At 41.7% G+C, this 144,179-nt stretch overlaps 6 protein-coding genes across 9 annotated transcripts in view; 2 read left to right on the top strand and 4 right to left on the bottom strand.

The window, feature by feature from the left end:
- clk4a (CDC-like kinase 4a) overlaps positions 1–1,243 on the bottom strand; it is a 6,382-nt gene extending 5,139 nt beyond the window's left edge. The window contains exons 1-2 of the mRNA XM_061686101.1: positions 1,103–1,243; positions 309–469 (exon numbers count right to left, since the gene is read on the bottom strand). Of these exons, the coding sequence (XP_061542085.1) occupies positions 309–469 (161 nt within the window). The 5' untranslated portion in view covers positions 1,103–1,243. The remainder of the gene's footprint in view (positions 1–308; positions 470–1,102) is intronic.
- Positions 1,244–1,279: 36 nt separating this feature from the next.
- Positions 1,280–2,921, top strand: tmem126a (transmembrane protein 126A). Its single transcript, XM_061686103.1, has one exon. It carries the CDS (start codon positions 1,633–1,635, stop codon positions 2,248–2,250), a length of 618 nt encoding a protein of 205 aa, XP_061542087.1. The 5' UTR covers positions 1,280–1,632; the 3' UTR covers positions 2,251–2,921.
- Positions 2,922–2,924: 3 nt separating this feature from the next.
- LOC133407829 (ras-GEF domain-containing family member 1C-like) lies at positions 2,925–46,932 on the bottom strand. Of its 4 annotated transcripts, none has more exons than XM_061686097.1 (17): positions 45,745–46,932; positions 44,261–44,396; positions 33,414–33,580; positions 33,207–33,280; positions 18,202–18,417; positions 13,863–13,985; positions 13,615–13,752; positions 11,386–11,607; positions 9,445–9,519; positions 8,827–8,928; positions 7,938–8,040; positions 7,779–7,858; positions 6,697–6,792; positions 6,527–6,622; positions 6,317–6,440; positions 4,748–4,820; positions 2,925–4,621 (listed from the first exon to the last, which is right to left on the bottom strand). In XM_061686097.1, the coding sequence occupies exons 3-17, from the start codon at positions 33,574–33,576 to the stop codon at positions 4,597–4,599; spliced, it is 1,710 nt and encodes a 569-aa protein (XP_061542081.1). In that variant the 5' UTR covers positions 33,577–33,580; positions 44,261–44,396; positions 45,745–46,932; the 3' UTR covers positions 2,925–4,596. The 4 variants fall into 4 exon arrangements, with proteins under 4 accessions (XP_061542081.1, XP_061542080.1, XP_061542082.1 ...); XM_061686096.1 differs by having other exon boundaries at positions 45,750–46,932; XM_061686098.1 differs by lacking the exon at positions 45,745–46,932 and having other exon boundaries at positions 44,261–44,616.
- Positions 46,933–74,222: 27,290 nt separating this feature from the next.
- On the top strand, positions 74,223–81,065 carry LOC133408080 (uncharacterized). Its single transcript, XM_061686572.1, has 3 exons — positions 74,223–74,229; positions 74,337–75,183; positions 79,608–81,065. Exons 1-3 carry the CDS (start codon positions 74,223–74,225, stop codon positions 79,843–79,845), a joined length of 1,092 nt encoding a protein of 363 aa, XP_061542556.1. The 3' UTR covers positions 79,846–81,065.
- On the bottom strand, positions 78,405–101,785 carry mapk9 (mitogen-activated protein kinase 9). The gene is made up of 12 exons (XM_061685195.1): positions 101,642–101,785; positions 93,650–93,796; positions 88,883–89,012; positions 88,504–88,562; positions 87,797–87,935; positions 87,314–87,479; positions 85,835–85,906; positions 84,221–84,403; positions 83,802–83,926; positions 83,639–83,702; positions 81,954–82,025; positions 78,405–81,885 (listed from the first exon to the last, which is right to left on the bottom strand). Exons 2-12 carry the CDS (start codon positions 93,763–93,765, stop codon positions 81,749–81,751), a joined length of 1,263 nt encoding a protein of 420 aa, XP_061541179.1. The 5' UTR covers positions 93,766–93,796; positions 101,642–101,785; the 3' UTR covers positions 78,405–81,748.
- A 311-nt stretch (positions 101,786–102,096) lies between these two features.
- Positions 102,097–130,270, bottom strand: gfpt2 (glutamine-fructose-6-phosphate transaminase 2). The gene is made up of 19 exons (XM_061685848.1): positions 130,028–130,270; positions 127,335–127,442; positions 123,255–123,362; positions 122,977–123,102; positions 122,396–122,454; positions 121,794–121,928; positions 119,734–119,795; positions 116,803–116,882; positions 114,321–114,432; positions 114,000–114,163; positions 111,734–111,829; positions 111,541–111,638; positions 111,323–111,443; positions 111,086–111,243; positions 110,873–110,987; positions 109,443–109,570; positions 108,230–108,397; positions 104,039–104,200; positions 102,097–103,812 (listed from the first exon to the last, which is right to left on the bottom strand). The coding sequence occupies exons 1-19, from the start codon at positions 130,032–130,034 to the stop codon at positions 103,768–103,770; spliced, it is 2,052 nt and encodes a 683-aa protein (XP_061541832.1). The 5' UTR covers positions 130,035–130,270; the 3' UTR covers positions 102,097–103,767.
- Between the last annotated feature and the right edge of the window lie 13,909 nt (positions 130,271–144,179).

Raw genomic sequence — 144,179 nt, 5'->3', positions numbered from 1 at the left:
GCGTGAGCACATTTGCAGCCCACTGCACATTTTTTATTGCCCACTCTTAAGTTCTAATACAACGTTTCCTAAGCAGGGTGCCATGGCACGAGTGTGCAGTGAGAGATCATCAGGGGTGGCGCAAGAAAGTTTCACTTAATTTTCAATTTGTTCATCCATCTATGCCAATGAAACAAGATCACCACCATTTCAGTATTTATACTTTTTGGTTTGCTGTGATAATTTATTATTTTCTTTTTTTTAAAAATGTAAAATGGGTGCGTTGGCTCAATAACCAAAAAGTGAGCATTAGTGACATTTCGATTTACCCGTCATTAGTCTTGTGATGTCGGTGAGTTCTTCTGTATTTGTTTTCTCGTTCGCTGCTATGCGAATCCCTGGCCTTCCGTTTGCGATACTCCATTCTTTCTTCCCAGCTGTTCTCGTCAAGCCAGACACTCAGGGAGTACACTCGCGTGCAATGGCGCATCTAAATATCAGAAGAAATGAAACCACAATACTCACTTTTAACTTGGTCGAGGAAATAATAACTGCACATAGTTACAAACTACATGTACCAATAGTACACATTAAAACAGCGGCCCTTATATGCACTTAGTCACGCTCAACGCGGTCTTAAAATACCAAACAGCAGTTCGCAGATGCAGCATACAATGAGGCCTGCATCTTTTTTATTTATTTATTTATGTTTAAATAAGGAAACTCGTATTAACAAACGTAATGAGGAATGCAACCAAAATTGACTACTTTTGTACATACTGGCATCTGGACCTAATCCAAATGGAGGTCGTCGAACGTTGTTTTACCGTTGTTGTTTTTTCACATTTACCGATTTGGAATTAAAATTGGAATTATAATAAAAAATTGCATGTAATCCGCAATGCAAAAATGTCCACGCAGATGTCGATCACATAAAGCAGTCAAGTAATTAGCTACGTTAGCCTTAGCTTAGCTTAGTTTAAGCAAACAGCAGCCATGTTGGCCGTGCTGCCGAAGCGTCGACGTTTGGAGAAGCTAACTGGCTAAATTTAGCCTTCACGAACGGAATATGTCCTAGCCCTACAAAACAGGCACTTTATCACCATTTAATGATTAGGCTTACCTCAGTCGAAATGCTCGTATGTCACAATGGTTTACTTGAACGATGCTACGGAGTAATATTACTAAAAGCTGGAATGTATATTCGACGAATGTCTCTCAAAGATGGCGAATGCTGAGTATCATCGCCGAGTTGACCAAAGAAACTCCGTGACCGTCACGTGACACACAACTACGCCTATCAAAACACGTAACAATGTCGCACCCTGATTTACAACTTCAGCCACTTAAAATTCCAGTGTATCAACATAAATAGAAGGGGAGCATTTTGTGAATATAAAGATAATATTTTAGGTTTGTTGTTTTCACTGCATTATATTATACATTATATCTTGTGACGGATCAAACAAAATCTTGGTCCTGGAAGACACAATTCAGGGCTACATGGTCAAGTATTTGAATGGCGCATTGCCTTGTGGGTAAGCAATGTCTGCGCCCTGTTTGACAGCAAGGAAAGACACTTCACGTTGACATGCCCATATCGTACTTTTTAACGTGTCGATCATCGTCGGATGTTTTCACATAACCCGGACCATGTCGGAAATCGCCGAAAAGGACAGCGTCGCCGGCAAGACGCTTTCACGAGGAGTGATCGCCGAATTACTGGCAAAGAACTTCGACAAACTGCCGGACATTGACCGCAAGCTCTTCCTGTACGGGCCCATGTATCTGGGGGGCAACGGGGGACTTGCGGGGTTGATCGCAAACAGCTTGTACCGCCGAGCCCTGAACGTCACACAGGCGCCCATCACCTCCAGCCTGCCGATGGCCGTGCTGCCCTTTATGACGACTTACGTTCTCTACAACGCCACGGTGTCAAGCCCTCTGCTGTCCGGGGACCTCAATTGCCCCACCTGCGCCCTCGTGCGAGGCGCACTGGTGGGTGTGTTCGGCGGCGCGGTGTATCCCGTTATCCTGGCCTTACCCGTCAACATCGGCCTTGCGTCCAGATACAACACGGCACCGATGCCGGAGAAGGGAAACGTCCTCCGGTACTGGATGGACCTCTCCAGGCCCATCCTGACGAAGATGAGGGCAGTTATTGTCCTCCAGGCCTTTTTCGGTACCTTCCTGAGCTCCAGGCACTTTGAAAGCTACAGCACACTGGCCAAGCTCACTTTTGGCCAGCACGCAGAGGCACTAAAAGACTGAAATGTGCAAAATTAAATAAACCGCTGTTTTCCCTTCAATTCTCTTGTGTTCACGAGTATGTCATTTACGTAAGCTCAATGATGTGCTTTTTTTCGTAATCACAAATGGGGTGTGGCTGCTTACTGAAGGGATGTTAGTGGGGTAAAATAAACATGCTTAGTCAATATGCCAATGAAATATGGATAGTGAAATAGGATTTTTAAAAAAGTGAAAGATAATGCTAGGAAGATGTTTTTAAAGACCCTGCAAAATCATTAAAAAAAAAATCTTAATACATTAAATATGTTGGAAGATAGAAGAAGTGTTGAAAATGTGGAAAGACTTGAGACTTTGTCTTGTCAGAGTTTTGTTGAAGCATACATTTTAGTTTTACTTATTTACGTTAAGATGTAACTGTACTTTTACCTCATTACAATAATCTATATGCCGTTCGCTACTTTCATTTATCAATAATTGCATGCGCTATCTATTTTTTGACTTTGGTTTTCAATTTCCGCATTGGGCGCTGTTGCTCCAATAACCACCGACGTGACAGGCAGACAGTAGTCAAGACTTTTTTTTTGTAGATACAAGCAAGCGATCACCGAGTTGTCAATAAAAATCCACAAAGCAGTTGTGTGTCACAGTATGTTATACAGTTCAAAAGTGGTGGTGGAAATAAAAAGCAGATGAACAACTGAGCATGGCTTACTTTATTAAAGGTTTTAAAGAACACACATTTTGCAGTGATGCTGCAATCAAAGGTTTCAGTTTGACCTAAATAAAGGAAAGCACTGGTGAAACCCATCTTTTAAACACACATCTGCTGTAAAATTGAATGCAATGGATGTTGTGTAGTCGATTGTCATCGAAATCACAGGATAAATGTAATCAGAACCGGTCATCTTAGGTTGCACGCCACATCTGTGGCATGATCTAGCAAGGTTACAGGGAAGGTTTATGAATAAGGAGCAGAATTATTAGTCTTTCAAAGAGGAAATACAGACATCAAGCAATCATAAAGAAGAGGGTGGTTTTGAAATGCTTCTAATTACACTGGTTCTGCTCCCTATGAAGCCATCCTTATAAAGAGCTCCAAAAGCATGAGGAAAAAGGCCAAATACAAACGCACAAACAATCACACCTCACGTAAGATGGACCTGAATTTTCAGAACTAGTAAATTCGTATGGCACAATTTCCCTTCGTTACGTAACACTGTCCTTCGTTCACATGTACTGTAAGAATGCATAATCATTATAGCTTGCAGTAATAGTCAATACAAGGTGAAATCGCTTCAATTCCCCTTTAAGAAATAACCCACTGTAACATGCCATATCACTTCATATTAAACAAAGGAAAAGTACAATATAAACAATACATCTGTCAGCACAGAAATCTCCATAAATATAACAAGACAACTGAACATCAGTCAAGTGAAAAGACTTCCTGAGGAACAGAAAGATGAGGGCTGAATGTACACATGTGGCTAAGCTAACTGTAGTTTTCCCGCATTCATGCCACAATACATCTGAGAGGAGTAAACACTTTTCCAACAGAACATATTCCCCCACCCTACAAAATATAATACAATAAATAATAAAAACAAATCTAATGAAAGTTAAATAAAGATTTCCAGTCATTCTCATAAAAGACAATCTCAGTAGACATGGATGCTTCATGAGAAGAGAATGCATGCACACAGGCACAAACACACACATGCGCCCACACACACACACACACACACACACACACACACACACACACACACACACACACACACACACACACACACACACACACACACACACATTTTAAAATACTTCCCAATCTTCCCAGGCACACGCAGTAATTCCTTCACTACAGTAGACTGACAGTATAAAACTCAACATCTGAAATGGGCAATCCAGCACCCGTCACATCATGGAAAGTTTCATTACAGTACATTACAATGTAAGAAAAACGTCAAATAAAATAGCTATCGAGGCTTTTGACCTAAGAGGGAGAGAAAAAGAGAGTGAAGCAAATACCAAAACAACAACAGCATCAGTAGGAATTTGATGTGATAAAGTGTTTTTCCCTGTAACTGTACTCTCCGTGGTAGTAACCATGTCTTCACAGAGTAAAATGAACATCTTCATCATGGTACTATGTCATCATTTGTTCAGTAGCTTAATTATTTTCACATCTTTTTTTTCTTCTTCACACCATATTCTTGATGAATCCTGTTCATCATCGTTTGTTTTTTTAAATTCATCTTTTCTTTATAGAAAACACCTAAGTACCAGCTTGGTTCCTTCACAGTTCTTTATAGTGCAATGAGAACATGCGGTCCCTCGCTGGCGAGAGGGTAAGCTGCCGTCAGTGCCTCATGTCTTTCCTAGAACGTTTGACCTTCATGCGAGAACAAAGATGTTGAATGAGAGAAGCTCACAAAACTTGCATACTCTTCAAATTTGACCTGAACACTGTGTAAGGCTTACATAGAGTTCTACAATATTTTGTTTAACTGACACCTACCTGAGAGCTTTCCACCTGTCCTTTTCAACCTGGTTCTCTGGACTCTCACTCTCATAGGATGCGAGGTAAAGTCCTGGGGAGAAACATTTTATTCGACATTTGAGTGTTTAAATGGCAATACCTTCATAAGGCACACCTGAAGAATTCACTGTTGTAACACGTGCAGAATGTGGCTTGGCATTGTCTAGCTGAAATAAGCAGGGACATCCCTAAAAAAATACATTGCTTGGATGGCAGCATAAGTTGCTCTAAAACATGTATGTACCTTTCAGAGGTAATGGTACCGTCACCGATGTGCAAATAACCCATGCCATAGGCACTAACACATACCATATCATCACAGATGCTGGCTTTTTGAACTTTGCGCTGATAACAATCTGGATGATCCCTTTCCTCTTTGGTTCGGAGGACACAACCTTCATGGTTTGCAAAAACAATTTAAAGCGTGGACTCGTCAGACCACAGCACAACTTTTCCAGTTTGTGTCAGTCCATCTCAGACAAGCTTGGGCCCAGAGAAGCCGGTGGCGTTTCTGGATGTCGTTGATATATGGCCTTCGCTTTGAAGTAGGGTTTTAACTTGCATACGTAGACGTAGCGACGAACTGTGTAAATTGACAATGGTTTTCTGACGTTTTCCTGAGCCCACGTGGCAATATCCTTGACACAATGATGCCGGTTTTTAATGCAGTGGCGCCTGAGGGATCGAAGGTCACAGGCATTCAATGTTGGTTCTAGGTCTTGCCGCTTATGTGCAGAGATTTCTCCAGATTCTCTGAATCTTTTGATGACATTATGGACCGTAGATGAGGAAATCCCTAAATTTCATGCAATTTTATGTTGCGAAACATTCTTAACCTGTTGGACTATTTGCTCACACAGTTTTTCACAGAGAGGTGAAGTTCACCCTCTCCTTGCTTGTGAACAACTGAGCCTTTCGGTAAAGCTCCTTTTATCCCCATTCATCACTCACTCATCTGTTTCCAATTAACCTGTTCACCTGCGGAATGTTCTAAACAGGTGTTTTTTGAGCATTTCTCAAATTTGCCTGCCCCCGTCCCACCTTTTATGGAATGTGTTGCAGGCATCAAAACACTACCCCCATAAAGATCTTGTTTCACCACCAAGACTGAACTCTCGCATGATCAAACGTAATCTAACAAAACTGAAAAAGAAACATAGCAATGCAACAACGAAGAGGACCCTTACTGGTTCCTCAGTCAGGTCGCTTCCTGATTGGCTACATTCTGTTTTAAGTCACAATTCACAGACTCATAACACGGGAAGCGGCAACTTTCATCACGCACACACGAAGATTTTTTGGTCGTAAATACTGAATTTAATATTGAAGATTGTCGAACGTGACCCATTTCAGACCCTATAATCGTTACAAGTTCACTCGTAATACACCTCAGATTGAAAGATAATATTACAAAACATAATATAGTCTGGCATTTCTTGTCCTTGGTCGGGAAGGGGCAAAATCGGGACAAAAACAGCCTGATTATCTTTCTGCATGTCCTGGGCCTGAGTGAGCAGAATGTGCACAAGACATGACACATGCACTAACCGTCCTCACTGAAGATGGGGGAAGTGTGGAGGTAATGAAGGATGGCCTGGTCTTCCTCAAATGGACACTCCACCTGCTTCCAGATCATGAATTCCCCAACTTGCCTGCCTAGCTCCACAAATTTCTAAAACAAGTTCAACTTATTTTCAGAAACACATAGAAAGAGAATGTTTTTGGGGGGGATGGTCACAATAAATAAGAGTATCTCACCTCAAAGTTTACGTGGCCATTGGGAAGTCGATTGGCGCATCCTTCATTCAGGAAGTAAATATCTTTAATGAGCAGGCTGAAAAAGGGGATCACAATCTGGGGTGGGAAAAGAAAGTGGTATTGAAGCAAGAGGTAGAGTGAGAGAAGCAGTGAGGCAACGTGGGGCCAACCTTTTCTCTGTTGCTGTTGGCCGTCCGAGAGCGATGAGCGGCTCCCCTCAAGGCGGTCCTGTAGTTGTAAAAATTTCCCGTAGGATCCATCTGATGCTGTCAAGGGAAGGCGCAACACTGTCAACTTCATATTAGGACCTGGAGGGCATTCCAGCAAGCAGCTTATGTGAAAACCCGGAGTAAGTTGACCCCGACATGGGGGAAAGCCTGATCAATCTGTTTCAAAGAGCTGGGGATGAAGAATTCTAACTCAGTCACTGTGGTAACGGACTCGGTGAAACTAACCTGTTAGGTATGCTCAATCCTGACTTTTTATGTGTTTCCTCCCACCTGAAGCAAACAAGGCTTGTCTGTTTCTCTGTGATCCCATCGACATTTAGGCACAACTCAGTCTGACATGATATGCTGGTACTGTATTCCCAGACTAATTTCTGATCGAAAACTATTGCTTTTCATACACAGTCAACACGGCGGATTTGCGATGAAACGATGTGTCCGCCGATGAGAAAAGTCACCATTGGAGCTAAACGGCAGTTAACTGTAATGTTGTAAGAAAAATAGTAACACATGAGTGTAAGTGATTCTTGTACAAATCATTTACCTAAACATATTTTATATTTTATTAAATTATGATAGACATGCTGTGGCTCAGACTGGGACCAGTCTAGTTCAGGGGTGACCAAAGGCCCCCTCCATCGTTTAATCTGACCCGACGAGAATTTATCAAGAGTCACAAATATTTTTTTTGCATTAAGCCGATTTTACTAAAAGTGAGATTAGATATATTGTTTTCATTTGATCTATTTTGTAATACTTTGTCTAATTGTTGTTTGATTGATTGAATAGAATACAATTCAATGCATATCCATTTAACAATGTTGTTTTCATTTGTAATAAATTGGTTAAGTTAATTTCACTTAAATCTAAATGATTACATTTAAAATGAGAATACATTTTCTTTTTTTTCATCATGATTTACTTTAAATTCATTTATTTAATAAATTAATTAATTTTCATGTGTGGCTGTTACACTACTTTGCATATGTCACTTAGTGAATGGGTGTGTGCAATAATGTTATTACCTCCAAAATGAAGAATTTAGCAGTCTTGGCCTTGCCCCAGGTCTTCTTCAGTCTCGACACAGGACTCATATTCATTCCAGCTAAGGAGGGGAGACATTTGAATTATTAATGTAATGTGATGCTTTGAAATTCAATCAAGCATAAAATTAGTGGACTCACAGATGATGGCCATGAGTGAGTTGAAGTTTCCGATGTTGAAACACTCTCTAGCCACATCGATAAAAAACTCTATCACCAGGGCCCTCTGCTTCTTTTTTGCAGGCTGCAATAGACAACCATAATACATACACAGTGAAACCGATCAGTCTGTTCCTTATTTTCTTCATACTCTAACTAGGCATTTCTTTCACTAAAGGTCAAATGGCTTGGTTGTCAATGAGTGGAAGTTTCCTGCCACAGACTAATAAAGGAACCAAACAGTATTTACATTTAAAGAGCTGAAATCGAAGGAAAGTGTCTTTGGTCTAAAACAAAACAAAACAAACAAAAACACATTCAGATCTGTTAAAATTATCTAAACGTGATTGCAGAAAGCCTTGCACAGAAGGAACGTGTGTATATACATAAGTAACCACTTGAGGGGGCTCACGGTTTGTACCAATTTTACTGCTAATCATGGTGACCAACCACAGTTTAAGCTGTTGAAAGAAAAATAAAACAATTGTCATAAAAATATACAATGTACCCACACAAGGAGATTTTTTTTTTAATACAAACTGTTGGTGCCATTAAGTTGTTCTGACCCGCAAAATGAAATACATTGAACAAAAAACATGAATTAAATACTTTTATTTCTGCTCCCATTTTCATGATCCAAATTCAAAGAGCTAAGACCTTTTCTATGTACACAAAAGGCCCATTTTTCTTCAATATTGTTTGTTCACAAAACTGTGTTAGTGAGCGCATCCATCCACCTCACGTGTGGCATATCTCGCTGCTAATTATACAGCATGATTATTGCAAAGGTTTGCTTTAAGATGGCCACAATAAACATGCAAATATATTGACATTTTTGTTCAGTATAAGTGTACCCATAGCCACTACTCACCATGCAGATCTCAGTCGCTACCAGGTAACACAGCCTGTTGAACCACCTGACATATGCCTCCAGGTTGGAGGTTTTCTTTTGGTCACTGAAGCATGGTTGTTGCTGATGCACAAAAATGTAAATACACACACACACACACATGCACACACACGCACACGCACACACACACACACACGAACAAGAAAATACAAGTGAGTAACGGAAATGCTTCCGTAGGGAATTCCTCTAATGGTAATTAGCTTCCTGTCCACAGGACGACCCCCTGGGCGAGCACAAATGACAAAGACAGCAGCAGGTTGACAGCAGGAGTCACACGATCGATAGCGTGAGGAAGACCATATGCCGATTCAGAGACAGCAAGCAAATACTACAAAAAAACAGCATTCTACATTTATTTGTTCAACACCCCACCACAGATCTCACTGTTTGCTGGTTGTGACCTTGAGAGCCTTTGCGAGCAAACGCCGATTTGCCACATAGCACACCACATCCAGTTTATGAATTTACCATGTTAGATATGGATGCTTTTTTTTTTTAGCAAGCTCAACAAAACAAATAAAAAAACAATAGAATAAACATACAATCATACAATTAAAAACTTGACTAATGAAAACATACCCGGGTTCCATCTAGGGGGCCTTTTTGAACGAAAGCTTGAACAAACTCCTCCGGTCCAATATGACTCAAATGTTCCTGGAAAACACACACAAACACACACACTGACATTAATAATTCTTTCGTTTCAGTAATGGAAGTCAATCAATAGAGGAAAGTAATGACGCATTGACGTGACTCATTGGAATTAAGTTGGTCCAAAGGGGAAGAAATTTTATCATCTATGATGACAATATTGTCAGTATCGTACTGTACATGTGAAAAGTAAAATGACTCATTTGACCTATTGTCAACTCGTGCCACCATCAAAATAAAATCTATGCGACACACATCGTAAGGTTATTCGTTAGGCATTTACCGGTACTTGTTATGACTCAAGGAAATCAATGCAAATTATTGTAATGTCAAGTGAGAGTGTGTAGATCTTTGTTTGATGTGTGTGTGTGTTTGTGCATGCGTGTGTGTGTGGATGTTCGGGGTGGGGGTGGAAGATTGTGAAGCTGTCACATCTAATACACTTACTGCAGCAGTTTATCCACGTAGTTTGCTGCCTCAGGCGCATGACTGACTTGTGGGGTGACGTCAGCGCTCAGACAAGGGTATACACGCTGACACAACCACACACACACACACACACACACACACAGACCCAAGAGATTGTGCATGCAATCAGTGGTGCTCTTTTTGCCATGTAGTTTGTCTCACTGCATTCATCTGTTAAATGACTGCAAACGTGAGTGCACGACTTCGCTGCAACCAACAGAGGCGCTATTGATTCAATCTCATCCAGTTTGCGGTCTAAAGAAGAACAACATGACATCAGCTATGGGAAGTCGAGCTACACGTGCTCACTACATCACTGGCATGGAAATAGAAATTCATAACGTTATCCCGTCTATCTAGCCATCTATTTTCCACACCATTTAACCTCATTCGTAGGTGAGCTGGAGCCTATCCCAGCTGACTTCAGGCACGAGGCGGAGTAAACCCTGGACTGGTCGCCAGCCAATCTCAGAGCACATACACAAACAACCATTCATACTTACATTTCCACCTATGGACAATTTAGACTCTCAAATGAACCTAACATGCATGATTTTGGAATGTGGAAGGAGGCGAGGTGCCCAGAGAAAAAAAAATACAAAATTTGAAAACTAACAAATCTGCTGCTCTTCTTACTGACATCTCAACGTTGAATGAAAGGAGGAGACTTCAGTCTTGCTCCTCTCTCTCATCCACTAACAGCCTCACACATATGCAACAAGAGGGAATAAAAATGCACCTACATTATGCTGCATGCCAATGTAAAGGGAGCTCTTGTATATTTCAATTAGAAAACAGTATTACATTTTGTTATTTATGATTGTATTACTACTTTTGTTCTCTTTTGTATTTTATGTATAGCACTTTGTTACATCTGCGGTTATTGTTGAAATTCTATAGAATTCTATTCGGTGTTGTGCTCTAGCTAACGCCCTGCCTAATATAAAAGTAATGTTTTAGCACCAACTTGGTGCCAAGAAACTATGTTTAAGTGAGGGAAGGCGCTTCTATTAAGACAGACCAAAGTCCTGTTTAATAGAATAGTAGTGCTTTGCTGCCATTTTGTGGAATCTATTGGCAATTTGTATTTGCAGGGGAATACTGTATTTTTTCTCAAGTTGCTGTATCTCCCCTGAAGTCCTCGGACGCCCTGTGGGGGAGCTGTGAATACTAAATGATGAATCCTAAAGTTAAGTGGCAGTTTGTAACAATACAGCCTAGCTAGTTCCACTTTCTTCTTTCAGACTCACCCCCTTATACGTTCCTCTCCAATCCTGTCCAATCTCAATGCTTGACCGACATTGGTCTTCCCTCACAAATCCTCCACCAACGATTTCTCCTCATCCATCCTCATTATCATCTCATTTCCTGACCTCCCTCCACCCTCATCCCTTCCCTCACCAGTTCCACGTGGGTGAGCTGCTGTGCCAGTGTGTAAGGGTCATTGCAGATGGAGAGCATGTCCTTCTGGATGGGTGGGGGCTTGGTCTTGAAGGCCACAAGCTTGTCGGAGATGTGGGAGGCATTGAGAGAGACCTTGACGATGCTCTCCTCCTCCTGACTCATCAAGGCCAGCCTCTGGCTCAGCTTCTGTAGCACCTGGTTTAAGGTTTTCCAGTAGGCCTGCATAGAAGAAGAATGAGATGAGGCATCAGTCAGTAAGTCTTAATGAAGGACTTTGAATATTTTATCAGTAGGTTATAGATCTATACCAGGAAGTATGAGGGACGCACTGGAAGTAAAAGAAAAAACGATTACAATGAAGTCAAAGAGATCGAGGTATTAAGGCAAAGTATTATAAGAATAAAGTCACATTTTGCAAGCAAAAGTCATAATTCTACAAAAACAAAGTTGTAATATTACAAGCATAAATGTCTGCATAACAATGAGGGCTGTTGAGGGTCTTGCCATGTTGCAGTCCGTTTTTTGTCACATCAAGACCATCATCGGTATGATCTGTCTGAAGTGTTATAAACGGTTGTGTCTGTTATATACCGAAATCTCCTTTTGTTGGGTTTCTATCGTCTTCAGATATTTGTGTGGAAATTTTGATATGAAGTTGTTTATATTCTGACTTTATTCTTTCATACCGTATATATTTTGACCTTTTACCTTTTTCTTCTTTTAAATTCAGCATATTTTTCTCTTGGTATGTACAGGTTCAGTTAATTCAAGACTAAATTACCAATAGGTGTCAGTGTGAGTGTGAATGATTGTTTATATACAGCAGGGGTCACCACTCTTTCTGAAACTGAGAGCTACTTCTTGGGTACTGATTCATGCGAAGGGCTACCAAATTTACACACACTTCTAAAGTAAAATGTCCTCAAATTATTTGGGGGTAAATCATCTCATCGTCATAGCTTGTCTCCACGAATGTTATGCTTTGGTTATATGCTACTCTATTGGAGGTATTATATACCTTTGAACTACACTTCAAAAGAAAATGTAAAAATAATTAAAAACATTACACCAATGCAAGTGTGATTGAAATAAATAATTGCAACAAAACAAATACTGGTAAAGGTCACTATTCTTATTATTATTTTTAAGAATAGTAAAACTAGTAAAAAACAAAAAAAACAAACAAAAAAAATGAACAGGCCGGTGAGCTAATGTGATAGTTGGGGGCTACCTGGTGCACCATGTTGGTGAACGCGATCTACAGTGGGTGTGACCAGTGATTGACTGGCGACCAATCCACGGTGTACCCCGATTCGCACCCAAAGTCAGCTGGGACAGACTCTCACCGGTGACCCTAATGAGATGACGAATGGATGGATGAATATTGTTGTAATATTACAAATTTAAAACATGTTTTATTGCAATTTTGCAAATTAATCCTTGTAACTTCACAACCCTTTCTTTGAAATATTACTCTTTTTTTTTTTTTTTTTTCCCACCAGCTATTGTACTGCAAAATGTTTATTATATTGTAGAACAAGTCTAGGCATTTGTAAAGTGGTCTTTTGGAACTATTTCCACAAAAATATTTCAATGCTCTAGCTCACAGATGTTTCAAATATTTTGTGAAAATGTGCTTGATTTGATGTTTTTCCACACTTGCAATTGCAGTGATGCGATGAGTAAGTGTTTGACTTCGCTCCTCCCTTCAAATTCTGGTCACAAAGGCCGTGAGGTCAGTGTGTCTCACAAATGAATGAATCCCCCCCCCCCACACACGGGCCATAAATAGCAGCACATTCATCACTGTCTACTCTTTGCTTCTTTTTGCCCTCAAATCTACTTCCTGCTCTTTTGTCCTTCTTCTCTTCTACCTTTTCCCCTCTGTCATCTGAAGCCCATCCCCCAGTGTTCTGCAGCCATCCATCCATTCTCCCTTGAGGCTGGACATACAACCACTCCTCTTAACATCCTTCTTTCCACTCAGCCCTGCCGTGCAAAGATTGTGTAACACTGTGCTGTGCCTACTCAACCTCACACTGACACTCTGGTAGTGATTTAGCAGAATTTAATGCCCCATCACTGCATTCCTTATTCAAGCTATATAGCATACGTATATACTGTATGTGTTACGTAATGCTGGCCACAACTATAGCAGAGATGCTTCGAACTGTAGCTTCAAAGAATCATTCCCAAACAAAGATGAAATAAATATTATGTGATGACCTCATCGCAGGGAGCTATCCTGTGGATGATGTCTTTAAGGAGTCCAACCATCTTCTCATCCTTAAAGTCAGACGGAAATGTCTCCGTCCACTCTGTGAGCAGCTGCAAGATCTTGGGACCAAACTTGCGCACTTTTGCCTGTTGGTGGATGAAAGCAATCATAAAGATAGTCCTATAGTTACATGATGTCCTCTGAACCCTGTGGATGTAGGAGCGCGGTGTTTTTTTTTTTGTTGCGTTGTACTGACCGTATCAAGTGGGCTCTGGTCCAGCTGTTGTTGCTTGATGCACAGCTCACACACACGGGCCAGTAGCTCCGGAGGAGGGATGAACAGACGGGCGCTCAGCAGGAACGTAAACACATAGGCTTTCTGTCAGAGCACAGAAGGAAACATTATTTCCCATCGTGTCAACAAGACCTGCGCCCAGGCTTTAACATGGCTAAAACATAATTTTACATGACCCTTGGAATGGTGGACACAGTTGCAGCCTCAATTAAAATGCCAGTATATGAGATTTCGACGTTCCATCATGAAAAATGTGTCTATGGATTAATTCCATCCATTTTCGGGCCGCGGGCGTGCTGGAGCCTATCCCAGCTATCTTTGGGCAAGAGGCTGGGTACACCCTGAACCGGTCGCCAGCCAATCGCAACCATTCACACTCATTCACACCTACGGGCAATTTAGAGTCTTCAATCAACCTACAGGTTCAATCAAACCTAGTTTTTGGGATGTGGGAGGAAACCGGAGTACCCGGAGAAAACCCACACATGCACGGGGAGAACATGCAAACTCCACACAGGTGGGGCCGGGATTTGAACCCCGGTCCCCAGAACTGTGAGGCAGATGTGCTAACCAGTCGTCCACCGTGCCGGCTCTATGTATGCAGGTTACCAGTAATTAGATCTCAAACGCCAAAATTAAAACTCACCACTATTTTGCAAACAAACAAATAACATTGCTGATAGATTGAATTGGATAGTTTATGTATGGATCATAGTTGTACTTCTTGTACGTGTGACGACAACAAGAGTGGATTGTGCCGATTGTATTCTAAGGACAAAATGGGGGAAAACGTGTGTTGGTGGTCACAGGTGCTCAGGACAGGAGAGGACGTTCGTTTCAGGCTTGCTTGAGGTATGTTCACGTACTTTTAATACGATACGGCTTGTAAGCAGGCAATAAAAATGTTATGTAGCCTAGCAAGTGAGTGGTAGCAGCAATGGTTATAGGTAAACATGCCCCCGTTCTGTCGAATCATGGTCTAAAGTTTTGGTGTGGGTGAAGTCATTTACATAAAAATAATTTACTTGTAGTAAGTTAGGACCAATTATTTCTGTCATGTAATGTTGATTTGACCTGAATGATTAGAATACACGATCTGACGAGAAAAGTGATTTCCAGCCTTTATGGAGTCAAGGAACATATTTTACAATTGAAAAATCTCACAGCACACCAACAAACAAAAATGTCACAAAAAGTGGATACATTAATTACTGTATTTACTTCCTGCCATCTAATAGAAGAGCATTCATTTGTTCTGTCTGTCACTATGCCTCACTGGCATAAATAGAGAAACAAAGATACATTATTTATTGTAATTATAATTTTTTGATTAATTAAGTACACAAGTATATACAGTAAATGAACAGGTCATTTAAATAGACACGTTCCTCCATCTTGTGATCGGATCGGTGATCGTTTTTTTAAACTCGATGATCGGCCCCAAAAATCCTGATCGTGTAAAGCCTAATATATTTATATTTCCTACATACACAATTGCGTATGAAATTATGCAAATTTCTCCATTGTGGGACTAATAAAGGTTATCTTACAAATATTTATTAAGAATAATAATATACTTTTAACCTGCCCACATTCTTAAGTGACGTGAGCAGTGACGTACTAATTCATTTCTAACAATAGCTTAGAAATTAGGACGTCTTCACCCATCCTCTCCTCGTCCTCCCTTTCTAACACTTTTGTAAGAAGCATTGAAAGAAGTGTAGCTTATTCACTACCCTGGAGGCAATGATCAGTGACTTACAATGTGGTGACACTGGAGATAAAGAGAACTTTTGCGTCCGCAGATTGGCAGCCGGGCAGCGTAATAAAATAGCATGCACCAAGCAGCTGTTCAATGTGGACACGTTCCCCAATACCCGGAACAATCAGTATTACGGCTGTAAGGAGGAAACGTTCAGTGATTTCCGTAACCAAATACGGAAGTTCTGTAAACATTTGGCAGCTCTGGTTTTATGAGATATTCCAATATCCAGGTAAGTCAGAATTTAGTGTTGCACACCTTCAGTGTAGTAGCACATCATGCCAAGCAACACTGAGGTCTACTGGAAGAGATGCAGCATAATTAACAGCAAGAAGAGGAGGACACCCCTTCAGTGAAACACAGTACCACATTTTGCCCTTTTAATTAATTGTGTTGTTTCATTAGGTAGCGGACTTTCATTAAGACAAGTACATGGTTTGGTTGAACATTTTTGTGTTTCAATATACGTTTGTTTGTTTTTTGCTGTGTGTCAGTTTTATAGTAAACCTCAACTTGGAGTGAACATCAGCTTGAATCAAACACGCTTCGCCTCTTATTTGGAGAACAATACAAACTTTTCGTCAATTAAACCACAACGAAACTGAGATAATTGTTTTTGGCAATAAAGAAAAGAGGATTGCTGTTAGTAACTGTCTTTAAAAACCAAAGACCCAAGTCCGAAAACTTGGTGTACTGATAGATTCCGACCTGACTTTCAACTGTCATATCAAGTCAATTACTGAACTACTAAACAATTACTAAACCTTCTACCATCTGAAGAACATATCCAGAGTGAAGGCTTGCATGTGCCAAGGAGAGCAGGCGAAGCTCATCCATGCTTTTATCTCAAGTAGACTTGACTACTGTAATGGTCTTCTAACTGGACTCCCCCAAAAGAGCATTAAACAACTGCAGCTCATTCAGAATGCTGCAGCTCAGATTCTGACCAGAACAAAGAGGTCAGAGAATATTACTCCAATTCTAAAGTCTTTACACTGGCTTCCAGTCAGCTTTAGAATAGATTTTAAAGTTCTGCTACTGGTCTATAAATCACTAAATGTTTTAGGTCCTGAATACATGAAAGAAATGCTAATGGAATATAAATCAAGTAGGGCTCTGAAATCTATAGACTCAGGTCAGATAGTGGAGCGTAGAGTCGAAAGCAAACACGGTGAAGCCGCATTTAGTGATTATGCTGCACACAAATGGAATAAGTTGCCAACAGAAGTGAGATCAGCCCCAAGTGTGAATGTTTTTAAGTCCAGGTTAAAAACTCTTCTTTTTTCTCATGCTTCTTAGAGCATTTACACTTTTAAATGGTGTTTCTGGCACTGTACGCTGTTGTAATTGTACTTTAATTTTTCTCTTCCTTCTCTTCTTTTTTTCTCTTTTTTTCTTTGTTTTTAAATAGTTCTAATCATATAAAACACATTGAGTTACCTTTTGTATGAAATGCACTATATAAATACATTTGTTTTGCTTTGCTTTGTTTTAGTTCAATTTTTTTGCCAAATGAAATATGACAGATTTCTTTGCAGGCATGGAATATTTTGTTCAAGCTGGATACAAATTCTGAGAGAGCCGGTATGGTAGATGAGTGGTTGTCATTTCCACCTCACAGTTCTGGGGTTCACATCTCCGCTCTAGCCTTCTTGTGTGACGTTAGCATGTTGTAGATGTTTACGTGGGTTTTCTCCAGGTAATCCGGCTTCCTTCCACGTCCCAAATACATGGACTCAAAATTGTCCATAGGTGTGATTGCAATTATTACCTTCTTGTCGTATCTTTTTGTGTTTGTTTTGCAGAAAAATTTTAAATTCTTGGAAGAATCCCAATTTATCATAAAATAAATTCCACCTTTTTGCCGCACTTTCTTTCAACAGATCCACAAAGCTGATCATCACAGTGGCACTGCCAGCATCTCTATTATAAACTAAATGACAGTTACGTCACAAGGTGAAGAGACTTTTTTATTTATTTATTTATTTATTTTAAATAAGGCTCACTATCACATTTTGTTTAGGTTCTTGGCGGCACGGCGACCGACTGGTTAGCACATCCGCCTCACAGTTCTGAGGACCGGGGATGAAATCCCGGCTCCACCTGTGTGGAGTTTGCATGTTCTCCCCCTGCCTGTGTGGGTTTTCTCCGGGTACACCAGGTTTCCTCCCACGTCCCAAAAGCATACATGGTAGGTTTGATTGAAGATTCTAAATTGCCCTTAGGTGTGAATTTGCGCGTGAATGGTTGTTTGTTTATATGTGCCCTGCAATTGGCTGGCGTCCAGTTCGGGTGTACCCCGCCTCTCGCCCGAAGATTGCTGGGATAGGCTCCAGCACGCCCGCAATCCTAGTGAGGATAAGCGGAACGGAAGATGAATGAATGAATGCTTAGGTTCTTAAAAAGCATGAATCCTAATACATCATGAATTAATGCAAAAGCAGGAGGTGCACAATTTGGTGATGATCCCAGGGTAAGTTTATTCTGCTTGGTGTTAGAGCTCAGTGCTCTACAAAGTGTAATTCTAGTGCCATTTACCTCAGGATAGTAGTCAGCAGTAGGCACGAGATTCTGGATGAGCGTTTCCAGTGAGGCAGAGCTGATGGGGGGCCCATCAGCCAAGCAAGCCGCCGGGCCCTGGCCCTCCTGTGCAGCCTCCTCCTCCTCCTCAGGCTCAGTGCAGGCCAGATGGGGGCTGAAGCCACTAGGAGTGGTGAACATGGTGCCTGAGCACACAGTCTGGGGCATTCCTGGCTGCAATAGAAAGAAATGCACATGAAACTATATTGTTATTGTTATAGGTTAGGGGCGAAAAAAGGACAGAATGAGGAATGCATGTTAACTATAAAAATAAAAGAAAAAATAATACATTAGTAGACTTTACACCAATTTTATCGGGCTGATCGGTATCGGCCGATATTTAGCGTTTTATGCTGATCGGCTTTAAATAGAGGACCAAAGATACATTATTTAATGCAAATATCATTTTTTGAGCAATTAAGTACACAAGTATATACAGTGAATGAACAGGTCATTTAAATAGACACATTCCTCCATCTTGTGATTGGATCAGTGATCGTTATCGTTTTTTTTTAACTCGCTGATCGGTAATCGGACCCAAAAATCCTGATCGTGTAAAGCCGATACATTAGTTTGTCAAGAGGAGCAGTACTGTATACTGTATGATGCACTGTTTTCTGACCTCTAGTCATCCAACCAGGGCATCATTCACTATTCTTGTCATTGGGGGACATAGGAACCCCCGCCCTAACAGCTGTGCTGTCTCCCACATGACAGAAGATCCAATGAAAATATGGGTCACTCAGTCACCAAGGAAACCGGCTGTAAAATGAGTTGCGTGGCCTCCATTTCCAGTATGTCTTTCGCTGTACAAAAGCATTGGGGTTACACGCTTTAAAAATTCAACATGTTGCTTCCTTCACTGGGCTGACACTGCATCTGAGCACTTAGTGAACTTTTGTGTAAACTGAGAGCTGTGCACAGATACAGCACAAATATATAGTCTAAGGTTCCTCTTGGTAAAACTGACAGAAGAAAAAAACAAGCTGACAGAGCGATCTTGAGCAACATGTCAGACGTTATTAAGATGTTGACAATGCCTATTCTTCCTCCTGTCTGTTAGCCAGAGGGCAGGGCACTCAAACTACATTGTCTTCCAAATTATAAAGAAAATACAGTTTTTATTCATTGTTTTAATAGTCAATGTAATTTATAATGAATGACTATTTTTGCTCATTACATTACCTTTTACAATAATGGGTATTTTATTCATCATTAGGGGTCAAAGACCCCTAATGATGACGACAAACAATGGACTTCGTTTTCCCTTGCCTGGACGCGGATCACCGGAGCCCCCCACTGGAGCCAGGCCTGGTGGTGGGGCTCGAAGGCGAGCGCCTGGTGGCTGGGCCTGCACCCATGGGGCCCACCCGGGAACAGCCCGAAAGGGTAACGTGGGTCCCCCATCCCATGGGCTCACCACCTGTGGGAAGGGCCATATGGGTCGGGTGCAGTGTGAGCTGGGCGGTGGCCGAAGGCGGGGACCTTGGCGATCCGATCCCCGGCTACAGAAGCTGGCTCTAGGGACGTGGAATGTCACCTCTCTGGCAGGGAAGGAGCCCGAGCTGGTGTGTGAGGTCGAGAAGTTCTGACTAGATATAGTCGGACTCGCCTCCACACACAGCTTGGGCTCTGGTACCAGTCCTCTCGAGAGGGGTTGGATTCTCTTCCACTCTGGAGTTGCCCACGGTGAGAGGCGCCGAGCAGGTGTGGGTATACTTATTGCCCCCCGGCTCGGCGCCTGTACGTTGGGGTTCACCCCGGTGGACGAGAGGGTAGCCTCCCTCCGCCTTCGGGTGGGGGGACGGGTCCTGACTGTTGTTTGTGCCTATGCACCAAACAGCAGTTCAGAGTACCTACCCTTTTTGGAGTCCTTGGAGGGGGTGCTGGAGAGCGCTCTCGCTGGGGACTCCATTGTTCTGTTGGGGGACTTCAATGCTCACGTGGGCAATGACAGTGAGACCTGGAAGGGCGTGATTGGGAGGAACGGCCCCCCCGATCAGAACCCGAGCGGTGTTCTGTTATTGGACTTCTGTGCTCATCACGGATTGTCCATAACGAACACCATGTTCAAGCATAAGGGTGTCCGCATGTGCACTTGGCACCAGGACACCCTAGGTTGCAGTTCGATGATCGACTTTGTGGTTGTGTCATCGGACGTGCGGCCGCATGTGTTCGGGTGAAGAGAGGGGCGGAGCTGTCAACTGATCACCACCTGGTGGTGAGTTGGCTCCGATGGTGGGGGAAGATACCGGTCCGACGTGGCAGGCCCAAACGTATTGTGAGGGTCTGCTGGGAACGTCTGGCAGAATCCCCTGTCAGAAGGAGTCTGTTATTGGACTTCTGTGTTATGAACAGAATCGGCGACAAACAGAATTTCTCGGCGCAGCCAAGGTGTCGAGGGGGTCCGGTTTGGTGGCCTCAGTATTGCATCTCTGCTTTTTGCTTGGCTTCATCAAGCTGTGCGAACTGCTCCTCCTCTCACTGGAGCAGTTCGCAGCAGAGTGTGAAGCGGCTGGGATGAGAATCAGCACCTCCAAATCTGAGACCATGGTCCTCAGTCGGAAAAGGGTGGCATGCCCTCTCCAGGTCGGGGATGAGATCCTGCCCCAAGTGGAGGAGTTCAAGTATCTTGGGGTCTTGTTCACGAGTGAGGGAAGAATGGAACGGGAGATTGACAGGCGGATCGGTGCAGCGTCTGCAGTGATGCGGACTTTGTATCGGTCCGTTGTGGTAAAGAAGGAGCTAAGCCGAAAGGCGAAGCTCTCAATTGACCGGTCGATCTTCGTTCCTACCCTCACCTATGGTCATGAGCTGTGGGTCGTGACCGAAAGAACAAGATCCCGGATACAAGCGTTCATCGAAGGGATTGTTTATGTGACTTGGCAGGTGCAGCTGTTTTGGTGAGCAACTAGGTTCAGCTGACCAGTTAATAGTTTAAAGCTTGTGTGAACGGGTGTGTAAGGTGATCGTCTCGCAACCTGAGGGATGTGGGTTCGATCCTGTATTCTTGAGAACTACTCAACCCCAAAGCCCAGTATCGCTATTCATTGTGTGGCTGGGAAAATGAGGTGACAGTTTAAAAGCACTTTGAGGACCTTGAAGGGTGGAAAGCGCTATACACTTGTACACCCGTATACCATCTTGGAAATTACAGGTTGATACTGCACATGAAACACTGTTACAAACAAATAAACTCAAGCAAATGATGATACTGATCAACTAGACACACTCTTGTTCCTGGAAGAAACTTGAGAACGGCATCGTTTCATCGACAAGTGACCTTCAGGTTTGCCCCCCTGCTGTCAGTCACCGCAATAGAGCAGGGTCCCGGGTGCCTGGGGTGAAAGGCCAAGCACTCGCTGGCGTGCAGAAGTGCATGTCTCGAGTTTCCGGTGAGAATGGCTCCCATTTCTCTTTGTTCTCCCCCCGTCCTTTTCTCCGACACAGGATCACTGCTTCATGCATGTGTACACACCTCGACCCAAACACTCACAGACAGGCAAACAAAAGGCTAAGGGGGATGGGTGGTCTTACTGGCTTTCTGAAACCTGCAACTTTGTCTCTTGTATGCTGTTATTTTCAAAAAGTAACATCTTCCTGCCCATAGATTCTAGAAATCACCGCACTTTTGCATAGACAGAAGGGTTCCTTCTTTAGGTTAATAAACTTACCTGGGATCAGCATCAAATTGTGCACCTCCTGCCTTTGCATTAATTCATGATGTATTAGGATTCATGCTTATTAAGAACCTAAGCATTCATTCATTCATCTTCCGTTACGCTTATCCTCACTAGGGTTGCGGGCGTGCTGGAGCCTATCCCGCCCCCCCCAAAAAAACATTTATACACTTGATACACTGGAGTTTGCATGTTCTCCCCGTGCCTGCGTGGGTTTTCTCCAGGCACTCCGGTTTCCTCCCACATCCCAAAAACATGCATGGTAGGTTGATTGGAAACTCTGAATTGCCCTTAAGTGTGAATGTGTGCACGAATGGTTGTTTGTTTATATGTGCCCTGGGATTGGCTGGCGACCAGTTCAGGTGTACCCCGCCTCTCACCCGAAGATAGGCGGGATAGGCTCCAGCACACCCGCGACCCTTGTGAGGATAAAGCGGTACAGAAAATGGATATTTTATAACTGTCTGGAATTGGATGATGATGCATTTGTTTATTTTGTGGCGGTAGTCTTGCAGTTTAAAATAAATCAAACTAGGTCCTTATCTCATGTTTCCTTCTCAAAATGTGATGTGTCACTATCTAAATTAGTTTCAGAAGTTGGTGGTGCCCTTGCAGTAACCTCCATTGGATTGCATTACCGCAGAGACGTGGCCTGATAAATGAGAAAAAAAATGAAAACTGGAAGGAACTTGACTGTCTTATAGGTGAAGCCTAAGAGTTGAAAGTGTTTTTGTAATATCCAAAATCTATAAATCATTCCACGGACGCAAACGCTCCCTGACACAATTCATCTTGCACTTATTCTACATGCTACTGTCAAAGACTTCCTGTATCATTTGAGATAATCTTCAGTTTACTACAACCGCCCCACCTCCTCAACGGCAGCTGTCTACGTGTGATTCACCATTGGGTCACAGCCATCCTGCAGCTACTACAGTATCTCAAAGTCTCTGTCGAGGAGCCCCTCTGCACGTGAAAACCAGTCATCAATGTCTGCACGTGAATGACACATCAGGTCACTCAGTAAATTTGCATGCAAACAATAGAAATAAATCGACTGAACCCAAACATTTAAAAAAAACTGCAAGTGGCGACCACATTCAAACACTCTGCAGCGACCTCTACCATGTCGTAAATGCAGAGAGGCTGAAGTATGTCAGTAACCGCATCGATTTGTGCATGTAAACAGTCACTGACACGTGACAATGAGAGCAGCTTTTAGGGTATAGGAAATCGGACCACGACCAGAGCTAAAATCCCGAAGTCTGATCCAGGCATAAGAGCGAAACTACCCTTACACATTGAGTCAGATACTTGGGTAACAAAAGGAATCATTTGTCAGTAAAATTTAGGTTATGTTTGAAAAACACATTTACATGAACCAGTCCTTCCCCCGCTACACTGCGGTTCATCATTTACGCGCCCGCTATATCACAGATTTTAAAGCGATTGGTTTTGTTTTGCTTTTTTTACAGAATATTGGCAAATCCGAATTTAAAGTTGCCTGCCTACAGTGTAGTACCTTGTTGTGCCGCATCATGCCGGGCAGCACTGAGGTCTACTGGAAGAGACGCATCGTAATTACTGAAGAAGAAGATGCAGAGAAGGTCCCCAACTAAGCTCCAGTAAAAATCACTTTTCTGACAGAGCAGAGAGAATATATGCCCATGATTATTGTTGCATGCTCTGTTTGTATGGGTTGATGCTCTGTGTGTGTTAAAGTAGTAGTTCTTTGAAGGTTTACAATCACCCTAACATCTATGCTAATTTCCGTTCAGACGGTTCACCAGCACCATTAAGCTAGCTGACTTTTGTTAGAGGAAATTATATGATTTGGTTAAATAGTAGGGTGTTTAATTGTCTTTTGTCTTATTTGTCAGTTTTACAGTAAACTCCAAATGTTATTAACAACTTATTAGCTTGAAGTAAGCACACTTTGCATCTTATTTGGAGAAGTGTGCATGCAAGAGCGCAAGAACCAGTGCGAAAGAATACTTTTAAAAAATGTTTTGTAATACATTTAAGTGTGCTTTAATGAGATTAAATGTATTTAAAGAGTGTGGGAGGGGTAAAGCTATTAAAAATGTTTAAGAACAGGTGAGTGTGGAACGCGCCATTGGCCAACCACAGCAGCCCTGCACTGTCTAGACTGAGAGTGTCATTGTTCAAACCCCTTACGCCACGGATGTGCGCGTGCACCTGTCATCTGAGCTTCACTCGGACGGTTATCGTGATCATCACTTGCTTTGTTCGATTGCGATCAACACAATGGCACTGTCTGCAGACAGTCATTCTTTATCAGCACCCCTGACTGTCTAGTCGTGTGCATGCATGCGTGTGTGTGTGTGTGTGTGTGTGTGTGTGTGTGTGTGTGTGTAGTTGTGAGCGGGTAAAGCAGAGGTGTGTCCTCGCAGTGTTCATGAAACAATGGCCTTAAACCTGAAGCCATCAGACAGCTTGACAACATAGTTTCTCTTCTTTCGTTTCCGAGTCATCTGTGAAAACCTGTTTCACTGCATATAACTAGCATGACACACACATACCTGTGTGTGTGTGTGCATGTGTGCGTGTAAGGAGTAACTCGGTTTAAAGCAGTAGACACAAGAGGCTTAGTCAGTCCAAATCGAATCACAATCTGACCTTTGTCATTACAGCGTCAAAGGACAAAGGTGAGGCTCGAATGGTGTAGATGGAGAACAGTGGCATCTTTGTTACCATCCATCATCACTGAGGTCATCTTTTAGTGAAAATATTGAAGGCTACATATAAGCTTTATCTACAACTGGGAATTTTGGATATCTGGGAAAGAAGAATTGTAAGGTCATTACATTAATAATCACAGAGGAATCCTGTCAAAGTGTTTTGCCCACCTCAACCACAGTAGTCTCACAAAAAATAGTATCTAATTTACGAAAAACAACACATTCCATAAACATTGCAGACATTTTTACATCAGCTACTATTATACTGTCCATGCGTATTTTTATATTACAGATGCGTATAACAATGGATGAATTGATGAACTGAACGGATGGTTAAGTTTAGCCTCACTGTCCCTATTTCGACCTACAGCCTTGCACCACTTGGACGCCCCTCCATTCATTGCCCAGTCAACATTCTGCTTCCCTATTGGGATGCTTTTGTACTCCAAAGTGTGAAAACTGAATGGTGGTGTACAAGTGCAGAGCTAAACAACGTATAATGCACCCATATGTTCACCCGGCTCACCATTGTGGCCCATGGTGTGTCTGTTTGAGGAGGAGCGAAACCCACAAACAAATGTGTTCATTGTGCCTTGAAGAAAAAAATAAACTTGCACCCACACAGCAGCCCAACATAGGATTGAGTTACCGCAGAGGCATTTCAGCCCCAACCCCCACCCATTTCCCCCCCAGGCTATGGTATGGCACATGTTGGGGAATCACACTTATCAGGGACACCCTCCCCGACTCCCTTTCTTGTCACGAATGTGACTCCACACAGGTTGTCGCGCGGCACCTGTTCCGCACCCACAGACTCTATCCATCCAACTCCAAAGACCACTGACAATTCTGATCCACACCCCACAAGCCATCATCCTCATTCTTGAGCGAGTTTGGACACAGTTGTGTGCATGCATATCTGGGTGGGTCATGTGTATGGGCTTGTATAAAGGAGCTGAAAGAGTTGGGAGTACAAATTTGTCACACCTTCACTGTAAGTGCAACCATCTGCGCTACTATTCAGCAATAGAGGAGGAGGGTGATACATCTTTCAGAGGCTATGCAAAGGCAAGCTGCGAGGATTGAAGGGTACCACATGACGACCGACTAAAACTTTTTCTTCAATGTGTAAGTTTCACTCACAGAGGACAATGTTGTCAAGACGATCCCCATTCATTAAAAACGAATAAAAACACTTTAATATATACTACTGCCGTGCCAGTAGTTGGCAATGGCTCTAAAGAAACACTGAATGAAAACGCGATACAAAACATCGAGTCAAGACATGGTGGAGTCAATGTTATGGCGTAGGCATCATGTATCCAATTCAATCCAAATGTATTTCTAGAGCATATTTAAAGACAACAGGGCTGACCAAAGTGTTGTACAAATCATTTATAGCACATGGGATGCAGAGTGGATATTTGAAGTCGACACACCCCTTTTCAAATGCCAGGTTTTTGTGATATAAGAAATTTTCCACTATTAATGTCACTTACGACATTTAAAACTCAATTGAACAGAAAAAAAATATATTTTAAAGAGGGGAAGGTAAACATAAGCAACTGTGATAATGTGGTTGCACAAGTGTGCACACCCTCTTATGAGTGGGTACGTGGCAATGTTCAGAATGAATCAATCGCATTAAAACTCATGTTAATTGGGAGTCAGCACACACCTGCCACCTTTTTTAAGTGCCTCTGAATAACCTTAAATATGTTCTAGTAGGATTTTCCAGGCATTTTTTAAATCACACTTTACAGCTCAACCCATAGTCTGCAGAGAGCTTCCACGGCAATCAGAGGGATGTCATTGTTTCAAGCTTTTTGGTCATAATTCCAAAAGGTACTGTATATTTGGCACAAACGCAACGCTGCTCATCACCAAAAGACCTCCACACCTCCAGTGAAGCATGATTGTGGCAGCATCTTGCTTTGGGGCTGTTTTTCCGATTTTCAGCTCGAACTGGGGCCTTAGTTAAGGTGGAGGGGATTATGTACAGCTCCAAATAGCAGTCAGTGTGAGCAGAAAACCTTCAGGATTCTGCTAGAAAGCAAAAAATTTATGGAAAGCCTACTGGAAGAGCTGAACTTTATTTAGGGTTAATCAGAAGCATTTTAAAATGGTGGCAGCTGGGTGGTTTAACACGGGTTTGAATGTGACTGGTCAATTCTGATCACAGTCACATCTTGTAAGAGGGGGTGGACACTTGTGCAACAATATTATCTTGGTTATTAATTTTTACCCCCCAAAAAAAAATGTTTCTTCGCAATTGTGTTGTGCAGGTTGTAGGTCACAATCATGGTGGACAGATTTCAAAATGTTTGCATATTTAGGCACCATAGCGCAATTGCCATATAAACAAATGGGCAAAACAACACAGCATTCAGTTGAACTTTTTTTTTACCATAATAAAACGTCACTTATATTGGACTGAAGGCAAAAAAAAGACAAGATGATCAGAAAGCGTATCATTATCGTGAAAGATTACACTTGCATTTCTTTTCTCCTTTTTGATGGGCTGTATAATGAGACTCAATTAAATGAGGGTATCTGACCATGCATGAATCTTATTTACACATAATTGGCGCTGAGATGAGGCGGACTCTTAACGGCGATAACGCTGATCTGCGAGTGTCATGAATCTGCCATTCACAATGGGGATACACATCTTTGAAAGGGAATCACGTATACTTCCAAATATTTCAATCTACAACCATCCCTGAAATCGGCATGAGGCAATTTTCTCTCTAAATATCAATATTTATTCCCACTTAAGGGCTAGAGAACAGAAGAATCAGGGAATGAAAAGACAAGTGGCGCAGAGGCTGAAACAAACTATACTACATGTGTAATACCTCAAAGGGCTCATCTTAATGAGCCAATCCAAACACAGCAAACCTGCGCAATACGCTGCCAAAACGCTAACAGATGCAAATCTAAAAATCAGATGTCTACAAGAGTCATCACGGCTGCCTCCTCTCGTGCAGATGTGCTATCTATCTGCTCATTATGACTAGCGTGGGCAGATGCCGTGCACTGTATTACTTTTGATGTATGATGTCAATGCGCCAAAATTAGTGCTGGGGGAATACGCAATCTGGTCTGATTGTAATTCTTGATTCATATTCTCTAATCCTATTAGAGAAAGCACATTTCATTAGTTGGCTCAACTGAAGAAATTCTTTACCTTGTTTTTCCAATGTAGCGAAACCAAAATCATGTATCTATTTACACTGTATACTGATTGCATCATTGATCTTTGGTTATCATGGTATAGATAGGATTTACTACACAACAATGCCTAAAGAGAGAACACAAGATTACGAAAATAAATTACACCTCTCAAAACTCATTGATGACAGGTAACGAACGTGTAACTAGTGGTCTGAGCAGTCATAACATGAATGTGATATATGTATACAACTAAAATGATATGGAAATTGTGCTGAACCTGTGTGTGATGTGAAAAGATGCTTAGATAAGGGAGATAACAGAAGAGTCCGAGTAGGATGCAATCATATTCCGTTCCTTTTTCATCCCAGCCAATCCATGTGTGTCAATGGGCATGTGGTGGCAAGCAAGGGTCGCTCCTACTGTGAATGTGTGAAGCGTTTCCATGGAGTCAGGGCTCCTGTTGGGATGTAATTAGATGCTTGTTGAATTCCCCACTGAGGCTTCCCGATTTCGCTCCTTGTTCTCTGTCAAAATTCCTTCTTGTCCCTCCTGTAGCCATGCAAATCAGTCTTTTGACAGAGTGACTCTCCTCATCAAGTTCACCAGTAAGAGGACATCATGGAAGACTTTGTCAGGTGCACCATCAAAAAAAAATATATGTTCTCCTTCATAATCCATGAATCCATTTTCTAAGCCACTTAACCAGTTCAGGGCCACAGCATGATACATGTCAGAACCACTACACGACAAACTCCGACCCCCCCCCCCCCCCCCCCCCCCAACCCACAGCCTTATTTAATCTGACTCGTCTCCAACAACTGTCAAACTGAAGTGTTTCCCCATTGAGCAGGAACACTCGGAAGATGTTTTGACGATGAGATGAAAATGCACACTGGGCATTTTTGGTTTTACTTTGCACCATATATATATATTATTCCTTTCCGTATTATGCAATTTCCCCGCATGAGACCTCCTGAAAAGATTTCAGTTCCTGTCTGACATAAAGTATATGGACTGGAAGTATTGCAACACTTGACCATTCCATCTACAGTAAGTGAAAATGGAAGAAAAATAAGGAGTCAGTCATTCATTTGGCTTTGTCAATACATCCAAAAGAACCTTTGTGAAGTCAGAGAGAGGGCCCGGCTCAAAAGCTCCAGAATAGTTCATCTCAAGGGTATGTCATGGGGGTCTTCAACACCACCAACGCATACCCTCATGGACCTTGCCGCGGTAATATCATCCGAGAACTGTTCGCAAAAAGTATGGAAGTAGGGATGGATGCACATCCATCCCTCCATTTTCTTTTGTGCGGGCGGCTGTGGCTCAGTCAGTAGAGCAGGTCGTCCAGTGACCGAAGAGTCGCCAGTTCGAATCCTGGCTCAGACTGTCTGTATGTCGAAGCGTCCTTGGGCACGACGCTGGACCCTAATTTGGGAGCGCCTTGCACGGCAGCAGCCGCCCATTCGTGCAAGAATGTGTGTGTGAATGGATGAATGAGAGGCTTTGTAAAGCGCTTTGGACACTGTGATGGTGTAGATGAAGCACGATATAAGTGCACTCCGTTTACCATTCACCATGTTCTGCTTGACCTCATTAGGGACGCAGAGGAACCAAAACCTATCCCAGCTGACTTTGGGCGAGAGGTGGGGAACACCCTGGACGAGTCGCCAGTCAGTCACAGCATAACCGAATAATGAATTGATTAAGAGGACTACCAAGATCCTTCGGGGTTGTATCAATCCCCTGTTAGGTTGTTTCTATATTGCTGTTTTGATTGCTCTGCCTCAATACCGTGCTGGAATTATCTCATGTCTGTGGAATAGACGATTGGAATTCCTGCATTGAGCCACACTCACACAAACACGCACAAGCCTCCCCCCTCATACCTTGTGCACCACAATAAACCTTGTGGCTGCAATAAAGCTGTCAATGCAAGCGGACGACTGCGTCTCCCTGCCCCAGACAGCGAAACAGACCCTGCCCTCTTCTTACATAAACACTGAGAGACCTCCTGCTCTGCGAACCTGCCTCATACTCTAATTAACAGCAGCACACCTGGTCTTCTTTGCGAACCTAAGTCAAGTCGGAGGGAACACGTATTGCAGGTAACGCCTATGCCAGTACCTGCACACTCGTCGTGACTCATGCACACTCGAGCATCTCAGGAAACAAGACAATCAAATGAAATGCTTGAAATTGAGACTTAGGCCATCATTAGACAAGTTAAGGATAATATCAGGAATTGAAAAAAAACACATCCATATCGACAGACAATTTAGAACCGTTGTAGAAAATGGATGCATGGATTGAAAAAACACCAGAATATTTGGAGGCCCCTTCCCCTTACACAACTCTATATTTTTCTGATGCATCCGAGGGGTGTGCATTAGAGGCTGACACGGAAGTGGATGTTGACGCCCGCTCCCTCCCACTCCCACAGAGGTTGATCCCACTCCCAACCAATCCCGCATGTAAAAAAAAAAAACAAAAAAAAGAAAAATATCCCACCAAATCCCGCTCACTCCCACTCCCACGGGGATTGAGCCCAATCCCGAGTGAGCAATGTTTCGCACAATTCTAAGGTGAAATGTTCAAATATCGATTTGATTAAAGTTGAAATAAAATTGAACTGCATCATGTTTTCCGCTGCCGTTCATTCCCGGTGACTTTGTTATCACAATTCCCGCTCCCGATGACTTTTCACTTCCACTCTTGCTCAAGCACGTGATTGATAGTAAAGTTCACTCCCGCGGGACCCGGTGGAATTCCCCAAAAAGGTCAGCCTCCGAGTGTGCATTTCCATCACTGAGGTTGAAGGATGGACATTGAACTACTTTTTTCCGATCAGCTGATCGGGGTTGTCGCCAACCCTTTTTGCGCCACGGACCGGTTTCGTGTGCAGCAATGATGATGATTAATCTACAAAACGACTGCACCGACCACCGACATCAAGGGGGTGAAGTGAGATGCTCACGACTGACACATTTCTAAGTACAGGGGCTCCTCTCGTCCAGGGGTCACCAACCTTTTTGAAACAGAGCTACTTCTTGGGTCCTGATGAATGTAAAGGGCTAGCACTTTGATACATACTTCTGAAATTACGAACTGGCTCAAATTACCATTAGTTATGTTTTTAATAATTAATTATATTTATCTGTGTGAAGTCTGATCATGTTAATGATTTCTCACAATCATTATCCACAATTTAAAACGGTAGGAAAAAGATACATACCAACATGCAACACTTAACTCACATAAATATCTGCAGGTGTTTACATTTTTAAGGGATCAATTTGACAATACTGAGCAAATCACAACATCCCATCACTGGTGAGCTGTTTTTATAACAGGCCTGCGGGTTACACATGTGGTCCTTGGGGGCGACCTGGTGCCCGCGAGCACTATGTTGGTGAACCCTGCTATAGTCTATCACAAACCTACTCAAAAGCAGTAGTAAAATCATAATTACTGTAAATATTGGCTTAAAAAACACTTCTAGGACATAAATGGCAGAATCAGAATCATCTTAATTTACCAGGTATCCTAGGCTCAAACCCCTGTATCTGTTAAATAATCTGCTACAATTATTTTGAAGCCTTAATGAGTATTGCTTCTCTTTCCCATCACTAAATATTACACTTGTAGATAGCATACAATGAAATGTACCGGCCATTCCTCAAGGCCTCTTTATAATCAGCGCTCCTCCCGGTTCCACATAGCGCCTACGCCGCCGCCTTCTCGGTCGATTTTGCAGCATAATTAAACGTATCATCTGGTCATCTAGGTCCATTTGTTCTAGCAGACTCTGTTCCACGGTCGCCATTGCTGTTGTTGCTTTGTTCCCTGTTACGGAAAGGAAAGTAAAAACGGCAACCGGAAATGGCCCAAAAAATGGAGAGTAAACTCCACCCTGTGGCGCCCTAGCCAATACCAGCCGTAGCGACACCCCCGACTTGGAGCTGAACTGCAGTACATTTTAAAAACTGCGCGCGTGGGTTGCGCTCGAGTATCAAGGCGTACTGCGTGCGGGATAGCCGCAGTGACGTCAGCGCGGTCGCCGTCCGCGCGAGTATAAAGAAGCCTTAAGAGTCTGCATGACAGCTACTCTACTAGTCTCGACAAATTGCACAACAACGTCAAATTGCAGGAAGCTGCCTGTCAAGAACCTAAACTGAATGGAACTGTAATTATCATGGCATCTTTCCCGCCATTGACTGTTTCATCATGTCAGTATGACTGTTGTGAAAAGGGCCATTTTGCACAGCAGTTAATCAATGGTGGGGGAAATCAATTCAAAAGGCATGTGGCGCCTACGAGAAGAACACCCTGCCTGTGTAGCTGATCAAAAACACAATATTCAGGGTGGCATCCTAAGCTGGAGGAAGCTGTAAAGATCCCCAAATGTGATACGAAGCACAGCGAGGAGCTGAGGGAGTGGGACCGACGCACGCAAGTGGCTTGACTGGTAATAGCAGCGAACCTTACAGACTTCCTCCCCACCTAACTGGTTTGTGACAGAGCTTGCCGAGCACTTGTGCACCTTGCAGTAAGCTGCCGAAGACGGATAACAAATCCTTTATAGCTCACTTTGCCAAGCTGCTACATCCTGCCTGAAGCCAAAAAATATAAATAAATATATATATATATTAGTGCATCATTGTGATTTTTGCTTTTGGATCATCTTCTACAATATGAATCCCACCAATGCATCTGTCCAACATGACACACAACCCGCTAATTCAGTATACACCTGAACAATCAAATATACAGAATATTCAGTCCACAATACACGTGCAAAGATATCAATGCGCTTGCTAATTGATTCTTGCCTGTTACTGTAGTTGTCGTAGTGATGTAAAACTGCACTGCATAATATTTTGCCACTGCAAGTTGAACCAAAATATTAGAACTCACTCTACACACAGCAGTAGGCATGCATCAAATTGAACTGTCAATCAAAAACGGATAATATTTTGCTGTAAAATCGGTAGTATCGGATACAGCTCTCTGCATTGGATCTCATGAGACCGTACAGGTGTGCCTAAAGATGTGGCCAGGGAGAGCATGGTAGAGCAGGTATCACGCATCTACTCACCGATGATTACAACAACAAAAAGAACGTTTCAACTCCGAGTGGTGTGATAATTACATGAGCGATCAATGGCCACCAAGATCAATCTTGACAGACTCGAATACTGTGGCAGCGTCACATGGTCAATTGAGGGGTTCCCCTCATTCGAAACACACTCGCTCCAAACACACAAAGGTGCAATTAATTCAAATTGTCATCGTTTTTTTTTTTTTTTTTGCTGTTGCTGTTGTTTTTTTTTGTTTTTTTTTGCGTGAGTCTATTACAATTACAGTACGTTTATAAGGATAATGTCAGGTTGTCCTTTCTTACCACCACTACACAGCGAGCCCCATTCTTGATCCGACGTGTAGCTGTCCCGACGAGCGATGAAAACACGAGTGGACCTGCGAAAACCACCCCCGAAATGATTAACGTCCACGCAGCAGTCCGATCACACTCCAAACAGGCGCCGCAGCGTGCGTGATTGATGTGCGTGGAGAAAAAGGGAGGAATCCTGCCACGGTGGAAAGCACGGACCCGAAAGGCGAGCTGACGCCGTGTCAGAGGCTCCCCAAAGGCGTGGCGACCGGCGACCGTCCTGTTCCGCGCCGAGACGAGACACCACGGAGATAAGCAGCACCGCCACAGGACTGCTGCAGGAGGTCGGACCAGAGCGCACACAAGTACTCGCAGACGGCATCCGCCTGGAATAACACGCACAACATCCGGTCCACACTTTCAAAACAAAACGCTACCGGAAGACGGGGCTGCGAAATCAACAATAAAAGTTGTTTTATATACTCTTTAAACAACATGTTCTTCTCGAATAATAAAACACCTCATCAGCGGGTTTGACCACATTGTAAACCTCCTTGATGATGCAAATAAGAGATATCAAGCTTTTAATTGTGCAGTGGACAATACTATCATTATAGCTGAGTGCTTCCCAATCTTTCTAATGAAGGCAAGGTCATTAGGGGTGCCACGGGAAATTGTCAAATTCTGTTTCATTTGTCTGAAAAATATTTATTCAGTGCAAATCTTTGTTCATCAAGCTATGCCAGTGACATATAGTGAAAGGCAGAACAATGAATTGCTCGTTTGTTAGATGGGAGAAATCGATAGATCCATTGCCATTCGTACTGTGCGACAAAATAAGTCATGGCTTCCATCGGCTTTTTGTTCAATTAAACACACCCAGATTTCACACTGAGTAAGTACATTTATGAGCAAATTTACTTCATCAATTATTTCAGTATTCATACTTTTTGTGACATTTTTTGTTTGATAGTGTGCCGTAAAATTAAATAGGTTTTTTTCCGATAGTATTGTTTCTTCTTTTTTTCCCCCCTTAAGTAGAGTTTTGAGTTTTGTGAAGCCATTTGAGACTCTTTTGTGACAAAGGGCTATACAAATAAACTTGACTATTGATGGTTTCTATATGGGATGTGATACTGGTACAGAGAGCTGGATTATGTCTGATAATTCCCCACTGAAGGCCCAGGAACCAAATGCACAGCCCGCATTATATTAATATCATAATAATTGTATAATCATGTACAATTTGGGGCAGCATGGTGGGAATTGTGGTTAACACATCTGCACCACAGTTCTCAGGTAAGAAACAGTCTTTTTTGTTTGTAATCTCTCGGCAAAGCTTCCACGAGCACGGTTTGAGTGACGCGGTGAGGGTCATCTCTCCAATGAGACCTTGACATTTTGAGACTGAGGATATTTTCACTGAAATTACAGTTAATGAATATCATTAACCTCATTCAAACACAACAATGGGGCAAAGCGTCCTTCCAAAGAGGAGAGGAGAAGCCGGAGTAATGAGTTCAGGGAGTCGGGCGACCAACGGTTTCACACTGGCTGCTAAAGTCGCGGGGGCTCTTATGAGGACAGTAAGGGGGGTAATTCATTTGCAGGGAAGTTTTGTACAGTGATGGGCTGAGAGGGAAATTATTAAGCACATGAGATGCAGTAGGCGGCACGGTGGACGACTGGTTAGCACATCTGCCTCACAGTTCTCAGGACCCGGGTTCAAATCCGGCCTCGCCTGTGTGGAGTTTGCATGTTCTCCCCGTGCCTGTGTGGGTTTTCTCCAGGTCCTCCGGTTTCCTCCCACATCCCAAAAACATGCAACTGAAGACTCTACATTCCCTCTATGTGTCAATGTGAGTGCGAATGGTTGTTTGTTTATATGTGCCCTGCGATTGGCTGGCGACCAGTTCAGGGTGTACTCCACCTCTCGCCCGACGATATCTGGGATAGGCTCCAGCACGCCCGTGACCCTAGTGAGGAGAAGCGGTGCGGACAATGAATGAATGAATGAGATGCAGTGTGGCAAAGATCCCTTGTTAGCACACGAGCGACCATGTTTGTGAACTGTCTTGTACTTGGAGCCTGTTTCTGGGCCTGGGCAGATATTGGGCATTAGATTTTGCAAGAATAACACTCTCTCCTGCGCCACAACATATTTTAGAGATGCATGCAGGTCACCAAGGTCCAAGCTTTACTTTTACACATTGAAGCCGATCTTTTGACTGTACTGTATGTGCCTGTGAAAGGACAGACACAGACACACACAAACAGACACACACACACACACTCTCTCTCAAGTGTTTCACATCCCTTCTCTCCCCTCAGATGCTGAAATTATACAGCGAGGGTGTTGCTGCAGTATCCGTGACAGCGTGTTCACACTTACAAAGTATCAGTGCTTGTTTGCTCTTTTTTTTCCTTCCACCAAGTCGATTTACATGGGGAAAATAACACCCACATTTCACCTTTATCAGAAGCTGTGGTGCTTCTACATGGGGAAACAACCTATACAGTACATCTGACAGCAGTGAGATTGCTGCATCAATTTTACAATGCTCTTTAAATCAAAGGGCTTTAATAGGCAGAGACGACTGCAACTATTTAGGATGCGCAGAGCTGAGGATACAGTTTATGGTTGTTTAGTGCAGAATTTCATAACATTTCAATATAATTTTTTTCCTCCTCAATTAGTGAATCCATGAATGCATGAATCTTACTGACATAATGTGCGGGAGACAGTTATTTATGAAGGTGTACAATTTGGTGCTGATCTAAATTGTGATTAACAGTGTTATGTGTTATACTGTATCTATGTTGACTTACGACTAATGAACTTTCCTGTTGTTTCCTCTGCTTTTGGCCTCCCTGGCTCCATGTCACATGTAGTTTTTCTATCACTGCAAATATTTTCTATTTCTCAAACAACCTTGGCACTCCTGCAGGCCCAAGCGCACCTCATAATAATATATTCCAGTGAAAGTGAGCCCAAAATTATGTGAAATTGTAATTCCATCCGCTACATGTTTGAATCACCTGTGAAATGGGCTGTAACAAATGAGGTGTCAGTCAAACATTGTGAATTCTATTCTAAGTGACAAAATGGGTTGCCAGTAACAGTCTTTAAAAGATGTTATGTTCAGCTGGCGTGACCTGTGCCAAGCACAGCAGGACAGACAGGAGAGCAATGAAAATAGATGGCAGTAATGAAATGCTTGAAGGGCTTCAAGAGCTTCACTGCAACGAGGTCTGGATGAGAGAGGAAGGACATTTTCAGTCCACTTGTTTCGCGCACAAAACGCTAAGGAACTACATTTGCCATGCGACTCAGTCACGACTGGCACCAATGGTCATTCACTCCTCATTTTCCCCAGGCGCCCCTCTGTCGCTGAATGTCCTGGCCCGCCGTTCTCCCTTTTAAAAGATAGAGGGATAAACAGCTAATGTGACAAAAAGAGCTGTCTTTTGGGGTGGAAGAGGGGGAAAGGGAAGCTTGGTGGACTCTGCCAGCCTTGCCTGCCCCCTTAGCAAAGCACTTTGGACTTTGAGAGGAGAGAACAGAAACCACAACAAAAATAGCCAGAATGGTCTGTTCCATGCCAAGTGAAAGAGGGTTGAAAGAAAAAAAATTATGGAGTCACTGATGGGTCAATTAAAATAAAACAAAAAACACCACCACCACCAATTATAAAAGCTATCAATACAATACAAAAACGTGAAATGACAGTAGACGCGCCTGTGCAATATACTGTACATCGTCAGGAGCAGTGATTTATCTCATAACATGACAAAAGTATATACTCCAAATAAATATACATCATACTCACCTGAGATGCTGATTATTAAATGTATTAATGTGCACAGATCACAATAGACGTGTCTTCGCTAGTTGTTGCACTGGGTTTTCTCTGACCAACCAATCAGAGGACATTAAAATGCCGACATCATCGAGGGCCAGCCAGCTGACATTCGGAGCATGAATTTGAAATGTGTTGGTTAAAGAGAGCTAATCTAGTTGAAGTTACATCGGACAGCACTACTAATTCTGAAGGCCCTGGGTAGATTAGATTGCCATGGCAACACATTGAGACTGACATTTGATTGGACAAAACAAAATATAACATCCTCATCATACATGTACTGGAAGCAGTGCAGCCATGAGAAACGCTAAAAAAAGAGACTAGCCTGATGGGAATAAAGTAACACAATTTCATGGAACAAAGTCACACTTTGTAATCAGTTAGCTAACCAATCGGGAGTTACACTAGACGCCTTAAATTTCTCTGCATATTAATATAACAAGACACGTTAGACAATTCTATACTTCCGACTTTGTGGGAACAGTTTAGGGAAGGCCTTTTTCTCCAGCAGCTTAATTATTCTTCAGCACCCAAAACAACATTCATAAAGGTGTGGAAGGACTTGAATCCCCTGACCTGACCTCGAGCCCAGTTTAAACACCTTTGAGGATGAAGTCGAAAAGACGGAGTGAACCAGGCCTTTGGACACTGAATGTTGTGTCAGGCTCAGGCTGTAGGTTTTCAGATGCACAGATGTTTGAGTTGATGGAAGCGATTTACACCAGTGATAATGGATGGACTGAGATTGGGCAACAGTATGTTCTTTCATAAATCCCTGCACTCCATAAACTAAAACGGGAAGGCCCTGCTACCTCACACTCCATAAATATGATCGTCATGCTGCGTGAAAAAATGCAACATTTGTCTTCATTGATAAGGTACGGCAGGCAGGCTTAACTGTGTCATGACCCAAAAAAGAAGTTATTTCAAGTAACCGCCAAGAGTTGTGTTAAGTTGAGCTTTCTCCCCTTCACATGTTGCAGCCTGTCATGAACAACCAGAGGGGATATCTATGCAGGGACTCTCTCACAGCACTCACACTTCCTCTTCACACGTTATTGTCTCAAATATGCCTCACACACTGAATCTCCAAGCAGAGGTCCTCTTCATTCTCAGATTCCCTACGGTGAGCGGGTCTGTTAGGTGCTTCATGGGCCCAGAACAGAGCTTGTTCAATATGCTGGAGGCCTCTGCCACTTTCCCTGTGGTTCATGGACCAGCAGGATGCAGGAGCTTACACGACCACATGGAGGAAAATGTGTATAGACGCCCACCAAAATACACTACACTTACACTAGCTATGGTAAATCTGAACTTAACCTCTATAGAAATAGTTGAAAAAGAATTTATAGACTCATCAGGGCCAAGGAGGTCAGCTTCAATATTTATCAAGCCAAATGGGGGGAAATAACGTACTGTCTTGTTTGTCAAACAGCCATGTTGATGTATTTAATTTTCATACTAATAATAATAATAATACATTTCATGTGCATTTCAGTAAATTGAAAGACAATGAACAATTAAACAAGTGATTAAAATCACACAAATAAAACAATGCATACTGTAGTGTATACATGCACTATGCACATATACACACACATACACAATAAATAAATACAGGGCTGTGGAATTGCAGTTTCAGAATAGGGAGCAAGTGGTTTGAACCGATGATGAGTTTCATGAGCATGTTTGACTGGTGTTGAATGGTGTAATGGTGTCTGACACTTTCTCACGTGCGTCATGTCTGCTTGACATGGATAGAAAGGATGACTGGATCATAAAAGGGCACAGCAGAATTCTCCCCACCCCTGTCGGCGGTTGTTAATCCATCATATCTCTCCCGAGACTAAAGTGCATGTGAACATATAGGCGTCGTGTCCCAGTGGCACTTATTAAACAACACATCTTCCAATTGAACACAATATTATTCAATGATGCATGAGATTTACTCATGGGAATACAACAGAAATCCACCCTTACACGATTAAAAGAGTCATCCATTTTGAATGTGACTGAAGTTACCAAATGTGGTTTCTTGCCGAGTAAAATCGAACAGAAACAGCGCACTCAAGTTTTTGTCGGGTCCTTCAAACATATTTGGCATAAATCATGGTATGATTACTTTTAATATAACAATGTACTTCCTGCAAGTCCAAGAATGTAAATTTTCATAATAACAGTAGTGGTAATGAATAGGGAATGATTTGAATTGATGGGAATTGAAAATTGGTTATTTTTCAGAACCGGTTCCCAGCATTTGACTTGTAGGAATTGTTTGTTTGCTTGCCTGACAATTCCGCTTGTCATTCCTCTTAGGTCACAAAAGAGGGGCGACTTCACACGTGTGTATTTCGGTTGTGAACATTTCCAATATGGAATCAAGGCAGAAACACTAACGTTTGGCTATATTGCACTGGAAAACATTTGCAAAGCTTTAATTTCATCAAAGCTGGGGAATACTTCCAATATGCGGACAGTAACATTTTTGTATTATTATATTTTATAAAGTTATATATAATGATAGTGAAATCAACTATCTCATGTGTGATTTTTATTATTTCATTCCCTCACCCAATAAGAATCGATATGAGGATGGAATCGGAATCGCTCAATTCTAATCAATTCACATCACGAGCAATGAATTAGAAATCACTAAAAAAAGGCTTTTCTGGCTAGAATGCTTTTGAAATAAATAAATTCACAATTAGAACATTGGTTAATACATCAGACACTATCGTAGCAAACCCCCCTTATCCCAGCGGCTGCAACCGGTGTAGGGGGAATGACATCACAGCAATCTAATTGAATGCTAAGTAAGTGCTCTGATTGTGCAGTGATGCCATAACGTCATAACCAAAGTATTGGCTTTCTGTTAACGTGTTATCAATATTATAGACGTCTAAAGAAGTTGTTCCAGGCTCGCTATGACAATGAGACAGGCACTCGTCTCCTGATAATAAACACAGTAATACAACTTGGAATGGGGCATTTCTGAAGTGTAAATGAAAAGTGGGGTGACGGATCCTTCAATACATCTTTCTAGACATAACGTCTCTAAATAAGTCCTTCTTCCAATCAATGCTTGCCTTCTTACCAAGCTGCTTTTCATTTTCTCACTTGCCAACCATGCAGGCTGCTGCAGACAATGAGATTGACAGGCCTCTGCTGGATAATATCCCTCCCGCCGTGCCCCGTTGCCAGGGTGACAGATGGGTTTTCTTTGCCGAAACGCTCCGTTTTTGTCCATTCTTGTCACCCTTAGATCGGTGATTGAGTAAGAAGAGGGAGAGCGACAAGCGGTAAGCAAGGACCCGGCGTGATATTTCCTATGACAAACGATGTGCCCGTGAAAACAATGCATACTGAATACGTCCGTTTGCTTCTAACACAACTTACTCTCTGCCTGGAGGCTGCAGAGGACCAAAAGAGCATGCATGACTGTGATTCACTGTCATTCTCCTGCAGGACATTTTAGTGCCGACGACATTTTCATGCTCGTTTCAAAAAGTGAGATTCTATTTCATTTTTTTTTCTACATAAACCATGAGCAGGTAAGCACCATAAGGCTGCATGATAACCAAAAAACGAAATCCTTTATATGTCAATAAATAACGAGAACAGTATAAAATCCAATTTGTTGCCACTACCATAACATACTATATATAAAATATAATATATAATTCTGTGCTAGTCTTTTTAATTTTATACCTATTAGAGCCTGCCCTATTTTCTACTCATCATGTCCCATCCTCACAGGGTGTAGCACTGACTTCCCAAGATATAGATAAAATACAACTCCCATGCATTATTAATTTTGTCATAAAAAACAATATGACATGCTGTTATTGTTTACAGTTGTTTTTGTCCTGTTCTCTATTTTCTCTGTGTTTGTCCCCTTCAAACCTTTTTCTGTCAGACTGAATCTCCACTAAACATTCGTCTCAATACAAATGACAGGGAGTATATAGAACTCTCTCTGTTGTATCCAAAAACTGTTCCGGCATTCAAAAAAATAAAAAAATAAAAAGGCATACAGATGCACCATACTGCATGACCTAAAGAGCCAAACAGAAAAGGTTAAAAAAAAAAAAAAAAAAAAAACAACAACAACAGAACTAAACAATGCTATAATGACCGATGACCATTTTTTTTGTAAGGCTCTTTCCTCGAATCCATTTTCTGAGCCGCTTATCCTCACTAGGGTCGCGGGCGTGCTGGAGCCTATCCCAGCTGTCATCGGGCAGGAGGCGGGGTACACCCTGAACTGGTTGCCAACCAATCGCAGGGCACATACAAACAAACAACCATTCGCACTCACAGTCATGCCTAAGGGCAATTTAGAGTCTCCAATTAATGCACGTTTTTGGGATGTGGGAGGAAACCGGAGTGCCCGGAGAAAACCCACGCAGGCACGGGGAGAACATGCAAATTCCACACAGGCGGGGCCGGGGATTGAACCCGGGTCCTCAGAACTGTGAGGCTGACACTCTAACCAGTCGTCCAGCGTGCCGCCGTCTTTCCTAGAATTTCATCAGAAAATGAAGACGGAGGTTTGACCTCCCTTTTAAACTGCACTGTGTGTACCATAAACTTGTAGAATTTGTACATCATGGATGACGTGTATCTGAGGACCAGCCAAAAGATTCTGCATGTCAAACAAAACTAAAAACAAAAAATACATAGAACTAACAATATACTAACAACAAATATAGTGGAGGGCAGGAACCATTTTTTATTTATTTATTTTTTTAATAAATGGAATGGAACACTAATTAATGCAATTTCTCAACTGTACCTTTGTTGTACCTTTTGTACTATGTCAAAATAATTGCTGGTGGCCTAAAATTGGTGGCCTAAAACTTTGCCTTATATAAACTTTTGAGAACATGACAAAGAAAAGCCCAGTGATACACAAAGTATCTTTTCCAAGTACAGTATTTCCAATGAGTTCCCTATAGATAGAGGGTGAAGCGTTGAGCGAAAATTTGTTTGATTTGCGTCCGAATTGCATTTCACTCCGTCGTGTTCTCTCTTGTCACCAAGCATCAGCTCTCACAGTTCATTGTTGAACACTGACACTGCCCTAAGCCCAACTGGGCCAGAGGCAAGTGAGACGGATGACATCATCCATTGTGCATGCCGCCAATGCCGTCGAGCTCCCGTGCACTAATGAAGAGCCCCGGACATGATTAGCTGGAGCCCATGACATCATGGTTCAGCCAGTCTCCCTACGGAGGCACTGACATCATCCTCGCTGTGTCACTTATTAGAATCGCTAATGTCTAATAATCCATCAGCTCTTGGCTTGTAATGATTGTGCTCCCGAGAAGAGGGATCGCTTATCGCTCCAAAACAGATGTGAGGTGTGATGAGCATGACTCAAAGCCGCACTGTCAACATTCTGCTACTGTTGATCACATGTGCACAGCTGAAATTTCTCTCCAGCTTTTTCTTTAACACAGCTATTTAAGTCCAAGGATTTGCAGCCCGAGACACCATAAGACCACAGTGATGTGATGGTAGTATCAGCTCCACCAAGGCCTGTGTAAACATCTGGGACAACATGGCAGCTTGTATAAAATCCAGGTGGATGCTTTTGCGATGTGTTCATCATGACTCACTTGCAGGTAGGTCTTTTTCCATGCTACAATTTCATTGCATTTTAACCCTACATAGGAAGGATTTATTTTTTGGTCTCTAAATGAACAACTAGTCTTGATAAAATGTTCAGTATTTTTCACATAAAGTGCTCTAGTTGCGAAATTCGAATAAAAGCACCAAACTCTACAACAGGTAATATTATGAGAGCATATCAGAGCAATCCCCTGATAGCATGCATTAATTCCCCCGCAAGGTACTGTGATCACCATGATATCAGAGCAATCTGATTGGATGTACTACTGTATAAGTGTAATTTAATTTATATAGTCCAGCACAATGGTGGAGTTGCTAGCCCACCTGCCTCACAGGCAAAGAAGTCCCATCTTGCAATCTCCTGTGCGAAGTGATCGATAGATGATAGATCTTAGTCTCCTCGTGACAAAGCACTGCACCATTAAAAAAAAAAATGTGCAGGTTTTTTATAAAGGTAAAATGATTGTTTTGTCTGCTATGTTCTTGTGCTCATGCCATCTTCATTGATAGAGAATCTATTTTCTGTTCATTTTTCAATATTTCAGGACAAAAGCCAAGTACATTATTAATCGAGACGAAGATTTTCTTCTTCCTTAACTTCAAATAATTTTCTAAATGGAGCTATTCTGCACCATTAACTCATGAAGATTTTTTTGTTGCAGAATAACACTGTAGCCTTTAGTGGACCCCTTCATTTGTCATACAATTGTTCTGCTTTGTATTATACTGTACAGTGGTACCTCGACTTAGGAGTGACCCGATGGGGGCAGCCAAGTGCACAACAAGCAGCAGATAGTGAACAGTTCTTCAAAAAAAGAAGCCAAGTGCTTGCTTCGAGCTGCACGGTGGACGACTGGTTAGAGCGTCAGCCTCACACAGTTCTGAGGACCTGGGTTCAATCCCCGGCCCCGCCTGTGTGGAGTTTGCATGTTCTCCCGTGCCTGCGTGGGTTTTCTCCGGGCACTCCGGTTTCCTCCCACAAACATGCATTAATTGGAGACTCTAAATTGCCCGTAGGTGTGACTGTGAGTGCGAATGGTTGTTTGTTTGCTTGTATGTGCCCTGCGATTGGCTGGCAGCCAGTTCAGGGTGTACCCCGCCTCCTGCCCGATGACAGCTGGGATAGGCTCCAGCACGCCCGCGACCCTAGTGAGGAGAAGCGGCTCAGAAAATGGATGGATGGATGGATGGACATTTCTGTAGAGTGCTATTTGTCTTTTTAATACACTGGATTGGATTAATGGCATTTCCTTTCATTTCAAGGGGGAAAGATGATTTGAGATGCAAGTTTTAAGTTACGAGCATGGTCTTAGAACAACTTAAAGGTGTAAGTCAAGGTAACAATGTATTAACAAAGTAGATAGTTCACCTTCACACAAGCACATGAAATCATTTTGAAATAATGTGTCACTATATGGGATTTATATAAATTTTGCTTGCAGCTGAAGCAGAAAATTGCCTCTCTGTCAAACATGAGTGTGTTGTAGTAAGATGTACCTTTACAGGGTGGATAGAAAGTGGAGCCCCTCCAAAGTGACAGGTACCTTTGAGGGAAATTTGTGCTCTAACCTTTCTTCCTGCCCCCTCGCCTCCCGTCCTTTCCGTAATTTAACAAGAGGCGACACTCTGCTCCTGTGCTCCTGTTCACTAGAGCTCTCGGCTCTCCCCTCCTGACAGGCTCTCTGTGGACACACACACACACACACTAACACACGCACACAATTTCGGCATCAGGGCAATCCAAGAATAATGGAGTGTGACATCACCTCATCGGACATAAGCCACAAAGTGCACACACAAACACTCCTGTAAAGAATGCAGTCAGAGTCTGCGGAGCCTATCGACTTCCTGGGGTTACCTCACCCTGTGGATGTTCACTCAGTTTCGCTTATGCAACCTCATTAAGTGTGAAGCTGATATTTAAAGTGATTTTGGAAGTGGGTGTTTAAACCTACTGTCGCCTCCCAGTCATCTCATACAGTACCTTTTTTCCTTCCACGCTTCCGTTTTTTCCTGTGAGGAAGCAGACACAGACATGCGATACGACAAGCCAAGCCAATGGCGCTTTCAGGTCGGGTGTTGGTGATAATGAAGCACCAATTATAAGGACCAATGTGGCTGTTGTATTAGTCATGTTGGACAGAATGCACATTTGCAGAAGTACATAGCATGCAGCTGAACACACCAATTGATGGATGGATGGAATATCGATTGATTGTTATATTTATTGGATGGATACATCAATAAATTATTGATAGGGAGCTAGATTACCAATAGATAGTAGATAAAGATTTTTTATAGTCATTGTCAATGTGATGAAAGTCGAGTCAAAGTCGATTGTTTTAGTTTCATGTTGTGTTCCATAGCATGGGTAAGACAGAACATTACAAATGTAACATTTCTCAGTTTCTATTTCACTTGTGCTTTGAATTGATTCCAAGATGGACTTGCATGTTTTGCAAGTGACGATGCTACCGGTCTCATTTTTGGTCAAATACTCACAGAGCTTTGCCAACTGTGGACTTGTGAAGCCCTTTGAGACCCTTTCGTGATTAGGGGCTATACAAATAAACTTGACTTGACTTTACTAGCTAGATGGCTATATGTTAGAGGGATCGATTTGCAATGGATGGATGGATGGATGGGTGGATGATAGCTTTGATGGATGGATTTGGGTAGGCACCTAGACAGATAGACAACAAGACAGAGAGATGACTGCAGTAATGCTTTAAGTCACTGCTTTAAGTGAGGAACATCTGCAGGGGGCATTGAGTGGGTGTATAATCGCTGAAGAACCATACATTATGCAAAAGAGTTAGAGGACTTTGAGAATATTGATATGACTCACAGACAGTGCTGCCTGGGTTATTCTGTGTGTGTATGTGAGAGTGTGTGTGTGTGTGTGAGAAGCGTGCGCGCCTGCATGTATGCGTTAACCAGACCAACGCACCAAAAAAATACTGTTGCTTAGGCGAATGTTTCCTCTTTTTTTATATGCCGACAAGATAAACTTCAGCATTCATTTGAAAAGTAACTTTAGCCTTAAGACTCACCTTACCTGCAATTGGCCGACGACCAGGCCAGGGTTTACGTTGCAGATGCTGCAGCCGATCAAGCGACTTACTGATGTCCTGATGTAAATGTCATTTTCTATTTTTCTGCCTCTTTGGTCACTCTCTTCTCTGACTCTTCAGCCTCTGTCTCCCATGACTTCTCAACCAGTGACCCTCCAGGAAATCACACGTGACAGCAGAGGCAGCAGTTAGGAAAGCAAATGAGGGGAAGGTTTTTGTGTGGAGGCTGAGAAACCAACATCAACACTAATGCTATCATATGACAGCTGTTTTGTCACATCAAGAAGCTGCACCATTGCTGAATGATCCAAACTCATTGTTAGAACATTTTGACTTTATGAATAGCCATGAACGACAACGATGCCAAAACAACAGTATACAAACAGAATACAGCACATGATCCAATTTAGTTATAGTGAGTGTAATAATGCATTACTCAATTCTTTGTCAAGGAAATTGCAAATAGTAGAGATACAGTGAACCCAATATATGAGAAGCAAGATCCCTTTTTGACAAACTTAATAAAACATAGATAATAACCTGTGTTCTTTTTCCATCTCACTCACAACTGTTTGACCAGCAGCTCTCGACATCTCCATTATCAGTGACATTGCCGTTGTCCAAGTGCTGGGCGACATCAAGACTAGTCAGTGGTACTGCTATGGACATAGACATGTGAGGCTACCCAATGACTGCAGAAATGGTGACTGAAAAGGGAGCAAATCACGGTACAGTCCTAACACAACAAGATGGGACTCAAAACGCAGACGCATGCGACAATGAAGTGGATGAATTCAATTCGTGCTGACTGATGTGTCCTTGGTAGTGCCGGGAAATAGCTATTAGACCTGTGATTGACTGGCGACCAGTCCTGGGTGTATCCTGCCTCTTACCCAAAATCAGCCTGGATAGGCGCCAGCTCACCCGCGACCCAAATGACGACAAGCGGAATAGAAATGGATGGGAGAAATATCTCTTGGCTCATACGGTTGTTATTCACTCAATACTTACTTACATTTAGGAACTAAAATCCTGACTGATTTATTTTTCAGGTTCCATAAAGTGGACATGTCTGGGTGTTTTTTTTATTCTCACTGTATACTTATAGTGTATTTTTTTTTAATATATATGATGACATTTTTATTACTATTATTATCAAAATGTCTAGTTTTTTGTTTTGTTTTCACCTTGTTGATGGTGTTGTTTTTCTATAAGTCTTTTCATTTCGAATATGTCAATGTACTGTATACTGATGTATTTGGAATGTTGACTAAAAATCTAGAAATAAATCATTATTGAAAAAAATAAATAAATAAAAGAGTGTGTCTGATCACAATGACTCATCAAGCGTCTAGTCAGATTGCTTTGATGTCATCTCTATACTGCTCTAATGTAACCGTCATCCTCAATTAATTTCCTTCTTTGGAAATTTGGCTCAGTAGCAGCATCTCTAAGCATTCACATGTAATTTCTGAGGAGACAAACATTGGAAGAATGAGAATAAGTGAGAGGCAAAATGATAAAGGGTAGGAGAGATGAAAGAAGAAAGAACAATAATAGTCTGTCACCGGTGTGATCATTAACTCCAGAGTTGCCCTTATCTTAGCAATTATTGACAAGCTGCTCCATCATAATGGGAAGGATACACACCAGATAGAGGCACAAAGAAACCTCACATGGCTCTTCTAATCTACCTGTTGTCAGCCTGCTTCAGCAAGTGTTGTCTTTATACCCGTAGGTCCGCCGCACACCGAGCGACGTGACCGAAACCAGCTGAATTGTCGCGAAGTGTGTGTGGTTCGGCAACTAGTTTTCATGAGTGGCCAGCCACAGGCCGCTGGTTTTACAATTAAAAAAATTAAATAACCGGTGAACTGTGTCGCAATGTTGCAGATTAAACAGCCAATCAAAAATGCACAAGCTTTCACAAAACGTTTACGGTTCTAAGCATAGTTGTGTTTTACAGTACTACTCGACAATATTAATAATGTCATATGAACCTGTGGCTAGAAAGCAAAGAGCGGAGAGTCTCTGTGGCCGAAATAGACGAATGCAGTCAGTGAACTGGGTGATAGATCATTGTTGACAGTCTCTCAAAATATCATCTCGCTCCTTTGCCCTTTCCTCTCTTTGTGGCAATCCGCTTCTTCCTTGACAAGTTTTTGTGGTTCTAAAAAAAATAACAGTACAGTATACTTTTGTGGACCTTCAAAACCCTATAGAGGATTGCAGTCTTTCAGTTGCAGCATGACGTTGAGCTATGTGTGGTGTAAAATTGCTTGGTGTGCGGTGATGTCACCGACTGTAGTTTTTTTGTTTTGTTTTTGCGATGGTTCATTTCAGTTGCATTCTGCCTTGTCGCTTGTGTGTGGCAAGCCTTAAAGCTGCCCCATCACATCGACACGTCTGTCTTTACTGTAACTGTGCCTCACTCCTCATGATTCAGCAATTATATTTTCAGGCACCAGCGTCAGGGAAGTTTATTGTTTGTAGAGGAAAGGGTTTCCTAGCAACAGGTTTGTGTGAGGGCCTGAGCGTGAGTGAGTGGTGTTCTGTTATTGGATTTATGTGCTCATCACGGATTGTCCATAACGAACACCATGTTCAGGCATAAGGGTGTCCATATGCGCACTTGGCACCAGGACACCCTAGGCCGCAGTTCGATGATAAACTCTGTGGTCGTGTCATCGGACTTGCAGCCGCATATCTTGGACACTCGGAGAGCGGCGGAGCTCAACTGATCACCACCTGGTGATGTGTTGGCTCCGATGGTGGGGGAAGATGCCGGTCCGACCTGGCACACCCAAACATATTGTGAGGGCTGCTGGGAACGTCTGGCAGAATCCCCTGTCAGAAGGAGTTTCAAATCCCACCTCCAGCAGAACTTCACCCACATTCCAGGAGAGGCGGGAGACATTGAGTCCGAGTGGACCATGTTCCACGCCTCCATTGCCGAGACGGCCAAACGAAGCTGTGGCCGTAAGGTCGTCGGTGCCTGTCGTGGCAGCAACCGCCGAAACCGTTGGTGGACATCAGCAGTGAGGGATGCCGTCAAGCTGAAGAAAGAGTCCTATCGGGCCTTTTTGGCCCGTGGGACTCTTCCCACTCGAGCGTGGGAAGGGTTCGGTGAGGCCATGGAGAAAGACTTCATGACGGCTTCGAGGAAATTCCGATCTACCACCCGGTGTCTCAGGAGGGGGAAGCAGTGCACCATCAATACTGTGTATAGTGGGGATGGGGTGCTGCTGACCTCGACTCGGGACCGGAGGGTGTGTTAAAACTACATGGTGATCACACTCCTCAGCCTCCCTGGTAAGGTCTATTCAGGGGTGCTGGAGAGGACGTAGTTTTCGTGCTGGCTGTGGAACAGTGGACCAGCTCTACACTCTCAGTAGGGTCCTCGAGGGTGCATGGGAGTTCGCCCAACTAGTCTGCATGTGTTTTATGGACTTGGAGAAGGCGCTCCACCGTGTCCCTCGGGGAGTCCTGCAGATGGGCTCTCACTGGAGCCGTTCGCAGCAGAGTGTGAAGCGGTTGGGATGAAAATCAGCACCTCCAAAATCAGCACCTCCAAATTTGAGACCATGGTCCTCAGTCGGAAAAGGGTGGACTGCCCTCTCCGGGTCGGGGATGAGATCCTGCCCCAAGTGGAGGAATTCAAATATCTTGGGGTCTTGTTCACAAGTGAGGGAAGAATGGAACGGGAGATCGACAGGCAGATCGGTGCAGCGTCTGCAGTGATGCGGACTTTGTATCGGTCCCTTGTGGTGAAGAAGGAGCTCAGCCGAAAGGTGAAGCTCTCGATTTACCGGTCCATCTATGTTCCTACCCTCACCTATGGCCACGAAGCTGTGGGTCGTGACCCAAAGCACAAGATCCCGGATACAAGCGGCCGAAATGAGTTTCCTCCACAGGGTGTCTGGGCTCTCCCTTAGAGATAGAGTGAGAAGCACAGTCATCCGGGAGGGGCTCAGAGTCGAGCCGCTGCTCCTCCACATTGAGAGGAGCCAGATGAGGTCGCTGGGGCATCTGTTTCGGATGCCTCCCGGTTGCCTCCCTGGTGAGGTGTTCTGGGGACATCTCTCTCTCCCAGCTGGCCTCGGAATGCCTCGGGATCCCCCCGGAAGAGCTGGATGAAGTGGCTGGGGAGAGGGAAGTCTGGGTGTCCCTGCTAAAGCTACTGCCCCCGCGGGCCCCGAAAACCTTAAGCGGAATAAAATGGATCGATGGATGGATTTCTGTAATGTTTTAATTTAAAATGTCAGCAGAATAAATCATTATTTAGCGTGGTAAGAATTGTCAGTTCATATTTATCTGTTACCCAGATGCAGTCGTCTAAAGAGCCACACGTGGCTCGCGAGCCAGAGGTTCCCAACCCTTGGTCTGTAATGTGGATCCCAACCCTTGGTCTGTAATGTGGATTTTCACTAGTCACGGGTGGATCAGAACGTATGCCCCACGATAAACGTGGGCTCAATGTAATGACGCGACACTTCTGTTTTGTTGCTATGATTCTGTAGTTAATCAAAAAGTCCTCTCTTATATGATGCAATGTGTGACAAAAGGTGCAGAATAGTGGATGAGTCAGATCTTGTTGGCCCAGTACGGGAGGAAAGAGGAAGAGGCGCCTATATATAGCGAATGCCTTGTAGCAGGCGAAAGACTTTGACAGATTCAATACCCAGTTGATTATATAACAGCATAGATCTGATAACTGTATCGAAAATGTAGATGACACACATAGGGTGATGCTTCACATCATGGGGTTTTATTTTTCTTTGAAGATTCTACGCCCACTATTAAACCCACACACCAATTGGTCAGAACAGCTTATCCAAAATACTACTGCAACCCACTCATCATGCTGGCATGTGCACACGTGCATATGCAGTAGTCCATTGGCCAGTACACAATGTACACGCATGCATGAATGTGTGAGCAAACGAGCTTAGCAACTACAGTGGTGCCTTGAGATATGAGTGACCCAATTTACAGGTTTTTCGAGATACAAGACATCGTTTACCGAATCATTAACCAATCTTTAGATCGAATCATCATAAACTGTCTCTAGCGATTAAGGATGGCCATAAGAACGGTCGATTCCATCCCGAAAGCACAGTGATAACGAACAGGGTCGTTACTAAAATGAATACAGAGGTGCCTTGAGATACGAGTTGAAGTTGTTCCGTGACCATGCTCGTAACGCAAAACGTGCACGTCTCAAATCTTCCCTTCCTATTGAAATGAAGGGAAATACCATTAATCCGTTCAAGTCTTTCCCCAAAAAACAACAAAAATATGTGTAATGTGTATTTTAATGACAAAAATATATCACTCCATGATACTGGACTATATTGGATAAAAACATTCAGGGATGAAATAAGTAGAATTAAAAATGAATTCAACAGTTTTTGCCACACTACATCAATTGAATGGGCCATTGTGCTGCTCTTTCCACTACTGTCTGAATTTTAAGCAATGTAGCGTTATAGTGTATAGGTGCTCGTATCTTAAAAATACTCATAAATCGAGGCACCACTGTACTAACCTTACTTATGGTACAAACAAAATGGGGGCACCAAAGGAGGGTCTTGCACAGCGCACCATTCAAGATAGGACTGCTACTACTGTAAAGTATGTCCTTGTTTGTGTCTGTCATTCCCAGTCTCTTCCTTACTTTGTCTTTGGTACATGACTGTTGGCCATCTATATAGAAGCGAGATGTCAGTTTGCCTACAAATCATGTAAGCTATTTGGTGATTGTTCTTCACAGCCAACTGGGAACTGATTAAGTGATGTAGACACAGTGGCAGCTGTTCAGTTCTCTTTTCGAGGCTGAGAAAAACACATGCAGTGGATTATGAAGGGTGTCTGCACTAGAAGTGGTTCCCAAACTGTATGTATGCAGCTAATATTGTTTTGGTTGTTGTGATGAGCCCGCATTTTTTAGGCCTCTAACTTCTTCAGAGAACTGGGAACATTTTAAGTGGGTATCCCTTTGTTGCATAACTACACAATGTCCCCATTCTGATCCATTCATGGTTTTCTGAGAAGGATTAAACCTCATAATTGCTTGTGTATCAACAATCCTAAAACAGAAAACAAACACAATAGCAGAAAATGCTTTGTCTCTATTTTCCCATTTTGCATTCCATACACTCACCAACCAAAACATTAGGTACACGTCAACTGCAATCTAGTGAGCACAGATCACAGATGTAATTAAGGATATGGTCTGTGAGTGCTTATTTGAGTGTAATAGATTGGCCCGAATTTAATCTAGTATTCACTACATGTTGTCTGAATGAGTAGGAGACTGGTGCCATTGCACTTTGAATGCAGCCAGATGGCCTGCACATTTTATGCCAACACTTCGAGCCGCCCTAACATGAAATAAGAATATTCACAGGCAGTTTACTCAAAGGAAACTAAACTTGCCTGATAATGTAACTTGCTCTCATTAGCCGGGTTTACATACTGACATTTTTGTCATTCCAATTGAAATCATTCCGGTGGAAGATTTCTGGTGAACTGTTTACATGTGACATAATCTATTCTGATCTAATCATGGTCTGTTGTTGTTTTGATTATATTTGTTTTGTTTCATGTTTTGTCTTGTTTTCCTGTGTCCCATTTTGCAATGTTCCATGGTGGCTTCCTACCAGAGCTAGTCTGTGAGAGAGATGCTTTTAACTACTTGTGACTTAAAGTTGTCGGTGCAATAAAAGTGTAAAAACAATTGCAACTGTGGAAAATAGATGACTGACCTCCATCTTGATAAATCACATGATGTTTACGTTGAGCTGTTGCCTGTCATGTCTATAAAACGGCTGCTCCGATTAAATGTAGAACACGTGTACACACCCGATCGGAATAGATTATCTAAACATTTGACCAGAGATCTTCATTTGGTAGGATTTCAATCAGAATGAGATACAAGTCTGCATGTAAACCCTGCTAGTGCTTGTCAAAATCTGTGTAAAGAAATTGTGGCTGGATGGTGTTCTTCTTGGGCCATCTCAACACTTGTCAACGTTGTTGCAGGATGTTTGCACAGGAATTTTCCGCTATCAATGCACCCAAAAATATAAAACAATACAACGATCTTTGACGATCAATTCTGATCTTAAAAAACTAGAAATGACATCATGTGAAAACCTCGCATACAGATCAGAAAACCTTACACACCAATAAACTTCTCACACACACCAAAAGACAGCTCTCACACACCCCCCAAAAAAATCTCACACAAAAACTCTCAACTCACCAAAATACCTCTCACACATCCAAAAAACAACTAACACACACACAAAAAAAAAATCACACACACTAAAAGATCTCAAACATATAAACACTCCAAAAACTCTTTCTCTGTGTAAGAACTTTATTTTAACTGTGAGTCAAAAAGGTCTTAAACAAGAACACAAAAAAATATTGTTTGTCTCAGTATTTTTTTGTTCATGTTGTTTTGTTTTTTTAAATAGGGTTTCTGGTGAATACGAAAACTTAAGTGTGAGAGGGTTTTTTGGTGAGTGTGTGAGGTTTTCTGATGTGTGTGTGAGGTTTTCTGGTGAGTGTGATAGGCTTTTGGGTGAATGTTATTATTTCTGTGAGAATAAAATGCTTTTTTTTTATGCGTGTGAGGTCAATTAGATTTTTGGCCTATATGTCATTGGCATAGACATTTCTTTTCACCTGTCATGCAACATTAACACTGAACGTCTGAGGAAACTGCGAAGTCTGTGTGATTGTCACAGCGTGTTCATTGGAGTTTATTTGCACACACTGTTACTTACTTTCTAGAATGTTGATAGCTTTCCTCATTGAATGTCGTCAGGTATACACATGGTGTTCTCGCTGTGGTTGCAGCATCTCTGGCTGTGCGAACACAAAGCCTGAAGGAAGTAGCCTGTGAAAACAGCACGGCTCAACCCTCTCTATCGCAGCTCTACAGCTGCAGCAGACATTTCCTTTTTTTCCTGTTCTATCCACTTACTCGCACTTGCAGATGAACTGCCACTTCCCCTGATCATAGCCGTTCATTTCATTCTGTCTTCATTACAGATGCCTGGGAGGCATCGGGTTATGCTGTGTCAGGGGGAAATGTTCATTTCCAACATGCTCTGCTCTCTCTCCATGTGGTCCCGCATCCACTGGTGGATAACTGGCCCCTGTAGCCTTGTTCTCCCTCTCAATCAGCCTAAGTGTGTAAATGCCTCCCGTTAACAAGCTTCTTGGATAGGTGGGGTTCCTCCCTAACAAAAATTGCCAGAAATATGAGGACTGTGAACGTGTTTCCATTGAACGTTATACCCCAATATTAGGCACACTTAGGCAATCAAATGACTATCAAGTGTATCAACTGCAGCTACACAGGGCTACCGTGCTGAAGCCTGCCTCTTCCAACCATGCCGGCATCAGAGAAGTGTTCCGGTCTTGAGCAGGAAGAGCTCTTACCCCTCAAGCAAACTGAACTTTTCGGGCCCTGTTTTTGTGAACGGCGATACATTTTGTGCGGTGTGAAGCGCACCTGTGCGCCAGAGGCACGTGAGACCGGTTTTGGTAATGTCGTAGACGAGCGCAAGCCGGCGGATCCGAGGGCGGGCGGGCTGTACCTCTGTGGGAGTGTTAACAGCCGACTTCAGTCATCACCAATCAAACCGGCTCCTCTCATTCCCTTTAAATGTGCCGCAACTGACAGTCTCAACGGAGACATGGATTCTTTGTGTGGAAGAAGACAATCTGTGCATTGGTGGAGCATTGTTACTGCTCTAGCCATGGTGTGGCAACATACAATGTCACTATCTGTTTGCCTGTGCCCCAATCAAATGCACCAAAATAGACCAGTAGTCTAGCTTGCCCCTGGACTTTGACATGGTCTGAGCAGGTGTAAGTTTAGATTGACTTTCTGCCACCAATTTGTCACTCCATCAGGCACATCTTCAAGGACACTGCGCGGGAATGCCCAGCTTGCCGCAGACCGGTCTGCCAAATTGCCAAAAACGTGCAGCGAGCCTCGTACTTGCATGAAAATCAGAATCGCCATCATTTGCGTCCCGTCACAGATGTGCTAGCTGTCTACGAAAATAGAGCCCTTTGTGTCAAGTAAAATAAATACTTAAACAAATACTTTGCAGTGATATCAAACAGTACTACATCATCTTGAGAGGGGGTTCAATTATCAAATTTATGGTTTACTCAATACATCTCTGCCTGTGTCAATCAAAATTAACCATTATTTAATTTGTAAAGGCAGAATTTGTGACGCAGTGTATGTACCAGAATTGGATATTATTAGCACACAGTTATACCTAATGTTGCGTCCACTGTGTATGTCGATCATGTTGACAAATCATAGAAATCCGACAAACGGACGATACGAAGCGGCTTCCACTCCATACAATCAATAGTGTGATCCTCAAGTTCTAAGTTTCCCAAATTAAACGCCTTAAACCACACTCAAACTGAAGAGACCCCAAAAATGTTTCTTGGCTTGAGTTCAAAACCAGCCATATGATAATAACCAAAGGCAAGGCCAATTATGAAACAAAACTGGACGATTATGGGTTTCCCCACACTGCACGTTAGGTAAGGGACAAAAAAGTGTAACTGCTTTGCGCTGCAGCCGCATGGCGAGTCTGTAAACAAGTACAGGGAAGCTCAGCTTCTGGCTAGACATTTATTTATTTCCTGTACAAATAAAACTTCAAGTGGCATTTAATGAGCCTCTACGAGGCGCTTCAGTTGAGGCCCGAGCAATAATAAATCCCATCAATGGTGTTTTTATAGCCCAATAGTTCACACTGTTCAAACGTACTATTGAATTGTTTACATTATTCATTTACTAAAAAAGAAGAAAAACTATTAATGTTACACTTTCCTAAAAAGAAAACATTGACGCTATTAATCCTTCAATTTAAATGACATGGTGTTCCGATTGACACAAAATAAAGTTTGGTTTGCATTTTATGGTCTTATGTTAATAAATGTGAACCGAACCATGAACTTAAAATCAAGGTACGCACTGAACTGAGACTTTTGGCATATGGTTACACCCCCATGTGGTTTCATTGGCCCCCTGAGGGCAATGGTAAATACGATGTGGCCCGTGATGAAAACAGGTTTGAAACACCTTTCTTAAAAGGTATCACCAAATATTGCTTCCTATGGCAGGTACAATGCATTGTACTGTAGCTGGCACTGGCGAGTATTTCACACAAAATGTAAAGTTTATTTTGTACAAGTACTTAGCACTGAGTCAGTTACCCTGCTCCATGGAGACATGCTCACACTGCCCTGCCCAAGTGTTCTTATTCTTGGCATATAAATGAGACACGGCTCGGAACTGCCTCACTTGTCCACCATCGAAAGCTTTTAAGCTTGTGCTTGAATATCAATACAGCTGACATTTCTACAGGCCTTCCAATATTAAATCACAATCCAGCAACATTAGCATTATAATAGTTATCAGCAGGGGAGGCAGCTTTTATCAGAGAACCTGTGTGACAGTCAGCCCACATGCAAAAAGCTGACACATGCAAATAAATAACCTCTAGTCATCAAGCACTCCGTCACATGCAATTTCACAGATATTAAATGTTTGTTTGATTTTAGAGAAAGTGTTTGTAATCAAGTGTTGGATGGATATAATATAGTAATTGATTGAGTACACTAATGCACTGTAATAGCTGCACAATAACTTAAGGTTTTGGTTGTATTTCATCCCAATCTTATGAATACCCATGCATGCACCCCAAATGATTCAGTTTTCAGATGCTACAATAAGAAAGTAGAGCACTAAATTACATCAATTTAAAATGTATATGCCTTCTTCGTTATACTGGTAAGTGAAGGTACTCAGTATAAATGGGCTGTTATTATTATCGTGCACCTAACTGACTTCATTTTACTCAAGAGAAAATACATGCTATTGACACATGGACTGAGTAAAAAAAATGAATAAAAAATGTCTCCCTCTTAAGCACCATGGACAGTGGTAACGGATTCATCATTCCCTCTTTCACCTCAAACTCTTGTATCTATTTGTAAACAACGCAATGAGATTCCTACTCAAGAAGACTATGCCAAGACAAAAGCATCTCCTCATCCAGTGTGCGCTCCAGGCTACCAGGAAATGGTATGAGCGTACTGTATAAAGAGTATGTGGCGATAGTACTGTTATGCAGAATACAGCGCATTAGGGATGTGATTGTTGTGATGCATGTTGGTCTGCAAAGAGGACATAAGGAGGTTGAAGGCTGCTCAGAGGAAGGATTGCACGTGGGCGTACGGAAGGATCTGTGTATTAGGCGCATGTTCTAATGAGCATTCAGTAAGATTTTATAACACATTGTCATACAAAAGTGGGGTGGGGGTGCTTCAAGTTTTATGGCTGTATTTTAGGGAAAATATGCTTTTACCGGGTAAGAAGCGTAAGGATAAGTCGTCATACAGCACGTGAAGGCACATTCAGTTACTGCTGTACTTACTGATTTTCATTTGATTGTTGTATATTTGTGGATGGATAGATTGGCCTACATATATTTTCTGTAACAATGACTTTACTACAGCCTTAGCAGACAATGGGAGGAAAAGTATGTGAACCCTTTGGAATTTGTGAACTCTTTTAGTAATTTAATAACTGGTTGACCCTCCTTTGGCAGCAATAACCTCAACCAAACGTTTCCTGTAGTTGATCATTGTGTTGACATGCACAACGATCAGGATGAATTTTAGACTACTTCTCTTCATAAGACTGTTGCAGTTCACCAAGATTCCTGGAATGTCTGGTGTGAGTAGCTCTCTTGAGGTTATGCCTCAGCATCTCAATCGGGCTGAGGTCAGGACTTTATATATAAAGTTGTATAAAGCCAGCATTACCACGTTACTGGTCACATTTTATTGTTCAGTGACTCTCCGTACTGTGTTTTTATGTTTTTATGTCTCAAAAGTATTTTTTGTCAAATGGCTGTCTGTTGTCGTAATAGAGCGGCTCCAACTAGCGGAGACAAACTTTGCCCGCAAATGCCCTCAATGATACTGTCACTGTCATGACCATTGAAGAAGGTTTAACTATTCAAAAAAAATCCTGTAACATTAAGACAAATTCTACTTCCATTCTATTTCCATCCATCCATCCATCCATCTTCTTCCACTTATCCGGGGTTGGGTCGTGGGGGACCCTTGGTGCTAGCTTCTGTAGCTGGGGATCGGACCGCCAAGGTCCCCGCCTTCAGTCTCCACCCAGCGCACACTGCACCCGACCCCTTTGGCCCTTCCCACAGGGGGACCCACGTTGCGTCTTCGGGCTGTGCCTGGCCAGGCCCGACTGGTGCAGCCTCAGCCACCAGGCGCTTGCCATCGAGCCCCACCCACGATGACCCTCGTTCGGGCAAGGGATAAAGTCCAATACTGCTCATCTTCATAGGGGGTCTTTGAGCCGTGCTTAGATTGGTCCCTCACCAAGGACCTGTTTGTCCTGTGTGACCCTACTAGGGGGACAAATCCCCTGACAACTTAGCTCCTAGGATCATTGGGACACTCAAACCTCTCCACCACGATAAGGTGATGGTTCAAGGGGGGCACTTCTGTTATTTCCTTCGGAGAAAATTGCTTACCGAAGTGTTGTCAAGGGTTAGACATGATGTTAATGATTGATAATTAATGTGAAGTAAAAGATTCAGTCCAGGGGAGGTAAAAAAACTCCCTTTTGAAGACTGACTCTTCTTTTCTGGTTTAGTGTGTCATTTGACAGTAAAAGAAAATTGTATCAATCCCCAAATTTATGACCAATAGAGGCCAACAGAAATTTAATGAGATGATAGACCACCAGAGTGACTACATAAGATTTAGCATCAGTCTACAGTATCCACAAATTAATGATTAAATTAATGTCTCTTGAAAAGAAATAGCCCTTACTGGACTGAAAGACATGGCAAAAGTACAGTAGGTAACAGTATATTTCACATACTGTATTGCAGGGGTGTCAATCTCTTTAGTTTGCGGACCACAGTCACCCCGATTTGATCTCAAGTGGGCCACACCACTACATCAGTAGCCTTATAAGCTATAAATAATGAGTTTTTTTTGTTTTGTTTTTTTACATTTTTTGGGTGCATGCGTGGCAGGGTAATTGAAGACTGTCCGTAGGTGTGAATGTGAGTGCGAATGGTTGTTTGCATATATGTGCCCTGCGATTGGCTGGCAACCAGTTCAGGGTGTAACCCGCCTCGCGCCCGAAGATAGCTGTGATAGGCTCCAGCATGCTCGCGGCCCTAGTGAGGATAAGAGGTACAGAAAATGGATGGATGGAAGGATAATTACAATTCCATTTGGGAAAATATTCAGTTATTGATTTTTATTTTGCAAATCGTATGAGCAAATCTCAAATGTCATAGCAAAAATTTGTAAAATTTCAACAACATTATGAATTAGTCTTTTCATTTACCCATGCAACTTACAGATCACAGTAGATCTATGAACTGTATGTACCTTTTATAAAACAACTTATTTAGAAATCATTTTAAATGGACAATTTCCATATTCATTTGGAAATCTTGAAAAGCGCCACTAACTCATCACACCTTACAAAATAAGGTGGGAACTTTTCAGAATGAAAGTGCAGTTATCTGCCTTGTAGATGAATACAGGCACATTGACAGAGTGAAAAAAATAAAGACAAAATAAATGTAGTAGCTGTCTATTTAGGACACGCATATCCACAGTAAGTGCAAAATAGAAAGTTACATTATCTGCCTATTTAATAGTCACCCAGCAGCTTGCCATAAAAAGCTGAAAACACAAACAATGAATTTATATGAAGTTAGGATTAGTCTGCACAATTAGCAACCCCTCTCCTAACTATTAGCATGGATCAAATTAGCTTGTACACTATATGTCACTAAAGAAGGGACTTTCAGCTTTTCCCTGTCAGGGGTCGTCGCCGCAGCGAGTCACTTGCATGATTTTTCTGACGTACCCCAACCGTTTTAAACCAGCCTTAAATAAAACCAAGCCCGAGTTAACGTCACAAAATCGTTTTAACTGCACATGTGCAATTACTTAAAAAACAATACATGATATGCTACACATACAGGCATTGCTTCACATTAAGATGTTTTCTCTCTCTCTCAGCTTCGTGCATATCACAGCACTTCTGGTTCTAGAATGCTTGTGCCAAAATCAGTTTCAAAATAAGACTGTATGTATAACCGAACTAACCGATGGGCCGGTTCTAGCCCGCAGGGAGCACGTTTGGCACCACTGCTGTATTGTCTTCCATTTCTTCTTTATTGAATACGAACTCATTTCTCTTTTTGCATTAGCCCACGATCCATGCATTGGTACCTCTCTTAATGTTATTCTGCCTCTCTGAAAATCCTTTTAACAGAGCAACAACCTTTTCCTCTGAACCTCCAGGCCTCGCGCTGGTGCAGTTAATGGATGGTTGAGAAATGACTAGCAGCAGTGTGTGGATGTAGGAGGGAGGGAAAAGTGGCCTGCGTGGGCTTTTCTTTTGCGCAAAAAAAAAAAAAAAGAAAAGAAATGAGCAAAATCACATTACAGCCCTCTAGAAAAGCGCTGGGCACGTCTTCATCATCCACACTTCGGGAAAAGCTCTTGAAATTACTTTTTGGGCACCATGGATGGTTGTTCAACAGAAATTCAAGCTGTTTAAAATGAATGGTTTACTTTAAAGCAAAACAAATGTAGTCAGTCAAGACCTTTACATAAGTGTCCTCTTTGGTTTAACCTTTTCTATTGCTGGTGGTAAATTACTAAATACTTTATTTATGAGCTCCATCTCTTTGTCCTCCCATGCACCTCCTCTTTTCTCTCATCCTTTGTCCACTCCACTCTATGGCCACGAAGGAGCTGACTTCTTGCCTCCTTGCCTGTCTGGAGTTTGATTTAATGGTCAAACAATGACTACGCAGCTCAGCTTTAACTGCCGTCAGAGCAGGGTAGGAAGTCTCCGCAATCTTCCTAATTGATTTCCCCAGTCAGAATAAGATCCCAGGGAATAGTGTGGGTGTGCGAGACGGGGGTGTTGGCTTTCGTTAATGAGGCTTCTTATGATACAGGGAAAGCAATTACCAGGATTTCTTTTCAGACTGAGATGAAGCATCAGACGGCTATGAGTAAGGGGGGAAAACAAAATAAATTTATTACATGCTGACTTCCTGAAATGTTCATTATTAATATTTAATCTCATATATAATTCCGTATGTGTATTTACAGTATATTTTCAACTAAGAGTGTACATCAGATTCACGGTATGAAAATCAGAAAGTCAGTCAATATTATTTCTGTTCGATACCAAATAATAACCAACCAACAACTTAATTCATACGAACTCAAAAAGGTGATGAAATCCAAGTTTAACATCTTGGAGTGCTCAATATTTAAGAAAAATATTTTTTCCCCAAAAAATTGAAATGTGTCCCACTATTTTGTTGCCAAGCAGCAACATTTCTTGAGTGCTCGTGGTTGCGTCAGGTACAAGCTTTAAAGACATTGTAAACTGTTTCATTTGTTCCGTGATCACGCTTGTAACTCAAACACTTATTTCAAATCCTCCTTATCCATTGAAATTGAATTAATCCGTTCCAGGCTCCCCCCAAAACCTAACAAAAATTATTGTAGTCAGTTTTTAAATCAGATAAGTAGCACTCTATAATATTGTACTTTATGCAAACATACAGTAAGAACATTAATTAATTAAATAGAATGTAAACAATTCAGCAGTTTATGCTTTATTTAATTCATGATGAATTCATTGCGGTTCCTTCCGGGGTGTGTGACATGCTCACTGGGGGTGCAGAATAATAGTTATGCAGACACAAACAAGTTTTACAACTACTATGCCTAAGAAAGCTGCAGTATTATTTCTCATTTTTCGCAGTGGGTTAAGAAGATTTGTCAGTCAGTATTGTTATATTGTCGGTCTACATGTGTAGAGGCCTCATTTGTGTTCAAATATTCATTGCAGAAAGGGTGATAACAAGACACCGATGCAATTCGTTAGCTCATAAACGACCTTTTGCATTGTTTGTTAGCATTAAGCTAGCTGCCTTTCGTATGAGGAAGTTATGTGTTTTTGTTCTTTTTTAAATACGCAATGTGTAATTCTGTTTGTCTTGTGTTTAGTTTGACAATAAACTTCAACTAGGAGTGAATTTAAACAGCTTGGAGCCTTATTTTGAGGGGTTTGTTCACTATGTGCCAAACTCCTGCTTGTTGTGAAGTGAGTCGAGTGAGTTGCCACCATACAGCAATCGTATCTCAAAATTTGTGTTTGCAAGACAAAGCAAAAATTGTCCGAACAGCAGCTCGTATCTCGAAAAACGTGTAAGTCGGGTCACTCATATCTGGCACGACTGTTTGAACATAATTGCTGAATGCACATGAAAAGACTGAGAACTATGTAGTACTGAATTGTGGAGACAACATTAAAGTGTATTTTACCATTTCGGTGTTTCTGATTTTGTGGGCTGCCCAGTGACATGGCTGGGCAATTTGCATAAAGCCCCCCTCCCCCACTATATAGAAATTATGTGATAAAGTGACAAAATATGTTTGCCATGTTTATTGCTTTAAGCGGAAAACGTTTGCTAATAGGCGACTAATACATTTGACTAACTGTGAGGGGGAGAAAATTGCATTCTGCTGCAGACTAAACGGAATAAGGTTGATTCTCAGGGAGGCCAGTATCTTCTGGCTCAGAATTGGACTCTGGCTCTGGTGGCTCAAACATGTAGGGATGTGTAGGCAAAAGGAAGTTGCTGAACAAAAGTAGCATCAATTTTCCAGGTCATAGTAGTGGTATTATTTTTTTCATCATTTAAGTTTGGCAGGGTTGTTAAAAACACCCTTCTCTACGGTGTGCCAAATATACAGGTAGTGTACAAGACATAATTACCATTGCTAAACAGGGTACAAGGAAGAGAGAGAGATTCCCAAAATAAAAGCGCCAGATCCAAATAAATTCTACATTATCATTACAGTTAATCTAGTTGGAAAATGGGAACTGTGAGGTGATCATGAAAAGATGAATGACCTGGTATGTACCATTTGGAATGTAACAAAACTGCAGTATCTAAATCCCATTTGTGAAGTACAGTGGTGATACAGTACATGAGAAGAGACTGCAAAAATGTGAGCACCCTCAAGCTATTGTTCCATTTGTACTCTGCAGTGTTATCCCATTCTTTTGTCATCTCTTTTAATTTCCACACTCAAAGTGCAAATGGAGAGATTCTAAAACCGTCCTCCTTTGTAGAAAGAAGCAAATGGATATCCCACCTTTCATCTCAGAAGCAAATAGAAAAAGATAGCTCATTTGTTCTGCCTGACAGGTTTCCTGATAGGAAGCAAATCTCAGTGAAGACGACAGGGGAGCGAGGAGGAGGAGACGAAGCAGAGAGTGACAAGTCGCGTGCGAGGGTGGGAGATAAAGACGCAGCGGTGAAGACATGGAAAGCATTACGTTCCATAATTTGATGCTATGCGGCTATGCTGTAAGCTTGAATGAGCCCGTTTCTTCTCACCGTGAGAGGACATTTAAAGAGTATCTGATGAATGTGGGCTTCAGCAGCGACAAAGCACACCACACTCCACCAATTACATCTTCATTTTATGGTCTACTTTTTCCATTTATGCTTGGATACGTCCAGCAGAAGGCTTGATGTTGCTCAGGGAATATATGATAGGTGGATTTTTTATTATATACAGTTGTACCTTGAGATAAGAGTGACCCGACATGAATTTTTTTGAGATGCAGTACGAGCTGTCATTCGGCTGAATTTTTGCTTTGACTTGCGAGCGCAAACTTGATGGTGGAAGTAAACTCAATTGAAGTCACTTCACAATAAGCACCACTTTAACGAATGGTGAACATTTCATCAAAAAGACACGTTTCAAGCTGTTTAATGCCACTTCTAGTTGGTTTATTGTCAAACTAAGCATAAAATAAAGAGAATCTATGTAAAACAACCACAGCTTTGCCTTACGAAAGTCCGCTAGATTATCCGCTAAATAATAATAAATATCCCAGGGGACAGGGGAGGAAAGAACGGATTATTGGCATTTTCATTCATTTCAATGGGGAAAGATGATTTGAGATGAGTGTTTTGACTAAAGAGCATGGACACAGAAAATATTCAACTCGTATGTCAAGGCACCACTATATTTATGGTGCACCACAAAACACTTCCTTATCGAGAAGCCAGATGGGGTTGCAAACAATTTACACAGTGAATCTTTTGATATTTTCATTTGTAGCCCGGGTTTCCGCAGTTCTACTCAATGATTTTTATAGAGCGCAAGAGTGTGTGTCCATGTGTGTACCTGGAGGCGTGCAGAAGAAGGCAACTGAGTATGTGATCATCAGCCGTCCCACTGAGATATACACGGAATATGCCTCCAGCTTTTCTTAGAATTACCTTCACCCGGCTTCATCTCTGCTTTCCACGATCTCTTTTGTGACTACAGCAACAGTGAAGCAGCCTGCAAAAAATAGCAAAGCATCAGATTTAAATGCAGGCCATCACACATCGCTCAACTGTACCCGTGGATAACACATTTGGAAAAAGGAATGTACAGTATTTTTGTTTCCTGACAAGTTTCGCTCCTGGGAATGAATTGTGACAGTTTGATGACCAGTTTTCTCGGACTCATATAACCACATAGACTGTCATCCAATGCCTTCAAATATTTGTTTTCTGCCCAGGTATATCATTTGCGCTTACATATAAATTCTGTCTGTTAGCTTGTTGAAATAACTATTAATATTCATATTTATACAATATAACATTAATACTGTATACCTTGTCATCCTTTAATTGGTTGATGTCGCTGCCAGGTATCTTTGGCATACCCTGCGATTGGCCGGCGAGCAGTCCAAGGTGCATCTCCCTCTCGCTCAAAGTCAGCTGCGGGAGCAACCCTAATGAGATAAAGAAAATTGATGGATGGATTGAATGTTTTGCATTTTTAGGCCATGTAGCAATGATGTCACTACGAGTGTTGGAAAATGCATGGACTGAAGACAGTTTTTTTTTTTCATAGTTTCGCATGGACATGCGTTACTTTTACTCACACACACATTTTTTCTTCATGTGCCTTCAGGCACCATACTTTAAAGAAGGTATAGATCTCAATGGTCCATATTTCACTAACAAGTCGATTTTATGTATTTTCTGCTCAAGAAAATGAATCTAGCAGTCATTTCCAATAAAAATAAATTTTGGAGTAGTTGGTAAATAACTAATTTCCCCTTTTTCATGGCCATCATATTGTATGTGCTTTCCTGCACCTAGGGTCACAGTTCTGCTTTAAGGTTGTCAAACTAGTCAAACTTGGCCATTGTTGATGCACAAATTAGCGTATTTATTGAAGACAGCGCCCCACTGAAATGGACCCAACTTTTGCACAAATTTACAGACAAATGAAAGTTGGAGAGATTTTAGCGCTCCTGTGGAAAAAAACTCTCTTGGGGCCCATGCCATGTGCATTCTGCAAATAGAACAAATTGAAAATATTATTCATGTCTGTCATAGGCATGTAAATGTTTCCACATCTCACTTTTTTTTTTTTTTTTTCTTTTAGCTTAACGAGCTGCGGACAAGCATAAAAGCTTGTGCCCATTTCTGTCTTCCCCAAAACACACTCAGGAGCGTGACGCTTTTTGGGAGGTGCCCTCCACTCCAGAGAGCGCTGCGGCTGGCTGCAGATACACAGACTGCTGCCTGAAGCCAACTCTGTTACTCTCACTCTTAAAATGCCAGTACTAAAAAGCCCAACATGTTACATTGTGTACTATAAAACAAAGCTATTGCTGTTCCAGTTGGGAAAATCTTTGTACCCTGGGATTATTTGGTCGCCTTATGACCTTTAAAAATTAAGAAATTGATCACATGATAGGATCGGGACAGCTATAAATTACACTACAGTAAACTGTACATTTGTATGAAAACCACCTCAAGGCCATATCTTTAGCACAATTAAATGAAAAACAGTAAGATAGCGGTAACTGAGTGTGTGTGACGTGTGACGTCTTATTAATTGGCAGCTGTTCAAACACATTTTGCATTTGGTACCTGGACCTTTAGTAGGGACTTACTCGACTTAATATCACCACTATCACATCACAATTATATAAACCATTAATACTTAACAAAAGCCCAATATTACAGCATGCAACTGTGCCACGTACATCATCTGGAGCAGTTCAGAATCAATATTTCCCTAATAACAAGACAAAAACATACAACAGTGAAATAAAATTCATCATAACCAAATATGCTGAATTGCTGATTGCGAAATATATTCATTTGTGCAGATCTCTATCAATATATTTTGCAAGTTAAACTTGGCTTTCTCTGACCGACCAATCAGAGGACAGAAAAATGCTGACATCAGCGGCCCAGCTGTCTCGCCCTGTCAGGGCAATCCATCCATCCATCCATCCATTCTCAACATCGCTTATCCTGTTCAGGGTCACAGGTGTCAGGGCAATTTGAAATGAAATTAATTAAAGAATCAGAATCCTTGATAATGCACACGGCAACACAGAGTCTGAAATCTGATTGGACAAAAAAACAATTTAGTTTTGATAGTGTTTTGATAGTGTTTCAGCCAGCGGGAAAAGGCCTTACTTTCCCTGACAGCTGACCACTGATTGGCTAAATGGTCGCCTTTAGTTCTCTCTGTTCAATCCATTGCTTTCTCCTGAAAGAGCATTTGGGAGCTGCAGTTTCTATGTGGGCTAGCTTTGCGAAAAAACAACAACTAAAACAGCCAGCATAGTTCCTGTCCATTTACCATGTAAGCAGCCCAAACAGTCTGTTCTCAGAGGGCGATAGGAGCCTGGCAGCACCACCAACACAACAGCGCACGCACGCACGCACACACGCACACACACACACACACACACACACACACACTCACACAACAAACTCAGAATTTTTTCTCCATTTTCTGTTAAACCCCTGTCAATAAAAAGTGTGCACCGGTCTCATTGATGTGCTCCCCTGTTTTAATAATCCACAGTTACCGTGAGCTCATCAGTACACACATCTCTGTTCTGCTCTCACTGTCTGTACTCTTGTATAAATAAATATGAGCTACGGCTTCGCTGGGCTTATAAATAGAAAGACGCCAGAGGTAAAACCTGTGCACTGCATTTAATCAGGTCTAGGCTAACCCGGTACAATAGACTGTATGCACTCATGCGCCGCAACCTCAGCCTACAAACACGAACCAGGCATAAGGTGCATTAGTCACTTTGCATGAAGGGATGTTAGCAGTCATTCTCGCGTGTGCAAACCATATCAACGCTGACCCGCCGACCCCCACATGAGCTGTTCCCCTCATGCTATTGGCGACCCAGAGACGGCTAATGAGACGTGTGTTCTGTGCAAACTGGACCTGGTTCAAATGTGTGCCCATCACACACACACACACACAAGCACACACACACGCACACAAGCACACACACACAAGCACACGCAGACCACATCCACGCACGCACACTCGGCAAGCAAACAAGGTGTGTCCAGACTTGAAGGGCGAAGGTGGTACATTCCGTTTGACTCACACAGAATGTACACTGCATCTGGGACACAAAAGAGGACAGAAATACTAATTGTCACAAACACATCCATCCATCCATCCATTTTATGAGCCGCTTCTCCTCACAAGGGTCGCGGGAGTGCTGGAGCCTATCCCAGCTATCATCGGGCAGGAGGCGGGCTACACCCTGAACTGGTTGCCAGCCAATCGCAGGGCACATACAAACAAACAATCATTCGCACTCACATTCCCACCTACGGGCAATTTAGAGTATTAGCCGTAATTAATACATTTTCCTTCCACCTTCATTTGCGTATTCTCCAGCATTATGTTATTTTATAACTTTTCTTCTGTATACTTGTTGCCTTACGTGGGCTCATCGGTATGGAGGAGGTACCCTTACTGAGATCTCCCACAATTCCTCTTACTTCCAGCCAGCCTTTCTCTCTGTTCTCCCTCGCTATCACACCTCCTCCATATCAGTCCGTGGGTCCCTTCCAACAACCTTCAGCTGCACATCCTTGTTCTAACACCCACACACACAGTAAATGCAAAGCAACATCAAACACCACTTTTCAAAGAAACCCCTGGAGGAGAACTCCAAAGAATTCCTGAATAAATCATCAGCATTTTTTTTCCATCATTCAGCCAGTGCGATGTTTGTTTTCTACGCTCTTCTTTCGCATTAGCTCCTTCTAAACCATGAGTGTTCCTGAAACCTCTGTTATATTAGATTAACTTATATGTTAAATATAATATTAAATTAAAGGGAGAGTCTGCAGTTTTCAAAATAAACACTTTTTGTCATATATGTTAAAACTGTCTTATGACCTGATAGTAGAAGCTTATTAAAATCATCGTTGGAAAAACCTAACCCGCTCTGGCCCCATGTAATGCCCCTAATTTAATTTAAATTGTTATTTGACAACTGGGCATGGCGCAACAAGAATAGCCAATCCAATACTGTAGAAACAGGAAGCATGACCGAAAGAGATGATTATTTCTCATGCGCTCCAATTTACTGAAGATGCCATACACAGCGCCTCGCTGAGAGACACCGCAGACCCTTGGAAGCAGACTATTATAGTTCATTTGATGAATTATTTCGCTGTGGTTATCAACTAAGTTCAAAATAAAGAATTGGACAGCCCTTGAACAGCCCTCTTTTTTGTTCAGCTGATAGGTCAAGCAGAAAGGAGGATCTATGCCGGAACGGTTTTGCTTTTGAGGCTGCCGCTGTGGTTTCTTAGTATTTTAATGGATATCAGAAGAATCAGAGTCGACCAGTCGAACAGAAAATGGTTTCTACAGGGGAGTGAGAAAAGAAGACAACAACCTACAAAGCACAGCACAAGCTGTAACCAAGATGAGGAAAGTAAATAATTATATACCTAGAACAACGACACATTAGATATGAGTGTTGTACGGGGCAGTAGTGCTAGTTGATCACCCCTCTTGTATTTTTTTAATTGATTGCACATTCCAAAAAAATACAACATCAAACTGATGAGATTTCTTATTTAGCAATACTTTTGGCATGCTCTGCATGGTAACGTTGCACGCTAGCGGCCTACCGAGGTGCACTCTGAGGCAGCCAGTTTAGTGAGCGGGGGGTGTTTCTTTGGGCAGAGACGTGAGCGAGCGGAGGTGGGGATTGACGGTAGAGCTACAGTCAAATCTTGCTAGCAGTTTGGAAACTGCAAACTCACCATTTAAAAGCCTTTTTTGGGGCATTTATTACTTTTCTATTATTCACATACGTAACGATATACATTTACTGATGATATACTTTCTAGCGCATAATTTTCTTCTTTTTTTTCATTTTTTCTTTGCCACTATTTCTTCTCCTGCCAAAAATCTGAACACTTTCCAAACGTCTCAGCTTAAAGGGAAACCCAGAACAGAACATCTGTTACTCTGGTGCGAGGGCTGCGTACTTACAAAATAGCGGTGACGTATGTGTGGCTCTTGCCTCACATAGAGGCAGGTTGGTTGCTAGGGTTTTGCTTCATAGTGCTCTCAGTCAAATAAATTGTTCCCATGGTAACTTTGCCTCGTGATATAATAACTGTGATGCTCCGATGAGTAAAAAACACACTACTAATATTAGAAGTGTAAAATTAATCAAGTGATCATATCATAATGAACAATGATGTGAGCATGGACCCATGACGAAGGATGTGTCATAACTACATGCATGCATACACTGTGCAGGGAGAGGCTGTTAAATAATGGCAACCTAATCTGATTTAGCATGGCAGAAACATGTCCTACCCACAGATGAATCCCACAGATCTCCAGAGTGTGCTGTTCCTCATCCTCCCATTGTGAGCATCTGTCTGTCTGTCTCTCCAATCATCCATGCTGACAACAAAAGGAACCTCAGAAATAGACACTTGTTTAAAATGGCTGAGCAAGCCATAAATAGATGCTTCATGATGCAAATAAAGCTGCATCGTAAAGTACGTCAGATGCTAAAACTGGTTACAAAATTTTTTTTTTAAAAATCCTTCTTTACGAGGATGAATAATGGATCATTTGAGATTAAATGTTCTTAGCCAATGTGTTAAAATATTTCTGGTTTAAAAGAAAATCCTCTTTAAAGTTCATTCTATGTATCACATGAGGATAATTCAATGGTTTAACTCAAATTGAGGAATCTTGTAATCCAACATGTATCAGTGCTCTGAAATGTAAGTTAAAAGTCAATTCTTTCTGGTTGTTTGTTTATGTGCCCTGCGATTGGCTGGCGACCAGCTCAGGGTGTACCCCACCTCTCGTCCAGAGTCAGCTGGTATAGGCTCCAGCACAGCTGCGACCCTCGTGAAGATAGGCGGTATGGAAAATGGATGGATGGACGTTTTAATTGAGAAGACAATTTCAGGGGAAAAAGGAACTTTTTTCTTGTGATTTAGTTAGATTCGGTACAAAATCTATCAGCATGTATATATTATGGATTACTTACTACTTAAATCTGTCTTTTGAGTCAAGTCATGAATGCTAGGAAAATAAAATGTACTAGCACTTTTGATTATTAGATCGAAGTCAGATACTTTGTCATAAAAGCAATATTCACATAAACACATCAATTCAGCACAACCAACACAGCACGGCTGCACATAATACATATGCCAGAAACCGCTACTGACAGTGAAAACGCCACAAAATCATCCCGATATCGCCTCCATTCCCCAACAACACAGGCAACAGAATCAAAGGCCAGTGCACTCCTTCTTGAAACCACACACACACACACACACAATCCTATTACCGTTATTGCTCAATTGCCACCACTGAGCAGCACAAAGAGATGTGACCTGTGTGTTGCCCCTAGAAGCTTCCCCTGATAAATCCCATGAGATACACCACTTCAAGCCCATCCACCTTTATTATTTGGGGTTTCCGTGTCACCAAGGGGTCTGTCATCATAGCTACAAACAATTATGCAGACATACAGGAAGTGGAGAAAGGCCAGAATGATGAGAGCTTTTGGAGATAACGACATCTCTGCGTGAGTGGCGCACCAGCTCTGAAAAGTGACAAGGTCAAAAGTTGAGGAAAGGTAAAGGTCATAAGGTTGTTTGACATTTTTTTTTCCTGGAACATCACATAGGAGAGGAACAGTTAAAGTAAATGCCATGTTATATTTGTTCTGTTGCACTTTGAACAGTCCAAGATGAGGTTGATCAGGGCGTGGACCTCTAAATATCATTCAGTGACTCTCTGCTCTATATGGAAGCGTCCTGAACCCCAACATTGATTGGTTTTACGTATTCACTATCTCGGCTGCTCGCAGTAAGATGTTTTCAGACCCTATTCATCTGCTTTAAAAGAATGCACACAGTTGCTAAATGGACAGTTAATAATCCATTCAGTGGCCCATTCGACCATACCATCTGTTTTTATGCAAATTGAGCAACATTAAATGTGTGATGTGTACATAAATGTGCAATAGTCAACACTGCACACACCTGTACTAGTTGTAACCCATGCAAGCACGGGGCGAACATGAAGGTTCCTTTTGAGAAGGAATTCCGACCCAAAATTTCAGAATTGTGAGGTAGACGTGCTAACCGCTACTTCACTGAGCTGCCCTTTTGTATACAGCGTGAGACAAAAGTATGTTCACTTCAAATGTGTGCGGTCTACAACTTTACATACTTTTACTTTTAGACGGAACACTTTTGAAATTGGATGGAGTGATAGAAGGAAGAATAGAGACGGAAGAAAGGATGAAAAGGATAAGGAAAGAAGGAAGGAAAAAGGGCGAGTGAAGGAAGGTGCTTACTCCCCCTTCTAGGGTCAACACAAACACATACACACAATCTCACACCCCGACTTGAAACCCTAACACTGGCCACGAAGCCCTAATTTGAAACCTTAAACCTTGTTTAAAACCCTAAACCTGGCTTGAAACAATGGTAGAAACCCGAACTTGAAACCGTACTTTGAAACGCTGAACCTCCATGAAACTCTAACCCTTGCTTGATACTCAAGTTTAAGCTTTTACACAAATGATGGGAATATGCGCCGACAAAAAAAAAAATATGCCAGTGTGGGACTTTAGAGACCTGGTGTGACACTCCAAAAAGACAGGCTAGTTATTGTGCATAAAAACGTGTGTTCTAAATTTATTTATGAACAATAAAACGTCAGCTCCAAGGGGAAAAAACCAAAAAACGAATCAATCTAACTTTAGCTGAGTGGTTATGGAGTCTTCTTTGGAAGGGAACCTGGCAGAGGCGTTGTAAAACTCTGCACCGCCACCTTGTGGACCAGATATTCAATGGCACAATGCACGGTGGGGCAGTTCTGGAACTGACACGATTCCAATTGTATTATGCAGCAAATACCTGAAGATTAATACACTGCCTCCCAAATGATTATGCAAATGATATTTTTCTCTGCTTTTCCGAAATAGTCGACGCAAATGACAGTCAGCATAATTTTGAATTCGTCAACTGTTACAGCCTAATTGGAATGTTTTTGAACAAACCTCCTCGTATCGATATTTTTGACAAATAAAAAGAAGACCTATTAAACTGATCCCCAAAAAAATGACTTGTAAATTTGACACACCTGGCGTGGAGCAGCCAAAACAGTCCCGATTGCCGCTGCAGCGCTACGCACCATGCACACAGAAAGAACTCGGCTGCCCAAATAACCATACATATATATATATATATATATATATATATATATATTCATATATATATATATATTTCAGGTTATGAAATGGCAGACTGCACGCTGTACCGATAGATGCCAAAATTATGCTGAATCGCCATAGCTAAAATGAGGGCCCTAAATACTTAAACAGTGGGGCGGGCCGACTCCTGCTGTTTCCTGGTTGCGTCATCGTGCATCTGTTTTAGCCCCGCCCCCCAGAAGTCCAGCCAATTGACGGGGTGAAAAACTGCTTACTGTAATGCTATATCTCAGCAATTCTGTACTACGTTGTTCTGTCTCTGCATGTTTTCAGCACTTACCTTCAAACGTATTTAATGTAATTAGAATTTTTTTAATGAAAATTAGTTTACTGTGTCTTTGAAATGCACTGTTCCAAATTATTACACACAACAAATTTTCAAAACATTTGATTGAATTAGCTTTTGATTTCAGTAAATGACCTTTCCAAAGTTGCAAATTAAATTAAATAAAAATTAAGACTATTTCAGTTCTTTAAACTCTATAAAATGTCTTTAAACTCTGCTGTGCATAATAATTTTGGAACAGTGCATTTTAAGTTTTTTTATTTTCCCCCCAAAAATACTGTTATCATTGGGAGGTTTGTTCAGAAATGCTCCAATTATGCTCTGTTGATAACTTCAAAATCATGTCGACTATTTAGGAAAATCGAAGAAAAATATTATTTGCGTAATAATTTGGAACGCAGTGTACATCTGGAAAACCCCAATTCCATTGTAAAGAAATTTGAATATTACATAATCAAAAAAGTTTTAAATGTAGATGTTCGGTACGAATTGACCTTCTGCAAAGTATTTTCCTGTGATTAATTAATGTATATGAATTTCACTTGTTGAACTGAACAGGAAATAACTTTTTATGATATTAATATTGAGATGTACCTGTATATAAAATTAATGTTAAATATAAAGCTTGTATTTTGTTAAATTAACACATTCACTGCCATTGACGGCTTTAGAAGTCAAATATCCATGTTACCTGGGAAGGCCGGCAGTGAATGAGTTAATGGTGGCTGTAGTTTGCTGTGGTGCTTCTAAGAAAAAAAGGCAAACAAACAGAAAAAAACAATTTCACTTTTCCACAATTTAAGATGATATTAAAGTCATTAAATTAATCCATCCATCCATTTTCCGTACCACTTATCCTCACTCGGGTCATGGGCCCGCTGGAGCCTATCCCAGCTGACACTGGGAGAGATGGGGGGTACACCCTGTACTGGTCGCCAGCCAAACGCAGGGCACATAGAAACAAACAACCATTCACACTCACACCTACGGGCAATTTAGAGTCTTCAATCCTCCTACAATGCATGTTTTTGGGATGTAGGAGGAAACTGGAATACCCGGAGAAAACCCACACAGGCACGGGGAGAACATGCAACTCCACACAGGCGAGGCCGGATTTGAACCCGGGTCCTCAGAACTGTGAGGCAGATGGCAGACTTCATTTTTAAAGATAATACATTTAAAAATCAACATTTTTATTGTATGAAACTGGTTAACAAGAAAACGTCTCTATCTATTGTTGAAAATTCCAATAAATTACGGGGTACATTTTAGTGTTTGATATACATACAGTGAACACACTATTTCTGGGATCGCAGTTGTGCAAGAGTGTCTTCAGGCATGGCTCTTCACTCACTAAGAAGTTGTACTCAAATACAGCTGATATGAGTCATGGACGGTGTGTGGTTACACCCCTAGTACAACAATCTGATGTCCCTTCTGCAAGCAGTGTCAAAGAGTAGGAGGGCTCCGACACCTTCACCCTCTCTTTCTTGACCCCATCAGCAGGAAGACTCCATAACATAGCCACAATCCAAGGCTCAGATCTCATGTATCAGTACAACGACTGCCCACCTTTTACCCAGCAAGGGAGGGACAGGGAAAGGGAGAGTCAAGTTGTGCACCTCGCTGTAACCAGACCTCCTGGCCTCTGCAGCCCTCGGACTGTTCTGGCCCCGGTTGTGGCTGAGGTTCCCATATGGGTCAGTGAGGGAAGAGTGCCTGGCGGCAGGCCAGATCACTCCTGCTATGGTTGGAGAGGAGGTTTGGGAGTACTTGTGCATGATCCAGGAATAAACAGAGCGAGAGGAGGAGAGAAGGGGGACGAGCAGGGTGGATACTGGCGAGAAAAATCTCAACTGTACTACAGCCCCAGCCCGACACCAAGCATAGAACATCGGAGCACTCTGTCGTTTTATGATAACCTTCCTGGACCTGAAACCCTTGACCGCATCCAAAACGTCTTTGAGATGGAATCAAGCTTCCGAGAGCATTTCCAGGAAAACATGCGGGCTCCTGAGATGGTCAGGGGTGAAGCGAGCGACCTTTGGTCAGAAAGTGGCTTAGACAACCAGCACCAAGAAATCGGGCATCAGCAGGAGTCTGTATCCTGTGGATTGGTATACGGGGACCAGATGCTGGAGCTCCAACAGTCAGACTCACCTCAGCGACATCGCCGGAATCCGTGGGCCCAAAGTGAGGTCCAGCAACCAGAACAGACTCATTGGACTCCTAAGGTGCCCCCTCCTCTACCACTCGCTGACCCCTCTGCCAGTGCACTTCGTAGCCTTCTCACCAACCTCCAGCAGGAAATCGTCAGACAACATAAAGTGTATGAGGCCCGGATTGTCAGGTAATTTTCAATCATTCTTTCAATAAATGCCCAAATCGAAATGTCAACACATTTCCACCAAGTGTAGGATTGGTGCATTTCCTGAGAATTACATTTAAAGTGTGCAAGGGTCCAGTCAGCTGTGTCTTACAGGTCACCCCGCATCGTGTCCTACAAACTATTCAACTCCTTAAGTCAAGAATTTCCATTACACAGCGTGGGAAAAACATTAAAACAGGGGTGGGAAAAGTATGGTCCAAGGGACACATACCGCCCACTCGGTTCTTTGATGCAGCCCAATGACCATATACAGTAATGGAACAAATATATATTAGCCCACCCTTGTTTCTTCATTTCTTTGGACAAATATAATGGTGGCAACAAAAAAAATATCATAAGAGTTTAACTTGAGAGCTGATATGTAGCCATTTTCCATAGTTTTCTTGATAACCAAACTCACTGGGAAAACAATTGAGCTTAAGCATGTCAAATAGCACAAAGTATTATGGAATGAGCTGCATTTTTGTAGCGTTCCTTATATTCTTCAGGGAATGAACTCAACATGAATATTTTCCCTTTGTTTTAATGTGAGGCTATACAAGTACACGAGGAAAGTGTTTATATTTAAGGTCATTTTTTAAAATGATTTTACAAAGCAACTTCAGATTTCTCAAGAAGAATTGGCTTCAGTTTATCACCGACTATACATGTGTGCATCACGACTGATCACAGTGATTGTATTTTAAAAAGCAGAAAAACTTAAAAGATGCACTAAAGAGGCCCAAAAAGTATTTTCGCACGCACAAAAAAAAGAAAATCACAATTTATGTAAAATAAGGCTCTGAAATCATGAAAAAATAAGGCCCGCTCTTGAACTGCAGGACTGTGTGGGTAAGTTCACCTGTCAATCAAATACATTCGCTCGTACACTGCGTGCTCAAGTGTCTCATCTGCTTGCTGAATAACGTGTGTCGCTGTGGTTATGGTTAATAAACAGTTAACTTTTCTATGTGTCTTATGTGGGGAGACCCACACACAAGCACTCAGAGCGATGAGCCCGCTGCAGTTGCGCAAGCAGAATAATTTGTTACACAAACAAGACTTGGTAATGTTGCAGTAACGGATTCTAAACAAATCGTCACCACTTTTCTCACCAAATATACTTCCAAAGGTGCTATAGACCTGAACATTTCACCATATGTTGGGAACAACCCAAGTAATCCATACATACATAGAAAGTAGAACAATAAGATCATCAATTAAGTTGCGTGTAAACATGTGGAATGACACAGGGAAAAGGTTCTGACAACTAAGATTTCAGAAACCATTAGAATCTTTCTGATTACGCAAACCGTTGCAGAGTTATGGAAATTCAAATTGAAAATGCGTAAATGTGTAGTCAATGACACATTCAGTGTTAGAGGGTTAATATTTTCAAGACCTTTGTTGGTCTGTGGTGGGTTACATATGGAAATAACACCTGGCACAAGCAGGGTGTGCTAAATTAAGAGGCCATGCTGCTGCTGACCTAGTCCCAACACATACCTTTTTACTAATATAGATGGAGCACGACTCGGCAAAAGGTCAGCCGACGGCAGGCACTAAAGACCCAAAGAACAGATTTCTACACATCGTGAAAGCCTCCTTCGCACAATATAATTGTATTCCACGTGTTGCTCTAAGGCAACTGGTCATTCATTTTAACAAAGTTAAGACACACTTTTGTTCGCCGCCACCATTGGGCACATGTGCACGCCTTCTTGCACGTTCTTCGTTGGTTTTTGCCACTTTCTTCTTTGGGGTCGATTATTGTCAGATGAGTGTGTGATGGACATTTGTATTGGATATGAATCAAAATACGGAGCAAATCGCACGCTACGTGATATTTCATGTCCAAGTAAGGGATGATTACATATTTTATAGGATGGGTGGCAACCCTAAGTACAGACTTGTCAACCCCGTACGGCAATTTTTTCCGACCCACGGGATCAATTTGAAGTCAGCATGACATTGGCCAGCACAATGGCATCAGCCAAACATGTGCATGTAGTTTTATGAGCAGCGTCTTCTTATTTGTATGAAGTATACATTATTCCGTGTTGGTGGTGTGGGGACACGACAGTCAGGTACCAGTTTCAAAGGAGCCGCACGGCTACTTGTGCACCAGTTTGTGCCTATTGAGTACTCGTAACAGTTTATGCTACTTTTGGAAGCTCTGTTTGTTATCAAGTGACCAGTTAAGAGAATGGAAGAATGGATAACTGGATGGATGGATGAAGACACATTGCTGAAGAACTTGTGTCACCGGTTGTGTCACCGCAAATTTGACTGCAAAAAGTGAAAGTGACTGGTGAACGACGACGACGAAAAGAATGCTGACGGACATATTATTTAATGGGAGGCAATGACATCCACAGGAATACTTTGCAAATTCTTGCGGGGTGAGTTTTCATTAACATGATCTCCTTTACATTTTTAGTGTTTATTTGAAGTTTTGAAAAAAATGAAAATGTTCGTTGCGTTTGTTACAGCGCAAATCTGACTGCAAAAAGTGTTTGCGGTGTCAAAAATCCAACGTTTGTAGGATTCGGTCACAATAGCAAACTATATGGACATGATTGGTAAATGGCAAAATGCTAAATGGAGTGCACTTTTGTAGCGCTTTATCTACACCATCGCAGTGCCCAAAGCGCTTTAGAAAGCCTCACTCTCACACACATTCCTACACCAATGGGCGGCTGCTGCTGTGCAAGGTGCTGCCAGGCCCACTGGGGGGCAAACTAGGGTTCAGGGTCTTGCCCAAGGACACTCTGGCATGCGAACAGTCGGAGCCGGGACACGCTGTGCCTACTGAGCCGCAGCCTAGTATTATTCTTGTCTTCTTGAATTAAATCTGACGCACTCGCAACGCGAGATGAAAAATGAGATGGCTCAAGTGCACGCCACCATTGTTTGTTGTTTCAAGCTAGCTAGCTTAGTTCGCTCGGCGGCAACCATCATAGTTACAAACTCAAGTGCTGGCACTCATATGCTAAATTACTTTCGATATTGACTATTTTCGGTGTTGTAGGCAAAGTACTTTGGTAAAAATAATGGCTCAAGCAGCAGCCGCTGCCGACATCCCCGTTAGCTTGTGTCGGAGCAGTTTGCTCCTCTTCCTGGGCTCTACATAAAATAAACAGTAAAATAATAGTACAATAGTACAGCACATAATATTCCAATACACACATTACTCCACATGATTCAATGATACAGTATTTACTCCAAATACATGATACAGAGTCAAACAAGTAAAGAACATTAACACAAAAGACGAATTAATAATTTGATGATACAGTCGGAACTCAAATAATGTTAAAACGAACAAAAAAATATATATATATATTTTAATCCTCAAGCAACACCTCTCAGATGAAAAGAGTATCAAGTGGATATCACAAAACCAAATAGCAATCATGTCAAAGTCGCAACCCGGGGGCCACATGCACACACATTTTATGTGGCTGGTGAAAGCAAGTCATTTCCGTCAACTTCCATGATTCTTGCTAAAATCTGTACCAAAATTTAACGTCATAATATTTACTAAATAATAATGTTGAGATTTTGCAAGCATTTTTGTTGTTGTTACCAAACCCCTTTTTACAGTAATGTGAACAATAGTTGAACAAACTATTATCCTTGACTTCGGATTTAAAAAGTAGTTATCCATCATTTTGTGTGCGTATATATAACAATGATCAGGCGATGAAACATTCATATGGTTTCTCTGGAGGGAAACCGTACTATGTGGCCCACGCTAAAACGGAGTTTGACGCCACTGGTCTTGTACAATGATTCCCAACCACTGTGCCGTGGTAGCTCAACCCGTGAGAGATCACCATGCGTGCTGTGGGAAATTCATTCATAGGTCCGAAAATTATTGACAAATGGTTTTTTTTGGAGTAAATCACCATCGTCATCTATCTATTCCAGTCTGTACAGTGACAGGCAGAAAAGTTAAATGCTCATCCAGTGAATGGCAGAGTTAAGGTCAAATGAACCAATGTATCTGCTTTTTGCCATTCATATCAGAGAATGGAAGCTTTGTGTTCAGGTAGAGGCCAAGATTTCACACACAGAGAATCTGTGCGTAAATTGAGACAAGGTCATCATTATATCAGTTTATATACTCTTGCTAATGTGCATTAATTGTCCGTCTGCCCGTTTAGTCCTGTTTTGAATTATTGTTTCTTTTTTAGTGCTGATTGCCAAGTCAAAGACTTGTTTTTCTACCGGATTTATTTGGCGAATAAAGTGATTCTGAAAAGTAATTTCCCACAGACTGAGGACTGACAAAAAAATGCTACCATACCATAACCAATCAAATCAACCATCAGACAACTGACCTGAGCGTTTTCTTGTCTTTGATCGTGTCTTGTCCTTCTGATGCACGTCTTTACTTTCAGTCTAGAGGAGCGAAACAAGGAGCTGCAGGCGGAGGTGGTTCTGTTGAAAACAAACCTGTCACGGCAGCGTCACTGGTACCAAGTTGTGCAAGCAAAGACCACAGAGTCCGAAAGAGCGCGGACTGCTGCGGAGCTACGCAACTCGGCACTGCAGAAAGACATGGAGCAGTTCTTCGACACCTTTGGTGATCTCAACAACGAAGCGAAGAAAACAGAAAACATCATCAGGAGATTTTGAGAAAGTATACAGTATACAGCACTGTGTAACTGTTTATGAAGAATAAGAACACAATAAGATGTTGTATAGCACATACAGTAGTTTATCTGTCTCTCGACAGAATGCTCCCTTTCCTCTTTTGGGAAGGGTTTCCATGATGTACAGTTAGTTCTTCATGAATAATCTAAAAAATACAGAAATGAAACCTAATCATGATCGACAATTGTATGAGCTGCGCTAGCTGAACACGTTATCATGAGAATATAGTTGAAAATCAAAAGGGATTTCACACTCCACCTGCATGGACATTTTCTGTGGTAATTAGGGTTAGGGAATATACATTTCATAACATTCATTCACAAAATTATTTTTTTCCCTCCTGGTATTTACAGCTTGTGTGAAATCCTTCTAAATTCTCCTGAGAACATGTTCCTGAATGATACTGCAATTAAACAGGACAAGTAAAATTATGTGCACAGGTGTTCAGAATCGAAGAACGCATGATAAATACAAAAAACGTGGAAAAAGTGAGCTGGCCAGTCCTCAGGTCAATCAAGGCATGGATGAGTGAAAGAAAGGCTGGACTTTGAAAAAGAATAATGTAGTGCAGCATCGCTGAGTCCAGTTGTGTGCAAAGCTTCAAAGTCCATATCAAAGGTTTGCCTCCTTGTCTTGTGCCAGGCTTCAGGATTTACTCCACATTTACACCTTCATTCATCACCATGTACTTTTGTTGTTAAACTACATCTTCCAATCACTTCCCACACGAGAAGCCAACTGTGAACTTTACAGTGATGATGTTAGAGGGTGCTACAGAGTAACATTTTAATACCATGCCAATGAAATGCCCAAAAAAAAAAAAAACATCTTTCTGTGCATCTTTCAGAACCCAAATCATCAAGCAAGGAATTTACAGGATTTGTCTTCTGATCAAAATGTAATAGCTTAACTGCATCTTCATGCAACATTACTTTGTTTTGTTGCTTCTGTTCATGGTGTTTTGTAATGGTGTCGAATGTGCGCTGGATGATTAAAATATTTGTGAATAGGTGATCGGATGGCCCATAAAGTGCAACATTTTGGAAGAAAGGGGGAAAAACAAAAAACAAACGCTCTTTACATCCCCTCCAAGTTGACGAGATAATGTTTCTGTTTGATGTCCACAATGATATTGTCTAGAAGAGTATCGTATGTAAAATGTTGGGTGATTACAATAATATACATATCCACAGGCACAAAAAGTCTTCAAAAACACTATTTGCAATGAATGGCTCTACAACCACAACGTGTGTGCGCATCTTTACATACAGTATATTACAAGGCGGAATAAAACAATGCAACCACAGCTTTGCCATGCTGTCAGGAGTAAATTCTCTCGATAACTCAGTTCAAATGAATGAATGCACTTTGCAGAGTGCACCAGGAGGAGATTACAAGCCAGCTAAGAATCGAGGGATCAATCTTTGGCTGAGGCGATCACTGTATAAATATTGAGTTTAAGCTTTTTCTTCCCCCCCGCCCCCCCCCGTTTTGCTGAAACATGCACGAGAGTACCTGTGGTCTACATTTGCTTCACTTCTGCATTAAGTTGATGACAGAAAATCTCTTGTTTCAACATATCTGCTACAAAAATAAAACTATTAAAATACAACAATATCGAACAAACCACAACAGCCCGAAATGACGTGCTCCTGGTAAATTAATGCATGCATCATCCACCAAGTTAGAAAGGTAACGAGTCGCATAGCACAAACTTTGACCTCTAAGCAGCGGTCCAAAAATGGTTTGGAAGTGAAGATGATAAAGAAGATCCACAATTTAAAAGAAATGGGGGGGGGGGGGGGGGGGCAGATTCGATTTGAATGAGAAAAGATGTTAAGATTGTGAAGATGAGGGGTGGTAAACGGAGAAAGACACATTGCGTTCACTGACTCTCGTCCAGTGGCCCCGTCAGCGTGTCGATGCTGCTGCTGTCTGTGTCCGAGGCCACTGTGTGCTCCGTAGACATAGATGAGATGTCATTGGCCGAGGACGACTGCGATGCTGAACTGGATACCACATCTGAGATGTGACACATTGATGGAATGAGTAAACACACCTTGAAATGAACAGTATACACATGAACATACCTGAGCAATCCTCTTTCATCACACCGTTCTTGTTCCTTTCCTCCCAGTCGATCACCTCTTCATAAATTAGCTCTGAGGACGAAGAGAAAATGTTTGTCTGCACAATTCAAAAATGGAGCCCCTGCAACAAGACAATGATTCAAAACACAGAACCAAACCAATAAAGGAATGGCTTCAGAAGAAAATACTTTATGTGTTCTATAGTACACAGGACTATACTATAAATACTGTAGTAGTTTATATGTGTGTGTGTGTGTGTGTATATATATATATATATATATATAAATATATATATTACACACTATAGTATCGTATCGTATCGTATATATACACTATATTGCCAAAAGTATTCGCTCACCTGCCTTGACTGAGATATGAATTTAAGTGACATCTTATTCTTAATCCATAGGGTTTAATATGACATTGGCTCACCCTCTCCGGTTATAACATCTTAAACTCTTCTGGGAAGGTTTTCCACAAGGTATAGGAGTGTGTTTATGGTAATTTATGACAATTTTTCCAGAAGTGCATTTGTGAGGTTACACACTGATATTGGACGAGAATTCCTGGCTCTCAGTCGCCACTCTAATTCATCCAAAACTGTTCTATAGGGTTGAAGTCACGATTGTGCAGACCAGTCAAGTTCATCCACATCAAACTCTCTCATCTGTGTCTTTATGAACCTTGATTTGTGCACTGATGCACAGTCATGCTCTACTCTGATACAAGAAAGCGTAAACCCTCCAACAGGGTGTGCAAGTGTGTGTGATTTGTGGTGCGTGATTTCTGGCATCTTCTTACATTGATTGCCTTTGTGCATTAAGAACATAACTCTTGTTATGATGATAATTATTATTATTAGCAGAAGCAGTAGCATCAGGGGTGAAGGTCACTATTAGAGGGGTTATTGAGGGACTGGGTGACCTCATGGTGGCAGTGAGGAGGTGGTGCTGGTCTTGGAGAACAGGAAGATCTGGTGGTCTTATTGGGGGAGAAGGAAGAGAATGGAACAGGAAGCAGTAATAACCAGACCGGGAGATACCGTGTGTAAGGCTGCCATACTCGGTAGGCAATTGTATTATGCATACAGTGTATACAGCAAAACCTATGAGACCTAAAATCATGGTCAGCGCTCATTTGTTAGTATTCGGGGCTTTGTGGCAAGGCAGGAAGAACAAAAACAAATTCAGTCTTTGGTTGTGTGCACTCCATCTAAATTCCCAGGCTGAATTTTGGACCCAGTACGTCCCTGCTCGTGAGTAACTTCTGATTTAGTCTTCTTCAGATTCATTCATTCATCATCTTCCATACCGCTTATCCTCACTCGGGTCGCAGGCGTGCTGGAGCCCATCCCAGTGCAATCCGGGCGGGAGACGGGGTACACCCCGAACTGTTCGCCAGCCAATTGCAGGGCACATAAACAAACAACCATTCGCACTCACATTCACACCTACGAGCAATTTAGAGTCTTCAATTAACCTACCATGCATGTTTTTGGAATGTGGGAGGAAACCGGAGAAAACCCACGCAGCCACAGGGAGAACATGCAAACTCCACACAGGCGAGGCCGGATTTTAGCCTTGCTCCTTAGAACTGTGAGGCAGATGTGCTAACCAGTTGTCCACCTTGCCGCCTGTGTTTGTACCCAATTTCAAACTGGTCCATGAGAAGGTCGTGCATCCTACCTTTCCACTGCTCGATGCTATGCTCTCGCTCTTCTAGCTGCTTGTCGGAAATCTGGGGAGGAGGCTGAGATACAAGGAGGCAGGCACAAAACACAGAGCGGTCACGTGATCATTGTACTGATGCCGAGCCCAGAATTGAGGATGGGAGGAGTGCGGGCCTCACCGCGTCTGCCTCAGCAGGGTCATACCACATGTGTATGTAGGGGTGATTGAGAGCTTCCTCCACTGAGATGCGGCACTCGGGGTCGATGACCAGCATTTTGGACAGCAAGTCTCGAGCTTGACTCGCTGTCATGGCGACAGACAAAGAATAGTTACTATGGAAACTATGACATTACTTGTTTTCATGTGAGCTGAGGAGTTCCCCCTAAAGGTGTTGTCATCCCTGGTGATGTCAAGCAAGCATGTCCTGCTTTATCCTTTTGAGGCCCGTTATTTTGTTAGCGAACATTACATTACATCAATAAAGTAAAGACAGGCAAAACTGAAGCTTCACCATAGATGAAGGCAGCAACCTCCTAAAATGTACAGTCAAACTAACCCAATGGACAAAACATTTTCTCTATTGAGAGTGCGCCTTACTCTTGAGCTTGTCGTGTTCCGAGTCCGAGGGAAAGGCCCAGTCAGGGAAAAGCTCTGCAAAGCTGACACCTGGATACTGTGGCTTGTTCATCACATAGTTTCTCACAGTCTCCATTAGACGGTTCATAAACTCCAGGGTGGGCGTGCCCAGAACCTCAATGACTTTGTTCCACTGGTCAATGTCTGGCCAAAATGCTCGTTAGGGAAAATGGGGAAGTACAGTACTTACAAACAACAACAAGATGATCACTTGCACAATATGATATCCAATACAAGAGTTGTGTGAAATAAGTAGCTTCTCTTTCAAAGAAAATAACGTTGACATTATCAGAGAGCTACAATTTAAAAACGCTTATTATTGCGGTTGGAGTTTACTGTACAGCAATGTAATGAGATGTTGGCCTAATATTTTGGTTACCTCAATTAGGGTCAAACAATACTAGTTGAAGCAGACCGTTTATTCTTGTGATTTAGATGAAGGGCAGACTACATTTGATGACCAATTCATGCAGAAATTTAAGAAATTCCAAAGGGTTCACATACTTTTTCCTCCCACTGTACATTGTGCATGCGGTCAAAACGCTGTTTCTTGTTGGTATAAACATTATACAAATGAAGGAACAAGGAAAATATATATACTTGATCAAACTATATATTGTATAAATACTACATAAGGTGCCCTTAAAGTCTTGTCACAATTTAAAAAACATATGACAAGAGAAATTGATCAAATATCTTACTCAGATTTGTTCTATGTACTAGTTATTAAAGCATTTAATCATATTGAATTTGTGTACAGGCATCCTGCTGGAACAAATTTCTGAGAATGAAAGGTTCATCGCCCAAGTGATGAGGCAACCTTTAATGTTTTAGGTGAACCGAACACACACTGTGCCAATCGGAGCGTTAGAACAGCCCCAAGTGATTGGGCGAGATATTCAAAATGTGAAGGTGCGATGTGGGATCATGTGAAATTGAATTACTGGTTAATTTTTCATCGAGACATCAATTACTTTTATCTTAACCTTTTTACTAAAATATGTGGCACTACACCGAGAGGACCTACAAGCATTCATCATTTTCCAGCAAGACGGTGCACATCCATACTGGAGACTACATGGTTGTTGGTGGGTTTCTTAATCAAAGTAGACTGGAAGGTATGGCCCAATTCCCTGACAACCTCGTTCACCAGGTATCATTCCTCTGGACTTCTTTTTATAGAGTTATATTAAAGCTATCATGTATAGAACAAAGATACTGGACATCACTAAGCTAAAGCAAAAGATCACAAATGCCATTGTGACCGCCGACCACTGATGAGGCGATACTTCGGCGCACAAGAAATTGAGTACCGTCTTGAGGTGCTTCATGCAACTAATGGAGCCTTCATAAACACGTATTAAATTTGATCAAAATCCATATGTACTGCATATTTTGTAAAGATTTGCACATGTTTGTTAATTTGCTTTTGTATTTTTTTTTTAAATTGTAAAGATTCTTTATAGACACCTTTGACATGTTTATTTTTTTCATTTTCAGACAACGAAATGAAAGTACAAGAATTTTCTGCTGGGAAAAAGTTATCATGGAATGGTTGCGACGGGTGCAGGATACGGTCAGTGCCTTGGAAGATGACGCTACCTTTTACCATCTCTCCCATGATGCACCCCACAGACCAGATGTCAACTGTAAACATAGCTGATATTAATAACTATTTACATTTAACATCAAGCACATACATTTTTTTCCACATTTAACATGCAGATAGAGGGAGAACTGGTTCAAGCTTTAAAGTTAACACTGACGGTGAAGTGTTGCATGTTTTATTCTGTGATATGAACTATGTTGTGGTCTGTTGCATTCATCATTATGCTCATCCTCAGGCGGGATTGGTTTCGCCTTTCTGGCCTAGGCAACCACACACAGGCTCTGCTTATCACTTCCCACAGCTGCTACCAGTGTCTGCCTTGCAGCGAGGGATGCGGACCCTCCCAATTACTGCCTGTGATGACTTTTTGCTTTTTCAGTCAGTCAAGCTCAAGCTGAAAGTTACAACACATATGAACTCTACCTTCAAGTTGGGTTTCATGTTGGCTGCACAACAATGGTATACTGCTACAGTGCCGTGAAAAAATATTTGCCCCCTTCTGAAATTATTTTTTTGCTGTAGATCAGATAAAGATAACCCCAGGAAACATAAAATGCAAAATTTAAATGGGAATTTTATTTATTAGAAGACCTAACACTGTGAACACTAACAAATGATGTCTGCACAAATAATTCCCCCTATAATAGACTCTTCAGTAATTTTAGGCTTGCTTTCTGATTAAATTTGATTTTCATCCATATTTTGGCCTGGCCATATTTTGGACTTGTCAAGTGAGGGGGTGAGGCCATTTCCTCATTGAACTATTTCGTATTCTGCGCTGTAATTTTTGCCTAGATTGAAAGTCTGGATGTTTTTTGTTTTTTTTAAGACAATAACAAGTGAAATTAGTGATAGTGAAAGACTTTAATAGGCTTGTTTAAAAAAATCAATCCATCAATCAATCGAGGACCCATCAGCCTAGGGGGCGACGGAACTTACAGCTTTAATCAATAAAATCAGCTTTTAAAAACTATTTTACGTTTACTTGGGTTATATTTGCCTGATCTCGAACATTACAGTGGGAAGACTATGCAAAGAATAAGAATTTGAGATGGGGTCAAATACTTTTTCACAGCACTGTAGGTTCTAGTGGTTAAAATGACTTGCATAGCTCTCTGGAGTGCTAGAATACTACATAAACCACCATCCTTAAATATTCCACAGGAAAGATGCATTCCAATTAATAACATGGGTGAACAAATTTGCCACAGTTTCATGCCTCAAGAGACCCTTAGGGAGGAAATAAAACAAAGCATTGCATAACACCTTTTGTTAAAAAAAAAAAAAAAAAAAAATTTAATTGAGAAGTACTGTACATTGTGCTGAAGCAAACAGGATAAGATGACTTATTGGTTTTAAGCAGTGGGCATTCATCCTAGTTTTATCTTTCAAGGATCCAATGTTTTGAGGTGGAGCATTTCTCTACAGCCTGATGTCCTTCTTACCATTCTCCTTATACTTCATCCCCAGAATGACCTCTGGTGCCCGGTAGTATCTGGTCACCACATACGGGGTCATCATGAAGTTGGTGCACGCCGTCCTAGCCAGGCCAAAGTCCAAGATCTTCAGGGTGCAATCTGACTTCACCACAATGTTACTAGGCTTCAAGTCCTGACAGCACACAAAATGTAAAGCTCACATCTTATTTCTACAAAACAGTAACTCGTGACTATTATTTCTGTGCAGGCATCCACGGATGGGCAATAATCTATACAGTACGTGTCATGGTCACACTGATTTTTTCTTATCAACACAATGGAATCAAATATGTTAAAATAAAATGGTTACTTTTCATGATTATGCCATTGAAACTTATTTTGAAATGTGATTTAGAATATAAGATTCATTCTTAATATTTAATTGAATGGGTTATATTGGAAATTGTCATAGTGTATAAAATATCCGGAAGGGCAATCCACCGTCCTCACCCTGTGAATGATACCAGCAGAGTGCAGGTGTCTGATGCCACAAAGGATCTGGTAAAGCAGATAAGACATTCTCTCATGGTCCAGATCCATGTGGATCACCTGGCACAGGCTAGCATCCATCAGCTCCATCACCAAATATCTGGAAGAACAAGTAATTGATATAAGCTGGCCAAGGTTCAACACAAATGTAAGATTTGGGAATAGGGTTAGCTTCAACTAAACAGTAAACTTAAGAGCAATGATTCCCAACCACAAGGGTGCCATGAGAGATCGTCATGGGTGCCACCAGAAATTATGCAACTTCGCTAAATTTGTCTAAAAATTATTTATTAATTACAAATATATCTTTGTTCATTTATCTATGCCAGCGATGTATAGGGACAGCCATGAACAATGAAAGGCGCTTGCATTAAATGGAAGAAGGTACATAATGTACAATAAACCTGTGTTTCCGCCAGTAGCCATTCATACAACAGAATAAGTCATGGCTTCCTGCGTGTATATCAGCTTTGTGTTCAACTAAAGAGGCCCATATTTCAAACTAGGTCAATTTGTGAGCAAACTGAGATGAGATCATCATCATTATTTCAGTATTTATTCTTTTTGCAACATTTTTCTTTGGTGGTGTCCTATGAGATTATTCTAATATAAACTGGGTGTCTTGGGTCAATAAAAGTTGGGAAATACTGGTTTAGACTACAACTCACAGATCTTGGAATTCCTCTAGGGACTTCTGAGGCGTGAACACATTGATCAAACGGATAATCTGCAAGAAGAGACACAGCTGGTTCAAAATCATTTTGGATGTTCTGTCATTGCCATGGAAACCCCAGATCGAGGTCTAAAATATTGGTAATTGAGTATGTAAAAATGTTAATATAATCACACAATGTTTATTTTAAGACAAAATATAATGCTTCCATTTAATTTTAATCACCACTGTGACAAAGTCAATTCCACTTCAAAATGGTAAGGGGAGGAAAAACAACAGGACTCAAGGCTTTTGCACTTATTCTACTGTTATAAATCTATAATCACTATTATATTCAAAAGGGGTAAAAATGGGATGCTGTGAGTCAATCTTACATTTTTGTGGTTGACACATTTTAGCAGCACCAGCTCCCTATATGCACGTTTAGCATGCGTCTGGTTCTGGAAGGGCCGACACAGCTTTTTCACCGCCACAGAGATGCCGAGAACTGTATCTACGGCAGAGCTGGTCATAAAGAAGACAGAACGTGTCAGAGCCAACAAAGTCGCTGTTTGTCTGCAACACTTTTTTGTCATTAAGCTTTTAAAATGAGGAACATGTGCAACTACAAAAATGAAATGTTGAAGTAGGTGACTGTTTTGCAAAGCACAAGACAGTCACATTACTGTATGTGCAAACGAAGAAAGAAGAATGCTAAACGAGTGAGAGCACAACATGGTGACGGCCAAATGAACACGTTAATGTGCACACTTCATTACACAATGATAATTATTCACTTTCATGATGCTGCCACAGCAAGGCACATACACATTAAAGGAGCATCCTAATTTGATCATGACCATTCCTGGTCATTAGTCACAGACCATTTTTCAAGAAAGATACTGTATGCAAACTGTGACAGATGCTGTTTAGAATTCGACAGAGGATGGGCTATATTTTGCAAATTAAAATGGAACTAAACCCAAGATGTCAAAACTCATTTTAAATGCACATACTGTATCTTCTTCATCAGCTGCTGTTTACATACATCTACTAAAAAATAATTTTAAAACATTGCACGGTGGTGACTGGTTAGCACATCTGCCTCACAGTTCTGAGGACTGGGTTTCAAATCCCGGCCCCGCCTGTGTGGAGTTTGCATGTTCTCCCCGTGCCAGGCACTCCAGTTTCCTCCCACATCCCAAAAACATGCATGGTAGGTTAATTGAAGACTCTAAATTGCCCGTAGGTGTGAATGTGAGTGGGAATGGTGTTTGTTTGTTTTTTATGTGCCCTGCGATTGGCTGGTGACCTGTTCAGGGTGTACCCGCCTCCTGCCCGAAAATAGCAGGGATAGGCTCCAGCAGCCCGCGACCCTAGTGAGGAGAAGCGGTAAAGAAAATGGATGGATGGATGGATGCATGCTACAGGCCTCGCCTTTTCAGGTCTTTTTACTCTGGCGAGAGTGATGTACTGTATATTTGAGCGTTCCGGCTTATGCATCTTTAATTACCAAGAAAACCATACACAGAAAATATTCAGCAACAAACTACATTGACACAGTTGAGGACACTGAAGAATTACATTTTAACAAAATAGGCTAACTAAAATGTATCCTAACTATTTTCACTCGTCTTAAAAACATCCAGACGCTCAATCTTAAGGCGACAATTATGGCCTACGGCTCCGCAGAGTGAGGGAAGAGGTGGAGTTTTACAAAACCTTTCAGATACAGTAATGGCGCATTCAGGAGTGTTAATAGATTTGTTCTGAAGCTGTTTTCAACACTTTAAATGTCCCGTATTTTGGCTATTTATACCTCCATAGTGACTCTTTAACATGGACTTAGTATAAAGGTGTTAATTTAATTTAAAAAAACACACACCTTGTTTTTGTCATACAAAAAAGACCCCTCCGACAGCTACTTCTGTTTGACCCAGTTTTATGTCCGCTTTGTCCATATTTGGCTATGACCGCCCCTTTTCCACTGATTGGTTCCCTCCGTGTCAAAGACCCACTTGTGAGAGCACACGTGGTTCTTATGTTAACAGCGCTGGCTCGGGAGCGGAAAGGGAAGGCGGAGATCTTTGCTAGTGACGTAGATAAGCTTGAGAAATTAAATGCCCTGATTTCAGGCCTCCAGGCAAAAAAAACCTCTGGAACTCAGGAATGCGTGGATGATTTTAATTCATATTTCACATTTACTGAGGCATAATATTACATCCCAAATACTAGAAAAAGTTGGTTTTGCAAACTATGCCCCCTTTAACAGGGTTAATAACGCATAATAATAACATAAGCTGTAGGGACAGACCAATAGTATAGCAGCTGCCAAATCCATTGCTTTCTGCAGTCTGGGGGACCCCTCCGGGCCCCCGCAGAGAATTTTTTTTTTTTTTATTTTAACTTAAATTAAGCAATCTGGTAGACTCTGAAGAGTACAATAAGGCAAAAAATATATCATCTTCACCCAGAAAAACGTTTTTACACCGCTCAAGCACATGTTGATGTACAAATTTAAGATTAAAATTAAATTTGCCTAATTTTTTTCCCCCCTTTGTTTTGGCCTCCAACTTGAGCCAGGTCCAGCACCACCTGCACCTGATGCCTGCTTCAAGCTGTGCCACATGAATAGCATCCTCCTCTCTAAGCACTCTCATTCTGGAAAATAATTTACTAAAATCAGTCTGTTTCACTTCATTTTTCACTATTACCAACTTCAAACGCTAATCCCAAATGCATCCCCCAGGAAAATATGAAGTACAATATTTTTCTGTTTTTATTGGCCATTTCTGAATTTGAAGTTAATTCTTCTGTGTTGTGACGTCATCCCTAACATCGCTCCGTTGCTTAATACATTTCACATTAATTGTAGGCACATTTCCTAATTCATACAAAATGTACTAGCAGATCATCTCGTCGCCGATGTTACGTGTGCTTCACGGTTCCGCTGGGACAACAACCCACGAAAATACAAAAGACCAGTGCAACAAATACAACATGGGCTGATTTGATGAGCAAAAATGTTGGTTAAACGTAAGAGTAACAATAGAGGATGTCTGCTCCAGAGGTGGGTCGAGTAGCCAAATATTGTACTCAAGTAAAAGTACAGTTACTTGACAATAATGTGACTCAAGTAAAAGTAAAAAGTAGTCCTCCAAACAATTACTTCAGATTAAAAGGTACACAGTTAAATAATTACTCAAATACAGAGTAAACAGTGAGTAACTTCTGTTTTTTTTTTTTTTTACCACAGCATGAACATCAATAAAAATAATAAAAATTATAAAATAAAATGTGAATGTGCAAATTCTGATGTTGCAGTGTGTGTGTGTGTGTGTGTGTGTGTGTGTGTGAAAACATCTGCAATTTACTGCACGGCGTTTTCTAAAGTTATAAGTGGGCTGAAATATCCACATTTGGGCAGGCAGTGCCTGACAAAAACTACAATACATGAAAGCTGTTGTTTTTGTTCGTCTAAATGCAAACAAGAGTAGCGCACCGTTGCCTTCATGGTAACGACGACCTTCCCAAACATGGCCGCCATGTAGGCACGACAATCAGCAGGGGTGGCTTATCGAGTGTTAATACCTATGCCCAGGAAGCCAAATAAAAGACGTTGGGTTAGGTCATGTGACTCTTTCTTTCTTTCTTTCTTTTATTCGTGAAGTAGCCTTAAACGTCACTGGCGCTTAAACTGGATTGGCGCAAACAGCGCCCGATGCGGAGGTCGAAGTCGTAGTCTCGCGCACAAAATAGTTAATAAAGTAGCAATAATTGATAAATAAAAGTATCGAGCGGCATTTAGATCATTCTAATGGAGTAAAAGCACCGTTACTTCTTTAACAGCAGACGCGGCGGAAGTGTTTTTTCTGGTCTCGTCAACTCCTGTGACAGGTGGAACCTCAGGCCAATGAGCTCCCATATTAGTCCGCTGCAGAGTAATATTCACAAATCTGTGTGTGGATAGTGGATGTGTGGAATGGATCGAGCTGCAAGTGTTCAAGGAGTATGAACCAGCCTATGACGTCAGCGACAGCGACCCCCCCCCCGCCCCCAGGAATCTATACGATTCACGTAAATGGCCTATTCTGAGTTCAAAACGGCGAATTTCGCCAAAAGGCGACTGATTTGCATGTAAGAAAATTACCTTTATTAGTACAACAACGGGGAATTTGCATCATTTCAGCGCCAATAGTGGATACAGGAAGTACAAAAAGAGTTTAATTTGAAAAATAGGGAAGTTCAGACAAATTGTTCTGCAAGTGAATTTCTTTACGTTGGCAGCTCTACAGTCATAGCCATAAATGCAATTTTACTAATAATTGGCATAGGTTTATGATTAATAGTTGCCGGGATTTATTTATTTTATTTTTTTTCAAAGTGCTTTGTGTTGCATTTTTTGTAAGAAAATCGCTGACAAATTCAGTTTGATAATCCCTTCCGGTGTTTTGGCTTTCGGCCCTGGCTCCACAATTTCGGTTTTGGTCAAGAATTTTCATTTCAGTGCATCACTAATAATTATTATTAGCTTTAAAATTACAGCCGTGCCAAAAGAAACTCACGCAACGTGTTCAATAAGCGGTGAAAATGAAGCAATAATAAAAAAAAAGAGCTAAGTCACAATCAGCCAAGCACTGTTAGAAGAATTAATCCAGTATATGCGCAACATACTTCTGCAGTCGGCAACACGGGTAAAAGCACTTCCTCCTCACTCGGGTGAAAGGGGAAGGGGACCATTTCAAACCACCCGTGGAAACAAACCTCTACAATGTCTTTTTTAAACACAAGATGTCACCACACAGCCACCAACGATGACGACAGACTTGAGAATTTTTGTATTTTAAAGATGGCTTCGTTCATGTTTACATGTATCATATCGTATTAGCATAATTAAATGATATACGTGTTTAATGCTTATTTGAAGACACCTGCCATGAAGAAAACAAAACTTGAGTAAGTTCGGCTTTGTCAAACAATCATCTCATCAAGTTATGGTTGTTATCATAACATACACAGAAAGTCAGCTATCCCGTGTTCCGGGTTGGTCACCTGGCGTTCCACATATAGCGGAACAACTCATCAAATTTCTTGTTTTTAATCACCAGTGATGCACAGCATCCTTTTGTAAAAGCTTTCCTATTTAAGGCAAAGCTACTCACCAAACGATGCCCTGGGCGCCCGAGCCGATGGCACGGAGCTGCTCGTACCGATTGAGCACGGTGAAGGTAGAGTCCCCCACCTGAACACTAGAGAACTGACTTTCGGCCTCACTCATCCTGAGGGACAGTCAGGGGCACCAGCGCTGTCTGTGAAGCAACGAGACACAGACACACACATTAACTGCATCACTTGTCTCAACAGTCTTAGGACACACCACTGCATCAACGAGAAAGGTAAGGCCACCTACAAAGCTTCCACAATTAGTGTCCTCAGTTCCCAAACGTTTATTGAATGTTGTAAAAAAAAAAAAAAAAAAAAGGTGATGTAACACAGTGGTAAACATGACCCCGTCCCAGCGTTTTTGGAACGTGTTGCAGCCAATTCCAAGTTAATGATTATTTGCTAAAAACAATAAAGTTGATCAGTTTTTATGTTTAACACAACGTCCCAACTTCATTGGAATTGGGGTTGTATATGTCGGGAGGCTTTCCCCGCTGAGTGAACCGCAACTCGGTAATATGTATGTCATTGTTGGAAAAGAAAACGCTAACTTTGCTTATTATAAAGGAGGAGGAAGTGACGCAGCAGGAAAAAAAAGGGAATGGGAATATCCCATACTAATTTCACAGCAGCAACTTGGAAGTCAGTCGTTCGTGAGCTTTCTTGTTCCAGGAAGAGCGCTTCGAGGTGTATTTCAGGCTGAGCATGGAGCTTTGAAAGGGAGTTTGAAAGCATCATGCAGAGATTTCTCAGAATATAATTTCTTCTATTGGCACACACACACACACACACACACACACACACACACACACAATGAATGGGGAAAGTTGAGGGTGTCCGACGCTTTGCCAAATGCAGTGTGAAAAGGCCTTTAGAGTTTAGTGCTCAAGATGTCAGCACACTGTAAAAATGTAGGCACATTCTCGTCACGTTTTTGATGAATGATGATGAATAGTTAATACAGTATGTGTAGGTAATTTTAATGACTGCATTTAAACGTTTTATTCCCAAACTGTAACAACAGAATATTTACACAAGTAGCAGCTTATCAAAACAATACAATTTATTGCTTCATATAAATACCTTAAATTAATGAACACAATATAAGTTAGCATGTTAGTGTGGCCCTAGACCAGGGGTGTCAAGCGTACGGCCAGGGGGCCAGAGTGGACCCCCTGACGAGACAGTGAAGTTAATTGGGACATGGGTTTATTAAAGCCCGGATAAAAATGGTTGGGTTACGTCAGACAAACAAAATCATGCGACTGACTCGCTGTAGCGACAACCCCCTGACAGGAAAAAACTGAAAGTCACTTCTTTAGTGAGATGAAGTGTACAAGCTAATTTGATTCATGCTAACAGTTGGAGAGGGGTTTGCCTATTGTTTGTGCTGACAAATGCTCTCTTCATGTAGATTCATTGTGCTTTCAGCTTTTTGTGGCAAGCTACTGGGTGCCTATTAAATAAGCGGATAACGTTTATATATTGCACTTACTGTGAACATGGATGTCTTTAATAGACATAGCTAATACATTAACTTTGTCTTTATTTTTTTCCACTCTGTCAATCTGCCTGTATACATTTACAAGGCAGGGGATAAAAGCACTTTCATTCTGAAAAGTTCCCAGTTAAGTTTGTAAGGTGTGATGAGTCAATTGATCTTTTCAAGACTTCTAGATGGATATGAAAATGTATGTAACTTTTGAAAAGATTTCTAAATAAGCTGCTTTATAAAATGTACTGTTTAGAGATCTACTGCGATCTGTAAGCTGCATGTGTAAATGAAAACACTGATTCATATTGGGCGGCATGGTGGACGACTGGTTAGAGCGTCAGCCTCACAGTTCTGAGGACCCGGGTTCAATCCCCGGCCCCGACTGTGTGGAGTTTCCATGTTCTCCCCGTGCCTGCGTGGGTTTTCTCCGGGCACTCCGGTTTCCTCCCACATCCCAAAAACATGCATTAATTGGAGACTCTAAATTGCCCGTAGGCATGACTGTGAGTGCGAATGGTTGTCTGTTTGTATGTGCCCTGCGATTGGCTGGCAACCAGTTCAGGGTGTACCCCGCCTCCTGCCCGATGACAGCTGGGATAGGCTCCAGTGCGCCCGCGACCCTAGTGAGGATAAGCGGCTCAGAAAATGGATGGATGGATGGATGATTCATATTGTTGAAATTGTACTAATATTTGCTAACATTTGAGATTTCTTACATGATTTGCAACAAGATAAAAATCAATAAATGTGCATATTTTCCAAAATGTAGTTGTAACTATGTGCACCCCAAAAATGGGGAAATAAATGAATTGTTGTTATTGATAGGGTATAAGGCGGATATACTGGTCTGGCCCACTTAGGGCCAAATTGGGGGGAATGTGGCCCGAAAACTAAAGTGAGTTTGACACCCCTGCCCTAGACAATCATTCCAGTTTTTCACATTGGGAAAATGAATTGTCCCCACTTGTACTATGTGTACCCTAAAAGCTGATCAACAAAACAATCAGAAAACAAATAAAAGTGTAACATTAAATGACACTCAATGCATAAAAACAGTTCATGATTATTTTCACAGTAATTAATTAAACAGTCTCTGCAATTGGCTGGCAACCAGTCCAGGGTGTACCCTGCCTTTGGCCCAAAGTCAGCTGCGATACACTTCCGCTCACCTGCGACCCTGTTCCTAATGGGGATAAGCGGTAGAGAAAATAGTTGAATGGATGGATGTCGGATCAATCAGTTTGGATTTAGTTGCCTGTAAATCTTAATTCTTTAGCATACAAATGCATTTTTGACCATTCCAGGCCACAAACCTAATGAGAACAGTTTGGAGAAGGCCCCTTTCAAGTCCAGCATGACTGTGCCCCCGTGCACGGAGCAAGGTCTATCCTTCGATAAATTTGATGCCAACTGCAAACACGTATGGGATGGACTATAAGAGAGATTGTAAACCAGGGCTTTTCTCCGCTCCAGAATGCGTGACCCCTTTACTAAACAAATTGAGTAATGGACAATAACTCCTACAGATGCACTAAAATCTTGTTAAAATGTTTCCCAGAAGAGTTTGAGACACTGAACACCAATGACCACTATTTTCGATGGCTTGGTGGAGGATTAATATACTGTAGTTCCAGCTGTCACACTAGCATTCATCTTTCCATTTTCCTGCTGAAACCAAACAATCCACAGTGGCTTCCATGTACAACTTGCAAAGGTTTCACTAGTCTGTTGTAGATGTAGGGAGAAGTACTGACATGTTTGCCGTGGAGAACAGAGGCAGCTGACAGCTTGGGAGTTCCAAAATCCTGGACGGGCACTTCTACACCCTAAACTAACACATTCTTGCTATTTTAACAAAACACATGGAGACGGTCTATGTATGTGTGTGGGCAAGGAGGATGCATAGTTGTGTCACCAATATTCACTTACACTTTTTTATTATCTAATACCTAAAACATTTCCTCTTATTCCAGTGTTTCATAACATGGTTGGTTTTCTACCTCTCATCCTCTATGCATTGTTTTCTCCTTTCATTGCTGCTTTCAAAATGCTGCATACCAAAACAAAAAGGGTGGTTTAGTGCTGCTCTGCTTCCACACCATTACTCAGGAAAAGGGGAGAAAAATATCCTCATCTCTTCACTCCCTCCCCTGTCTCTGTGGATTTTTCCTCATCCAGCTGGCTCTCTGACTTAATATGAGACAAGAGCTGCTATTGGGCTTTTTCCAAGATTTGAGCGTCCTAACGTTGATCATTCCTCATCAGTTCCTGAATTTGTCTCTCACTAAAAAATATCTTCACTTAAATCGAAAAAAACAAAACAACACACACACTTTTGCAAACAAAGGGTTTTCCTCATTAACATAAAAAAGCAGTCCCACTATGAAATGCCATTTCCCATTAGAGATGCTCAGATTATGCTAATGCATTCCACAACAACATATCATACTCCTTGACACATACAAAGAACTGCTGGGACATGCTGGGAATATACTGTATAGTGGACTAAAGAATATCAAGTTGTTGTTATTTTGGATTATTATTATTATTTATTTTTTTATCTCCACTCCCTGCTCACTTCTGCTGTTGCAACAGGACTGTAAAGTATAACTTCGTCACATGATGATGATGATTTTTGAGTTTACACACTGTCACGTCATAAATACACCTGTGTAAAGTGTCAAAGCAGATAAGTGTAATTGTTCTGGCAAAGTTGTGACACTAAAATGAGAAGGAAACAAGCAAAATTCATCCAAAGCAGTGACAAATCATCAATGTGCACCTTGTTTGAGACACTTTTCTGAGATAAGTCTACTGTGATAAATCTGTCCAATCTTTCACACTTGCGGCTAATAAGTACAGTTGTTTCTTTAACCAAGACCTCCGGCTTTGTGTACTACCTTGGGATGGCACAGAATGGGAGTCTGTTTCAAAAAAATGCTGTGGGTTATGATGGGAGAGTATTTGAATATGTTTGTTTTTCTTGTTTAGCGATAAGGTCCACATATTGCACTGTACCGTGTTACTTGTTTTTCTTGAAATCAAAGTTGCTACTGAGTGGCACCATCTGTTATTTTGTCCCTGAAGGGGGGGGGGGGGAATGAAGCATTTGAGGTGAGGCCTCTTTTTTAAAGGGGACACGTTATGGAAAATTTATTTTTTGATTGCTTGTATACTGGGGTTGCACGGTTTACCAGTACTAAAAAAGTAAAAAAAAACGATACGATAACACATCTTTTCAGTACTAGTATTTTTAATAGTGATCTCCCTGATTGTGCTGTATGCAGTTTGACGGATAGTGAACAATTCTCCAAATAAGAGCTAAAATGTGCTTGCTTCAAGCTGTTTATTCGTCACTCCCAGTTGACGTTTACTGTAAAACAGACAACTAAAACAAATAAACTGTGCTGGTTTTCAAACATCTACGTTTTGCCATTAAAAATCTTCTGTGGAACAATTTTTGTATTGTAAACAAGACTACAAATCTCGGCAGCTTTGAGAATAATTTTATTTTGTTAAATAGCTGAACTGCTGTTTCTATTTTTTATTTCATCCTCCATGGCCTAATATCTTTTACTTATAAAAATACAAAGAATTTGAAATTCACTGTTTTGCCATCTCCACTGCTTGTGGTGATGGTTTAGGTTTTTGCTATTGTAAGGTTTGAGTATTGAAGTACTTTATACACATATAGTATCGAATATGTGTGGGTAAAAATATCGATTCATCAATTTACAACTTCTCTTTTCAATACAGAGCTGTCATGTGTTTACGTTTGTACTCCTATCAATCCATTTTCTGTACCGTTTTATCCTCACAAGGGTCGCGGGATATGCACAAATAAGATATTATTGTGGATATTTTAAATTCTTACTTCAATTTCCAAGAGGTAATAAACATTAGGATTACATGCACTTCACCTTTACAGTGTTTATACACAACTCAGTTTTTTTTTGTACTCTTGTAGTCCATGTGCACAACTAAGTTATGTGCATTTTTTTCGTCTTAAAAAAAGGTGATGTGTGTTTACGTGGTATAAAAAATAAAGATTTCAAAACAGTCAAATGTTCTCTTAATTATTTGTGCATTTCTACTTCTTCATCGATATCGGCGCATTTAAAATCAATATTGGATCGAATTGAATTGCAACCTAAAGAACCGATATCAAATTGAATTGCAACCTGAATAATTGAAATCAAATCAAATCATGAGATTCCCAACAATGGCCAGCCCTAGTATCAAAGTCATAAATTCTGTATCAAGACAACATTGTTGCATCCAAATAGTTGGATTTCTAGAGTCGTCCAGAGTCAGCTGAGATTGGCGCCACCACACTCACGACCCTTGTGAGGATAAGCGGTACGGAAAAGGGATGGCTGGATAAGTCTTGCATACTGTATGTATGTGGACTCTGTTCAACAATAATGGGTGGGGGTGAAAAAAACAAAACAATTGACGATTACAATTCTAATAAAAATGTCAGTAATAATAATTTACCTAATAAAAGCAATATAATGATCTAAATAACTGGCAGTCACAGAAAGGATTTACTGTATATCATGAAGAAACTACCCACATGTCCATATGGACAGCGCACAATCAACCAAATAGTAACATTGACAATGCTGTCCAAGTACAACAGCTCAATATCAATTAGGGGTGCACGATATATTGTGTAAGCATCGTCATCACGATGCACGTCTGCGCAATACTCACATCGCAGGGTCAGCTGCATTATTGGTGTACTGCAATAGACAGTGAATAAACTGTAATATTAAAAGAGGCACCTGTTTGGACATGCAAATAGGATTAGCACCCATGTTACAGTGAATTATAACGATTCAAACAACACATGGAGAAGCCCAGAGTGTTGTATACTTATCTCCTTGTATGATAACTATGAAAGTGGACATGTTAAACAATGTACACCTGCTGCATTTCCCATTTTGCACTTTAGAATGAAACTATTGTAGGTAGGCATGTAGCAGCTGTGTGAGTGCACGAGGTGCGTTCAGGGACACTGCGTAAATGGGAGGGACTATGTTCCTTGACTCTTTTGTAATACAACACGTAACTGTAAAAATGGATTTCTAATGAACTACTTCATTTTTGGAATGGTTAACTGAACTCTGAACTAGTTTGCGTAGAAAATGAACTTTCCAAACAATTATCCTGTATTATTATTATTAATCAGTTTATTTGAAAGGTATTATTTCACATTGAAGTATATATCGCAGCTTTATTTTTTCCCCCCAATATCGTGCAGCCCTAATATCATTAAAGATATAAATATAAATATATATATATATAAACTCACTGACAAATTGATTAGGTAAACTTGCAGAATACTACAATCAGAGGTTGTGCCTTTACAAATACTGCAACTTTAATTGAACAATGTTTCCCTGATCATGCCCTCATCAGCTGTCACATAATTACGTTCATTTGAGCTTGAACCCCTTGAGTTTGTGCCTCAATAAATAACCCACAAACGTTTCGGAATATTTTCTTTGTACATTCAAAAACAAGTAGGAATTTGGGCTTGAATGAGGACCATCGATATTAAGATAACACACAATGTGACTGGCTTTTAACAATACATAGAATTTACTTTTTTTTTTTTATTATTGGCAACATAATCTGTTACTTCAATATGGAAAACAACATCTGAAATACACTCTATTGCACATTCGGTTACATAAGCATATGATTTGGTTATGAGGCCAATGATGTGATGCTGAGTGACCTTCACAGTGCCAGCCTCCGTTCCTCACGACTACTGTCCACTCAGAGTCCAGGCCTTGGGGTGTAACATGACCACAGCTCAAATTTGGGAGCTGATTGGGGGTCAGTGAGCTAGGGGGGAAAAGCCAATTTATGATGATGCCGCACCAGGAGGACTGCATTCTAAAATGATGGTTGGGGAAGATGACTTGTGTGTTATATATATATATAATATATATATATATAGTGTGTGCGTCAATGCACACAACACTCACATGCGTTGAGAGGTTCAAACTTGGCTGCGAATGAATCATGTGGAGATGATCCACAGCACCAGTTGTCCTGACCACATATCATGTGACATAACGGGGTGTATACCTGTCTGATTTTAATCCCCGAACGCCGCATACCTGCTCTAAAATACACACACACACACACACACACGCGCGCGCGCGCAAGCAAGCATAGACCGAATGTGAAGTCACGCGTGGATGACACATCGCAACCGCAGCGCAGCACAGCTGGCCTTAAGCGTGGTTTAGCTCGGCCGTAAATCGCCCCAAAAACAAAACAAAAAAAAAAGGCGCCGGCAGCGACGGTGTAATATGCAGTTTTAGTTTTATCGGGAAGTCAATTGGTGTGGCCTGAGCTGTTCCGTCAGTGTTTTGAGGGCAATTCGATGCGGTAGTCGTGGGCCGGGGAGCTGAAGTGAAAGCCGGCGGGTTGAGAGAGCCTCACCGGCGAGGTGGCTGTAGCGCCGGCGAACATTTACCTTCTCGCTTCCAGGAAACTCCCGGGCATGGACAAAGCGTGAAAAGGCGCTTTCGAGTCGGTGAAAAAAAGTTAAGCGATAGGCCGGTCGGACTGTCACGACGCGGGGCTTCCAGCGGCTCCTAGCCGAACTCCCAGTGGCGGCGGCGAGTGCGGAGGAAGGCGACGTCACAGCAGGCGGCCGAACGGTGCGCATGTCGTCACCACGCACGGTGACGTCAACTCCAAGAACGTGATTGGTGGAATGACTTTTACTGTCTAAAAATGTTTCCATCCTAATTGTCAATGTGACTACGTAATGTAGCATATAAATCTCACCAGCGACAGTATATTGATTGAACTAAAATGTTGAAATCGGGGGGAAAAATGCTGCCTCCAAGTACAGTACTGTACTATCTATCAAAACTGAGCAATGTTACATTTTTAAAGGGACGAACGGAAAGACAGACAGACGGATAGATGGGATAAAAATTTAATGCACATTTATTTACAGGAATGAGCAAATGAATTGCACATTTTAGGTACAATGCGTTACCTAGGTACGGTTATATCTGTTAAAGGTCCCATATTTTGGCTAGTTCGACCTCCATGGAGTGACTCTCTTAACAGAAACTTAGTATAAAGTGTCAATTTCATTATATAAAAAAAAAAAAAAACCTTGGTTTTGTCATACGGGTGTCCATAAAAGGCCCCTCTGACACCTATTTCTGTTTGACCCAGTTTTGTATCAGCTTTGTCCATATTTGGCTTTCCTCTGATTGGTTGCCATCTTCGCTAGTTACACAGATAAGCTTGAGAAATTCAAATAACCTGATTTCAGGCCTCTCGGCAGAAAAACGTCTGGATCTCAGGAATGGGTGGACAATTTGAATTCATATTTCACAGGCACTATATAGCCAATATAACATCCCAAATAACTGTACTAGAAAAAGTTGGTTTGGTAAAATACGGGACCTTTAAAACACAAGGTAAGAAAAGAAAAGAAAAGAAAAGAAAAGAAAAAACAAGGAAACATCTGTTACAAATATAAATGAAACCCTTTTTATGTTTAGAAAATATCAGTCAGATAAATACAGAATATCTTCATTTGTTATAAGGCCATACAAATAGCCCAAAAGCTGAAAAATAAACACTGGTAAAAGTAATGGCATATAGTTATTCAATGGCTTGGAATGAATGATGACTGCATACGTGTGTCATGACAATTGTGCATTTAGCAGAATAAATTGAAAGTGATGCAATTAGAATTCTAACATGCTCCGATCGTAGCATGAAACTAATCTTTGCAAATGATCCTGTTTGTGTAAACAGATGCAACAAAATCTTCATTTTAAATTAAACTACAACAACAATAAACATGAAGCAGAATATGACACAAATGTAAAATCAAGTCAGAATGTGATAAGTACTTTACAGGAATTTCCTTTTGGGAGTTCCTGCAAAAACGAAAATCAAATGGTTTTTCTATTTTTAATTAATTTTCTCCAAACGTTATTCAATGACCAAAAGAGACACGGACCGACTATGTACATTACAACATACAGAAGGTATGCATCAGACTTCCATACCTGCAGAACTCTTTGGAATTAAGTTCTGTACCTCTTCAATTTCATTGGATGCCGGATAAGCAAGTGTCAGTATTAAAACCAGAAAAATCAGCTCAGTCACAACTGTGTACATTCATAATGCACATTTAGTCCCCATATTGCACAACTGTAATTTAATCTATACGGCATTCAAATATCTTATTATATTAAGCCCGTTAAAAGTATTTTTGGCTCATCGAGTGAAAAGGCACAGTATGTTGCGATCCATGCAAGGCCTGCAGCCTCAATGGCACTAGACTGGTGCTCCCTCATCAGTGTATTGGTCAAACTTCACATTTGTTTTAATGAAAAAACAAAAACAAACAAAAGATGTTTTTCAAAGTTCCTCGTACCTTGTCCTTTCCATTTGTTTCGTTCGCACATCTCGAATGCACACACACTTTCCATGTAGATGCAGACACACACACACACACACACGCACACAAAGCCATAAAAACAATTATTCGGAAAGTTGAATTGCACATTTGGGCTGCAAAGCTATCAGCATTCTTTCTGCTCTCCTGTGCTTTGTGACGTGCGTTCATTCCACTGTCACAGACTTGGCTAGGTTTCTGGGACAGTCAACCTACAGAGAAGCCAAATAATCTATGATCATAAACAGTTCAGTTTGTCAATATGAAAACACTTTAGGACATCCGGTAGTGTGCAGTCCGGTTCAGATGTATCATGATTACCTTAAGTTTTAGATATGATAAGCATTTGATTAATGTTCAGTTTTCTCTTAAATTGAAATTAAAAGAGGCATTAGAAATGTTGTGGTTGGTAAGTGTATGTCACCCACACATACTTACATCATATCCTCGCAGCACGGCCAAGTGGAAGGACAGTAGCTGCAGTGGGATGACACTGAGGATGCCCTGCAGACAGTCAACAGTACGTGGCAGCTCGATGGTCCGATAAGCATTCGTGGTCACCTCAGTGTCATCCTGGCAACACAGGATGATTGGCCTGCCCTGAATGCGGGGGAAGTGCGTGTGAGGGGAGTCATAGCCAGACATCATTAATGGCAGTATGTTTCTGGTTGTAGGGATTAGTGTCCCTCTGAAATCATGCAATGTAATGCTCTTTCACATGATCAGTCTTTTTTGTTACTGGATTAAGATAATTGGATTTAGTGAAATCATTGCTGGTCCATTAGAATCCGATTTTATTCAGCCATCCTGCTTTGAATATGATTTTTGGGTGAATTTTCCACTCTCCCACTGTTAATACAGTACAGTAATCCCTGCCAATTTGCAGTTTGCCATTTTCCAATTCACCTTTTTTCTTTTAACCTATCCTTTGTTACTTGCAAAGGAACTCACCTTTTTGCAGTTTTTTTGCTCTTTCTATATTGCTTTAAAGGTGAAGTTTGCAGTTTAAAAAAAATAAACGCATTCTTTTCTATTGCATATTGCTGGCGTCGGGCTGGAACCTCCGATGTCCAAATTTGGCAAATGTAATGTTTTTTTTACAAATCTATACTACTGGTCAATCCTAAATGTGTGTGTTAGTAGTACGGATTATTGAGAAATCTCAACTGTTGAAAAAGGCTTGCTCTCTTTGTTAATGCAATGTTAATGACTCAACAAACGTGTTTTTTTTTTTTGGGTTTTCCCGAAAAGTGATGGTTTTGGACGTACGAGGATTCCGCCCACCTGACGGTAGAATATTATTAAAAGCCCCAGCCCCAGCCCCATTTTATACCTCTGATTTAATTTTAATTATTGTTATAAAACTTGTCCCACCCTGACAGACTGTTGAGACAAAATGTGTGACAGAATAGTGTGTCAATCATTTGCTCGCACACACACACACGTGGGCACAGTGGCGTGTGTGACATGTTGCAGCCTCACTTTCAGTAAACCCAGTAGCCTCGCGTAGACTTTTTTTATTTGGCCAGATTATTTTCCTCCAGTTAGCAATTTCTTCTTTTCCTTTCAGCTTGTCCTGTTAGGTGTCGCCACAGCGTGTCATAATTTTCCACGTAAGCCTATCTCCTGCATCCTCCTCTCTAACACCAACTGCCCTCACGACATCCATCAACCTTCTCTTTGGTCTTCCTCAAGATCTCTTGCCTGGCAGCACCATGCTCATCATCCTTCTATCAATACACTCACTACCTCTCCTCTAGATGTGTCCAAACCATCAAACTCTGCTCTCTCTTACTTTGTCTCCAAAACATCTAACCTTGGCTGTCCCTCTGATGAGCATATTTCTAATTTTATCCAACCTGGTCACTCCGAGAGCGAACCTCGACATTTTCATTTCCGCCACCCCCAGCTCTGCTTCCTGTTGTCTCTTCAGTGCCACTGTCTCTAATCCGTACATCATGGCTGGCCTCACCACTGTCTTATAAACTTTGCCCTTCATCCTAGCAGACTCTTCATAACATAACACACCTTCCTCCACCCGTTACAACCTGTTTGGACCCGTTTCTTCACTTCCACACCATTGGTCTGAACTGTTGACCCCAAGTAGTTAAAAGTCCTCCACCCTCAGTATCTCTTCTCCTTTTAGCCTCACTCTTCTCCCTCCACCCCCATTATTCACACACACATTTGCTGTCTTATTTCGCCTAATCTTCACTCTCCTCCTTTCCAGTGCATGCCTCCACCTTTCTAAATGTTCTTCCACCTGCTCCCTGCTTTCACCGCAGCTCACAATGTAATTTGCAAACATCATGGTCCACAGGGATTCCAGTCTAACCTCATCTGCCAGCCTATCCATCACCACTGCAAACAGGAAGGGGCTCAGGTCTGATCCCTCATGCAGTCCCACCTCCACCTTAAATTCCTCTGCCACACCTACAGCACACCCCACCACTGTTCTGCTGCCCTCATAAATGTCCTGTACTATTCGAACATACTTCTCTGCCACCCCAGACTTCCGCATGCAGATAATATAGTTGATCTCTGGGTACCCTGTCATAGGATTTCTCTAGATTTTCAAAGAGACACTGTAACTTCTTCTGACCTTCTCTGTATTTCTCCATCAGCACCCTTAAGGAAAATAATGTATCTGTGGGACTCTTTCTGGGCATGAAACCATACTGTTGCTCGCAAATACTCACTTCTGTCCTGAGTCTAGCCTCCACTACTCTTTCCCATAACTTCATTGTGTGGCTCATCAACTTTATTCCTCTATGGTTCCCACAGCTCTGCACATCAGCCATGTCATCAGGACCAAGTGCCTTTCCATTTTCCATCCTCTTTAGTGCCTTTCTAACTTCCCCCTTACTAATCATTGCTACATCCTGCTCCACCACACTTGCCTCTTCTACTCTTCCTTCTCTCATTTTCCACAATCATCAACTCCTCAAAGTATTCTTTCCATCTATCCAGCACACTACTGACACCAGTCAACACATTTCAATTTCTATCCTTAATTACCCTAACCTGCTGAAAATCCTTTCCATCTCTATACCTTTGTCTGGCCAACCTGCAATGATGTCATCATATCCCTCTTTTTTGGGCCTTTGCCACCTCTACCTTCACCCTACATAGCATCTCCATGTATTCTTCTCTCCTCTCCTCGGTCCTCTTAGTGTCACATATCTTCTTAGCGCACATCTTTTCTTGTATGATTTCCTGTACTTTGAGGTTCCACCACCAAGTCTACTTCTCCCCTTTCCTAAGAAAAGATACACCAAGTACTCTCCTGCTTGTCTCTCTGATCACCTTGGCTGTAGTGGTTCAGTCTTCTGGAAGCTCCTCCTGTCCACCGAGAGACTGTCTCAGCACTTCTCGAAAAGCCACACAACACTCTTCCTTTCTCAACTTCCAACGCAAGGTTCTCTGCTCTGTCTTTGTCGTCTTAATCTTCCTCCCCACCTTCAGAGTCATTTTACACACCACTATCCTATGCTGTCTCGGTACACTTTCCCCTACCACAACCTTAGATCAGTAACCTCTTCAGATTACATCATCTACACATGATGTAATCCACCTGCATGCTTCTACTTCCGCTATTGTAGGTCACCCTATGTTCCTGCCTCTTCTGGAAGAAAGTGTTAACCAATGCCATTTCCATCCTTTTTCCAAAGTCGACCACCATCTGTCCCTCCAAGTTCCTTTCCTGGATGCCAAACTTACCCATCACTTCTTCATCACCCCTATTTCCTTCACCAACATGTCCATTACAATCTGCACCAATCACGACTTTCTCTCTGTCTGGGATGCTCAGAAATACTTCGTCTAGCTTCTTCCAGAATTTCTCTTTCACCTCTAGGTTACATCCTACCTGTGGGGCATAGCCACTAATTACATTATACGTAACATCTTCAATTTCAGGTTTCAGCCTCATCACTTGATTCTGACACTCTATTTACCTCCAAGACAATCTTAGCTAATTCTTCATTTAAAATAACGCCTACTCCATTCCTATTCCCATCCACACCATGGTAATATAATTTGAACCTTACCCCTAACTTCTAGCCTTACTGCCTTTCCACCTGCTCTCCTGGGCACACAATATAGCAATCTTTCTTCTAAGCGTCATGTCAACCAACTCCCGAGATTTTCCTGTCATTGTCCCAACATTCAAAGTCCCCACATTCACTTCGAGGCTCTGTGCTTGCCTCTTCTCTTTCTGCCTAAGAACCTGCCTTCCACCTCTCCTTCGTCTTGTACTCACAGTAGCTGAAGTTCCACCGACGCCCTGTAAGTCACTGACGCCGATGGCAGACGTTATTAACCCGGACCACAACCATTCCGGTAAGGAATTCTTTGTATGAACGCTGTTTTTTGTTTTTGTTTTATATTTTTTAAGTTGGATGCCCTTTCTGATGCAACCCTCTGCATTTATCCAGGCTTGGGACCAGTCTACAGAAGAAGAAGTAATTAGACAGCTCTCAAAACAAACATACTGAATGGTCCAAGCAGACACAGTCCAGCCACTACTGAGTTTCCACACACAACACAAACACATGCCTATTTGGTATGCGCTGCTTGAACAACGTGAACAGCAGCCAATGCGGACACAGTGTCTACCCATCTACCTACCGATCTAGCAGTGACTTGTTGTAGGGCGTTTTGACACTTGGTGTAGCAGGCATCCTTCATGATGATCATGATGACTGGCATATGTTTGTCAATGAGGGCCAGAGGCCCGTGCTTCAGCTCGCCTGCCAGGATGCCCTCTGAGTGCATGTAGGTGATTTCTTTTATTTTCTGCATGAGATAAGTTCAGAATAAAGCCAACTTAACAGAAAGAGGAAAACTGCAGGAGGTACATTACTGTACAGTAGGTGCTTTACTAAGGGATTCCACATGATCACCATAGTTTATGTAATACTGAGATGGTAACTAATGGTGCTTTTCCATTACAAGTTCCAGAACGGCCTGGCCCTGGTCTACAATGGCCTTGCTTGGCCTGGCCTGGCCTCCGTTGCTTTTCCATTAAAACAGGCACCAATCACAAGTGGGAGGGATTGGGGCGGGATCAAGAAGAAGGTGACTACCAGGGCATTCATCATTTCCCACATTCTTGCTACGACAATGGACGTTGTGGAGACCGTGATTTATTTCTTCCTTTTTCTTTGGCCTTTCAACAAGCGCAAGCATGTAGAGAGGCAAAGAAAGCAAATAATTTTATGAGCAGCGAGGCGGAATACTGTTGAAAAGCATCGGAGATTGTTTGCGGTCATGGAGCAGAATGCTGCTGAAGATGAAATGAGGCTTCGAAGGAGACAACACATCGGGATAAGCTAGTACCGGTTAAATCGCTGTAAAGAAAAACACGTTGGGCAATTTATTTGAAGTCAAGTAATCGAAACAAACTATGGTAATATTTTACTCGGTTACAACTTTTAAAATCTGCACACTTCCCGTAAGTACTAAATTGCGGTAACGAGGAAGTGAATTCCTGCCAACCTTCTTTAAAATTGTATCATTAATCTTCGCTTATTCACTAAAAAAGCCATGATTGTGAAAGTGACAAGTTCTCGGTTTAATTTTTTTCAGTAGATGAAAACGGCGCTCAGAAGCACAAACAGCCACTGGCTTAAAGAAAGGCCGACATCTGTAGGGCAATCAGATGACTGTGTCGTTACGGCCCTCCTCGCCCTGCGTTTTAGAACCAGGTCGGAGGAGGTTCTGGGAAAAGGTGCCAATGTCACTGCCTGCCTAGAAAAGTGTAATGGAAAAGCGACCACACAGGGCGGAACCAGACTGGTTGGTGATAGAACCGGTATTATGGAAAAGGGGCTTAACTTACCAGTGCCCCCTCCAGGCATGTGGCATAATTGAAACCACGGCCCATGACCAAAAGAGACCTCTGCTGGTATAGCTCTTCAGCAATGATCTTGATCTTCTCATCCAGAGACAACACCTTTTTTATCAGATCTAGGACACACAAAATACAATTTTCATGGTGATGTTAAGTGTTCCTATTTTTTTTTTTAAATGAAAAAATTAAGGCATATAGGCCCTACAGGAGGTGGGTTTCAGGTTTTAGTTTTATCAGTGGTGGGTCGTCAGCACGCCTACACACTATCAGAACCACTGACCCACATTTACAACTTAAATCACAAAAATTGTTAAATGACATTGCTTCAAGTACACGAATGTGGATATTAGATTTATTGTCCAATCAGATTTCACCCTCTATACGCTGCCATTTCCAGCTAATCGGTCCAGGGTTTTCGGAATTTATGAACTGATCCAGATGTTGCGTACTGTTCTATTGCATTTTTGTATAGTAGAGGCACTGCAGGAGTGTTTCAATGTTGTCAACTGGTTTGTTTTGAAGAGATATTTTTAAAAAGGAATAGGAATATTTTAATTATTATTATTATCCATTATCCATCTAGCCATCCATTTTCCATACCGCTTATCCTCACTAGGGTCGCGGGCGTGCTGGAGCCTATCCAAGCTGACTCTGGGCGAGAGGTGGGGTACACCCTGATCTGGTCGCCAGCCAATCGTAGGGCACATAGAAACAACTAACCATTTCCACTCTGATTCACACCTATGGACAATTTAGAGTCTTCAATTAACCTACCATGCATATTTTTGGAATGTGGGAGGTAACCAGAGTACCCGGAAAAACGCAGGACGGGGCATGGGGAGAACATGCAAAGTCCACACAGGCGAGGCCGGATTTGAACCCGGGTCCTCAGAACTGTGAGGCAGATGTGCTAACTAGTCGTCCACCGTGCTGCCCATTATTATTATTATTAATAATGTGTTTTATGCTATATAAGTAAAGGTTAGTTGAAAATGCTCTATAAATAAAGTTGAGTTGACTATTAAGCGGTGGAGTAAGTCAGGTAAGGTACCAGGTACCAAATGCATGGTTTGCAAGTAGTTTCAATAAAGGTGTACAATGTGGTGCTGGTTCTAAATTGCATGTAAATGTGAATGTGAAAGGTTGTCTAGACGTTTACGCCTGGGAATAACTGTCAGGTGATGAGTGCAGTTGTGAACCCCGTCTGTTATATTTGTCTCATTTGTCTAAACGTATGCATTGCTGAGTGCAGAAACTTCCCTCTCCACAAAATGGTCAGAGGAATAAAACCAAATGTCACCTCATATTATTTTGTATTTAGTTTTTTCTAAACAGCAGTTAACAGTTCAACCTCAGTAGAGGTACCGGTATGCGCATACCTAAGTGACTACTACTCTAGCTGCGTGTTGTGTTGTTACCAGGTAGATCCCTGAGACTGCTGATGATCTCCAGTCTTCTCTTCTGTAGGGACAGCCTGTCCTCACTCATCATAAGCCCAAACATGGTGAGTGCCACAAATTGACTGGTATATGCCTGGACCACACACAGAGCGGGGGGAAACTCAATTTATATTGCCAAGTCCAAAGTTTCATTTTAGGAAGAAGGTTTGAACAATGCGATATTAGTTTTACCTTGGTGCTAGCGACTCCAATCTCAGGCCCAGCATTAATGTGGACACCACAGACCGTTTCTCTGCAAATTGAGCTTCCCACAGTGTTGGTTATGCCCACTGTTAAGGCACCTCTGTCCTTACAGTAACGCAAAGCCATTAAGGTGTCTGCTGTCTCTCCTGATGGTGAGTGCAAAGAGTTATGAAATGTCTTTGAGACAGGAAGCATAGAGTGCAGGAATATGGGTGTTGTTGGCACCTGACTGGCTGATGAAGAAGCTGACATCGTCTCTGAAAACAGGCGTGTTGCGGTCCAGGAAGTCACTCGCCAACTCCACCATGACAGGCAGCTCTGTTAGTTCCTCCAGTATTTGTCTGGTCTGAAAATGTTTGAGAGGAAGGCAGCTGAGCACCACTTTTACCATAAAGATGCAAACTTCCTCAACAACGTTCGACAATCGATCAACCTAAACTTACAGCGACTGCAGCATGGAAACTCGTGCCACAGCCAATCACGATTAGCCGTCTGCAGCGTTTGATTTCTTTTAGGTGGTCCTTCAGTCCTCCAAGAACCACTGAGGAAGAGTTGAATAAAACAGTTGCATTACACATATTCTCTCTATTATGTGTGCAAATAACAGGTGGGATATACATAATGCATTATGGTTACCAGTATTGGAGTCAAAACAAATGCGACCTCTCATTGTGTTAACCACCGACTCTGGCTGCTCAAAGATCTCTTTCTGCATGAACGAATCAAAGTTTCCTGCAGAGGAAAGATAATTCAATTAAAATGTACAAATTACAAGTATATTTTCTTGCACCGAACAGACAAATGCGGACATATAATATTGTATTGTGGCCATTCTAGCATAGGCATGTCATACTATTTCTGCACATCATTGTGCTGCAGTTGTTGATTACAGCCGTTTTGTTGTTGTGAATTTCGGCTTGTCCGATTAGGGGTCACCACAGCGAGTTGCTTACAAGTCGTACGATTTGTTCGGCAGTTTTTAACGCTGGATTCCCTTCCTGGTGCAACCCACCTGTTTTTTTTTTTTTTTTTATATGAGTTTGGGATTGGCTGTGGCTGCGTATTTAGTCACTGGCTAGGAATCAAACCCATACTCATGAAAGGCAGCATCATTTACCACTACCCCACCAGTTCAATAGTTGCCTACAGTATTTGGCATATATATTTGCAAACTTTTTGTACCATGATTCTCAAAGTGTGGTACAAGTATCACTAGTGGCACGCTGGCCCCCTCTAGTGGTAAGTGAAATAATCACGGCCTAAGTACAGTTCAGTTGCATTTAACTTTTAAGTTCACGGTGGACAACTTGTTAGCACATCTACCTCACAGTTCTGAGGACCGGAGGTTCAAATCCCGGCCTGCCTGCGTGGAGTTTTTATTTCCCCGTTCCTGGGTGGGTTTTCTCCGGGCACTCCGGTTTCCTCCCACATCCCAAAAACATGCATGGTAAGTTGATTGAAGCCTCTAAATTCCCCGTAGTTGTGAATGTGAGCGCGAATGGTTGTTTGTTTCTATTTGCCCTGCGATTGGCTGGCGACCGGTTCAGGGTGTACCCCGCCTCTCACCTGAAGATAGCTGGGATAGGCTCCAGCATGCCCGTGACCCTCGTGAGATAAGTGGTCCAGAAAATGGATGGATGGATTATTAAGTACAGATTTTTATTTATTTATTTAGTGTTTATACTGATTAGGCTCCAGCTCATCCGTGACCCTAGTGAGGCTAAGCACCCATCCTTCCATCCATTCTCAATACCGCTTATTCTGTCCAGGGTCGCGGTGTGCTGGAACCTATCCCATCAGGTGAATGTACCACTACACCATCAGTGATTTGAGGATGAGCAGTTAAAAAAAAAAAAAAAAAAAAAAGATGGTATTTACGTGAGTACTTATGTAAGTGGAGTGTTAATTGCCAGACTGCAAAATGTTACAGTAGATTACAATAATATTACTCATACTTTCAGGAATAAAACATCGGTCTCATTTTTTAATGAACACTTAAGGCTTCTTTATACTCGCGTGGACGGTGTCCTCGCTGATGTCACTGCGGCTGTCGATGGTATGTAGAACCAAGGGGCACGCCGAGTAAGTCATCACAGCATGTGACTAAAACGGACCAATCACGAGAGATGGATCTCCACGGCGTTCTACGCGCAGCAAAATATTTCGGGCCACTTCGTCAGTCACGTGATGCAATGCGGGCGTTGTCGGCTGCGCAAGCGCGGGAGTATAAAGAGGCCTTTAGGTCTACTACGCTGCTGTATTTTAATGTTGATCATTATGATGGTACTTTGAGGGGTAAGTACTAAGAGGTTTGAGAAGCACTACTCTAGTATATCCATTTGCCTTCATTCGGGTCGAGAAGTGCGGTACACAATGGACTGGTTACCAGCCAATCGCAGAGCACAATGACAAACAACCATTCACACCTACGGGCAATTTAGAGTCTTCAATAAACTTATGCATGTTTTTAGAATGTAGGAGGGCCTGAGCTTGGATTCAAACCTTAAGACCTCTCAACTGAGAGGCAGACGTGAAAACATCTTGGGCACTGTGCTGTCCACTCTAATAGCGTTGTTAAATTTGTAATTGCATATGTTAGATTTCATGTAGTGCTGTAGGATACTGCTTTTTACTGTTTTTAAATGCTATAATTGTGTGATGAATCAATAATTGTTGCAGTGGCATTATTGTATTGTATTGTATTATTGTACTGTATTGTCATTCCATCCATTTTCTCTTCCGCTTACCCTCACTTGATTTTAGTCTATTCTATACACTATAAAAACAGTTTATGTATTCACTGTCTTCAACCAGCAGAGGGAGTGCAAGAATAGAGGAAAAAAAATGTTTCTACTTTAATTCAAGCAGACAATTACAAATCTCTCGTTTTCAAATGTCTGACCTTTCATGATCTGTTGCAGCTCAATTTTTAGAGTTTGGATGGCCCGCACAGGATCTTCACCGGCCTGCCGGTTCATCCTGTGGATGGAAAGTTTCCCTCCTCTCACCACGGCAATGTCATCATCCTCCAGGTATAACACCTTGTTGGTGTGTTCAATAATGGCACTGTGAGTCAGATAAAATATTGGTGTTTGCAAAAGGCAAGAAACAAAAATAGGTGATTCAATTTACACACAGTACATTTAACAAATGAGGAAGCAAGACAAGAGGTCAGATTTTCGTAGGTTTGTGTGAGGTTTATCACAGATTGGGGAGTTCTCACCTGGCGTCAGAGGCAAAGAAATACTCCACCGGCCTGCCATCCCCTACAGAGTTAACAGTGCCACCAGGGCGGTTGTGGTTGTTCTTTTCCAAAATGTCCTCCTTTAAGAGAGCTGTGGGGTCAAAAATCAGAAGTCAAACGGAGTCCCTCAAACAATATGTAGACGTGACAAATTCTGTCTCTGAGCTTCCTGCTGAAAATGTTTTGCAACGTTGTTATTTTATGGTCAGATTAGCATAGCTGCTTTGGTAACAAATCAGAATGATGTAAAGATGAACCTTGATTCTGTCTTGATTTTTGGGGGAGAGGGTCATTACAAAGAATGATCAAGGAAGTTGCAAATAAAAAAATGGTTTAGGTGTGTGATAACTGGGAGTAGTCTGTTTAGTTATTCATCTATACAGGTCAAAGACATTTTAAATAGAAGGCAAGAGGCACTAAGTCATTTTTTACAACCATTAAATTGACACACCCCGGCTTGTTCTGTCCTCACTCATGACAACAACAACAGTAACTTTGCATTGGACTTTGGACAGGTGTCACTCCCTTAAAAAAAAAAATAATAATAATCCGAATCGTTCACGAGAAGACAAATCAAACAGGCAAATGGAGAGGGCAATGCAAAATAACCAAACTTTCTTTAGTCTACTGTATATACAATCATTTTCAGCTTTTGCTTGATGGATTTCCACTTTTCACGGAAAGCTTCTCAATTCTTTTTGAAGGAGAAGCTTCCCTGAAATGCTTGGCAGCTTGCAACTGTTAAGAAGAAGGCGTTTTTCTAAGGCTTTACAATGCATTACTGTACAATTGCACCCCAAATTCAAAGCAGTTAAGACAGTCATTTCAACATAGCTAAGGCGCATTTGGCATACAGGGGCTGACACAAACAATGTAAGTGAAATTTACTGGGAATGTGATTCATGACGTTCAGCAATACCCTATATCCTGTACACAGGGTGTCAGTCACAAGACATACAACCACTCACATTCATATAGACAGCGAATTTAGAGTTGTCAATTAATTGGACAATCAAACCGCAAATTCAAACTTGTGTAAAAATGTAAATAAAAACAGAATACATCCATCCTGAGTGATTGACTGGCCAGCAGTCAATCGCAGGGTACACATAAACAACCATTCCCACATCTGCGGACAGAATACAATGACCTCCAAATCCTTTCCAACCTACAGGATATTAAATTGAATACACTAAAAAGATGTGATGTGAGAGGCTACAAACTTTTTTTTTTTCAAATATTCACTCACTTCTGAAATTGATGCCTGCAACCCATTCCAAACAAAACCTGTGATAGGGGCAACCAACATTGAACGCTTGTGTCCTTTAATCCCTCAGGCAGATTGAAAACATTAAAGCATTAAGAACTGGCATCATTTTGGAAAGGATATTTCCATATGGGCTCAGGAACACTCCAGAAAACCAGTTAATTAACACAGTTTGTCGCTACATCTTAGTGTCCTCACTTAGTGTCCTCAGTTCCCAAATGCTGATTGAGTGTTGTTTAAAGGAAAGGTGATCACAGGTGCCCCTGTCCCAGCTTTTTTGGAATGTGTACCAAGGCATCAAACTTTAAATGAGTGAATACTTGCAAAAAAACAAAGTATCAGTTTGAACATGAAATACTGTATCTTGTCTTTGTAGTGTATTCAATTGGATATAGGTTGAATAATGTAAGAAGGATTTTCCAAATCATTGTATTCTGTTTTTATTCCCATTTTACAACATATCCCGACTTCATTGGAATTGGGGTTTGTACATGTTTTTGCATAGTGTGGGTAAAGTGTCACAGAAAAGCCTGATCAGCAGTTGAAGCAAATGTCTGTTATTAGTGATTCCTCCATATTATGCTGGTCCAATCAACAATATGTACTTGTTTTTGTTAACTGTATTAGGTCTTAAAACGCATAGTTGGCTGTGGTATTTCGACTGCACATTGTATTCAAAGTCAGATAATGTAATTACTGTACATTATACAACATGTATTATATACCGTCGTTAACTCAGTCTCTGAAATAAACTCCGTGATTTATAGCTTTTATGCAAAAACAATGTGAAATAGTCAAAATATTTAGGATTTATATGTACGTACAGCTCACATGCTGCACATTGATGGTGAAAGCTGTTCAACAGCAAGACATTTTTTTGTGTCAATATATTATAATTAATATTTCAATAAAGTCTAGGCTCACGTGTCAGGTGTATATATAGAGTACATAGTATGTTACATATGTGATCTGTGTGTATTGTGGCTGTAGCGGTTGTGGTTTTCAGAAGTGTGTCAATAATACCAAGAGGTATTTCTTAGTTTTTCACCTCTCAACATTTTTTATAACAAAGATTCAATTAGTGCAGGGGTACTTAATGAAATGTCCAGTGAGAGTACATGTGTGAGTGGGGGTCAGCGCAGCAGATTTTGATTGCAATGAGGCAGGCAAAGTGAGGAAGAGTACCGTACTTACCGCCCTTGTATTGGACAGGGATGTGTTCAGTTGACAGCTCGTGTTCGCTTCGTACGCCAATGAGCAACGGACTTCCTCTTCTGATTATAGGTGAGGAGGTGGGAAAAATAACAAGTTTACTGTTAAATTAACAACAATTGAAGTTAGTGTACACACTGTTTGTGTATGGATGCTGATGCACTCTCGAAACGTTGTTAAATTTTTATTCATATGTGGTTTGTGTGAATTTCTTATGTTTACATCATACTTCCTCTCATTAATAAAATTAATTCCTGGGTTTGTTTCCAGTTCTTGAACACTGTCAGACTCATTTTACTGGCTGTTAATTCAGTCGAGTTTCTGATTGGCTGTTGAGGTGACAAAGGTAAAGGTCCAGCTACATTTGACAGGTGTGACTGACCTAAGAGCAAACAAAAGATCTTAATCAAACCTCTTCATGCCAAGTTGGTTATTAAGCCAGAAACACTTAAGGCCTCTCCTTAGCACGTACGTTATTCGTATGGCTGCATCTATCTTTTCTTTCCAGTTCGGATTTCTCTGGGGCTCGGCTCCACTGACGCAAGCCTGGTGGTTGTTTTAAGGGGTGTGGGGCTTGAAGTGAGGCTTGCAAACAGAAACGTGTGGTCGCTATCCAGTACAATATTTACCCTGAGGGAGGGAAAAGACAGGAAAAAGAGGGGAAGCAAATGGATGGTAGAAAAGTGAGATGTGTTGGTGGAAAGAGAGACAGAGGGAAAACAATTGAGGAAGATAAAGTCTAAACAGGAACAATTCAAAAGTCATGTCTGGAACCAGATCCTTGTAGACTATAACAAGAGTATCAGTATCAGTCTACAAACATTCCTTCATCCACACTCACTGGTGAACATATTTGTGAAAACTATGCCCTCTTTTTGGCAAAATACTTTTGGAAACTTGAAGCAGTGTTGTATTTCTCTTACGTGTGAATGGTGAGAAATGCCAAATGAAGAAATGAATAGAAGAATAAACACTATTGCCACATCATTGCCCAGTCCCATGACACCATGCAAACATCAGGATGACATGACATCATTGCTGCTTAGCTGCTTAGCTGCTTTTTTTTGCCAACTCCAATATTAAGAGAGAACTGCTGTGTTTGGGATATAAGCAAAGGCTTACACTGCTCAGACTGGTTGAACATGTTGCACATAATTCCAGTGATTGAAAACTACAAAGCATGTTTGAATAATAATAATAAGGTAATTTAGATTTATATAGTGCCTTTCAAGGGACCCAATGGCGCTTGAATGCAAACCCTATTTTAATAGGGTTGGCACCGTCTTTCTTTCGAATTCCCCTTTGCTCACGCAGTCATTTGCCTCGCCCTAATCTTGATGATGGATAACTGGAGCAGGAAATATATCAACTGAAATAAAACTTAGGGAGTGATAAACCAGGAGTCATGCTGCCAAGGTCTGAAACAGGAAACGGTCCGATAAGGAGTCACAGAGACACAGGTAGAGGGCCAGCTACAAAGAGGCCTCCAAAGAGAGAATGACGTCTGGCCCAGGAGAGCGAAGCAGACCAAAGGAGAGCTCATGGGAGAGAACGGTACAAAGCCCAGGAGAAAGATTGTCAAGCCAAAGCAAGGAGCTATAAACCAATGCGCCCTATCGGTCTGGGTCTTGTAGAATGACACAAGCATTCGGATGTGACTTTACAAACTTTTACACAATTGGAAAATTGACACTAAAAACATGTAATACGCACGCAGCGTTCTTCTCAAATGGTGCTAAAACAATGGCCAATGAGTGAAAGAAAGGGGAACAATGAATCACATTGACGTTTGCTTCTGAAGGGTGGCTCATCTTGAACCACCACAGGTTCATGACCACACAGTGACGTGTGTGAGTGTATGGTAATGTGAAAACTAGGCTTTACAAGATCAGGATTATTGGGGCCGATCACAGAGTTAAAAAAAACGATAACCGATCCGATCACAAGCTGGAGGAATGTGTCTATTTAAATGACCTGTTTATTTACTGTATATACTTGTGTACTTAATTGCTCCAAAAAATTATATTTACAATAAATAATGTATCTTTGTTCCTCTATTTATGCCAGTGAGGCATCGTGACAGACAGAACAAACGAATGGTCTTCTATTAGATGGCAGGAAGTAAATAAAGTCGTGAATGTATTCACTTTTGTGACATTTTTGTTTGTTGGTGTGCTGTGAGATTTTTCAATTGTAAAATATGTGCCTTGGCTCCATAAAGGTTGGAAATCACTGCTCTCCTCAGATCGTGTATTCTAATCAGTCAGGTCAAACCATCATTATAGCGTGACAGAAATAATGGGTGCTAACTTACCGTCATTAAATTACTTTATTTTTTATTAAATTACTTCACCCACACCAAAACTTTAGAGCATGATTCGACAGAACGCCGGCATGTTTACGTCCAACCGTTCGTGCTAGCAGTAGCTTGCTATGCTACATAACGTTTTGTTGCCTGCTTGCGAGCCGTATCGTATTAAAAGTATGTGAACATACCTCAAGCAAGCCTTAAACGAACGTCCTCCCCTGTCCTGACCACCGGTGACCACCAACACACGTTTTTCCCCATTTTGTTTTTATAATACAGTCGGCGCGAGCCACTCTTGTTGGCGTCGCCACTGTAACGAGTGTATCCAGTCACATTTGAGTTGACAAGATAAAGCCCACTGATCGTAAAAAACGGAATGCGGTGGTATCGGAATACAAGATTCTATTGCAGTAGTCTGTCATAGTGCAATCGTGAAAGAGCAAATTTGAGCATGATGGCGACGCGGAGTAAAATGTCTTTTGCGGAGCCGATCAATGGATCGCCGAATTATGACATTAAAGGTGATCAGCATAAAATGCTAATTATCAACCGGTACCGATAAGGCCGATAAAATCGGTGTAAAGTCCAGTGAAAACTTAACTAACCTGGCAACCACGGCCTCTCCTGGGAAATGGCGACTTTTGAACACCAGAGCAAAGGCTCCTTCCTGAGACAAAAAGAAGAAAAAAAACTAAAAGTTCACATTTAAGACCAAGAGTTTTCATTCATAATGAAGATAGACGTTACACATGTATTCCTAAATGAGACACAGTGACCCAAGAATGCTTCCACAAAAGAGTTCTGGTGGGGGTGGGGCATGTGTTGGAGGTACGGTAAATAACAACTGGGACTTCTATTGTGTAACATCTGCCGTGTTTCGAAAGCACTGTGGTGGATAGAAGTATAATTGGCTGAGTTTGTGTGGTTTTGAGAGCAAGGGGAGGGAATGTTTTGTTGTGGTCATACAGCGCACTGTGGGGTCTAACTGTCTGGTTCCCATTACTACGAAGAACACAGTTGCTCAGAGGACACACAACCAGCTCACACCCAAAATTCACGCAGTGGAAAATAGCCTCTTGATCTATGAAATCCTCTACAGCAAGTGAAGTTAACCGGGATGCTTTCAGGGCGGTCGCCACAGAGACCGTTTTGTGATGGTCCTCTGTGTTTTAAACAGGCAGGAAAACGAAACATACGGTATACTGAATAATGCGTGGAACCAAACAAAAACACCTTTAACGAAACCTAGCGACACTGCGACGTCACTTACGAGGGCCATTATTCAGGATTCAAATTCTCTCATACACACTACTGAAACACTCACACAGACAACTGAATAATTTTCTTTTCTCACATATACAACTACTAGTGAAACATTCTTACACACTACTAAATTGTTCTCATACACCATACTGAAATGGTTTCATACACAACGGATTTTGCTTGCTCACAGTGAAATGCTCTCTCTCGCTCTCACGCACACATACACACACGACTGAAAAGGTGTCACACACACAACAAAATATTTTTTTCACTCAAATAAACTAGTGAAAAGCTCTCACACACTATTAAAATTATACTATACACACTACTAAAACAGTCTCACACTTTTTTTCACTCACATACACTAGTGAAATACACACACTACTAAAATGCTCTCATACGCTACTGAAAGACATTCTCATACACTAGTGAAATGCTCACTCGAGAACACTTGGATACATTAGTGAAATGCTTTCACACACACACAACTGAAACGCGTATTTCAAGTTATTACAGGTTATTAGAGCGTTGAGCGCATTTGAGTAGGGCGTGAAAGGATTCCAGCCTGCTGGAAACAGAAAGGCTTCCATTTCAACGGAATGGTAGCCTCCAAAGTTGCACAAGTGAAATGTTCTCATAGACACAAATTAATCACTCCTCCATTCGGGCATGAAATATTTTTACATACACTACTGAAATCCTTTCACATATTGTATGGAAATACTCTCATGGTATTCATGAAATACGCGTTTCCGTGGTGTACATGAGTGTTTCCTGTCTCTATCAAAGAGCTTTTTATTAGTAGTGTGACTTCATTCCACTAGTGTTTGTGAACGTTTCTGTAGTGTGTATGAGAGCACTTTCCTAGTGTGTGTGTGTGTGTGTGTGTGTGTGAGTGTTTTACTCCTGTATCTGAGCAAACCGAAATTCCGTTGTGTGTGAGACCGTTTCAGTAGTGTGTATGAGAGTGTTTCACTTGTGTACGTAAATGGTAAATGGAGTGCACTTACAGTATATAGCACTTTTATCGATGCTATCATGGTGCCCAAAGTGCACATATTATCCCATTCATATATCAATGGGCAGCTGCTGCCATGCAAAATGTTGCCAGGTCCACTGGGAGAAAATTAGGGTTCAGTGTCTTGCCCAAGGACACTTCAACAGCGGAGAGCGCGGGGATTCGAACCACTGACCCTTCGGTCATTGGACGACCCGCTCAATTAACTGGACCACAACTGCCTTGTGAGTGAAGGGGCAAGGGGGCGGGGGTCAGTAGTGTGTATGAGGTAATCGTGAATTACGTCCCAGACGGCGCTTTGTCATCGTGGGTGTGCGACCAGAACAGCTAATAAAAAATGTCCACCTCACAACACAATAATAAAAGAATGCGCACGCCACTCACCAGCTGCTGAATGACCCTCTCCACCAACGTGGAGAAGCTGATGCTGTCATCTTCCCGGTTGTCGTAAACATATTTGATCAACTTTGGGATCACCTCTGTGTCTGTTTCAGATTCAAACTCATATCCCTTGGTGATCTGAGGATGTTAAGAGACATAATATTGAATCTTTTTTTTTTTTTTTTTTTTGCTTTTGGCTAAAGGTCCTTTTTTGGGACATAAAGTACACCTAGTATTGACTAGGCCCCTTAAAACTGATATGAAGTCTTTTAAGGTACCATGACAGGACAACCATTGAACTAAATGATACTGAACAAAGCAAATGCCAGTTATAATACATTATAGGTACTTGTAAGAAAATACATTTAAGCTGCTCATATTTGACTATATAAACTCATTGTGAATTTCATGAAGTTCACCTGTAACCAATCACATCCATCAACTTTTTTTACGACCGGAAACATTTTTTATTTACTGTTGCTAGAATTCTGCATCAGCGGAGTGGAGCTTGGATCAAATTGAAATGATGTAGTATTGTGGAAACATGGGAGATTTTTATTTTTTATTTTATTTCCTTGTTATGCCACCATGCATTTTTTACTTACCAGATAGGCCTTCAGCTCCTTGTAGTTGGTGATGATGCCGTTGTGGATGACGACAAACTCTAGCAGAGAGATTGAAGAGATTAGCGACCGTGGCGAAAGGTTTCGAGACGAGTGAGACGAGCTGTGATAAGACCAACTACCGTTTCTTCAAACGGAAATTCCATTCATATTTCTAATCGCCAAAACACACACTGCACAATTTAATGAGCTCTAATACAAGAGATGCAACATTTATTTATTTATTTTTTGCATTTGCAAACACTGAACTGCACAGTTTTGACTGACACTCTTATGGTTGTGGTTTACAGAGGTGTCCAACCACTTTTGTCTACCTTACTGAGCTAAATGTCCGCGGTATTATGAGGTTAAAGGTGTCATTTAAAAGCAATTTAAAATAAATGTTAAAAACGAATTAACCACCCACTTTTTGATGGATACGTTAAAAAATAAATGCACCATAAGACTATTACACCGTTACATGACTATCTCACTGAATGTGGGGTACACTACACCATGAATACAATAGAGGGTGCGGTAGCATATGTGACGTGACATGAAAGCGTCTTTCTTCGCCAGTTTACCATTATCGCTGTCAGAGCGATGAGGGTGGCTATTGAGAGCGCTCGGCTCTCCGTGTGTCGCCCAGCGAGTGTGAGCGAGGCCCAAGTGCGTACACAGTTCCTCTTCCAGGTCCAGAAAGTCTTTCTCTGGGGAACCAAGCAGACAACAAAGTCTCTCATACTGACGTGGACAACAGTGTCAAATCTCGACTCCACAAAAGCAACTGGGGAGATGATGCTTTAACACTTGGAATAAATGATTTGAGAGATTAATATGAATCCAAGGTGAATAAACGTACTATGAAGCTCTTCTTCCAAAGCCTTGACCTTTCCTCTCTTCTTGATTAAACAGATGGTTTTGCCATTGATGTCAGAGCGTTCCTTGTTTTTTCCATCCACAGCAATGCCTGTGAACAAACAGTCGACAACATCAAATGTTTGGCAGGCGGTACAGAAAAGAACACTCAAGATGCAATTTTGATCATTGCGAGGGAGCAAACTTCAAATCACAATATCCTGCAAAGTAAGTGATGCGGGCAGTTAATTAGGGAGGGGATGTGAACAAATCATTTTCATAAGGATGGACAAAGGCTTAGTCAATGAATGTACAGACAATATTCAACTACATATACATATAATACATTGTAGAAACTGACTGACTGACTCATCAATCCATCCATCAATGCGTGTGTGAATACAAATAAAACAGCTGTAAGACGACCTCGGCTTCATCCTGCTCAAATAGGATGAGCAAACACCAAGCACACATTTGCATTGGCGTGTTTTCTCTAGCATTTGTGTGTCTTCATGAAATAATAATGACAATCACAACCCAGATGACAAGAGGTTGTTGCTTTGCTTTCAAGTGTCACTGTAATCATACAAAGGGGATTCATTTATGCTGACTGGCTGCAGGGCAATGAGAGAGTCAGGTGAATTTTTTTTTGCATTGAATATTTGTGGACAATAAGGATACATGGACAGACAGCAGCACTCCCAGGCTGAATGATATGAATAACCTTGATTATGAATACCAGAGGTGTTCCTCTAAAGAAGCCTTGTAGATTAGAGATGAAAGTAGTATCAACAACGAATTCCACCATTCAACAATTAATTCCCTTTTATCTGCATACGTGTTTTTGAACTGCTGGAGTAAGCACAAGCAACAGAAGAGAGTTCATGCAACATCAAGAAGAACACGTAATCTCCGCACAGAAATCCCAAATTCTAAATTCCAAATGCTATCTGATGCATGCAGTGGATCAGTGTCTTAGGAAGCACCATTTTCTGATTGCAGGATGGCCACAATACTCCTAAACCTTCAACATTTTAGTGACAGTGGTGCCTTGAGATACAAGTTTAATTCATTCAGTAAACATGCTTGTAACCCAAAACACTTGTATCTCAAATCGTCTTTCCTCATTGAAATGAATGGAAATGCCATTATTCCATTCTAGCTTTCCCCAAAACAACCCTGCATTTAATGTAATATGTTTTTTTTAAATAAAAGAAATCGCCAGAGGTGGGTAGAGTAGCCAAATATTGTGCTCAAGTAAGAGTACTGTTACTTTAGAATAATATGACTCAAGTAAAAGTAAAAAGCATTCATCGAAATATTTACTTGTGTAAGAGTAAGAAAGTACTCAATGAAAAAACTACTCAAGAGTAATTTGTGAGTAACTTCTGATTTTTTAAATTTATTATTTTTTTTTAAATCAGAGCATGAACATCAAATTAATATATATATATATATATAATATATATATATATATATATATATATATATATAGGGAGTTGACACACACCTGCCACCATTTAAATTTTTAACTGCCAAAAAAACAACCACAAATGCATTGGGCCCTACGGTAACATTATTTGCTTCATTCACTTAAATGACTTCATGAAGAAGCTGTTGGCTGACCAGACTTACTGATTGTGTGTGTGTGTGCGCGCGCGCGCTAATTTTGCCATATGCACTGCCAAGACAACAACAAAAACATCTGCTGCTTACTGCAAGGTGTTTTCTCAATTTAGAAGTGGGCTGAAATATCCAAGTTTGGGAAGTCCCAATTTAAGAGCTGCATGACAAAGCTGTTGTTTTTTGGTCTGTAAACACACTCACGCGGCTGTTTTTTCTCTCCAAAATGAGTCATTTTGTTTGGCTCGCGATGCCTAGATTGCGCTGTCTTGTGACTGTCTTGTGTCGTCTCATTGGTGAATTGGGAGTCAAATGACATTAGTGTTCACGTTTGATTGACGCAATAGGCGCCCTATGGGGAAGTCGAAGATGGGAGTCTAAAAATAGACGCGCACAAGCATAAATGGATAAATAAAAGTAGTGAACGGCATGTCAATCATTGTAACTGAGTAAAAGTATCAAGCCTTCTTCACATAAATACTCAAGTAAAAGTAAAAAGTACAGTGCATTTAAAGTACTCTGACAAGTACAGTTTATCGAGAATGTTACTTGAGTAAATGTAACGGAGTAAATGTAGTGCCTTACTACCCACCCCTGGAAATGGCACACTATAATATTGTATGCTAACATATGCTAAAGACGTAATTAATTAGAATGTAAACAAACCCTTTTTGTCATTTTTATTTATTCAATGGACATCGTACTGATGTTTCTCGTGTGTGCACCTACGCCACCTGGGAGCAGTATAGTACAGACACACACATGTACCGAAACAGTAAGTTGCAGAAATATTAGTCGTTCTTTGTAGAGGATAAGGAATATATGCCTGTGACTATTGTTATATTACCTGTCTACATGTGTTGCTCCAACACTTGTGTTCAACTATCCATTGCTTAAAGGGTAAAAAAAAAAAAAAATGTAAACTGCGAAACGGATGCTTTTGTAATACAGTCCATGGCGTTTTGCATTGTTCGTTAGCATTAAGATAAATGGTCATATCTAAACCAATGCTATGTGGTTGTTTTACAGCATACTCGACATATCAAGGGCGTGCAAAATCCTCTCGGACCCGCCGCACCCCGCCAGCTCCTTCCCTCAGGTAGGCGCTACCGATCAATGCAAACTAGAACTAGTAGACATTCCAACAGCTTCTTCCCTCTTGCGATCAACTTCTTAAACACCTAACCTATAATTCCATTACAACAAGCTGGCAATTTTTTGACTTGAATTCGTTGTCACATTTCTGTGGGGCCAATTATGTATTACTCGTGCACTCACTGTAGTTGTCTCGCCATGCTGCACTATTTGCATATACTGGCCACTCATGCCAGAGTAGCATCTGCTCCATTTGCACACTGATTGAGGAGTATCTGTAACATTTGCACAATCAACATTGTCCCAGATGATCGCACTACTCGTGACTTTAAACCGCATACACTCCTTGAAGTCTCAGCGCCCTTTGCACAATGGTCATTGCACCGGACTATTGCAATATTAGTCATTCGAACTGCTCTAAGTGCTAGAGGACTCTGCATCTTTTTGCACAATTGTTTTTTGTCAATGTCTTTATGTCTCCAAAGTCTTCTGTAAATTGACTGTCTGTTGTACTAGAGCGGCTCCAACGACCGGAGACAAATTCCTTGTGTGTTTTGGACATACTTGGCAAATAAAGATGATTCTGATTCTGATATAATTATCTTTGTTCTATGTGTAGTTTGGCAGTAAACTTCAACTGGGCGTGGCAATAAACAGCCTGAGGTCTGCTTTTAAATAATTGTTCACCATCTACTTAATTGCTTGTTGTTGTTGTTGTGAAGTGACTTGCCTTGAGGTCGCAGAGCACAAGTTGTCACTCATATCTCAAGGCACCACTGTACTCTTAGAGAGCACTCACACTTGGCCACTGATTCCCAACCACTGTGTTCCGTGTGAGATCATCAGGTATGGGAAATCATCCAATTTATCTTAATTGGTCCAAAATTAAATTTTTTTTTTTTTTTTTTACTACGAACAATGTATCTTTGTTCAACTATATGCCAGCTATGTATAGTGGTGGATGGTTGCTAGATGACTATGAATTTTTCATGGTCCTCTCAGTAAAAAATAACATTGTACCTTAGCTTGTTACTGGGGTGGTACCCTTAAATTGCTTTTGTATCCTACCCTTGACACTTGGCTTGTACTGCTTGGCAAACATACCTGGGCGTTTTTGACCCTGAAAAGTTAGTTACCTTAAAGTCTAACAAAAAGCCTTCTGTGGTTCAGTAGGTTAAATTTCTACATGGAGGGACAGACCTTGACCGCTCCTTTATGTCTATTTCTGATTAATTTATTATCTTCTGTTGCCTCACTCTGCCATTCCCTAGTTCATGATGACATTTGTTTGAATATAGGAATAGCTAAAATACCTCAAATTTGTGTGTGTGTGTGTGTGGAAGGGGGCGGGGGGTAGCCGTCTTACCTGCTGAATCGTAGCCTCTGTACTCAAGTCTCTGCAGTCCCTTCACTAGTGTCTCAAATATCTCCTTCCTGGTCCGAGGCACTTGATGGTTTAGGTAAGCAAAAATCCCTTTAGGACACAGAGTGGCAAGTTTAACCTGAAATGCCAACTATTTTGGATCTTAATGTCAATAATTCCATTTCAAGAACAGTCACATGATAGAGACAAGGTATGTTTTATATTTAGGCAAACACAGGCAATTGCCTGGGAGGTGAGAATTCCAGGGTGCCCCAATGTCTCATGAAGACTGATGAATAAAATCTTTAATGTAAAGTTATTTTTTTTTGTCTTCAATTCTTAATCAATAATGATTGTTTATATGCTTCCACCTCCCTTTTCATACAATGGACTACTCATTCCTACTGCGTGTGTGCAGACTAGATTCAGGACGCCGAGAGCAAAATAAAGTTGTTGGCGCGGTGGTGAGTATTTACCCCAGTGGAGCGGAAAAGAGTAGAAGCCCAGAGGAAGGCAAACAATTTTAAAAACTACTAAATGTTTCAACCTTTTAATGTTGGCATATGTGCGTAACTTACAGTGACAACAGAAGATACAGAGGCGTTATTATATACTGTAGGCCTATAGCACTGCTGTCAGTGTCATTATCAGAGGAGAATGTGGTTAAAAATTGGAGGTACACTTTTCATCGCAAGGACGTGCGTATTAAAGTAGTCGAAAAGGTAAACTATATTACATGTTGATTATTGTTCTTATCAAAAAAGTGCTCATGAATGACTTGTTAGACAACAATTCTTAAAAAAGGATTTTAAAGACTGTCTAACTTGGGAAATGTTCTCAAATTATTTTAGTTGATGATAGACATTCATATTTACAAGCTTTGGTCGTAAATTTTCATTGGCCAGTAGGAAGGGGAACTTATAAAAACGTGTGTAACTAATAATAAAGCTGTCAGATAATTGTAACAGATTTGTGTTGAGGTAAAAATGCAACTTTGTCAGTGCAGTACACTGTTTGAGGCCTCCATGACTGGGTTTGCTTTGGGACTACAAAATGTCTATACTGTATCTATGCCTCTGGATACCGCATGTGTCAGAATGAATGCATAGAGGCTTGTGGACACTTGCTTGGTGAATTTCCACACTCAGTGGTCTCTTCACAATCTAATGAGATGAGATCAAAAGCAAGAGCCGTAAGAGCCATTGCCAAGATTAGATTTTTTTGTGGTCAGTTTTGACACACACTATCACAGAGGTGTTAAACAATTTATCTCTGCCAGAAATAGTCCTTGTTAGGTAGCGGGATTAAAAACAACTTGCCTTGTTTGTATGAACTTTGTGGAGACTTAGACGGATAGAGATAAAAGTACGAATCCAGGAATTTTTTTTTTCTTCTTTTTTTTTACACGTTGGTAAATTGTGCCTTTTTGAACTCTGATTCTCTGTGAAATCAAATTCCAAGTGTATGTCTACAAAAAGCGGGTATTCTGCAAAGCTGTAGACACTGTTGAACACTGATGGAGGCACTGCCCTACTAGTGGTCTATCAAATGCATGAGGTCAAACTCATTTCTGTCACTGGCCTCATCACAGTTATGGTTTCCTTCTGATGGCCGTCCATCCATTTTCTGAGCCGCTTATCTTCACTAGGGTCGCGGGAGTGCTGGAGCCTATCCCAGCTATCGTCGGTTCAGGAGGCGGGGTACACCCTGAACTGGTTGCCAGCCAGTCGCAGGGCACACATAAACAAACCATTCGCACTCACATTGACACCTACGGGCAATATAATGCGTTGGCGCTCATGTGGTAAATGAAGCAACCAAAATATTAGGAACAGCTTGGTGCAACGCAATTCTCCAGCACTGAAACTACAACCACATGAATAAACATACTGAAAGATAAAAACCTATCTGGTGGTCTCAATCAACATTTTTTTTTTTTTTTTTTTTTTTAAATCTTTCAGCATTTGTTTCGGATCTCATTAAAACACTGTAATATTGTCATAATGATACAAATAATATCGACATTTTACAAAACAGTAATATGAGCCTAATAATAAAACTTATTATATTGTTTATATTATTATTCTAAAATATGTCATTTGTTGGGGGGGGGGGGGGGGGCATTTACAAATGATTCTTAAAATACGGCTGTTGATAAGTAGGGCCGTGTGAACGTGTCCTGCAGGAATGTTATATTTTCACGCAGACAGCTGCTTATGGAAGGGGGACATAGACCGCAGTGTTTCGGCAGCCAGTTAAGTTGTGTTGAAGGGGAGGGGGGGGGGAAATTGACGTCGGGTTGTAAACGTCGCGTACAACCGACCCGAAGTTACCGAGCACACTTGAGGTTGTCACAACGCGTTAGGTTACTTTCCAATACGAACGTCGCTCTATTGCATCTGAAATGAGGCTGTCATGACTGGCATAAAAATCCTGGCGGTGGTGGTGGGGAACACGGACACGTAGCAGTTGAGCGTAAAAGCCACAAGGGCTAGCTAGGGTGGAATTTTTGTGTTTGTTTTAACAACACTTTCCTCGATGTGAACGTCTGGGGGGGGGGGGGAAAGGCTGAATTGGCTTCACGTACACACGTTTCTGCGAACTTTTAAGCCTCTCAAGTCGACACTGTGCGCGTAAGGCGCATAAACGATCCGGCACGAACGCGGACAATGAAATGAAAAATGGCAAAGACCTACCACACATGGCTTTACGCTGTGCTGGGTAAAAGTTCGGCTTGTCAACGGAAAGTAAAAAGGGAGCTGTTTTGTCAGTGGGAGTGACGACGACGACGACGACGATGATGATGATGCTGCTGCTTCTCTGTGCATGGAGTGTGCGCAAAGAAGGTTGGCGTGGAGCATTTAAATGGTGTTTCCCGGAGAGGCAGGGACTCCACCTCCCCCCCGTTGACGCCTTCCTTGTCCTCTCGAATCCACATCAGTCACATCACGGGACACACGTACCTGCACAGCCAGGACGCCCGTCACATGACACACACTCTCAGCGCCATGTGAACTGCTTCGCATTTACTACGAGATGCATCCAGGTAGCACAGTGACCTACAATGGTGAGCGGTCAGAGAAGAGAAGAGTCTTCAAGAGTTTTCTCTTCTCTGTGTGCTTCCGTGTCATCTTCATCCTCCGGGGCTTTCACAATCAGTAGTGCTGGCACATGTCATTGAACTATTTCAGCAATTTGTTTCTTGAATCAGATTTCAAATTTGCCTCAAGAGGGTCAGCTAAATACAAGGCAAAACAAAAGGTCTTGGAACAAGATTTTAAATATATAGACATAGATTTTAATTAACAGTCAAAGGATTAACAGTCGTACAACTGCACTGTGTCCTACAAGTTTTGTAACATTTGTGTGAATATGAGCACAGTATGGCAATCTACCTCACAGTCATCTGTCCAAAGCTTTTAATTCCGAATATTGCAGAAGACTTTTATTGAAATACATTATTTTCTAGTCCTACTGTCCTTGAATGTTTCCATTTGCGTTCATAAAGATGCTCGATTGCAGATGTTGACAGTGAGACTTAATCTTCTCCAGAGTAGGGTTGACTTCTATGGAATTTGTGAAGGGGTTTAATTGGCGATAGACAAAAGACCTTCTAACTACCTTAACGATCACCCATGAGGACTTGGGTGGTGTAACTGACTCCCTCCCCCGTTTGTTGGGCCACACACACACACACACACACACACCACAAGCCTGTCAAACTATATGAGTGAAACATGCTGACCCAGCAACAAATCTGTACTCACCATATATCACCCTTGAAATGTGGTCTTTTAACACTCCCAACAGTGAGGGTGAGATGCTGGGGTTTTAAAGAGTCACTAAAGTCACACAAAAACCTCGTATAAATTTGACACACCGCAGAGAAGAGTATTTTGTTAACAAGCAACAACAATTTAAATAAATAAAAATAATAATAATGGCAAAGTATGTGTAATCAGGCTATATTCATTCATTCGTACTGCACGCTGCTTATCCGCACTTGTGGGCGTGCTGGAGCCCATCCCTGCTATCTTTTGGGCGTGAGGCGGGGTCGCCACCCAATCGCAATATATATATATAAATATGGCAAACATGAGTTGGTCAACACAGCCTACCCCCCTTCAAGGGTTCGCTCTGCTCTGATGAAGAATAAAATAACAAAAACGCCGCACTTTGTATTTCAAGGCGCTTGCACTCAGTGGGAGTTTAACAATCCTCCATCATGGTGACAGGTGATTTAATAGGGTGAAATGAAAATACTCCTCACATTTTTGCACTTCCAACACCAAACAAAACACCAAAATTAAGAATGACAAAGTAATTTATTTAAGCATGCTACTGGGTTTTACATAAGAAATTGGATTTTTATTTTCTTATCTGAAGGAGTCCAGTTTTCCTCTCCTGTTTTATTGAGATTGCTGCCTTATCATCTATGACGATTAACTGGACTCTGGAATATGTGTGCCCATGCAGCATGTCTTATTGAATCATGATTTATAAGTCCCACATGACAACAGGTAAATCCAGAGTCCAGAGATGAAACCGCATCATTATGGCTAAACTAATCTGACTCAGACCAGTAGCTATCACTTTCGAAACTACAAAATAAAAGTTGTATGAATGACCTCTTGAATTATATGTTCCATAACCACATAAATAAAACAGTTCTCGTGGAATACAACAGTTTCCCATCACGGAGTGTGCTTTATCACATTGATAACTGCTACTCCTGCTGGATTTAAAAGTCTTACTGGGGATCATTAACCAAGGCAGAATTTGTCACTGTATGCGACAGAGAAACTAGCTTTGACGTTTACACGCTTTGATGGCTTTATGGCACATTGCTCCATTTACAGTGGTTGAATCAGTTCCCTTTTAAATTTATTGGCCACAACATAAGATAGACCTGAATGATCTGATGAGAGCCAATACAAAAACAATGAAACGTTGTTTTCCCTCTAATGTAACAAAATAACTCAAATATTAGAAACAGCTCTCATTATGATACAGTGCAGTTCTACTGCAATATTGGTAGATGAGTATGTCTCTACAGAGCCAATCGCCGAATTCCATATTATAGACAACTTTATACAAAACATAAGATGATGTCAAGGGCAATGAGACTGATCCAAAAGGAAGAAAAATATGTTTCCAGTGTCCACGTTTTGAGGAATGTTGGCTCAGTCACATGGCTCCCCTCACTCTGCCCAAACCACATCCGCCTTAATGAAATGTAAGTGATAATTTCAGTGATCAAAGATGTGTGATGTTAACAGAGGATTACAATAAGTAGGCTACTCTTTCACAAATCCACTAGCATTGCAAAGTATCGGAGCATTACTATTAGTATTTACCTGAGGGTGCAGTCGAGCCACTTATATAACAAAGGTCTTCCTGTGAACATTTAACTGATGTTTGAGGTTTGCGTGAGTGAGAGCCAGGAAAGATAAGGCCGCAACTGCATTCCTCCCCAGGCTTAAAAGCTTAATACAGCACAGTATAATGATGTTTGCAATGTGACTTTGCTATCCACTAAGATCCATTGTAAATGACATGTCCTCTTGGGCAATCATCTCCATGTCACAAAGCTTTATTAGCAAACATCTTTCCAGGTGTTGTCACATAGAATCGGGCGTAACTCAACTTTATTTATAGAGCACTTTTAAAAAGAACTGCACCTGTAATAAAGTCCTGGGCATAACTTCGAAGATAAAACATAAAAAAGTTGAACTTCTAGTTTAAATAAGACTTCACTTCACATTGGCACAAAGGAGGTCCAGAGTTTTATTCCCTGTCATCTCACAGTCCGATATGTTCTGTTAAGTTCTTAGTAGATGAAAAACAGGGACATAATTGAAGCAGCCACTGAATAGTACAGGGCACAGAGATGTGCAAATTCGAATCTTGTGAGCGCAGCGTGCGTGACGTCACTCGCGTTGGCTGCAGGACCTGAAGTTTTAATGTAATCAACTTCAGTTTTCTAACAGCCATTAATGTTTCCATTGAGGAGTGACCTCACATTCTCCATTATTATCATTGGAAGGAATGGTTCAAATCGGCGGCACGGTGGGCGACTGGTCACAGCTCACAGTTCTGAGGAGTGGGGTTCAATCCCCGGCCCCGCCTGTGTGGAGTTTGCACGTTCTCCCCGTGCCTGCGCAGGTTGGTTTTCTCCGGGCACTCCGATTTCCTCCCACATCCCAAAAACATGCATGGTAGGTTGATTGAAGACTCTAAAATTGCCCGTAGCTGTGAACGTGTGTGCAAATGGTTGTTTGTTTGTATGTGCACTGCGATTGGCTGGCAACCAGTTCAGAGTGTACCCCGCCTCCTGCCCGATGACAGCTGGGATAGGCTCCAGCACGCCTGCGACCCTAGTGAGGAGAAGCGGCTCTGAAAATGGATGGATGGATGGATGGAATGGTTAAATCTCCTGTCCCATTTAGTCCTCTCTCTCGCTTCACTTCACGTCTTCATTTTAGCACTGGCTCTCTTCCCACTCCCGATGTCCCCCAGAATGTACTCCTTACCGTGGGGATGCCCGCTGGCTTTATGTTGGGGGCAAAGCTCCTTTCGGTTATAGCATTGCAAACAAATGGCAGAAAAGCATGATATTCTCCCCCCAAAAAATATTTCGGCTAAAATGCTGTAATTCTGCAAATGGTTTAGCGCGACGCAAAAAGAATACAAAATGGTAATAAAGGGTGGAAAGTATGGGTAAAGGAGAAAGTTAATGGAGCTCTTGTGACAGGCTGCTAACTCACAGGCACACACAACAACAAGCGCCGATATCCATCCATTCATGCATTTTCAGAGCCGCTTCTCCTCACTAGGGTCGCGGGAGTGCTGGAGCCTATCCCAGCTATCATCGGGCAGGAGGCGGGGTACACCCTGAACTGGTTGCCAACCAATCGCAGGGCACATACAAACAACCATTTGCACTCACATTCACACCTACGGGCAATTTAGAGTTGTGAATCAACCTACCATGCATGTTTTTGGGATCTGGGAGGAAACCGGAGTGCCCGGAGAAAACCTACGCAGGCACGGGGAGAATATGCAAACTCCACACAGGCGGGGCCGGGGATTGAACCCGGGTCCTCAGAACTGTGAGGCAGAAGCGCCGATATATTCCGCCAAAAAATTCCACGACTAAAATGCTGAAAATAGTGCAAATGGTTAAGCACAATGTAAAACGAAATGTTCTGTAAAGTGTGGAAAAGTATAAGTAAAGGACAAAGTTAGCGGAGCTCTTGTAATAGGCTGCTGACCCACAGGTGCCTCTTGTATCCTCAACTGTCAAACTGTACAGTCTGCCGCCGTGCTCTACAACACAGTAGCGTGTGCGTCATGACAAACTGTTTCTACTCACAAGCAAAACTAAGTCATTTTTTTGTGCTTACAGTGTATATATAAATCAGCAGTTGTACGCTTCACTGTATTATGTCCTTAACTTGGAGCTTATGTTGTGTTCATTTGTTTTTTCATGGTTTTTAAAGGTCCCATATTTTGGCTATTTAGACCTCCTTATAGTGACTCTCGAACATAGACTTAGTATGAAAGTGTCTTTTTCATTTAAAAAAACTAACAAAACAAAAAAACACCTTGGTTTTGTCATACTAGTGTCCCAAAAAAACTCCTTCTGTTGGACCCAGTTTTGTATCTGCTTTGTCCACATTTGGCTAAAACCGCCCCCTTTCCTCTGATTGGTTGCCTCCGTGTAGAAGACCCACTTGTTAGAGCACACGTGTTCTCACGGCAGACAACGTCTTGAACTCATGAGTGTGTGGAGGATTTTAATTCACGTTTCACATTTTTACTGAGGCACCATAGAGCCAATATAACATCCCAAATACTAGAAAAAGTTGGTTTGGTAAAATCTGGGACCTGCACATACTGTCTGGTGGTACCAATCAGCAAATCAAGTGAAGCACTCATCTAAAAACGTCTCACTTGTTCGTTGAGCTAAGGGACTTCCATCATAAACAATCAATTTAAAAAAATACAGTAACTCTATGTGTGACTTCAGTCAAAATCCCACGATGGAGTGTAAATTACAGTTAATTACTGTATAATCACTTTTTTTTTGTCTGTATGGTATGTGGTCAAATTTACAGGAATGGCTAACAGTGTGCATCAGCAGGATGTGGTTCAGTGATTTGAACATATCCAGCTCAGTGGTCAGATCTTGCAGTAGGGGGCGGGGGGGGGATTACCTCACTGTCCACATCTGTTTCACGTTAGGCAATGGGGGGCGTGCACACGAGGGCCTAAACATACTTCTGCACTTCCCACTTAGTGGGAGACAACAGGACAGTGCCAGATGAACACCACAAAGAAAGACGTCGCTAATCACTGAAAACATACACATAGATAGGCTTATTGGCTGCGCACTGAGATACCTGTATACAGTAGGATGTAACCTTTAATCCTGATTGACAGGAGAGATGTACAGCAAACAGGCATTTAATAGCAGTAAAGGGTCTGTAGGATTTGTGATTATTATTGTTATTGCAGCACACGCCATTCACTTCACATTATAGTCAAACATGAATGAAATCAGTTTTGGCTTACTAGTGTTGTGCTCAAGACTAGACTTTACACCGATTTTATCGGCCTTATCGGTATCGGACGATACTTAGCATTTTATGCTGATCGGCTTTAATGTCGTAATTCGCCAATCCGATCAATGATGTCATTGATCGGCTCTGCAAAAGACATCGACTCCGCGTCACCATCGTGCACAAATTCAAATAAATCCAAAAGCTAGTTGTTGTTTTTTTTAGCCATGTCGCATGTTTTTTGGTGTAGTCCTGTAAATATCTGATGGCCAATAAAGTTATTAAAAAAAACAACAACGTGTTGGCGGTGTTGAACAGACAACACGTCTGAGACAGACAACACGTAATGCCGGATCAGACTACAAGACAAATTTGCTCTTTCAAGATTGCACTATGTCAGACTACTGCAATATAATCTTGTATTCCGATACCACCGCCTCCCGTTTTTTACGATCATTGGGCTTTATCTTGTCAACTCAAATGCGACCGGATACACTCGTTACCCTGGCGACGACAACAAAAGTAGATCGCACCGAATATATTATGAGGACAAAATGGGGGAAAATGTGTGTTGGTGGTCACCGGTGCTCAGTACAGGAGAGGACGTTCATTTAAGGCTCGCTTGAGGTATGTTCACGTACTTTTAATACGATACGGCTCGCAAGCAGGCAACAAAAACGTTATGTAGCCTAGCAAGCGAGTGGTAGCATGAACGGTTGGACGTAAACATGCCGCCGTTCTGTCGAATCATGCTCTAACGTTTCGGTGTGGGTGAAGTAATTGAATTAAAAATAAAGTAATTTAATTACAGTAAGTTAGCACCCATTATTTCTGTCAAGTAATATCGTTTTGACCTGACTGATAAGAAAACGTGACCTGACTAGAGCAGCGATTTCCAACGTTTATGGAGCCAAGGAACATATTTTCCAATTGAAAAATCTCACGGCACACCAACAAACATAAATGTCACAAAAAGTGAATACATGAATTACTGTATTTACTTCCTGCCATCTAATAGAAGACCATTCATTTGTTCTGTCTGCCACTATGCCTCACTGGCATAAATAGAGGAACAAAGATACATTATTTATTGTAAATATAAGTTTTTGAGAAATTAAGTACACAAGTATATACAGTAAATGAACAGGTCATTTAAATAGACACATTCCTCCATCTTGTGATCGGTTATCGTTTTTTTTAAACTTGCTGATCGGCCCCAAAATCCATGATCGTGTAAAGCCTACTCAAGACCACACTGTCCGGGACCAAGACTTGACCAAGACCAGAAATCACCGAGATCCAGACAAGACCAAGAGTTGACGCCGAGTCAGGTCCAAGACCCAGGCAGCCCGAGACTGAGACAAGATCAAGACTGAGACAAGCTGAGAACTTGACAAGACAAGGACCATAAAAATGAATTTTAAAAAAAACATGACAAGTTTCAATAGTGTAAGAACATTCTCGCTTTAATTTTAATTTTCGTTTGTCTTTTAAATACATTTGATAGCCAAATACACAGTGTCTGCAACTCCTTCATAGCGCAACATGCAAAAATCTCAAATCGTAACCATTTTTTTCAACTAAATTCTTGCGAAAGTGGAAATCCTTGTATGGATTTAAAAATAAAATGCGAGTGTAAAACTAGTTCACGACTGCAGCTAATGATAAAAAAGTGAAAAAATAGCCAATGTAGTTGATTTGGCATAAGCTACAGCCAAAGTATAATACTGTTAAATCAAAAGAATTTGAGGTGAAAGTAAAAACTCTATCCAGAAATATTCATCTCAGGAAGACAACATTAGATTTGTTGCTGTTACTTACAGTTAATGGTAGTTTAAATGTGTTTCTGTTTTCTTTTGAGACAAGACCAAGAATTTTGGGAGTGGAGTCCAGGACAAGACAAAGACCTTCAAAATGTGACTGGTCTTGGTCTTGAGACCGGACTCGAGTGTTACAACACTATAGCTTACATCCATCCATTTTTTATTGGCCTATCGCTTGATGAGCTGGAGTCTATCCTAGCTGGACTGGTTGCCAGTCAATCACAGGGCTATAGCCATATTCTGTTGATAGTGTGGAAAATAATTATTTGGTCCTCTGCTGAATTTGTAAGTTGGCTTGCTTACAAAGAAGTCCAATTTTATGATTGTTTATTAAAATATTGCAAGAGACAGAATACAGTGAAAAATGTGTAAAACGCACAAGATAAAAGTTTTTGAGTGAAATAATCTAACAACGCAGCCAGAATTTTGGCTCCCACATCTTATCTGGTGCCCATGTGACACACAAAGCTGTGCACAATGAACCATTCTCCTGATCTCAACTCATCATACTGTATGTATTAAGCATGGCTTTTCAGGGAGTCAGTCACCAAGGATGGACTGATTGTAGACCTGAACAAGGCTGAAATGTATTACAAAACCATCAGCAAAAGGCTTGATGAGAAGGTGAAGAAGAACTATTATTATTAAAAAGTGGAAGACAAAAAAGGACAATAAAACGCCCTTGGTCGGGAGCTCCTTGCAGGATCTCTCCCTATGGCGTGAGGAAGGAGTTAGGAAGGAGCCTCAAAGTACACTTCGAGAACTTGTTGATGCTCTGAAGGTAATTTCAATCTTAGTCACCAAGAAAACGTTTGGTAATACACTGCACCACAATGGACTGAAATCTTGCAGTACATACAATGCCTCTCTGCTCAAGAAGACATGTACTAGCCCATCTTAAGTTTGCCAGTGAACATCTAAATGACTCAGAAGGCTTGGGAGAAAGTGCTGTCATTGATGAAACTAAGTTTAGCTATTTGGCATCAATTTGAACTGCTGTGTTTGGACGATGAAGTAATCAGCCAACATCCATGACCCAAAGAACACCAGCCCAACAGTCAAACATGGAGGTGGAAACATGTTTTGGGGCTATTTCTCTGCAAAAGGCACAGGGCTATTTAACCACATTGACGAACCAATGAACACAGCCATGCGTTGTATAATCTTGGATGAAAATCTCCTTTCTGCAGCAAGAACACTGACGATGATGATGCTGGTAGATGACAATGACCCAAAACATATTGCTCGGACAACATGCAGCAGAGACTCAAGAAGAAGCATATTAAGGTCATGGGTCACCTAGTCAATCTCTAGACCACAAACCAATAAAAAAAAAAAAACCTGTGGAAGGGGCTTTAAGGATTTAGAGAACTTCTGAACAATAAAGAACATGTAGCCTCTGTATAAGCAGGTTGCTGTTATACTGTGTAACATAAGAACACTGATTGATTTGTGAGGAACCTACAGTATATTTCCTTACAGCACTAACACCGTAACCCCATCCCCCATGCAGCTAGTAGGCATGTATAAATGATGTTAGGGTACTTGGGGACAAGTTAAATTAAAAACATGAAAGACAACACAATTTTACTCTCACACAAAAAAGGAACCTCCAGTCAGTTTGGCGAGTTCACCTCCGGGCCAGCTCACAGTGAATCAGGCCCAGATGTGGATCTGTAGCTCGGATGGCGCAGTACGCACGCCGAGACACAACCCACCCAACTGCAGACGTCAGAAGGGACCACCGCAAATTCCCTCAAGTTATGTCACTTCATGGGAAAGGCTATATAACTCCCGGCAAAGGGTACATTTGTCATTGGTGTGCATGGAGATTTCGCAAAAACAAAACTTCTGATGTGTATATGCCTATGAAATGTCCTATTAAATATCTATTTCATAAATATAGCCCTGTTACAGTATGTCTGTGTACCTTCTCAGTCATGCACGTTATGGTAATCCGTAAAGGTTGAGTCAGGGCAACTGGGTTGTTGAAGATATTTCACCTGCAACAAGACGTGTAAATGACAGATTAGTATGCAGGACAGCGGTTTTACACACCACAAAGGACAACAACAAAACCTATTGTTGATCACCCCCAAGGAACACACCTACTGAGGCATAAATAAGGAAACTCCACACCTAAAATATTAGAACTGAAGAAGCCTTTTGGATAAAGGTGAAACAGCTTCAACAAACAAGAACAGTTCAGTTGCCTTGAATCAACCTTTGCAGAATATCCTGTTACAGTATTTAACATTTAGTAATGAGAGGAAGCCTTCAGCAAATTAGCATATCTTTATCATTTTTACTGCTTACCCATAAGAATTGTATGAAAAGACTGTATATGGACAACTTGTGCAAGACACAAATAAGAGCCAGTCCTGTAGAAGTGTTTCTTCCTGTGTGATGATGTCCTGACAGTTAACTACTGAATGTACTCATTTAAGAGGATTTCCTGTGCAAAGAGCTTCTACCACTCCTATAAGCTTTGGATGAAAGTTCACTTTTTCCACTAAAAGCTGACCTTTACACACATAAACTTCTTTTCGACAATCCCTGGTGTTACTTCCCTTGTGTTACTGAGATAGCTATTTGCCCAGATTTGCTTTAATTTACTGTTTCCGTATAATGTCATAGTGGCGCGTCATATGGGTGTGAGAAATGAAATGTAATATAAAATTGTTCTGTGGTTGTGAAGGAAAGAACCACATGACTCAGATTGCAGATGACAGACGTGGGTCACCCCGGTAGGGTAGTGCTTACCATCAGACATCTGTGAGTGAGCAGAGAGGGCGTTTCGAGGCCGTGTCATGTCGGGCCCAGAGAAAGAAAGCCATCTGTATTATGTCATGACTGCCAGCACACTCCACCCTCTATTTCCCTTTTTTTCCCCCCTTCTTCCAGACACAACCCACCCGCTTATGCTTTACTGCTAATGTATTTGGTTACTCTACCTTTTTTATGTGGAACATGCATGCGATTGCAGTTTTAGCTAACGTTTACCTCAAAATACATCTTGCTTCCTCCAATCCAATCCTTTCTGTCTCCTCTTTCATGTCATGTTCCCATCTATGTATCACTTTATCTGCAACTAATGACCGTCCACCTCCAGCCTCTGATGGACAAGGTATGTTGTCTGCACTTGCTGGTCCCATTTGACGATCACCTTCACTCATGTAACACCAGCTGAAAAACAGACATGCATATGTTGCCTGTAATTTAGTAAATATGTGTTCCCTTCTGCAAATTCGCATTAATGTGAGTGAGTGTCAAAGTTCAAAAGCTGTGAAGCGTAGCTCATTAGCTAAACTGACTCAGTTGTTTGCAGTAGGTTGGCGGGTGGGTGCAGTAGGTAAGTGGTTAGGTATGAAGATATGTTGAAGGTAGGTAGGAAGGTAGTGGGTAAATGGTTTCATACGTAGGAGGTACAGTAAGCAGGTAGGTTAAGTAGGTAAGTAGGTAGGTACCGTATTTTCACGAGCACTGGGCGCACGTAAAAGTCTTAAATATTCTCCAAAATGGACGGGGCGCCTTATAATGCGGCGCGCCTTGTGTGTGCACCGAGTTCCAAAATCTGTAAATGTTGTTGTGTGACTTTGATGAGCGCTCCGCTTGACTGACTGGGAGCATTTCCTGCCGACACGCTGCTTATATAGAGGAAAGGCGGACATGACTGAGGACAGCGTGCGGACGTAAAGGGGGAAGGGTGCGCGTGACAGAGGATGCTAAAGACACCCCCCCAGTTGGTATATCGTTCCGGTATGTGCATCGGTTTGGCTAAGGACCCCCGAAAATGGCACCTACGAAGAGACACGCTTACGAAGCACAGTTTAAACTGCAAGCTATTAGTTACGCGGAGGAACATGGGAATCGAGCAGCCGCGAGGGGAATTCAAGATCAACAAATCCATGGTTCTAATCCAAGTGGAGGAAGCAGCAAAACGAGCTGCGCCAAGTCAAGAAGACGAAGCTGAGTTTCTGCGGAAACAAAGCGAGGTGGCCCGGTTGGAAGACCAACTCGAGCAATGGATTAATGATCAAAGAACAGAAGCGTCTCTACAGTCACCATTCGACTGAGGGCAATAACTCGGACCTTTCCATCATTCCGGGAGGCTTCACGAACCGCTGGACATCCGTGTAAACAGGGTGTTCAAAGTGAAGTGAGCGGCGTGGGAGCCATGGATGACAGATGGCGAACACAGCTTTACTAAGACTGGGAGGCAGCGCCGGGCGAGTTACGCCACAATTTGTGAATGGATTGCGGATGCTTGGGCTAACGTGTCTGCTTGCACTGTTGTTCGAGCTTTTGTAAAAGCCGGCATCATTTCTGAGGAGCCGTACGGCAACGAGACTGACTCCGACAATGACGAGAAGGAACCTGGCGTGTTTGATTGGGAACTTGCCCAGCTGTTCATTTCAAATACAGAAGATGAGAACTTTGATGGATTTGTGGATGAGGATTGATGAAAAAATAACATGAGTACATTGTTAAATACTTCAATAAAGTACACCCATACTCAGTTTTTCTCCCGCTGCCTTTTTAAAAACATTGTTTTAGCGTGCATGCATGCTACTGTATGTTTTAAGATAGCATATGTTTTACCATGCCTGCGCCCAATAATACGGTGCGCCTTATGTATGTGTTAAATACAGAAATAGACCCCGTAGCTGAGACTGCGCCTTTTAATACAGTGAGCCTTATGGTCATGAAAATAGGCTAGGTAGGTAGGTAGGTAGTAGGTGAATACTGTAGGTGGGTGGGTGATAGGTCAGTCGGTAAGTAAGTAGGTAGGTAGGTAATAGGCATTTCACCACTTTGATATATATACACACACAAACACATAACACAATAATTGCTGAGATCTTAACAAGGCTGTAAAACCCTTGAGCTCATGGCTGAGCCTTTGGGGGAAAAAAACGGGCTGTTGCTGCTTAGCTCACCTTCTCATGGCCGGGGGTGGTGTTTGGGTTCATGTGGCAAAATACTTGTTTACCTAAAACATAGGATGACAAAATGTTACAAATCTAAATGTGGGTTTAAATGAGAGTGTAGAGCTAAATGTAACCCGTTGGACTTCGACCCTGCCGATACTTCCTTATTCTTGCATTCTCAGCAACCAGTGTCCTGTTTGGTGAGATCAATTTCCTGTCTTCTGGTTTAATGACTTAATGCATAACACTTCATTATATTTAGTTTTGATGATAACGTAGCACGGACACGTCTGTATTACAACCAAGTTTCTGTGTTGAAATCTCGGCTTAGGCCTTCTTGTGTGAATTTTACGTTGTCCTCGGGTTTCTGCCACATTCCAAAAACATGCATAATAAGTTAATATAGTCCATAAATGTAAATCGTTTTTTGTGTGTAGCCTATGTTTAGTTGGCGACCAGTCAGAGGTGCACTCCGCCACTTGCCAAAACTCAGTTGGGACAGGCTCCAGTTTACCCTCGACCCTAATTAGGACAAGCGCGATCGAAAATAGATGGATGCCTATGTTGCATTTGAATCTGTGGGATAAAAGGCAAAGCAAGGCTCAAATGACCCCAAAATAAATAGACAACGTTTTTCCTCGCACGGACGCAGGTCAGTGGGCGTAGGGCCCCCCTCTGAAGTCAGGCCTGGAGGTGGGGCTCGATGGCGAGCACCTGGTGGCCGGGCCTGCGCCCATGGGGCCCGGCTGAGCACAGCCTGAAAGGGTAACTTGGCTCCACTTTCCCATGGGCTCACCACCTGTAGGGAGGGGCCAAGGGGGCAGGTGAAAAATGAGTTGCGTAGCAGCCGAAGGCGGGGACCTTGGCGGTTTGATCCCTGGCTAAAGAAACGGTCTCTCGGGATGTGGAATGTCACCTCTCTGGCAAGGAGGAAGCCTGAGCTGGTGTGTGAGGTTGAGAAGTTCCGACTAGACATAGTTGGCCTCGCCCCCACATATAGCTTGGGCTGTGGTACCAGTCCTCTCCAGTGGGGTTGGGCTCTTCCATTCTGGAGTTGCCCCCGGTGAGAGGCGCTGAGCAGGTGCGGGAATACTTATTGGTCCCCGGCTCAAAGGCTGTACGTTGGAGTTCACCCCGGTGGACGAGAGACCACCCTACCTCTGCCTTTGGGTGGGGGGATGGGTCCTAGCTGTAGTTTGTGCCTCTGCACCAAACAGCAGTTCAGATTATCCACCCTCCACCCCCCCAAAGACTCCAGTCTCAGATGTGCAAACCAGTCATCCACCGTGCCACCTGAATGCTTAATTTATTATAATAAATCATACCTGAATATGGTTAATTTATTAAATTATAACAAATCATTATACTGTGTAGACGGCACGGTAGATGACTGGTTAGCACATCTGCCTCACAGTTCTGAGGTCTGGGGTTCAATCCCCGACCCCGCCTGTGTGGAGTTTGCATGTTCTCCCCGTGCCTGCGTGGGTTTTCTCCGGGCACTCCGGTTTCCTCCCACATCCCAAAAACATG

This window comes from Phycodurus eques, chromosome 9 (genome assembly GCF_024500275.1).
Source record: "Phycodurus eques isolate BA_2022a chromosome 9, UOR_Pequ_1.1, whole genome shotgun sequence".
In the NCBI taxonomy this organism is placed as follows: Eukaryota; Metazoa; Chordata; class Actinopteri; order Syngnathiformes; family Syngnathidae; genus Phycodurus; species Phycodurus eques.
The sequence above is the reverse complement of the archived record's forward strand: the minus strand, read 5'-3'. Positions and strand labels throughout refer to the sequence as shown.

Coding starts and splice junctions, on each gene's coding strand:
- LOC133407829 (XM_061686097.1), bottom strand. CDS start 33,576: ATGCCGTCTGCGAGTACTTGTGTGCGCTCTGGTCCGACCTCCTGCAGC. Junction 4,821..6,316: donor CCCCATCTTCAGTGAGGACG/GTTAGTGCATGT, acceptor GTTTCTCCCCAG/GACTTTACCTCGCATCCTAT. Junction 4,622..4,747: donor GACAGGTGGAAAGCTCTCAG/GTAGGTGTCAGT, acceptor TCTCGCATGAAG/GTCAAACGTTCTAGGAAAGA.
- gfpt2 (XM_061685848.1), bottom strand. Junction 123,103..123,254: donor TTTGGAAGAAGAGCTTCATA/GTACGTTTATTC, acceptor TTGGTTCCCCAG/AGAAAGACTTTCTGGACCTG. Junction 111,244..111,322: donor CTTCTTCATCAGCCAGTCAG/GTGCCAACAACA, acceptor ACTCACCATCAG/GAGAGACAGCAGACACCTTA.
- tmem126a (XM_061686103.1), top strand. CDS start 1,633: ATGTCGGAAATCGCCGAAAAGGACAGCGTCGCCGGCAAGACGCTTTCA.
- mapk9 (XM_061685195.1), bottom strand. CDS start 93,765: ATGAGTGAGGCCGAAAGTCAGTTCTCTAGTGTTCAGGTGGGGGACTCT. Junction 87,480..87,796: donor CTGCTGGTATCATTCACAGG/GTGAGGACGGTG, acceptor GTGTGCTGTCAG/GACTTGAAGCCTAGTAACAT. Junction 83,703..83,801: donor ACCCTGCTGAGGCAGACGCG/GTGAGGCCCGCA, acceptor CTTGTATCTCAG/CCTCCTCCCCAGATTTCCGA.
- LOC133408080 (XM_061686572.1), top strand. Junction 75,184..79,607: donor TATGAGGCCCGGATTGTCAG/GTAATTTTCAAT, acceptor CTTTACTTTCAG/TCTAGAGGAGCGAAACAAGG.